The sequence below is a fragment of the Trichomycterus rosablanca genome, chromosome 3, assembly GCF_030014385.1.
Source record: "Trichomycterus rosablanca isolate fTriRos1 chromosome 3, fTriRos1.hap1, whole genome shotgun sequence".
Taxonomy (NCBI): Eukaryota; Metazoa; Chordata; class Actinopteri; order Siluriformes; family Trichomycteridae; genus Trichomycterus; species Trichomycterus rosablanca.
This window is the reverse complement of record NC_085990.1, coordinates 29,656,940-29,801,118: the sequence shown is the minus strand read 5'-3', so window position 1 is coordinate 29,801,118 and position 144,179 is coordinate 29,656,940. Positions and strand designations below refer to the sequence as shown.

The 144,179-nt window shown below is 39.1% G+C and overlaps 1 protein-coding gene across 5 annotated transcripts; it reads right to left on the bottom strand.

Annotated features, from left to right (window-relative positions):
- Positions 1 to 26,630: 26,630 nt before the first annotated feature.
- Positions 26,631 to 91,890, bottom strand: pfkpa (phosphofructokinase, platelet a). 5 transcript variants are annotated; one of them, XM_062991150.1, is made up of 23 exons: positions 91,671 to 91,890; positions 76,365 to 76,438; positions 74,982 to 75,059; positions 73,385 to 73,574; positions 71,307 to 71,472; positions 70,727 to 70,771; positions 69,587 to 69,695; positions 67,664 to 67,759; positions 65,660 to 65,752; positions 64,651 to 64,776; positions 60,733 to 60,797; positions 60,541 to 60,610; positions 57,701 to 57,847; positions 51,809 to 51,879; positions 51,622 to 51,709; positions 45,148 to 45,300; positions 41,658 to 41,810; positions 38,278 to 38,442; positions 36,607 to 36,668; positions 36,079 to 36,190; positions 34,975 to 35,074; positions 31,913 to 32,018; positions 26,631 to 27,130 (listed from the first exon to the last, which is right to left on the bottom strand). In XM_062991150.1, the coding sequence occupies exons 1-23, from the start codon at positions 91,759 to 91,761 to the stop codon at positions 26,980 to 26,982; spliced, it is 2,511 nt and encodes an 836-aa protein (XP_062847220.1). In that variant the 5' UTR covers positions 91,762 to 91,890; the 3' UTR covers positions 26,631 to 26,979. The 5 variants fall into 5 exon arrangements, with proteins under 5 accessions (XP_062847220.1, XP_062847217.1, XP_062847216.1 ...); XM_062991147.1 differs by lacking the exons at positions 41,658 to 41,810; positions 67,664 to 67,759 and adding an exon at positions 68,074 to 68,169; XM_062991146.1 differs by lacking the exon at positions 41,658 to 41,810.
- Positions 91,891 to 144,179: the final 52,289 nt, after the last annotated feature.

Here is a 144,179-nt window from a genome sequence, read left to right as displayed (position 1 = left end):
CAGAATCTCGGCGCTGGTTTGCTAGCGGAATATTTTATTGCCCTTCTTTATTTTTATATGCCACTTTTCTAAACCATTTGGTGTAACACTTTAAATATGGTTGATTCATGAACATGATTCAGACACTGACTTCTGTAGCCCATATTGTTATCACAGTAACCATTTTAATAAGTGCCTGTCTAGTTCACTGACCAAGGTATGAAGGGAGGCTTGACCCAGTCAGTGTGAATACAGTTCATTAAATTTTCATCACTTTTATCAGGTCCAGCTCCACCGTGAAACACTGGGTGCAAGGCAGGAACACCCTGTACTGGTGCTTTGGCCATCCCCCAACCAATCATGTCTGTGTAGACATCTGGCCAGCCTCAAACCCAGATCTCAGCAGTAGTGGGCTAAAGTAATAAACTGCAGTGTATATTTCCCTACTTTTTATGATGAAGTGTAATGAGCATGAGGTAGATTTAGTCCTTTTGTGATTGTCTTGTATCCATTTCCAATTTTATTTATTAGATACTCAAGTTGTGCCCCTGTACGTGTACAAAGCAAGGTCCATTAAGACATGGTTTGGTAAGTTTAGAGAAATTTCTGTGGCTTGCACCATATATACACCAATCAGCCATAACATTGAAACCACCTCATGGTTTCTACACTCACTGTCCATTTATCAGCTCCACTTACCATATAGAAGCACTTTGTAGTTCTACAATTACTGACTGTAGTCCATCTGTTTCTCTACATACCTTTTTAGCCTGCTTTCACCCTGTTCTTCAATGGTCAGGACCCCCACAGGACCACTACAAAGCAAGTATTATTAAGGTGGTGGATCATTGGATCATTATCAGCACTGCAGTGACAATGACATGGTGGTGGTGTGTTAGTGTGTGTTGTGCTGGTATGAGTGGAACAGACACAGCAGCGCTGCTGGAGTTTTTAAATACCGTGTCCACTCACTGTCCACTCTATTAGACACTCCTACCTAATTGGTCCACCTTGTAGATGTAAAGTCAGAGACGATCGCTCATCTATTGCTGCTGTTTGAGTTGGTCATCTTCTAGACCTTCATCAGTGGTCACAGGACACTGCCCATGGGGCGCTGTTGGCTGGATATTTTTGGTTGGTGGACTATTCTCTGTCAAGCAGTGACAGTGTCACTGCAGTGCTGAGAATGATCCACCACCCAAATAATACCTACTCTGTGGTGGTCCTGGGAGAGTCCTGACCATTGAAGAACAGGGTGAAAGCAGGCTAAAAAATTATGATGAGAAATAGATGGACTACAGTCAGTAATTGTAGAACTACAAAGTGCTTTTATATGGTAAGTAGAGCTGATAAAATGGACAGTGAGTGTAGAAACGAGGAGGTGGTCATAATTATATGCCTCATCGGTGTATATAGAAAGAGTGTGCTAACACTAAGGCTTGTTAGGGGCTAGTTGGCTTGGTGTTTCAGACCCTGTTGTTAGAATTTAAGCTACCCAACCCTCACGGCATTCTCAGAACTCCACTCATAGTTATTCTAACTATGCATTACACTCGTACTTGGCATTTTAAACAATCTCAGCTATGTACCTTCACACTTCTTCTTAATGCACAGCAATATTGAACTGAATGACAATGCTTTTTCTCTCTCTCTTTCAGAATGTCCAGCAACTATAGCAAGCTCCATTCTTGCATGTTAATGCTTGCTTAATATAATTCTTATGAACCCCCAGTGACTTCACATGTTAGCTAGCACTCTGTCAAATTAATGTCAATTCCATTAACACCACCGTCCACTTGCCCCCTCTCGCTCCACATGCCTGCCCCTCAAAGTTTTTTTTTTTTGCTCGGCACACTCACAGCAGGTCTCCTCTCCTTGGCTAGGATGAAAGAGCCACCGTGTAATGGATGTCCAAGGTCATTTTTCAAAAGCAGAACCCAAAAGTGCGGACGAAACTGCAGATGAAAATCGCTCTGTGACATATTAACTCCAATGGATCAAATCTGAGGCCTGCAGAGTCTGAAACATTCAGCAAGCCTAGTGAGGTGCTGTAATGGGGCAAAGCTCCTCAGGGCAAAAGCTGTAAAATAGACATGGTGCGAGTCTCCGAAAAAAGTGTTAGTACCCACACTGCCTAAGGGCAGAACTGCCCCTGCTTTAGCAAGCATTTCTTTGCTTTGGTTACACTTCATAACAATTAGTTTAACTCCCAGATCAAACCATCTGATGAATGTACGAAACCTCAGTGTTGTCCTGGAGAGCCAGCTGACCTTCTCTACTCATGTAGCTAACATGAAAAGATTGTGCCGGTTCCTCCTCTACAACATCAAAAAGACCCGCCCATTTCCTCAATAAAAAGCCATTCACATTCTTGTCCAGTCACTTGTCATCTCAATGCCGGACTACTGCAACTCCCTCCTCGCAGGTGCTCCCATGTCCACTATTAAACCCCTACAACTCAATCAAAATGCAGCTGCTCGACCTAAACACTGCCACATGACCCCACTGCAGCGTTCTCCTTACTGGCTTCCTGTAGCTGCCTGCATTCAGTTTGAAACAATGATGCTTGCCTACAAAGCCAAAAATGAACCTGCTCCTAGGTCTCACTCATCTTGACCCTCCACACAAAGCATCAAGGCTATTCTCTGTACTAGCACCCAAGAGGTCGCTCACCATCATCAAAAGACGATTAAAGACCGACCTCTTTACTAAACACTTAAGCTGAGAACTAACATGCACTTACTAATCTTCTATAGCATCTTGAAAAAGTCTTCTACCTATTCCTTTGTTCTAACATGGTTCAAGCAGATTCATATACTTGGACTATTGTCTACTTGAACTAGAGTAGGGGAATGTTTATTGTGGAAGCATATCTATAATGCTAAGTTCACATTACACGACTTTCAAAGTGTTCAGATCGCTGTAAAGTTCACACTACACAAATGGATCTCTTGTAATTGGGAGTCTTTTAAGTCGTTGTGGTTTTCACACTACACGACTGATCGGCAATAGGGGGGTCACACACTACACGATCTATCACCAGGAGGAATCTCAGACTAGTCTGTCCACTCTCCCAAACTACATTTTGTCATGAAAACACACGTAAAACGTGAAAAGGGGTAAATGATACCAAGTCCCAAAATGCACGTCAGCGAGAGAGCAATCAAAGTTGTTTGGGTGCTGATATGCAGCGTAAAAGCAAGTAGGAAAAATAAATGAATCTGGCTGAAGGAATGGATTTGGTTACACAGCCAGCAGGGATTGTCTGCTGTTCTGCAGAGAGAGTTGGAAGCAAATAAATATTTTTTTGCAGTGTAACGTTGGTATTATATTTGGTGTGGATGATAAGTCACAAATACTGTAAAGCTTGTGTGTGCCAATGTATTCTGATAGAAACTATATTATGCCCCTGCCCCACAACCGGGTTTCCTCTTTGTATCTTGGGTTTACAACAATCACAACCTGATCGCATCATCTTTCACACTACATGATTTTGAGTCGACAGGTCCAGTATTTAGCATGCTAGATATTTTTCTTAAGTCTGCGAGCAATCGGCGATCGAGTTGTTGAATGGTTCACACATAACGATCAAGAGCCGATTTGCCTCCGAGCTGGCACATCTAGCAGCAACCTGTCGGCAATCAAAAATCAGGGCAAAAATCATGTAGTGTGAACTAGGCATAAATCACTCTGGATAAGAGTGTCTGCTAAATGCCTTAAATGTAGTTAAGAAGAGCTTAAAGGGTGGCACGGTGGCTCAGTGGGTAGCACTGTCGCCTCACAGCAAGAAGGTCCTGGGTTCGATCCCCAGGTGGGGCGGTCTGGGTCCTGGGTTCTGTGTGGAGTTTGCATGTTCTCCCTGTGTCTGCGTGGGTTTCCTACGGGTGCTCCGGTTTCCTCCCACAGTCCAAAGACATGCAAGTGTGGTGAATTGGAGAAACAAAATTGTCCAGGACTGTGTTCGATATAACCTTGTGTACTACCGTTTCTGTCATGAATGTAACCAAAGTGTAAAACATGACGTTAAAATCCCAATAAAACAAAACAAAAAAGAAGAACTTAAAAATGTATATCATAATTTTGTTAGGTGGCTAACATTTCGGTAGGATATCCTGGCTTCTACATTACTTGGTAGATATCTTTTCTTTGACAATTATATGATATATCTTCACTCCAACATCATGCTGTAAGACATACTGACTATCACAGCTCTGTAAGATGTTCAGATTTCGAAATCATGTCCAACATATTCTGAAGATATCCTGACTCTAATATCTTTTTATAAGACATTCTAAGTCTGATCTTGACTACTACCTTGACTCTGACATTATTCTGCAAAACATTCGATCCATAAGATTTTCTTGACTCCATCATAATTCCATCATCACTCCATTAACCTATGCTACAGCTGCATCTTCTCATAAATTGTGATAAGATAACCTGACCATTGGATATTCAGACTTTACACATTGTGGGGGAAAAAATCCCAACTCCAACATTGTTTCACAAGACATCCTGACTCCGGCATTCTGTAAGATATCCAAATCCAGTCAGACACACTAAGTCACTATTGTATGACAGCTCTTAACCAGGGATGGCTGGTATCTTTCCTCTTAGACATGTGAAGTCAGCCATTACCATTAGACACCCTCAATTGGGCAAATCAAAGGACTTGAAGTAAAATGCCATCTGTACCTTCTGCACACATTCTGTCCGAAAATCACTGGCACACCCCGAATAAGACCCCAAACCATTAAAATACAGTATATAGCCAAATATGTCTGTATGTATGTAGACAGCGGACTGACTGATAGCACCGCTAGAATTTAAACTCTGTATTCAAACACCTGAGCACTTTGTGTAAAAGTATTTATAAAGTAAAGAATATCTTACACTACCCCCATTTTAAACAATTTAAACAAATGTTAACAAATAAAGATGTCTTTATTCTTACAACCATGGTGGTTTATGCAGCATTTTTACTCTGGATTCAGACTGGTAAATAATCTAGTGTATTCTAATAAGAGCTTGTCCACCAGCCTGTTTCACTTACATTCAGACCACACATACTGTGGTAACACATTATTAAATATTAATATGATCAACATTATGGAACTGTGGAATGCTGGATGGTAATATAGCGCACACTCCACTCACAGCCTCCTATTCACTCCACTGCTAATAAAGCCTGAATGAACTCCGTGAACTCCAAGGGTGGTGAGGGAACTAATAACTCCTTAATAACTACTTTGTTTATAAGTAGATAATTATAAAGAAAAGGCTAGGGATGTTCTAATCCTTTGCTGGTTATTAATATGGGGACTGATATATATATACTGTATATCTGGGGGAGGCGGGCGCTGATGTCCTGTGAAAGCCTTCATGATCTTGTTACCTGCTCGCTCTCCCTTTTAGTTATGCTGTAATAATTAGGGCTGCCAGAGTCTAAAACTCTCTGTAAAACTGATATTTTACTCAACTCGCATTTTACATTTTTAACTACAGTTTCTGTTGTTTTACCCCGAGGTCCTTCTGATGGAAACCTGTTTACCTGCCCGAGGTTAAGGAATGAAGTCGAGACTGCCGTGCCAACAATGCTGCTCCTGCCGGATGTGACGGAGCCTGGGATGTTTGCACCAAGAATGTCAAGAACTTACAACAGACTTTATTACTGAATAATAACTTATTATTTATTATTATTTATTTATTGCTAGTTATAACTTTAGTTCATTTTAATTCTGTGTTTGTATGATTTGTGTAAATCTTATTCATTTAAAGTATCCTCCAGACCACCCAAAAAGGATGGGCCCTGCTGAGTCTGGTTCCTCTCAAGGTTTCTTCCTGTAATTTTCAGGGAGTTTTTTTTTTCTTGCCACTGTCGCCCTCGGTTTGCTCAACAGGGGGTTTTGTATCTGTTGGTCCTGGATTTTGTAAAGTTGCTTTGAGACAATGTCTATTGTAAAAAGCGCTATATAAATAAATTTGACTTGACTTGATTATATGGGACTGACACTTTGGATCTACTGTATCTAAACTGTTTGATATGTCAGTCATATGACTGGCAATGCTCCATTTATTTTGCATTGGTGAGCAAGATAATAATAATAATAATAATACATTTTATTTATATAGCGCTTTTCAAGATACTCAAAGACGCTTTACATAAGACAAATAATCAAAACAAATACGTACATACACCATACAAATCATAGTACAAAATCAAAATAGTACATCAACATCAAGAATAATTAAGATAAAAACAAAGAGAGCAGCATAAGACAGTTCATTAAAAATTAGCTAAATTATGAGAGAGAACAACAAATATAGAACAATTTCTTAAAATTAGACAGAAACAGGACAGATTTACATGCAATCAGGAAACTGAAAACTTTACAAGTTTTAGGATCTAGGACTTCACATTTCTGTCGTGATCTAAGTATAAAAACTATTAAAAAGAATAGCAAAAATAAAAGCATGAGTTTTGAGAAGTGACTTGAATTTGGACAGGTCAGGACAATCTCGTAGGTGTTTGGGGAGAGCATTCCATAAAGATGGAGCAGCTATGGAAAAGGCCCTGTCACCCCAGGTCCGGTGCTTGGTCCTAGAGGGTATGGACAGTAGGTTAGCCTCAGAAGAGCGAAGGCTACGGGAGGGAATGTGCTGATGGAGCAGGTCGGTGAGGTAGGATGGGGCCTGATTATGGAGAGCTTTGTGAGTGAATAGAAGAATTTTGAATTGAATGCGTTGAGCAACGGGAAGCCAATGAAGTTTTTGTAGAACAGGTGTAATATGATCACGGGAGCGAGTATGAGTAAGGAGGCGAGCAGCTGAATTCTGGATATACTGAAGTTTTTTTAGGATTTTGTTAGATGTACCATAAAGGATGCTATTGCAATAATCAATTCTGGATGTAATAAAAGCATGAATCAAGGTTTCGGCGGCAGAAAAAGAGAGTGATGGACGTAGACGTGCTATGTTTTTTAGATGAAAGAAAGCAGTTTTGGTGATGTGATTTACATGGCGGTCAAAAGAGAGGTTGCTATCAAAAATTACACCAAGATTTCGGATGTTAGAAGACGGAGACAAAGTGTCATTATCAATGGTAATTTGAAAATTTTTTGTGGTTTTTGCCAGGGTTGTAGGACCTACGATGATCATATCTGATTTTTCACAGTTTAATTTGAGGAAATTAGCTTTCATCCACAATTTCATTTCAGTGATGCAATTTGTCAGAGTGGAGTGAAGTTCAGTATTAATGGATTTGGAGGAGATGTAAAGCTGAATATCATCAGCATAGCAGTGGAAATGTAAACCATGCCGACGTATGATGTCACCAAGGGGGAGCATATAAAGAATAAACAAAAGGGGACCTAACACTGAGCCTTGGGGAACGCCTTGGGACAGTGGAGCAATGGCAGAACTACAATTGTTGATATTAACAAACTGTTGTCTGTTTATGAGATATGACCTTAACCACAAAAGGGCAGTACCAGTGATGTTGACAGAGGATTCAAGGCGGGACAGAAGAATGGAGTGATTAATGGTGTCAAAAGCTGCAGTAAGATCAAGGAGGACGAGAATATTAATTTGTCCAGAGTCTGAGGAAAGAAGAAGGTCATTTGTGACTTTGAGGAGGGCTGACTCAGTGCTGTGCTGGGGGCGGAAACCAGACTGAAATGATTCAAATAGATTATTGGAATTTAGGTGATCTTTGAGCTGTGAGGCAACAACACGTTCCAGTATTTTCGACAGAAATGGAAGATTGGAAATGGGCCGAAAGTTACTCATAATGTTAGAGTCAAGTCCAGGTTTTTTAAGTATGGGAGTAACAGCAGCCAATTTGAGTGATTGAGGGACTGAGCCAGAACTAAGAGAGGAATTGATTATCTCTGTGATAAGTGATGAGATAACTGGAAAACAACCCTTAACAAGTTTTGATGGAGCAGGATCCAAAACACAAGTGGAGCTTCGCATCCCTGTTAAGATCTCAGATAGGTCCAAAAGAGACACAGGTGAGAACTGAGACAGAGGCTGGGTAATAAATTGAGATGAGATAGGCGGAGAAACAGAGATGACAGGGGAAACTGTCAGAAAATTGTGGATATTCTCAACTTTTGTTTGAAAAAATGAGAGGTAAGAGTTACACTTGTCAACTGTAAAGGAATTGGTAGTATTGTCAACTGGTTTGAGAAGTTTATTTATTGTGGAAAAGAGAGTCTTAGGATTTGTTGAGCCAGCATGTATGAGTTCGGAATAGTAAGTGGATCGGGCTGCCGTAAGAGCGTCTTTGTAATGTTGAAGATAATCAGAATAAATCTGATAATGTACTGTTAGACCGGTTTTCTTATAAAGTCTTTCAAGCTGGCGTTTACGGGATTTCATTTGGTGAAGCTCAATTGTGTACCATGGTGCGGAATGACTAAATGAAACAAATTTGGTTCTCAAAGGAGCCAGCTCATCAAGACATGAGGCGAGTATGTCATTATAGTAATCGACAAGGTCAGATGAATTACTAGACAGTACAGGACAGACAGACATCTTTTTAACAAGAGAATCTGAGAAAGCAGAGGGAGAGATATATTGAAGATTCCTGAAGGATATTTTACGTTTAGCTCTAGTGATGGGCCTAGTGACCTCAATGTCCATGATGATTGTCAAATGATCAGAGACAGTAAGGTCATGGCTGGACGGCTGATGAACTAGGACACCAGTAGAGCAGACAAGGTCAAGAGTATGACCTTTTTTATGAGTTGGAAAATGTATATGTTGTGTGAAATTAAAACACTGTAACAATTCCAAAAATTCCCTGGCAAATTTACAGTTGTTGTCATCAATATGGATGTTAAAATCACCCATAAGCAGTACAGAGGATGAGAGGGCACTAAGCTGGGTTAAAAAATCTGAAAAATCAGAGAGAAAGGAAGCGTTTGGCTTTGGCGGACGATAAACTACAGCAGTGACCAGAGGAGTAGGCCCTGACAACTTGAAAGCCAGGTGTTCAAAAGAAAGAGCAGCAGGAAAAGACAAAGTGGTTATTTTAATATCATCCCTATAGACTGCAGCAACACCACCACCTCGCCCTTCCATACGAGGTTCATCAATATACGAGTATCCCATTGGCGTGGTCTGATTTAACGTAAAATAATCCAAGGGTTTATGCCAAGTTTCAGTGAGACAGAAAAAGTCTAGTTCACTGTCAGATATAAATTCACTAAGTACAGTACTTTTTGTGTTGAGTGAACGAACATTAAGCAATGCCATTTTCAAGTGGTATTGTTGTGTAGTTGGCTGTGAGGAACGAGGAAGAGAACGGAGATTTGCTAAGTCCACTCCGCGTTTCCCATCCCACTCCGTGGACAGCGTTGTCATGGAGACTACACCGCTACTGGTGTGCAAGGCAGCAGCGCTCTGATGACGTGTTTGCGGAGCGACAGTGCGCACGGCTGACCAGAAGGATGGAATAGCGTTACCGTTTCGAAGATAAACAAGCTTTCTCCGGGAGCCCCTGTGAATATAACGAGGCCGGCGAAGGAGTCCAAGCTGTTTGATGACTGAAATACACGATGGAGTAGTGCAGTTGTTGAACTTCCTCAGCTGGTCAACGGAATAGTTCAACATCGTGCCGATCCCAGGAAAACTCATCCACCGTTCACCACCGGCCGCAGACGCGATGTACAGTAGAAAGAACAAAAAGTATCAAAAGCACAAATAAAAGTATCAAAAGTAACATAAAAGAAATAGATCCACAAGGTGTGTAAAAAGATGAAAACGAAAAACGATAAAAATACAATAAAATACGGTAAAATACGGTAAAATACGGTAACGGTAGCGGCAGCCAAATGCGCCAGCGTCCACCATCACCATGGCAACTTGATGGTGCCACATTGCCTTTTAGGCTAAGCCCAATGGGGTAATATCACCAAGTGGTTGTCTGCAAACATTACCTCCAAGCCTGTCTCTAGGGGTAGGTCAACTTGACACAAATCATGCACATAAGCATGAGACGCGTTGTCTTGAGACGTATTTTACATAGCTTGGTAACAAAAGCTTGCAGGGAGTTTGCTCAGGTACAGTGAAGGTGTCAGGGAGTGCATTTTAGTTCAATTCTTAACAAATAGTGCTTTATAGAGTTATTATATTTTCAAGTAACACAATGGATGCATAACAGTTTTATTTATATTTCATTTTATATTCATGTTTTACTATTACTTTATCCTGGTCAATGATGTGGTGGTTCCAGTTTGCCTGTAACACATCCAATACCAGATGCCAATCCAGTGGTGGAACTTTCTTTATCTTTAACCTAGACTACACTAAGGATTTGTCCCAAACCACATACTATTTTACTATCTGACATACAGTTTGATACTGTATGGGTTCCTCGATTGGTCACAGGGTAGCATAGATGTTGCAAAATATAAGGTTCCTGAAGAATTGGTTCAATGCTTGCCTCTAGTCATTGTTGGTATGGAGTTTGATCTGTTCTTCTTATGCCATGTATGTTTACCTCAGGAACGATGGTTGTCTTTAACCTCTCTGCTGGTGAATAGGCTAGTCTAGATAAACTATAGCCATAAGTGAGTAAGGGAATTGGTGTGTGGTTCCGTGTGAAAACCTGACACTGTAAAAACATGACTGTTCAGGATGTGTTTTTTCCTTGCACCCACTGGTCACCCAACTGCCATCTTTTTTTTTGTTATTTATATTTTTTCCCCTCTTTATTTCCCCCCAATTTTTCTCCCCCAGTCTAGTCGTGTCCAATTACCCTGAATGCGTCCTCTATACTGATTCGACCCTTCACCACTGACTGAGGATGCCTCTCAACTGACATGCGCCCCCTCCGGTGCGCACAGTCAGTACAGCATTTTTCACCTGCACGAGTCATGTTCATATACTTGACAGGCACTGTGTACGGAGGGCCACACCCCCATCAGCATTATTCCTCAGCCCTGTGCAGGCGCCATCAGTCAGCCAGTAGGGGCCACAGTCGCACCAGTTATGAGGACCTATGATCCGACGTTCTTACCCCTAACCCTGAACAACAGCCAATCGTTGTTCATACTGCCGCCCAGCCTAGTCGGAGAGGCAGAGCTGAGGTTCGATAGGATGTATTCGAAACCCCAATTCTGGTGAGCTAGCGTACTTTACCGCTGCGCCACCTGAGCGGCCTGCCCAACTGCCATCTTATACTAAAATGAATTTTATTTGGTTGGTCAGCTATAATACAAGAGATCCAAGAGACAAAAATACAGGTCTACCTGTTTTAAATTAGAAACCTTAGGAGCATGGTTAACATCAGTCATGCAAGCTTTACAATGCAAGCTTTACAGTGGCATTGTCTTAGTGGCTGCTGTGTAAGAAAGAAGCCCCATGCCGATCGTGGAGCAAGGACTTGTCTAACATATTTCAGAAACCCATAAAAAAAGCACATGAAGTAGCTCAAATAATATAAATAAACAGTTGCAGGAAAACCACAGACTAGCCTGCACATTTTCGTGAAGCTGGCAGCCACCTTTTAACACTGGCCAGCTGTGCTCTGTGTATTCCTCTGCCACTTGTACCATTTACATTTATGAAATACAGCAGATACCTACCTAAATACAGTGCAAACAGTTATCCTGAAAGTCTAAGCTATCTCAGCAGTACCTTTGATCAGACAGAAGGGGTTGCTGTTGCATCTAGGCTTCCCTATCTCAAACAGGGCCAATTTTGTTTGTTGAACATAACTAATGCATAATAGATTCTTCTCAACTGTCTTTAGATTATTAAAATTATTTAAAGGTTCGGCTGGCTGGGAGCCTACACAGGCATGGTTGGCTATGTTTGAGGGAGGAAGGGCCGAAGGGATTCCTCATTAATGCTGCAATCACAGCATCTGTTGGCTGGTCAGTGGCGCTCACATTACATTTACATTTACGGCATTTAGCAGACGCCTTTATCCAAAGCGACTTACAGTACTATGACAGTATACAGTCTGAGCAATTGAGGGTTAAGTGCCTTGCTCAAGGGCCCAACAGCAGCAACCTTGAACCAGCGACTTTCTGATTACAGTCCAGTACCTTGACCACTAGGCTACAGCTGCCTACAGTTGCGTGACTCTCTGTGTGAACCTGCCTCAAACAGTTAGATTGAAGTGGTTTGTGTTAGGTATGGCCCACCTTATTCAGAGTAGGACTCTGAGGCAGGAGAGGAGATACACCTGGGTAATTGGATATGACTACCTTGGGAGAAAAAGGGAAATGTAGAAATATAATAAAAAAAATAAATAAATAAATAAACAAATCACATTTGAATCATAGTGTTTTCCTAAGAGGATATGCGTTTACCAGTAGGGGTGCCGAATTCAGCATAACACCATGTTTTGTGATGCTTTTTTAAACTGTAGGCAAGCTCAGGAGGTCATAGTTCAGCATGACACAATACCTGCAGCTTTGCTTTTAGTTTAAATATCAACAGTTAGTTGTTGGACATTAACTAAAATAACTATTTTTAACCATCACTAACCAAACAATGACTTCTCAGTTATCATGAGACATTATTTAATTATTAACATTATTAACACATGTGCAAGTTTGTTGCATTTTGGGCTTAATACGAAAACTGTCTTTATACTCATATTGTGCATGTGGTTTGAGGAATGTTCTGGTTCGGATAGCATCTCCTATCACAGCAAGCGAGGCAGAGTGACTACAGCCTTTAATCAATGAGGGAAATCGAGATTCAGATACTGCACACGGCATACAATACTGTACAGATTTGTTCAATCGGATAAGAAGAAAAGTGAGAGACACTCCCATCCATCATATCATTTTCTATTGAGCGACTGTAGCTACACCAGTTATCCGGGTTTATCTTTCGTTTGGATTTATACCTTCATAAATATTCATCCTCGACATCTCACACAGACACAAATATACACACACACGCTCACCTGATTTATCTGAAAGAGAAATATTGCTTTTCTAATATCATGGGTGAAGATTTATTGTCTCCCGTTACCATTGTTATTGCAATAGCATTCGAGTAATCTATTTTTACCACTATGGGTATTCAGCATTTACTGCAGAGGGGGTTCGTCCAGGATCGTACATCTTTCTCTGAAAATCCATATGTGCAAAACCAAAAGGAGAAATCTGCTACAGCAAGCATTCTCAGCCCTGAATTAAAAGTCTGTTTAATGGAAATAGTCTCTTTGCTAGGCTATTTGAATGCTTACTGGGTTTAATTGGCATGGCATTTAAGGTGACTGAGGTATTAAATGAAGATAAAGTTGAGGAAGCACACATCTGGCACCACTATGTAACCACAACAGGCGCCTTCATTTACAAGCCCTAATCAGTCTGATGAGATCAGATTGGGGTCTGATTTAAGGGAGGGTAAGAAAGAGCAAGAGAGAGATGAAATTGTAATTACTATTGATTCCCTATGTGCATATGACCCTGCAGGCCTCACTTTGCATTCTTAAATCAACTCAAATGATTGGATTTGCTAATTCCTCACCATGCGGTGGGATGTAAAATACCACGATGAAGGCCTACCAGGGAAGAATAATGTGACCTGGCAAAAACACACAGCTGACAGCTCTTCACATTACCGTTAACACTGCATTTGATCACCTCAATTTGCCTCACCATTGATGGTATTGCCCACAGGGTCATGTTTTGAAATCGCGGTGTTTTTTCCCCCCTTTATTTTAGTACACAGCACCACATACTGGGTAAATCACAAGCAGATGTAAGCACTTATGATTTCAATGAGCATAGTAAATCCATTTAACTGGGACACTTTGGTTCAATTAGACACACAAACTAAAGCCAACGAGCCTCCTGGGAAGCGAAACCTGCTTCCAAACTATGCAATGTATGATAAATATATAAATCTACCACTCATACTTACAATCACAGTAAGCACATTTCCAGTGCAGTCGGTGGGTTGGGGGAAACTAGCAGAAAGCATAAATGAGCTACTGCAGATTTTAAGGCATGCCAGGTCCACATGCTCAGCCACAGAGCTCTATCGCCCTCTGCTGGTGTAACAATTACCATTCCCTTATATTAACCTTAATGTTTTTCTGGATCGCTAGAACACTAAACCCTAATATTGGAACACAACTGTCAAAACTAATTTATTGAATTAATCAAAAAACCTTAAACAATTTTCACCAAGTTTGACACAGTTTTCATATCTGATTCAACCTTTTTGCAAAACTCTAAACACATTCTCACTGACAAAAACACATTCTGCATGGTAGTGCACTTTGACGCAAAAAAAGCACACACAGGCCACAAAGGTTAAACACCCCAAACACACTATTGTCATTGTTAACACACATGTGGCCAATCAGTGATTAAGGTTAAAATCAGTAGGATAAGAGTCAGTTGTAATGGAAGCGGCATTTCCTATGCCAAGTTCACACTTTCCAAGTCGTCAGATCGCTGTACAGTTCACACTACACAACTGGATCTCTTGTAATAGGCTTTCACACTACACGACTGATCGGCGATAGGGGGTTTCACACTACACGAATCTACACTACACCAACTGGAATCACAGGCGAGCTTCTCTGGTCTCCCAAACTACGTTTTGTCATGAAAACAAATGCGAGAAGTGACGAGAGGTTTAATAATACCACATCCAAACAATAAGCGAGCGTTCGAAGTTTGTGCGCTGATGTAGAGCATTAAAGCAAAGAGGAAAAATAAATGAATCTGAGTGGATTTGGCTTGGATTGTTCTATAGTGAGTTGGAGGTTAATAAATATTTTTTGCAATGCAACATTAGTGTTATGTTTTGTAGAGTACAATAAGGTCAGAAATACTGTAAAACTTGTGTGTGTGTGCCGAAGTATTCTGATATAAACTATATTATGCCCCTGTCCCACGATTGTACAACTCCTCCCCTGCGTTTCCCCTTAAACCGTATCTTGCGTTCTCATTGGCTGTTCGACATAGCACTCATTGCCAGTTGGGCGACTCAGATCCAGATATTTGACAAGCTAGATATGTCTCTTCGGTCCGCTCGGATCGAGTTGTTGAGCAGTTCACACATAGCGATTGAGAGCCGAGTTTTGATCGCCAAGCAAACGCCGAGTTGCTCCCAAGCCAGCAAAAATCGTGTAGTGTGAACTAGGCATTAGCTGTACTGTGATTTTGGCAATTGAGGGCAACAATAGAAAAGGAAGAGAAGTGTGACAGAGTCGGTGGGAAGAGATAGACGAGGACGACCAAGAACAAGAGCAGTAATATCAAATACTGTATTGTATGTAAAGAAGCACATGTATACAATGACATGACAGTAAACAGATGATGTGTCACAATTGAACTGGAATCCATGGAGAGGCCCCATAAAGGTATATATGTGGACGAAGCTTGGTTTAATCTCACAATGAGGTGTAAAAGAGGTCGCAACATAATTGGTTAATGTGCAGTTATAGAAATGCCTGGCCAGCTTGGTGGCAATATGACCCTATGTGTGGCCATCAGCAGCATTGGGGTTCTGCATCATTATGTTATATTAGGGCCCTACAACACAGAACATCTTCTAACATTTCTGGATGACCTACAAGACGCTTTGCTTGGACTTGAGCAAGGGGATCCTGAGCTGAGATGAGCATCCTGTGCATGTAGTCGTCTGGGACACTGTGAGCTTTCACCGTGGTGCATGAGTGGTTTATCAATAATAATTTCATAAATGTATGTATAGGGGAGAATTTTGCCTGTGATAAAGATGAAGTCCCATGGCCTGACCCAGCCCAGAGGCATGATGCTGAGGCAGAAAAAATGATTGACATTACACTTTGTCTATACTAATACTAATAAATATATTGCTACTCATATACTGTATTTCTAAGTTGGTTTTCTAGTATACATATGCAAAATTCCTGAATAAAGATTTTGCACAATGCATTGGGGATGCAAATCAATACATGTATCCATTTATTTTCGTGATGTGATTCTTACAGTGGGTCCCGCACCACTAGATGTAAAGCAACACATACACTGATCAGCCATAACATTAAAACCACCTCCGTGTTTCTACACTCACTGTCTATTTTATCAGCTCCACTTACCATATAGAAGCACTTTGTAGCTCTACAATTACTGACTGTCGTCCATCTGTTTCTCTGCATGCTTTGTTAGCCCCCTTTCATGCTGTTCTTCAATGGTCGGGACTCTCCCAGGACCACTACAGAGCAGGTATTATTTGGGTGTTGAATCATTCTCAGCACTGCAGTGACACTGACATGGTGGTGGTGTGTTAGTGTGTGTTGTGCTGGTATGAGTGGATAAGACACAGCTGCGCTGCTGGAGTTTTTAAACACCTCACTGAGAATAGTCCACCAACCAAAAATATCCAGTCAACAGCGCCCCGTGGGCAGCGTCCTGTGACCACTGATGAAGGTCTAGAAGATGACCAACTCAACAAACAGCAGCAATAGATGAGCGATCGTCTCCGACTTTACATCTACAAGGTGGACCAACTTGGCAGGAGTGTCTAATAGAGTGGACAGTGAGTGGACATGGTATTTAAAAACTCCAGCAGCGCTGCTGTGTCTGATCCACTTATACCAGCACAACACACACTAATACACCACCACCATGTCATTGTCACTGCAGTGCTGAGAATGATCCACCACCTAAATGATACCTGCTCTGTAGTGGTCGTGTGGGGGTCTTGACCTTTGAAGAACAGCATAAAAGGGGGCTAACAAAGCATGCAGAGAAACAGATGGACTACAGTCAATAATTGTAGAACTACAAAGTGGTTCTATATGGTAAGTGGAGCTGATAAAATGGACAGTGAGTGTAGAAAAAAGGAGGTGGTTTTAATGTTATGGCTGATCGGTGTACTTCCACATTCACTTCAGACAAATGGACAATCTGGAGCAGCCAGTTCACCTTTTTCATGTTGGGGATTATAAAAAGAAACCAAATGACCTGGAGAAAACTCGCAGGAAAACATGTCAAATTAATTGTCGTGCAGCAGATAGCTTACTTACTGCACTACCATGACTGGAAAAATGCAACCTTATTTTTACCTACCTGATTTAGTCCCAAAGCAAACTTAAACTCGACGTTTCCCTCAAACCTGATGTGTGTACGACTGTCGCTTTGTTCAACGCATCAAAGTATTAATATTGACAATATTTATATCAAACAAACCAGCAGAATCTCACAATTACATTAATGCTGTCTGCTTTGCTTCAAATAAATTAGCATCAAAAATCCCGAAGTTCAATATTTGATAAGGTCTTGCTATGATTGCAAAATGAAAGCGCACGGTAAACAGCAGCACCGCGACCCAGATAAACCACATAGCAGCATGAAATCAAAACCGCTGCCTACCTGAGCTTGTCTTCTTCAAACTGAGACCAAATCTTTATCGGTTTGTTGTTCCATTAGAGATATAATCCACTTGTTGTTCTTCTTGGCGGCCATCTTGTATGTTTCCAGAATATCTCCAGAATATATAAATCCATTTCCAACTGTGTTTGTCCACCTAACTAACGAAACCCGTTTTAGTCGGATAATTCATTCTCTCAGCTTTCGCAGTTAAAAGCTAAAACTGGTGAAACTGGTCACTTAAAACCTCTGCAACCAATAAAGAGAGAGTTTTTCATTGCCAGCTCACCTAACCGACACACACTGGAGAAATCCAAATATTAGCATATATTCTTTTGTGTCAGACAATCACCTGAAATTCTGCCCAAAATTTGAATTTGGAAGCTCTGATTAGTTTCTAAAGCTGTTTATCAAGGTATGAACCACAATTGAATCTCTGAATCAAATGCGCACCGATTCATGGAGTTGTTTGGACAGCAAAACAAATGAATCTTTACCATAGATAAGAGCACATCTCTCTGATTCAATTCCAATGAATCATTTGTTTGAAAAGAGTCGTTCCTGAATTGTTCTTACTCAGTGATTCAGTGATGCTTTTGCACAGACTGATGTGAAGAAATGGGGGAGGGTAAATTACATGTGTATAGACAGAGTCTGACAGAGCTTTAGAGCCAAAAAGACACATATGTATTGAAAAATGAAACGATAAAGTACAAATAATTGATCTTACATATTTCTTCTGCAATATAATCTGGGTTTTTTGTGTTTTAACGCTTTAGAGACCTCTTTTTACTCCAACTTTAATAACTCCAGATCAGAATTAGTTAGGAGCTAAAAATTTTGTATAGTGATTGTAAACAACATTTGCCACAGGAATAAATTGTAGATAATGGAATTTAATAACTGCATTCCTACTTACATTCACTGAAACTATCATGTGAATTAAAAAAAGAAAATAAAGCGCCTTTTTGGTTTTTATCATCATTTGAGCATGATAAAATATCATCATGGCATGTAGCTGTTTTTTCTGATACTTCATGGGGTTTTATATAACATTAATTATAAAATATATGCACTGGAACACATTAACAGGTTTGTCATACATCCTTGTGGGAAAAATACCTTGAAACGTCTTTAAAAGTCAACGCCACTCCCAAAACCTATAAACACTAAGTTTCAAGGTACCACTGTGTATATATAAGCTGCTCTGGTATTTACCAACTTGGCTCAGTTTTTCCACCGTACACCTTTCCTGGCGCAATCGTCCTTTTTTCATCTGGCCTTGGGACCGGTACTGAGAGCGCACTGACAAGTGCACCTTCCAATGCCAATGCTGTTTCAGGCATCCTTCGATCATTAGCCAGTCATGTCTTTGCAAATGCCTAACCCGCTGATAGGCCTGCTAAGATTCAAACCCCAGATTTTGAGATCTACACGGTAGTGGGCTAGCATACTTTACCGTTACACGTTACATCTTTTGGTCCATCTATGATGAACTCGGGCCCAGAAAACAGTGTTTCTGTGTAGAATTCATATGTACAGTGTGTATATATACATTTTTTGACAATTCTCTAATGAAGTTTGGCACAAAACTTTGCCTGCAAACACTGAGCCTTTGCTGGATCCTCGAATCCCCTTATCTGTTGATTCCCTTATGATTCCAGCTGTATGACAAATTGATTCTTCTTTTATACTGTTGCTGGGTGATTCGACTATGTGTTATTGTATTGTGATTATTGTTGTTTGTTTTCAATGTCTTATGTAAATTTGTTTGTATGATTGTTCCTCAAGAGGTTTTGCCCTTTGCCAGGCTGCCATCGTAAATAAGAAGCAGTTCTTAATGACTTGCCTGGTTAAATAAAGGTTAAATAAATAAAAATTCCCTCACCTGTTATCAATTCACCTGCTTATAGTGGAATGTTTCAAAACACGGTCACTTAAATATTCTATCAACTTTTCACTCTTATTTTGCCTCAGTCATAAATGTTACTGTGTTGCACGCATCAAATTCTAATTTGTTTATATTTATCAAATAAAAATACAATGGTTAGTGAACATTGCATGCACACCCCACATATTTTCAGTTGGATTCAGGTCTGGACTCTGACTGGGACTTTCCAAAAATGGAATCTTCTTCAGGTTAAGCCATTCATTTGTTGATGTAGAGATATGCTTTGAGTCATTGTGCTGAAAGGTCAAATTTCTCTTCATCCTAGCTTTTCAGCAGAGGCCTAAATGTTTAATGCCAAAATTGACTGATATTTGGAACTGTTTATAATTCCCCCTACTAAATCCCCAGTTAGAGATTAAGTAAACAGACCCAAAGCATAATGCTGCCACCAACATGCTTTTCTGTAGGTGTGATGTTTTTTAATCGAATCAAGATATCTAGCATGTCAGATATCTAATCTGAGTTGCACAACTAGCAGTGAGTGCTATGTCGAACACCCAATGAGAACACAAGATACGGGGTGAGGGAAAACACAGGGGAGGTGTATAAACAGGTGGTACAGGGGCGTAATATAGTTTATATCAGAATACATCAGCACACACAAGTTATACAGTATTTCTGACCTGATCATTCTATACAAAACATAACATTGCAAAAAAATATTTATTAACCTCCAACTTACTACAGAACAATCCATGCTGCTCATGTTGCCAAATCCACTCAGATTCATTTATTTTTCCTACTTGATTTTACACTGCACATCAGCGCACAAACTTTGATTACTCGCTGCTTGTTGACGTGCATTTTTGGACGTGGTATCATCACTTCTCGCGTGTGTTTTCGTGACAGAACGTAGTTTGGGAGACCAGAGAAGCTCGCCTGTGATTCCAGTTGGTGATCGATCGTGTAGTGTGAAACCCCCTATCGCAGATCAGTCGTGTAGTGTGAAAGCCACACTGACTGAAAGACTCCCGAGTGCAAAAGATTCAGTTGTGTAGTGTGAACTGTATAGCGACCTGACAAATCAGAAAGTCATGTAGTGTGAACTTGGCATTACCAGAATATTTTGCAGTTCCTTATCTGTAGGACTTTTGGTAGCCTCTGGGACTTGTTTTTCTTTTTGTCTTTTCACCAGTTTTGGAAAGACGTCCAGATATTGATAATGCCACTGTTGTTTCATTTGTATCCCATGGATAATAACTGTCTTCAGCAATGAGATGCCATTGATTCTTTGTAAGCTCTTTGCTGACCATGACGTCCTGTGACCACTGATGAAGATCTAGAAGATGACCAACTCAAACAGCAGCAATAGATGAGCGATCGTCTCTGACTTTACATCTACAAGGTGGACCAACTAGGTAGGAGTGTCTAATAGAGTGGACAGGCAGCGCTGCTGTGTCTGATCCACTCGTACCAGCACAACACACACTAACACACCACCACCATGTCAGTGTCACTGCAACACTGAGAATGATCCACCACCCAAATAATACCTACTCTGTGGTGGTCCTGTGTGGGTCTTGACCATTGAAGAACAGGGTGAAAGCAGGTTAAAAAAGTATGCAGAGAAACAGATGGACTACAGTCAGTAATTGTAGAACTATGAAGTGCTTCTATATGGTGAGTGGAGCTGATAAAATGGACAGTGAGTGTAGAAACAAGGAGGTGGTTTCAATGTTATGCCTGATCGGTGTACAAGGGTTTAAATGTGATTGGTTTATTCTGAACACAGCCACATCCCAAATTACTCCCAAATCAATTTATTTTAAATTGAAATGCTCGGATTATAGGTCAAATTTAAGGTGGAAATAAATATGATGAATAAATATGAATAAACATATAAAGGGAAATGTTGATCAGTGGTAGCCTAGTGGGTAGAGCTTTGGGCTATCAATTGAAAGGTTGAGAGTTTGAATCCCAGCTCTGCCATGCAGCCACTGTTGGACCCTTGAGCAAGGCCCTTAACCTCTTGGCTCCAGGTGCGCCATACAATAGCTGACTCTTTGCTCAGACCCTAGCTTCTAAATGAGCTGGGATACATGAAGAAAGAATTTCGTTGTACTGTACACCTGTATATGTATATATGACAAATAAAGGCATTCTAATAAATTCCATTAGATTATTAAAGTACTGTAGTAATCTTAAATAATTCATAATCTTTGAGCAGATACAAGTTTTTAATCAAAATTCTGTCCTCAGTGGTACAAAACTATTATGTGTTACAACATTGTTATCTGCTGCTTTTATGCAGAAACACAAATGGTTGTCATGGTGACCAATATTTTCAAGAAGTAAAATGAGCTTGTTGTATTCATCTGAAAGAATTTTGAAATTAATCAGCATTTGCCAAAGTTATGGGCAAAAGTACAGATGTCCTTTTTGACTCACAGCATACACTGACGAGGCATAACATTATGACCATTCACAGGTGAAGTGAATAACACTGATTATCTCTTCATCACGGCACCTGTTAGTGAGTGGGATATATTAGGCAGCAAGTGAACATTTTATCCTTAAAGTTGATGTGTTAGGGTCGGAGCATCTCCAAAACTGCAGCTCTTGTGGGGTGTTCCCGGTCTGCAGTGGTCAGTATCTATCAAAAGAGGTTCAAGAAAGGAACAGTGGTAAACCGGCAACAGGGTAATGGGCAGCCAAGGCTCACTGATGCACGTGGGGAGCAGGAAAAGGCAGGAAGATAGTCATAATATTATTCCTGATCGGTGTATAAAGGGAAATGTTGATCAGTGGTCAAAAGTACAGATGTCCTTTTTGACTCACAGCATACGCTGATGAGGCATAACATTATGACCACTGACAGTGAAGTGAATAACACTGATTATCTCTTCATCACAGCACCTGTTAGTGGGTGAGATATATTAGGCAGCATGTGAAAATTTTATCCTCAGAGTTAATGTGTTAGAAGCAGAAAAATGGACAAGCGTAAAGATTTGAGCGAGTTTAACAGGGACCAAATGGTAATGGCTAGACGACTGGGTCAGAGCATCTTCAAAACTGCAGCTCTTGTGGGGTGTTCCCGGTAAAAACACACGCTGGAACCAGAGCTGGGATCTCGAATACATCGTATCGAATCTCAGCTCTGCCTGCCGGCTGAGGCTGAGCGGCCACATGAACAACGATTGGCCTGTTGTTCAGATGGGCGGGACTAAGCCGGATAGGGTCTCTCTCTCATGACTGGTGCAATTATGACCTCTGCTGGCTGATTGATGGCGCCTGCACAGAGATGAGAAGAGAGTGCTCTTAGGGTGTGTCCCTCTGTACACGCAGCTAAGCTGCACTGCACTCGTCAAAGTCTAGGTGATAAGATGCATACGGTATGCTGCCCACGTGTCGGAGGGGGCGTGGGTTAGCTTCGTTCTCCTCAATCAGAGCAGGGATCGGCATTGGTGGAGAGGAAGCATGATGCAATGGGGCAACTGGACGCGCTAAAAAGGGAGAAAAAGGGAAAAAATGCATAAAGAAAATATACAAAAAAAAAATTATAAAATAAAAAAAAGGGGTCCAAGAAAGGAACAGTGCTAAACCGGTGACAGGGTCATGGGCGGCCAAGGCTCAATGACGCACGTGGGGAGCGAAGGCTGGCCTGTGTGGTCCGACCCAACAGATGAGCTACTGTAGCTCAAATTGCTGAAGAAGTTAATGGTGGTTCTGATAGAAAGGTGTCAAAATACACAGTGCATCGCAGTTGCAGGGCTGTTTTGGCAGCAAAAGTGAGACCAACACAATATTAGGAAGGTGGTCATAATGTTATGCCTGATTGGTGTATATGTATTCAGAATTATTATGCAAGTGCCAGTTTTTAGTTAGGGTTCTTCTAATAGCTCTGCTAATCTAATGCTGTGCTTGATCTCTGAGCTGTTTCGAAGGTGTATTATTTTGTTGAAAAACACTGATGCATTTCCACTGGAAAACAGATATACTGTAAGTGATAACAATAATGAAGCACGATGTAAGTTTGAAAATCTCAGCCAGACCAGTTCCAACAAGCAATCAAAAGTTTTGTATTATGGATTAGGTTCAGTAAAGTGTGACATTTCCATTTATTTTGAAACCTGAAGTGTTAAAAACGATTTCTGCTATAATTTGATCAGGTTTCTGGGCACTTCAGTAATCCGATAAGAAAAGTACTGGGCTTACGTGAAACAGTCAGTGATTCAATTCATTACTTTAGAAGCTGTGCAAGAACTGAAGCTGTTAGTATAACCACATTTTCCAGGAGCTAGGTGGTAGGCGGTAGCATCACTATTACTAGCATCATCTATTACTAGTGCAGTGGTCTACTGTGTTAGCCTACCACTGCTGCTACTTAGTGGTGCTGTTGGCTGGCTGGGTGTCTACACAGTCATGATTGGCTATGTCTGAGGGGATGGATGACCAAAGACCTGCAAAGAATTGGCACAAATGTCCACAGGCACACAAACCCACAAATCTTGTGAAAATCTTTCTCAAACAATGGAGGCTCTTAAATTCATGGCCATATTGTATATCTAAGGCCCTACTTAATACACGGCTGTGAAAATCGCCTCAAGTTTACTGGTTAATTTGCACAATGAGCCATCCTAGCAATCCTACAGCAATTCAGTTAGCAATCAGTTAGTCAAAATGTCCAAAGGTGTCGAACTCTAAAGCAGCTAAAAACACTACCCAGGTAGCTGAGTTGGGAAAACTCCGAACCAATTCTGTGGACGTTGTCGCAACACAGACGAGTATTTGAGACTACGTTCAACTAGGTTTACACAGTGTTGCCAACTCCTCAGTAAGGAAAGTTGCTATTGGCTGTCCTAAAAGTCGCTAGCAGTCGCTAAATGACGTCATCGCCTAATTTGCATAAGCACGCAACGCGTGATGTCATCTGTGGGCGTGTCACAGCTGTGAAACGGCTTTTGCGCTGTTCTTTCATATTTTAAAAGTTCATCTGATTAAACTTTGATATTTTCAAAGCAATGAACTCTGTGATATGAAAGTGCTCTAGACAGTACGAACAACGCTTAACGTGAAAAATAAAGCTTAACGAGACTTATTGTACTAAAACAATGACCAATGAATTTGGGCAGTACAGAGCACTTATAACCAGTACAGAGCACTTATAACCAGTAATAATGGAGAGACATTTAGTGTCCCTGTGTGGTACTTTAGTACTCCAAGTTACGCTTTTTTTAAGAAGCCGATTTTCAAAACCCCGAGCTGCAGAACCACCACACAAGAAGTTAATCCAGCTAAACACAGATGTATGTGGAGCTTTTGGACTGGATTTAATGGTTATTTCACACAGATGGATGTTCGTGTCGTGGAACTTTAGTGATGTTTTATCACTTAAGCGGAGAGCTGAGCAAATTGGCTATTTGAGCCGAGGGTCGCGGTGAGAGCGAAGTGCAAAACGCTTCTCACGTCAGTGAACTAAAGAAAACAATAACTCCGACAAACACGTCTACGTCTTCTTATTATCGATAGCTGATCGATGCTTTTTGCATAAAAATTAACATCTGTAACAACAGCACAAATGCTCGCACATAACCTACACGCTCCGCATTACTCCCCATCACTACTCTTTACTTTCTTTAAGTAACGCCCACAGTTGATGACGCGCGCTTGGTTCCCAAAAACTAGTGGAAACGCGGGTTGTAAGACTGACCGCCTGTGAGGGCTTTGGGACGGGGGAGGGGCTCACGGCAGCACCCGCTGCTCGTTGAGGACAGTAACTGCAGAACGATATGTGCTTTCATGTCCGAGTCCCCAAAAGTCGCTAGATTTGTCGCTAGTCGCTTTTTTGAAAAAAGTCGCTAGAGGGGTCTGAAAACTCGCTAAATATAGCGACAAAGTCGCTAAGTTGGCAACACTGGGTTTACATTCAACTATTAAGGTAGGCTGTGCTGTGTTTTGTAGCTTCTATTTATTTAGTAGGCCCCTATGTACACTATATTGCCAAAAGTATTCGCTCGTCTGCCTTTACACGCATATGAACTTGAGTGACATCCCAATCTTAATCCATAGGGTTTAATATGTCGGCCCATCCTTTGCAGCTATAACAGCTTCAACTCTTCTGGGAAGGCTTTCCACAAGGTTTGGAGTGTGTTTCTTTCAGAAGCGCATTTGTGAGGTCAGACACTGATGTACGAGAAGGACTGGCTCACAGTCTCCGCTCTAATTCATCCCAAAGGTGTTCTATCGGGTTGAGGTCAGGACTCTGTGCAGGCCAGTCAAGTTCTTTCACATCAAACTCGCTCATCCTTGTCTTTATGGACCTTGCTTTGTGCACTGGTGTGCAGTGATGCTGGAACAGAAAGGGGCCATCCCCAAACTGTTCCCACAAAGTTAGGAGCATGAAATTGTCCAAAATCTCTTGGTATGCTGAAGCATTAAGAGTTCCTTTCACTTGAACTAAAGGGCCGAGCCCAACTCCTGAAAAACAACCCCACACCATGATCCCCCCTCCACCAAACTTTACACTCGGCACAATGCAGTCAGACAAGTACCGTTCTCCTGGCAACCACCAAACCCAGACTCGTCCATCGGATTGCCAGACGGAGAAGCGTGATTCGTCACTCCAGAGAACACGTCTCCACTGCTCTAGAGTCCAGTGGCGGCGTGCTTTACACCACTGCATCCGACGCTTTGCATTGCGCTTGGTGATGTAAGGCTTGGATGCCGCTGCTCGGCCATGGAAACCCATTCCATGATGCTCTCTACACACTGTTCTTGAGCTAATCTGAAGGCCACATGAAGTTTGGAGGTCTATAGTTATCGACTCTGCAGAAAGTTGGCGACCTCTGCGCACTATGCGCCTCAGCATCCGCTGACCCCGCTCTGTCATGTACGTGGCCTACCACTTAGTGACTGAGTTTATGTCGTTCCCAATCGCTTCCACTTTGTTATAATACCACTGACAGTTGACTGTGGAATATTTAGTAGCGAGGAAATTTTACGACTGGACTTGATGCACAGGTGGCATCCTAACACGGTACCACGCTGAAATTCACTGGTACACACAAATTTTTGTAGAAGCAGTCTGCATGCCTAGGTGCTTGGTTTTATACACCTGTGGCCATGGAAGTGATTGGAACACCTGAATTCAATGATTTGGATGGGTGAGTGAATACTTTTGGCAATATAGTGTATATTATACAAATGATAGTGCTAAGTAATAATACAAATATTTTGCTTTTAAGTGTGAATACTAGATGCATTTATGCACAAAAAGTAAGATCACACATAAATATGGTCATTACATTTGCAAAGATTTCTATGACATCAGTCATTCAAGTAAGAATTCAAGTCAGAAGCATCGACTAGCCACTAACATGTAACGATAACATGTAAAGAAATCCACAGCTGGTCCAAAATGAGATTTAAATAATTTATTTGCACATAAATTACATTCACACTTTCACAATCAGTGCTCTATTGCCTCTGATTAACCAACATGTTAACACAAGTAGAGCTACGTACACATGAAACAGACTGAGCGCATCACTGTGCATTGGCTTGCATGAAAGTGTACACACTAAAAGCCGAGGTCACAATGACCCCTTTGCTAAAAACACTCCTATAGAACAGTGCATTCGGGACACAACCTAACTGTAAGGACAAGCAGGCTTTAACACCATGACCGAAGGACGATGGTATGTGGAAAGAGTACAGAAGCATCTGCATCAGCACACACTAAATGCAGAGGGGTGACCACACGTGACCTCAGATCGCGACGGTGGCATCAGACTCCTTGTCGCGGCTGACGTGCTCCAGCTGTCCGGAGTCAGACACGTCGTAGCTTGTCTTGTACTTGGCTAAGATTTTCATCAAAGGACGCAGCTTCAGCCACCACTGCTCTTTGGGAATCCTGTGACTGAACATAGAGACCATAGAAACATATCTGTATTAGTGAATATACTGACTGTAATGCACAAAATTAAACAATAATTTATACACTCAGTGGCCACTTTATTAGGTACATTTATCTTATATGTAGATTCTACAATCTACAACTATCATACAAATAAACTTGTAGAAAAGTGATGTGATTTGTTTTTGAAATTCTTAAAAAAAAAGTTTGAAGAACCCTCTATTTGTCACCCCACTATTTTATCCATTAATGGTAAGGGATCCTTAGTGAACAGATGTTGGCTGGATAGTAGACTATTCTTATCACCATGGTGGTGTGTGCTGTACTACTATGAATGTATTATGCGCAGAAGCAGATCTATGATTGCATACTGTTTACACTAACTGACCATTTTAAAATAAAATATATACACCGATTAAAACCACCTCACTGTCCATTTTATCAGCTCCACTTACCATATAGAAGCACTTTGTAGTTCTACAATTACTGACTGTAGTCCATCTGTTTCTCTACATACTTTTTAGGCTGCTACTTTTTTCACCTGCTTCAATGGTCAGGACCCCCACACGACCACTACAGAGCAGGTATTATTTAGGTGGTGGATCATTCTCAGCACTGCAGTGACACTGACATGGTGGTGGTGTGTTAGTGTGTGTTGTGCTGGTATGAGTGGATCAGACACAGCAGCGCTGCTGGAGTTTTTAAATACAGTGTCCACTCACTGTCCACTCTATTAGACACTCCTACCTAGTTGGTCCACCTTGTAGATGTAAAGTCAGAGACGATCGCTCATCTATTGCTGCTGTTTGAGTTGGTCATCTTCTAGACCTGATGGCACTCACACACACTAACACACCACCACCATGTCAGTGTTACTGCACTGCTGAGAATGATCCAACACCTAAATAATACCTACTCTGTGGTGGTCCTGGGAGAGTCCCGACCACTGAAGAACAGCATGAAAGGGGGCTAACAAAGCATGCAGAGAAACAGATGGACTACAGTCAGTAACTGAAGAACTATAAAGTGCTTCTATATGGTAAGTGGAGCTGATAAAATGGACAGTGAGTGTAGAAACAAGGAGGTGGTTTTAATGTTATGGCTGATTGGTGTATGTACAGTGTATCACAGAAGTGAGTACACCCCTCACATTTCTGCAGATATTTAAGTATATCTTTTCATGGGACAACACTGACAAAATGACACTTTGACACAATGAAAAGTAGTCTGTGTGCAGCTTATATAACAGTGTAAATTTATTCTTCCCTCAAAATAACTCAATATACAGCCATTAATGTCTAAACCACTGGCAACAAAAGTGAGTACACCCCTAAGAGACTACACCCCTAAATGTCTAAATTGAGCACTGCTTGTCATTTTCCCTCCAAAATGTCATGTGATTTGTTAGTGTTACTAGGTCTCAGGTGTGCATAGGGAGCAGGTGTGTTCAATTTAGTAGTACAGCTCTCACACTCTCTCATACTGGTCACTGAAAGTTCCAACATGGCACCTCATGGCAAAGAACTCTCTGAGGATCTTAAAAGACGAATTGTTGCGCTACATGAAGATGGCCAAGGCTACAAGAAGATTGCCAACACCCTGAAACTGAGCTGCAGCACAGTGGCCAAGATCATCCGGTGTATTAAAAGAGCAGGGTCCACTCAGAACAGACCTCGCGTTGGTCGTCCAAAGAAGCTGAGTGCACGTGCTCAGCGTCACATCCAACTGCTGTCTTTGAAAGATAGGCACAGGAGTGCTGTCAGCATTGCTGCAGAGATTGAAAAGGTGGGGGGTCAGCCTGTCAGTGCTCAGACCATACGCCGCACACTACATCAAATTGGTCTGCATGGCTGTCACCCCAGAAGGAAGCCTCTTCTGAAGTTTCTACACAAGAAAGCCCACAAACAGTTTGCTGAAGACATGTCAACAAAGGACATGGATTACTGGAACCATGTCCTATGGTCTGATGAGACCAAGATTAATTTGTTTGGTTCAGATGGTCTCAAGCATGTGTGGCGGCAATCAGGTGAGGAGTACAAAGATAAGTGTGTCATGCCTACAGTCAAGCATGGTGGTGGGGATGCCATGGTCTGGGGCTGCATGAGTGCAGCAGGTGTTGGGGAGTTACATTTCATTGAGGGACACATGAACTCCAATATGTACTGTGAAATACTGAAGCAGAGCATGATCCCCTCCCTCCGGAAACTGGGTCGCAGGGCAGTGTTCCAGCATGATAATGACCCCAAACACACCTCTAAGACGACCACTGCTTTATTGAAGAGGCTGAGGGTAAAGGTGATGGACTGGCCAAGCATGTCTACAGACCTAAACCCAATAGAACATCTTTGGGGCATCCTCAAACGGAAGGTGGAGGAGCGCAAAGTCTCGAATATCCGCCAGCCGCCTGATGTCGTCATGGAGGAGTGGAAAAGCATTCCAGTGGCAACCTGTGAAGCTCTGGTAAACTCCATGCCCAGGAGAGTTAAGGCAGTTCTGGGAAATAATGGTGGCCACACAAAATATTGACACTTCAGGAACTTTCACTAAGGGGTGTACTTACTTTTGTTGCCGGTGGTTTAGACATTAATGGCTGTATATTGAGTTATTTTGAGGGAAGAATACATTTACACTGTTATATAAGCTGCACACAGACTACTTTTCATTGTGTCAAAGTGTCATTTTGTCAGTGTTGTCCCATGAAAAGATATACTTAAATATCTGCAGAAATGTGAGGGGTGTACTCACTTTTGTGATACACTGTATATATAATAATAGTGGTAGAGCATGCATACCCTGTTAGCACAAATTGTATGGCTTTAAAACTCTAGGTGACTATAGTTATATCATTCTTAACTGATTATATAATTGGTGACTATATATATATATCATCTAGCATTTATCAATGTAGACATTCTGATCATAGGGTGGCTACTCCCAGTTCTGACATTAAATTGTTTAAAACCCCCACATCAGTAAGATAACAAAGAAACACAGTGTTTCTTACACTGACTCTTATTTCATTGCAGGCAGTATGAACCCAAGATATACAGTACATCTATTCTTGCCTTTTACGCCTGCACACCTTCACCAAAAGTTGGGATGGTTAAGCTATCTGCTGTCTCACTGCTCAGGCGCCATTGATCAGCCAGCAGAGGTCACGTAATTGCAGTAGTTATGAGGAATCCTTACGACCCACCCTCCTTCGGACAAACCAATCACTGTCAATATAGGCGCCTGGCTGGCCACTAGCAGAGTTAGAAATGTTCACACAGGTGGGCTAAAGTGCTTTACAGTGCCAAATTGTTTATATGACATAGACAGAAATGAAGAACAGACATGGCACAGAGAGAAACTGATTCTCACTCTTTAACAAAAACCTTAACTGTGATATTCTACTTTAACATAGAACCATGGCACTGTGGGAATAATATGGCATAGCGACTAGTGAGCTACGAAATGGGTTTGTATTTTAGACAGCAATCCTATGTTTACATATTCTGGAACCACATGTTGTGGCTTCGTAGCTCTGTAATAACAAATGTTTTTCTTTTATTCATCTTCTCGTGTCAAATCATGACGCTGCATGTGAATAAACTGTCAACACTGTCAGTCAGTATTGTTTGTTTTTAAGCTTGTTTCTCAGTGGCACAGCCATCAGAAATTGGTTTTACCGCGTATTGTGTTAAAAGTCGCAGTAAGCATCAATATGCGTCTCGCATATTAAAGAATTACTCTGAACAAAGCAGTATTAGCCTATAAAAAAAGCTGTACTAGCAAGGTAGATTTGCTTATATACATACTCCGATCAACCATAACATTAAAACCATCTCCTTCTTCCTACACTCACTGTCCATTTTATCAGCTCCACTTACCATATAGAAGCACTTTGTAGTTCTACAATTACTGACTGTAGTCCATCTGTTTCTCTGCATGCTTTGTTAGCCCCCTGCATGCTGTTCTTCAATGGTCAGGACTCTCCCAGGACCACTACAGAGTAGGTATTATTTAGGTGGTGGATCATTCTCAGCACTGCAGTGACACTGACATGGTGATGGTGTGTTAGTGTGTGTTGTGCTGGTATGAGTGGATCAGACACAGCAGCACTGATGGAGTAAACACATCACTGTCACTGCTGGACTGAGAATAGTCCACCAACCAAAAATATCCAGCCAACAGCGCCCCGTGGGCAGCGTCCTGTGACCACTGATGAAGGTCTAGAAGATGACCAACTCAAACAGCAGCAATAGATGAGCGATCGTCTCCGACTTTACATCTACAAGGTGGACCAACTTGGTAAGAGTGTCTAATAGAGTGGACAGTGAGTGGACACGGTATTTAAAAACTCCAGCAGCGCTGCTGTGTCTGATCCACTGAGAAACACATGTTCTGAGAAACAGATGGACTACAGTCAGTAATTGTAGAACTACAAAGTGCTTCTATATGGTAAATGGAGCTGATAAAATGGACAGTGAGTGTGAAAACAAGAAGGTGGTTTTAATGTTATGGCTGATCAGTGTAAATATACATATACTGTGTGTATATACTGTATATCACAAGTGCTTGTTCATTGATGGATAGAAAAAGGGTGACTTGTTTATAGCTACAAATAAACTACAATAAGCAACAGTGTGCCTACAATGAGCATCGATGCAGAATATTCGCCCGAGAAAATGGCTATTGATTCCTCCTAGGAGGTAGGTGTGCCTAACGATCTGGTATCCCAATAGCCACAGTGTGTAGGATGTGTTCAATAAAGTGTAGTAGAAAAATCAGTATTGTACGTACACAAAGTCTGTCTCATCCCTCAGCTGAACCACAGGCTGGAATTCGAGGTTACGGCGACGCATCCCCAGCAAACATGCCGAGTCCTCTGTGTTAGCAAACACTCTTCCTGCATGGCATAGACAACACAGATTTAATTGCACCGATTCTGATGCTGGTAAAGCATTCGGGGTGTGAGTGTGTTCACAGAAAACATCTGACATAAAGCTGTTACATGCAAGTCAAATTCTGATTTTAATATAAGCTAGTGTACACTAGTTTAGTAGGCCTGTGCGATATGACTAAAAAACTAATATCTCAATATGCTTTTGAGAGGTGGCGATATACGATACGATACAATACAATGTAAACTTAAAGTACAGTGGCAGACCACTGCCTGTATTTTAGCTTATTTGGTTTACAAGTTATCTTAAAAACACAAAACACTGTAGTTCTGATAAATTATGACAGAATTACATTGTTTATATTTTGTATTATTACAGGCTATATTTGTATTCATATTACTTCAAATAAATGAGCATCAAAAAAATAATAGTTCAATATTTGATAATGCTTTGCTATCATTGCAAAATGAAAGCGCACGTTAAACAACAGCACCGCGACCCAGATCAACCACACAGCAGCATAAAATCATAGCCGCTGCGTACCTGAGCTTCTGTTCCTCAAATTGCGACTCAAATTTATATCCGTGTGTTGTTCCATTAGGGATATAATTACCTTGTTTTTATTCTTGAAGGCCACCTTATATGTTTCCAGAATATTTCCAGAATGTATTAATACATTTTCAACTGTGTGTTTATCCATAAGGTAAAAAGCTGAAACCAATCAAGAGAGAGATTGAAATTCCACCCAAAATCTGAATTCGGAAGCTCTTATTGGTTTATACAGCTGTTTTTCAAGGCTTGAACCACAAATGAATCTCTTTCATAAATGAACTGATTCATTTGTGTGAGCGAAACAAATTAATCTTTACCATAGATAAGAGCACAGCTCCCTGATTTGATTCCAATGAATAATTCATTTGAAAAGAGTCGTTTCTGACTCTTTACTAAGTGATTCAGCTTGCATGTGTGTGCATGCACGCGTTATGCGCAGAGCTTGTGCTCTGTTTTAAATGTTCTCAAATGGTAACCTGTGTATCCTAGACATACTCGATATATCAAATATTGCCATTTTTAACATTGTGTAAAAAGTAATATCGGTAATATTGAATATATGAATATTCGCGATATACCGCCCAGCCCTACAGTGTAGTACATTATGTAGGGTAATGCCAGCATGTAACATAAAAGAAAATTGATGTAATTTGGGTTATAAATGTTAGCAAGCAGTTACCTTCATCTTTAGTCGGCCACGTAGCAAAAAAAGGTAAAACAAACACAATTGAGGAATCAAAATTACAACCTTTGAATACTTTCATTAATCCTATTCTTCCACAAAAAGTCATCATAAACTTCATAAAACTAGATTTTTACTTTTATCATTTAATCTTCAATTTTTACTAAACCTGTCCTGGTTAGAGTTATTGCTTTTTTTTTTTTTTTTTTTTTTTACATTTCCCTCTTCTTTTTTCAAATTCCCCATTTCAATTCCTCATGCACCACTGCATGAACCAGACTCACGCTGACAAGTACTGAGTCACGATCATATTTTTACCAGCCATGGTGGATTTTGCAGTGCTTTTTGTATTTCTCCACCCTCATGCTGGTTCCTTCACTTTATTCTTTATTATTTGATGATGTTAAATTATAATTACCCCACCTGTTTATGCATATTTACCACATTATCTGTAGAAAGTTCCATTTTAACAAACGTTCCAGACTTACGTTGCCCCTGTCCAAATGTTTCTGAAATGTGTTGCAGGCATCAAAGTAGAAATGACCGTACATTTGTGAAAATCAATAAACTTAATGAAGTAAAACATTAAATATCTTTTAATTTTCAATTTAACACCTGTAAAATCACTCCTTTCTGTTTTTATTTGAATTTTACCTACTGCCCCAACTTCATTTAAAAATGGGTGTGTGCATTTATGCATATATTGGGATCATAAAATTGAAACTGACTAGTGAACATGCTTCTAGCATTAGCAAAATTATAACATTTTGTCCTTGTAACGAATCAACTGATAAACTGGGCAGGTTTTTTTCTTATTATTATTATTTTATTTATGCATTTTCTCCCTTTTTTAGCGCGTCCAATTGCCCGATTGAGTCATGCTTCCTCTCCACCAATGCCGATCCCTGCTCTGATTGAGGAGAACGAAGCTAACCCACGCCCCCTCCTACACTTGTGATAAGCTCAGCACTGTGTACGGAGAGACACACCCTGAGAGCACTCTTTTCTCATCTCTGTGCAGGCGCCATCAATCAGCCAGCAGAGGTCGTAATTGCGTTAGTTATGAGAGAGAGACCCTATCCGGCTTAATCCCACCCATATCTGAACAACAGGCCAATCGTTGTTCATGTGGCCGCTCAGCCTTAGCCGGCAGGCAGAGCTGGCATTTGATATGATGTATTCGAGATCCCAGCTCTGGTTCTAGCATGTGTTTTTACCTCTGCACCACCTGAGCGGCAACTGAGCAGGTTTTAATTAACTTTAAGGACTTTAATATGTTTAGCCAAAACTCATTGGGAGTTAATTTTCTATTCATCATAGTTTCTTTCTTACAGAATTGTTGGCTGCTCTTTTGGCAACCTACTTTCTTTTGAAACCGGAATGCCAGACTTGATCTGGTCTGATTTTATGCCAGCTTAGATGCCGGCACTCTTTATCTTTTTCCAGGGAACAACTGAAGTGTCACAACTCTTTTTGGCTGTCATGACTGACACTCAATTGACCCTGTTACCATTTTTGTTTTAGTGATGCATTAAAAAATTCTGCATGCAGGCAGACACACACACACACACACACACACACACACACACAGATGACACAAGTAAAGAAATAAAACGAGTTAGGTATAGACACGATAGAAAAAGACACTTTTTATTACGCTATTGTGTTTCTGGCTCTTCGTGTGTTCATGTGTAAGCATGCTGTAAGCACTGTATGCATTTGCTTACCTTGCCTGTAGCACTCGTTTAGCTTCTTTGAGATCCACTGCATGGCCTTGGCTGAAATTTTAGTCCCAAAGTTACGGTCAAATGGGGATGGAGCACCTCCCTAAAAAGAAGGAGAAAGAAAGAGAGAGAGATAGAGTGAGCACTTATATTAAGACCGACAAGCTCTCTGGTCTGATGACTGCAATAATAAATACAGTGTAAGCTGTAAACTGTAATTTATTAGCAATTAACCATCCATTACATCCATAATTCTATTATTATTTGTTTATCGTGTGCACACAGTGTGCATGATTTTGCAAGGTATAGGTGGCCCTGGATCAGGAACTTTGGCAGTAACAGAGGTGATTAATTTTTGGCTGTAATTTGACAGTAAAATACATACACAAATCTTTCTTACTTTTACAGATATAAGATAAGATATCCTTTATTTGTCATATATACATGTACAGGTGTACAGTACAATGAAATTCTTTCTTCGCATATCCCTGCTTGTTTGGAAGATGGCGTCAGAGCGCAGGGTCAGCCATCGTACGTCGCCCCTGGAGCAGACAGGGTTAAGGGCCTTGCTCAAGGACCCAACAGTGGCTGCATAGCAGAGCCTGGATTTGAACCGCCAATCTTCTAGTTGATAGCCCAAAGCTCTACCCACTAGGCTACCACTGTCCCCACAGAATGAGAAAACATATCTTCCAATGGAAAAAGGGAATATGCTAAATAATTATACAATTGTCTCATAATTAGAGGTAATTAGAAGTAATCGATAATGTTTTGATGGATTCAAAAACTAGTCTACATGCTGAGTACAACTTGACAACACTATATTTATAATAATATCTGAAATGAGTAGCTAGACTATGGTAAGATAAATGTGTTGCTATGAGTTTGCTCACTAATGAATTCCCCCTAGGCTGAATGAGACATATTTGGTTTATGCTACTCAACACACATTTTCAGAACAATGTTTCTTATAAACTGTTCAGTTAGATTAAGTAAATTGTTAGGTTTTTATATTGTGTTTGCCACTTGTTTACTATTACTATTAGGACTGGTTGAGAAATCTGCATCTGACACAGTTTGTGTGTGCGTGTGTGTTTGTTTGTGTACCTGCTGCATGTGGCCCAGTACATTTTTTCTGCAGTCGAACACACCTCTGCCCTCCTCTGAATACAGCTGGTAAATGAAGTCTGTAGTGTAGTTCTCATTAGAGTTTTCATTCCTTTATACAAAACACACACACACACATTCACATTTTATGACATTTAGCAGATGCTTGTATCCAAAGAGACTTACAATTATCATGAATACAACTCAAGCAATCAGGGGTTAAGAGCCCTGCAACCCAGCAACTTTCTGATTATGAGTCAAGTACATTAACCACTGAGCTACTACTGCCCTTGATTAACACATAGAGGCATTGACCTTCTTCATTCCCAAAACCCTGTGTGCTGTTATGTGATTTAATGTGATGTTATGTGATGCGATGCAAACTAAGAGGCTGTGGTTGTGTTTAAAGTGTAAAACAGAGTAGTAAGCATGTGGGACTAAACCCACTGTGGTGAAACCCAGTATTCTCGGTTGTATGAATAGCAGAGGTGCTAATGTTTGATAAGAAGAAAATAAGGCTGATGGTACCTCAGGATGAGTCCTCTCTGAATGCTGGTCTTCATCTTCGCTGTTAAGTGCTCCACATTAGACTGCAGCATAACACAACACAGTGAATAATTACCTACAAATAATTAGCTTTAAAATGAAATGCTATTGTATGGTCTGAATCTACCTGTATGGTTCTTAAAATTTATTGTGTGGTTTCTGCAAATATGACAAAATCTGTTGGCTTTATACATACAATTCCAGATCAGACATAAGTATAAAAATACAAATTATATATATATATATATATATATATATATATATATATATGTAAAACAGTTTCTTATCTTTTATCCACACACACACACATTTCAAAAAGTGAATTAAAACAGGTCATGTCAGCAGGTGATTCTTCTAGCTGATATAACCACATTGGCACGGGGATTGCTTTGCCAAACCTTTGTCAAGCACCACAGTAAGAAATTACATTCACACATTCCACTTAAAACTTTACTGTGCAAAAAAAAAAAAAACCTTATGTTAATCATGTCCAAAAGCAGTGTCGAGTTCTCTGGGCTTGAAGGCATTTGGGATGGACCATCACACAGTGGAAATGTGTTTTGTGGTCAAAAGAAATCAGTATTTTAGATCTTCAGTTAAAAGAAATGGACGCTGTGTGCTCAAGACCAAAGACTAAAAGGACCATCCAGCCTGTTTTCAATAACAAGTCCAAAAGCCAGGGTCTGTCATAGTTTGAGGTTGTGCCAGTGCCCCTTGGCAAAGGTAATTACACTATTGCAAAAAAAGGGTATGGGTACTGACCTGTCTCCAATAGAGAATTTTAAAATGAAAAATGTGACAACAACCACCCTGTACTGTTGCACACCTTAAAGTGTTTCAGGTTTCATCTGTGTCAAAACCTCAAAAGGTAAATAATTTGGGCTCATACTGTTGAAATAGTCTAAATAAATGTAAGAGACACCTCTGGGGGAAATTATGATCTCTACTGATCTTGAATGGTGAACTTCTTGTGTATGTGTGTGTGTGTATGCTTAATAATTAGGGCTGTCGAAGTTAACGCGATAATAACGCATTAACGCAATCTCAATTTAACGCGATTAAGATAAATAGTGCCATTAACGCAAATTCTAGTTCATGTTGAGACTTGACTGGTAAAACAAACGTTTTAATGTCGGACATGTCACCGTTTTTCATTTGCGGTTTGTTAACATAATGTAAAAGAGCGTCGTAGCATCTGCACTTGCATAATAAAGAAATAAATACACGCTATATTCACAAGTTGTCGGGAGCAGAACACTTTATTAACTTATTCTGTTACGGTAAAGAATACCGGACAGCTGAGTCAAGCACGTTGTCCATGAACTATGGAAGCCCCAAAGGGTCAAAACACACTCACTTCGTGTAGAAACGTCCATCAAACCATTGGATAGTATTACTGCCTAGTATGTGAGTGAATAAAACTCCCTTACAGTTTTCTCTTGTCCCAGCAGTTTTTAACATAAGTACATTTAGCATAAAATGTGTTCACCATTTTAATTGTAACATTTCACTTAAAAATCCTTGTTTTCTATAACATTTACACAGATTTTTTTTAATGCGATTAATCGCGATTAACTATATGAAATTCTGAGATTAATCGCGATTAAAACATTTAATCGTTTGACAGCCCTATTAATAATATAAAATTAGCACCTGCAGGTCTCGAATGTCGAAGGGCTCTTCATAAATGTAAGCAGCATCAGCACCTGCTGCCAGACCACCCACACTGGCCAGATAGCCACAGTAACCTCCCATGGTCTCGATGATGAACACACGTCGCTTTGTACCACTGGCAGACTGCTTGATACGGTCACATGTCTGACCAATACAATCACACACAAAGGGGATTTGTAAGCAGGTATTCCAATAGTATTATGTATGTTTATAACAAGACTGTTCTACAAAAGCTACTAAAACATAAAAAACTCAGTAATAGCAACACTAATGCAAATGCCAATTGCTGAGAATTTCCAATAGAATTGTTTTGGTCATCAAAAGTAAACTAAACCTTAATTAAGTAAGTAGAGTGGATGCTAGAATTCTGTATTCATTCTGTAATGAGTAAAGAACCAAAAGTGTAACTGACCAATGATGAATTTACAGCCACACTAAAAATCCATTACGTAGTTTAAATACTAAAATACATCACAGACCTTAAAAAAGCTTTTAGTCGTTTATTAAAACTACAGTATATCATAACTTTTACTGCTTTATTGCGCTAGAGTATGACTGATCTTCAAAAAGTTTCTGCACTTTTATATTTTGGTTGGAAATGGTGAGGGTGGGAGGAGTAGTAATTGGTCGTATCTGTGAGACTGAGAGACGCTTATAGTCCGGATTTAGTGCCATCTGAGTTCCACCTTTTTGGACCGCTCAAAGAAGCTTTAAAGGGAAGAAGATTTTCATGTGATGATGATGTGAAAGCAGCGGTGCATCAGTGGCTATGTTCTTAACCAAAAAATTTTTTGCTGATGGCATTAAAAAGTTGGTACGACGCTGGAAAAAATGCATCAGAAGGTGACTGTGTAGAAAAGTGATGTCATTTGTTTTTGAAATTCTTAATAGAGTAAAAAAAAAAGTGCAGAAACTTTTTGAAGAACTTTTTGCCTTGTTTGTTTGGGTAAGACTGTGGTTACAATTTTGCAAAAGAGAGTAAGACATGAATGCTAATTTTTTTTTATAGTTTGTTTTGCTATGCTTTCAAAGCACTGAAAGGCGAATTCAGTTTCCTCATTTACCTCATTTTTACAAGCCGTAAAATAAATTATTGATTTTTTGGATATTATTGGAGGCTAAAAATGTGGTCGAACAAGATTATTTTAATGGTATAATTATTCTCTGCAGTGTTTTACTAATTTTGAAAGTGAATATTTCAAAGTGAAAAATGGGAAAACAAAATAAAAAATAAAAAAGTAGTATTAAAGCGGTTATTAATTGCAGAGGAGGTAAAAGTAAAGAGTATTATTAATGGGAGGTACTGTAATTATATAGGCTAGGGCACAGTTAACGTTAAAAGGACACTTAGGGGTAATGAGTACATACTCCAACACATTAAACATATAACCTAGAATTAAAACAGTATTTCAGTATTTTGGTTTTTGCTAAAGCCTAACTTTGTGGCCTGTAGCTTAACTAACTTAATATTTAAAGCTGCATTCCTAACACTGGCAGCACAAAAATACCTACCTATGCTAATACTAGCTAACAAGTTACTAGCTAACTACTGGTAATTGTGCTATTTTCTATTTACATTCATTCATTTTCTATTTACATTCACTTATTTTCTATTTACATTACTTCATTTTACATGTACAGTGTATCACAAAAGTGAGTACACCCCTCACATTTCTGCAAATATTTCATTATATCTTTTCATGGGACAACACTATAGAAATGAAACTTGGATATAACTTAGAGTAGTCAGTGTACAGCTTGTATAACAGTGTAGATTTACTGTCTTCTGAAAATAACTCAACACACAGCCATTAATGTCTAAATGGCTGGCAACATAAGTGAGTACACCCCACAGTGAACATGTCCAAATTGTGCCCAAATGTGTCGTTGTCCCTCCCTGGTGTCATGTGTCAAGGTCCCAGGTGTAAATGGGGAGCAGGGCTGTTAAATTTGGTGTTTTGGGGACAATTCTCTCATACTGGCCACTGGATATTCAACATGGCACCTCATGGCAAAGAACTCTCTGAGGATGTGAGAAATAGAATTGTTGCTCTCCACAAAGATGGCCTGGGCTATAAGAAGATTGCTAACACCCTGAAACTGAGCTACAGCATGGTGGCCAAGGTCATACAGCGGTTTTCCAGGACAGGTTCCACTCGGAACAGGCTTCGCCAGGGTCGACCAAAGAAGTTGAGTCCACGTGTTCGGCATCATATCCAGAGGTTGGCTTTAAAAAATAGACACATGAGTGCTGCCAGCATTGCTGCAGAGGTTGAAGACGTGGGAGGTCAGCCTGTCAGTGCTCAGACCATACGCCGCACACTGCATCAACTCGGTCTGCATGGTCGTCATCCCAGAAGGAAGCTGACGCACAAGAAAGCCCGCAAACAGTTTGCTGAAGACAAGCAGTCCAAGAACATGGATTACTGGAATGCCCTGTGGTCTGACGAGACCAAGATAAACTTGTTTGGCTCAGATGGTGTCCAGCATGTGTGGCGGCGCCCTGGTGAGAAGTACCAAGACAACTGTATCTTGCCTACAGTCAAGCATGGTGGTGGTAGCATCATGGTCTTGGGCTGCATGAGTGTTGCTGGCACTGGTGAGCTGCAGTTCATTGCGGGAAACATGAATTCCAACATGTACTGTGACATTCTGAAACAGAGCATGATCCCCTCCTTTCGAAAACTGGGCCTCATGGCAGTTTTCCTACTGGATAACGACCCCAAACACAACCTCCAAGATGAGAACTGCCTTGCTGAGGAAGCTGAAGGTAATGGTGATGGACTAAACCCAATTTAGCACCTGTGGCGCATCCTCAAGTGGAAGGTGGAGGAGTTCAAGGTGTCTAACATCCACCAGCTCCGTGATGTAATCATGGAGGAGTGGAAGAGGATTCCAGTAGCAACCTGTGCAGCTCTGGTGAATTCCATGCCCAGGAGGGTTAAGGCAGTGCTGGATAATAATGATGGTCACACAAAATATTGACACTTTGGGCACAATTTGGACATGTTCACTGTGGGGTGTACTCACTTATGTTGCCAGCCATTTAGACATTAATGGCTGTGTGTTGAGTTATTTTCAGAAGACAGTAAATCTACACTGCTATACAAGTTGTACACTGACTACTCTAAGTTATATCCAAGTTTTATTTCTATAGTGTTGTCCCATGAAAAGATATAATAAAATATTTGCAGAAATGTGAGGGGTGTACTCACTTTTGTGATACACTGTATATTCATTCATTTTCCATTTCCATTTACTCATTACAGGCCCATAAAAGGGCTTTTTTTTTAACAACATGTACAAGTAGCACTATATATGTTTTACTGTTTTACAGAGACACATTTTCTCTTTCTTACCTCCACAATGGCATTAAGGGCAGTGTCTGCCCCGATACTGAGGTCAGTGCCTGGCACATTGTTACTAATGGTAGCAGGCAGCATACACATCGGGATGCAAAACTCCTCAAAGTTGGTGCGAGCTTCATAAAGCTGCAGCAGACACTCAAGAGCCTGAGATGACCCCATGCACACCCACACACACCCACAAACACACACACACACAACCCAGCACAATGTAACACAAATCAGGTCAGCAGGGGCGCATAGTGGTGCAGGAGTGGACCCTGTCATTCACACACAGACCGAGTGATAGCCAGGCCGCCTTCCCTTCGGCTGAAGTTTGGATGTGGGAGGAACATGGGGAGGGGGTTTGTGTACATGGATGACAAAACACACGATGCATGCACATGTATCAGTGCATGCATAAACAGACACACTGAGTAAGGTGTGATCTACTGATGCTAAACCACAGGCACACACACACAAACCATTGATACTTGTTGCCATGACAACAGCGGCACCAGCAAGATTACATAAAAAGAATGAAAATGAAAAGAAATGCATGTAAATTATATACAGTGTATCACAAAAGTGAGTACACCCCTCACATTTCTGCAGATATTTAAGTATATCTTTTCATGGGACAACACTGACAAAATGACACATTGACACAATGAAAAGTAGTCTGTGTGCAGCTTATATAACAGTGTAAATTTATTCTTCCCTCAAAATAACTCAATATACAGCCATTAATGTCTAAACCACCGGCAACAAAAGTGAGTACACCCCTTAGTGAAAGTTCCTGAAGTGTCAATATTTTGTGTGGCCACCATTATTTCCCAGAACTGCCTTAACTCTCCTGGGCATGGAGTTTACCAGAGCTTCACAGGTTGCCACTGGAATGCTTTTCCACTCCTCCATGACGACATCACGGAGCTGGCGGATATTCGAGACTTTGTGCTCCTCCACCTTCCGCTTGAGGATGCCCCAAAGATGTTCTATTGGGTTTAGGTCTGGAGACATGCTTGGCCAGTCCATCACCTTTACCCTCAGCCTCTTCAATAAAGCAGTGGTCGTCTTAGAGGTGTGTTTGGGGTCATTATCATGCTGGAACACTGCCCTGCGACCCAGTTTCCGGAGGGAGGGGATCATGCTCTGCTTCAGTATTTCACAGTACATATTGGAGTTCATGTGTCCCTCAATGAAATGTAACTCCCCAACATCTGCTGCACTCATGCAGCCCCAGACCATGGCATTCCCACCACCATGCTTGACTGTAGGCATGACACACTTATCTTTGTACTCCTCACCTGATTGCCGCCACACATGCTTGAGACCATCTGAACCAAACAAATGAATCTTGGTCTCATCAGACCATAGGACATGGTTCCAGTAATCCTTGTCCTTTGTTGACATGTCTTCAGCAAACTGTTTGCGGGCTTTCTTGTGTAGAGACTTCAGAAGAGGCTTCCTTCTGGGGTGACAGCCATGCAGACCAATTTGATGTAGTGTGCGGCGTATGGTCTGAGCAATGACAGGCTGACCCCCCACCTTTTCAATCTCTGCAGCAATGCTGACAGCACTCCTGCGCCTATCTTTCAAAGACAGCAGTTGGATGTGACGCTGAGCACGTGCACTCAGCTTCTTTGGACGACCAACGCGAGGTCTGTTCTGAGTGGACCCTGCTCTTTTAAAACGCTGGATGATCTTGGCCACTGTGCTGCAGCTCAGTTTCAGGGTGTTGGCAATCTTCTTGTAGCCTTGGCCATCTTCATGTAGCGCAACAATTCGTCTTTTAAGATCCTCAGAGAGTTCTTTGCCATGAGGTGCCATGTTGGAACTTTCAGTGACCAGTATGAGAGAGTGTGAGAGCTGTACTACTAAATTGAACACACCTGCTCCCTATGCACACCTGAAACCTAGTAACAATAACGAGTCACATGACATTTTGGAGGGAAAATGACAAGCAGTGCTCAATTTGGAGTGTAGTCTCAAAAAGGGTGTAGTCTCTTAGGGGTGTACTCACTTTTGTTGCCGGTGGTTTAGACATTAATGGCTGTATATTGAGTTATTTTGAGGGAAGAATACATTTACACTGTTATATAAGCTGCACACAGACTACTTTTCATTGTGTCAAAGTGTCATTTTGTCAGTGTTGTCCCATGAAAAGATATACTTAAATATCTGCAGAAATGTGATGGGTGTACTCACTTTTGTGATACACTGTATATATATATATATATATATACTGTACATATATATATATATATATACATTTTAATGATAATTTTCTGCTATTGTTTTTCTCATGAGCTTTGTATTGTAATTTCAGCTGACGAATGCTGCCGCATTTCCAGTCAAGTAACAAGACATCATGCACAAAACCAGCAGCATGCCATCATATCTCATCTTCACCACCACCACCATCATCATCATCATAATAATCATCAGCATTTAAATTGTGAAAAAAACTCACCTGACAACTTCAGTTTACCAGCCACTGTCTCACTTTTGTCATTCAGTTATTGTAGTACCCATCAGTACTTAATGTGCAGGGCCTGACACAGCAATGACTTAATGATAAGAAATGACTTATGACTTTAGGATCGGTTATTTCTGTGATGGGCAGCGGACAGCTATTAAGTTTAGCTATTAATTATTGTATTGGAGATTTTGTTTTATATATGACTGAGGCACATGATTTAATGTAGATCATTCACAAATACTAGGTGCTTGGGTGGCAAATCACCACTGTGATCCAGGTTCTCAGCAGTGCTATCTGCCGACCTACACAGACTGGCTACAGTCCTAGCGGACCCCTTCTTTTCACCCATGCATTCTGCACAGGCACCTCTATCTGCTATTCGAAGACCCTACCTACTTAGTCTGGTCATCCCACCATAGCAGACACGGTGGCCAATTAGTGTCTGCTGCAGGCAATGCCAATTATGCCCGCTAGATGTTGCCCAGCTGACCGGTGGCAACCGAGAAGTTTAGAATCTCGGCGCTGGTGTGCTAGCGGAATTTTCCGCTGCGCCACCTGGGCACCCGGTCACACAAATGCAGAGTGTCTAAACTCCTGCTTTCACACAAACATAATTGGCTGTGTCTGAGAGAGGGAAAGTTGGACGGGGCCTCCTGCTGCTGCAATATGTGATCTCCAGGACTGGTCTTTATTAAATTATTATTACACAAATTACTAGCCTGGCCAAATACCAAATGGCATCCTAGTGTCTATCTGTGCACTAATTAGGATACAACAAATGTCCTATACTTGCTAAGTACTGCACTATGGGGACAATGTGATGTAATTTATTATTTACCCAACAATCTAGGTTAACAAATCTAGATTTTTCTGAACCAATTCACCAGAATAGCATAATTCTTGTTTAACCATTTTAACTAGGGCTGCTACTGCTGAACAGAAGTGATTGGCTTGGACAGGCTGGTAAACTGAAGGTGTTTTGTTCTGAACTGACTGGCTGGTACTATTTCCTGCAGCACTTACAGCAGTGATTGCATTGAGAGCAGTGTCTGCGCCAATGCTGAGGTCTGAGCCCGGCACATTGTTGGAGACTGTGGCTGGCACCATGACCATAGGAACACACAACTCATCGTATGTCTCACGGGCATCTAACAACTCCATGATCCCCAGGTAGGCCTGCAGGATATGGCAGAGCCATGAATTTAGTGCACCGTTACTGGAGGGGGAAGGGAAATGTGCAAGCGGAGTGTGCAAGGGGACAAGGAAATGTGACAATGCCAAGGGAAGAGCACAGACTATCACAGAGGACGGCACAAGAATGACAGACATACCACTCCAAACACAAAATTTCTAATACAGCAGATTTACATCATTTTATAGGTATGAAACAAATACATTGGTGGTCCATTCAGGAGACAGAAGCCAGTACATACATCATCGGTGCTTTAAAAATAAAATGTCTATGTGCAGTTATATCCTGCCTTTCTTATTGTGGCCAAATTTAGGACTCGTAACCTTCTTTGCATGGGAAACCCCAAAATACTGTTCATAAGACCAAAGTTTTGACAAATGACTGACCAACTGCCACTCCTATAAGAAGGACAATTACAAATGTAAATAAATTGCTTGTCTAATAGCTAGAGATTATAGATTTGTTTGTTTGACAGAGGTTCCTACCTGATTAAGAAAAAAGCAGTACAGTTTGTTTTTTATTAGAATTTTAACGTCATGTTTTACACACTTTGGATACATTCATGACAGGAACGGTAGTTACTCATTACTCAAGATTCATCAACACAGTCATGGACAATTTAGTTTCTCCAATTAACCTGACTGCATGTCTTTGGACTGTGGGAGGAAACCGGAGCTCCCGGAGGAAACCCACGCAGACACAGGGAGAACATGTAAAATCCACACAGAAAGGACCCGGAAAGCTCCACCTGGGAATCGAACCCAGGACCTTCTTGCTGTGAGGCAACAGTGCTACCCACTGAGCCACTGTGCCATCCAAAAAGCAGTACAGAATCAAATTCAACTTTGCTGGCTACTGCTTAAACATCTTAGATTTTAGTATTGAGAGGTTTAAGATCACAGTTTGCGCACTGGTGCTGACTAAGGTTATGGTATGTTTTATTGGTAATGGTAGCTACATAAATGTATGTTTTTTTTTTTATGTTGGTTTATAAAATGTTTAGTTACTATTAATTAAATCACTGCCAAGTTTCCAATATTGGACCTCTGAATAAGACCCATAACCCTCAATTGCTTGCATTGTATTCGGCCACAATTGTAAGTTGCTTAGAATAAAAGCACTTACTAAAATGTGTTAAATGTAAATGTGAATCACTCTGAAGTCAATAATGTAGCTTAAAACTCTGACTTATGAACAAATTTACATTTATGGCATTTAGCAGACACTATTTATCCAAAGCAACTTACAATTATGACTGAACATTGTTTGAGCTATTGAGGGTTAAACAGTGGGGACTTGGTAATGGCGGGGCTTGAACCGGCAACCTTCTGATTACTAGACCAGTACCTTAACCGCTGAGCAAACAATGCCCAAACGAGTTAGCTGACATGTTAAGCAAGCTAGTCGTGTTTAAGCTTGCATGTTGTGTACAAATAACTGTCAGATGATTAACAGCACCTTTTGTAGTTTACAAATAGAACATACACTATATGGTCAAAGGTATTTGGACACCTGACCTTGAGATTGTTGGACATCCCAGTTCAAAAACAAATGGCATTAAAATAGAGTGACCTCTGTGTGATCTTTTCAGCCACTCTTCTGAGTGCCCATTCAGTCAAAAGAAAAACTGTTGCTGCAAAGTTGACAGTGTATAATTTTTTATGAATAATTGATTTCTTACACATTAGGAATTGTTGTTGCTGAAACAAATGAAGTCAGAAATTCTAAAGGGTGGCCCGATACTTCTGTACATAGATAATGTACTATTTAGCAGTGTTATGTGGTTTTAAACACAGCCAGCATTTGTACATTTGTACATTCAAGCACTTTCATAGAATGGCAGGAGAGTATGGGAATTTTTAATTTGATCTTAATGAACATGTATAGTATTTTAATGAGGGTAAACGAGATGTTCTTATATAGTTTTTAGGCTTAAAAAGACCTAGACTTTTGCATTTTTGTAAGTACGTTTAAATGATACAAATACTGAAGCAGCTGCCTCCAGAATGAACCACACACTTCCTAAAGCACACATATACAGATTGAAAGTGATGCTGTAAAAAGAATCATGAAATAACTTCAAGGAGCAAGTGAGACTGAATTGGAATCAAAGGTCAATTGCTAGTTAAGGACTTTTCATTTATGGTTCATTTGTCATCCCTGGGGTTTAAACGTTTTATCCCTCAAACACTCAAAGAACAGAGGTGAAACATGAACCAAAGAGGCCAGATGTTCATTAAACACTTAATAAAGAAGAAATGAGACCTTTACATGACAGTACAGAAAAAATCGTAGTTGAGAAAGGTATTAAAACATCTTCATTTCAACTGACCAGTAAGCCTGTCACAATTATTAGATTTTGTTTATTAATATTATACCTAACTATATGGGCAAAAGTATTGGGACACCCCTTCTAATTTTCAAATTAATGTGTTTTAGCCATAGCAATTATAAAAGAAAATTATTTGCTTCCTTTTTTTTCAGCAACAGTTTAAGGAAGGCCCTTTTCTGTTCCTGTTTAAGTGTAAAAGACATAAAGGAAAGCTTTGACTAAATGGGCACAAATTCCCACAGACTTTAAAGTCTTGTTAGAAGCCTTCTCAAAAGTATGGCTGTTGTCAGGCTGAAAAGATCACACAGAGGTCACTCTAATACTATTAGTTTTTGAAATGGAATGTCCAACAAGCACATAGAAAGGTGTCCAAATACTTTTAGCCACATAGTATATGTTAAATTTCTAAATAACGCTGAATTTGCAATTTGTTAATGTTCTTAAACATTTATTCAACTGACAAAGGTATCTGTCCATATATTTCTCCTCTTAAAAATGTAGAGTGCATCAAAGAGCCTTGGCCGCCCATAACCCTGTTGCCGGTTTACGACAGTTCCTTCATTAGACTACTTTTAATAGATACTGACCACTGCAGACCAGGAACACCCCACAAGAGATGCAGTTTTGGAGAGTGTCCCAATACTTTTGCCCATATAGATCTGACCCGGTCGTCTAGCCATCACAATTTGGCCCTTGTCAAACTCGATCAAATCCTTACACTTGCCCATTTTTCCTGCTTCTAACACATCAACTTTGAGGATAAAATGTTCGGTTGCTGCCTAATATATCCCACCCACTAACAGGTGCCGTGATGAAGAGATAATCAGTGTTATTCACTTCACCTGTCAGTGGTCATAATGTTATGCCTTGTCGGTGTATATATAACTTATATAACTTTATTAATTAACATGTACAATATCTTAAATACATATGAAGCTTTACTGCAATGCACAAAGGCAATGCAGTATCGTAATGTCCTTAAGCAACTTTAACTAAGGTAAATTAAATCTAGTTAAAGGTTTAGAGTCTTTGATATTTAATACCGAGCAAATAGAACGCTTTATTATATTTATTAAGTTAATAATGATAAACCTGGCTTTTGTGCATAAATACCAATCTAATATTGTAAAAAACAGCTAAATAACTGAAGTCATCTTCAATAGTTACAATGAAACCAAATAACTGTGATTATGTTAGGGTGCCTGCGATAGCTGGTGAACTTACCCCGAGTTCCCGGCGAAGCAGGCGTTACAGAACAAAGCAAAGCAAGGCCTCTTGTAGGAGGTCTGCTAATTAGGGTGATTGCCTGCAGCTGCACCTGGCCTATTTAAGCCACTAGCGTGCAGCAGCGGGTGTCGCACCTTTGTTTCTTTTGTTCTGTGTGTGAGAGTGTCTACTCACTCCTTTTGAGGGATAGATGGTCTAATACCGTTCGGATATGTAAGCTGAAACGCTGAGGTACCTCAGCCCTTTGTTTTATCCTTGTCAGGGAAAGCTTGGTGCGACTACGTGCAGCCCTCGCGCTGCAGTTTGTTTGTAGCGTGCAGCGCTAACACTCCTGCAACGTCAGCAGGGGGTTGGTATCAGCCATTCTGCCGGTTTTCACGGTGCGTCATAGAGCTTATGTTACAGTGGTCTGTTGAATCCTGGGTGGCGCAGCTTGGTTAGCACTTACCTCCGGTGCCAGTAGTCCCGGTTCGAATCAGCCTAAATAGCTCTCTTTATCTTTTCTCTTTTTATATTACAGGTCGGCCGACTCCCGTCATCAGATACGTGCTTCAGGAGCGGCAACCGATCCTGTCCTCATCTAACGCGCTAGACGTTTTGGGTTCTCCCCTTTTGGGAGCATTTGTCTATTTTTGCGCATCGTCCGCTCCCAGCGCTTCAATAGCGCGTAGGGCTTTGTCACCGTTCATCAGCGTTTGGTGTAACAGTTTGCGCTCACGCTCCGCACCCGAGCGACTGGGGTTCGTGTCACCGCTTTTCATTGTTTATTTTTTCCCTTTTTCTCTCTGTTTCCCTTGCCTGCGGATCCAGCGGCTCAATCGAGGTTCTCCCGATTGCTTTTTGTTCCAGCCTTTTTGTGTTTTTCCGTTTTTTTTTTACCTTTTTGTTTAAATAAAATATATTATTTATCTCTGCACCTTGGGTCCTGTCCATTCATCATAACAGATTATAGTGATTATGTAATATTGTGACAGGCTTACTAATAAAAATTCAATACATTTAGACAGAGCACAACTGTAGTAGCACACAGCAATTCTATTGCTACAAACTGTGATCACAATGACCTGCAATATATTTCAACAAATTTGTGAAGTGGTCAACACAGTACAAAGCTTTATATGCTATATATGGCTACATTCACACCGCACAGGTATGTACTCTAACATTATCATGTTAGTACGGCGTGTCCGGTTTTCCTGGGAAACACTGGAAATAAAAGCCTGAATACCCCAGACCATGTGCCACTTCTTTTTAACACTATTTTTGTCACTTTTTTTCATCTGACATACAGGGGTTGGACAAAATAACTGAAACACCTGTCATTTTAGTGTGGGAGGTTTCATGGCTAAATTGGACCAGTCTGGTGGCCAATCTTCATTAATTGCACATTGCCAATCTTCATTAATTGCACATTGCACCAGTAAGAGCAGAGTGTGAAGGTTCAATTAGCAGGGTAAGAGCACAGTTTTGCTCAAAATATTGCAATGCACACAACATTATGGGTGACATACCAGAGTTCAAAAGAGGACAAATTGTTGGTGCACGTCTTGCTGGCGCATCTGTGACCAAGACAGCAAGTCTTTGTGATGTATCAAGAGCCACGGTATCCAGGGTAATGTCAGCATACCACCAAGAAGGACAAACCACATCCAACAGGATTAACTGTGGACGCAAGAGGAAGCTGTCTGAAAGGGATGTTCGGGTGCTAACCCGGATTGTATCCAAAAAACATAAAACCACGGCTGCCCAAATCACGGCAGAATTAAATGTGCACCTCAACTCTCCTGTTTCCACCAGAACTGTCCGTCGGGAGCTCCACAGGGTCAATATACACGGCCGGGCTGCTATAGCCAAACCTTTGGTCACTCGTGCCAATGCCAAACGTCGGTTTCAATGGTGCAAGGAGCGCAAATCTTGGGCTGTGGACAATGTGAAACATGTATTGTTCTCTGATGAGTCCACCTTTACTGTTTTCCCCACATCCGGGAGAGTTACGGTGTGGAGAAGCCCCAAAGAAGCGTACCACCCAGACTGTTGCATGCCCAGAGTGAAGCATGGGGGTGGATCAGTGATGGTTTGGGCTGCCATATCATGGCATTCCCTTGGCCCAATACTTGTGCTAGATGGGCGCGTCACTGCCAAGGACTACCGAACCATTCTGGAGGACCATGTGCATCCAATGGCGGTGCCGTGTATCAGGATGACAATGCACCAATACACACAGCAAGACTGGTGAAAGATTGGTTTGATGAACATGAAAGTGAAGTTGAACATCTCCCATGGCCTGTACAGTCACCAGATCTAAATATTATTGAGGCACTTTGGGGTGTTTTGGAGAAGCGAGTCAGGAAACGTTTTCCTCCACCAGCATCACGTAGTGACCTGGCCACTATCCTGCAAGAAGAATGGCTTAAAATCCCTCTGACCACTGTGCAGGACTTGTATATGTCATTTCCAAGACGAATTGACGCTGTATTGGCCGCAAAAGGAGGCCCTACACCATACTAATAAATTATTGTGGTCTAAAACCAGGTGTTTCAGTTATTTTGTCCAACCCCTGTATATTTTACATGTAAAAGTGGCCTAGATTGAATATAAAATGTCAGATTTAAAATGATTTTTTGCAAAGCTTAGGTTTGAGCTGTTTACCTGCAGTGTGAATGCAGCCTTACTGTATATACTACTTATAAACAGATCAAATCAATGTTTTACTAAAATCACCACACAATGATCTCTATCCACGTACCTCAAATCCACCGATGACCAGCAGTGCGTTTATATTATATTTTCGAATCTGCTCAGCAATTTTGTCGACATGCTTTGCCGGAAGTGTCCTAAAAGAGAGCGATACATCGACCCAGTTAATTAGATCAAAGTGCATCGGCTGATCTGTCACACAATCGAGACAAATGTCTGCAGGTTGCAATAATTACCTTTTGGTCCCTAGCAAGGATCCTCCCTGGCCGGTCCAGCCTCCTACATCACCCCATTTAATCTCCTTTATCTAAGACAAAAGCAGAATAGAACAAGTGTAAATTACAAACTGGAGAGGACAGACTTGACCTGACCAGCAGGGCAGAGAAGCTATTAACACTGGCACCAGAGATTGCTAATTTAACTGATCGCAATCGTTTAGTTTATTTAAACGACTTCTTAAGACCAGTTTTGAGACCACACTATAAAAGCACATGCTCAATACGATAATGTTTTATAACCCCCTACCCAATTAAGCCATTTTTTAAAGTCCCTATTACAATTCCACTACTGCTTGCGCCACTGTCATGCTTGCTATGGAGAACCACAGACTAGCTCCTGGCCTCTCTAAAACATGAAAAACTGACTGCTTCTAGTGTCTTCTTTTATTTCTTGTGTTGGGACTCGTTGACTCTTATTCCACCTCCCTCCCTCAGACCCTGCAAACTGTATCTGCTGAGTACCCAGTCAGGCTGGTAACACCGCTGAGTCTTAGGAAATTTGTATGTCAGTGGTTTGATTAAAAACCTAAAAATTAACCCATTCCAAGTTTGATAGATGCAATGGGTTAAAAAAAAAGAAACCCCAGGCGCTCTGGTGGCACATCGGTAAAACACACTAGCAAACCAGAACTGACATCTCAAACTTGTTGGGTGGAATTTCAGTTCTGCTACCAGCAGGCTGGGCACCTACGCAAACAAAGATTGACTAATTTGCAGGAAGGGTGTTGAAGGGGATTCCTCATAACTGATAATGGGATCAGGGTGTGACTCTCCGTACACAAAGCTGATCCACATATGAACTCGCCTCCTGCAGGTGAAAAGATGCAGTCAGCCACTGCACACGTGTCGGAGGGGGCATGTGCTTGTGATGGCTCTCTCTTAATCAGAAGTGGATAATGCAATCAGATAATTCGATAGGACTAGATTGGGAGGAAGATAGGAGCCACCATATGAGGGTTCTTTGCTGTATATTTTGCTTTAGGAAGCACCACATGCTTTTTTTATGAGCCAGGTGTAGACTGCAAGCATAACACCGGCACTCTCTGACCATGCAGTTTTGCTGCTGTAACACATGCGTATCTGACTTAGTCATGTGGTTGTCATGTTGAAATTAAGCATGAATGATCCTAGAATATGTTGTTCTAAAATGTGGTTGTCTTTAAATGGTGCCAGATGTATAATTTACCCATGCCACAGACACCAACACACCCCCATTCTAGGACTGAAAACCTTTATTCTTGTGAACTTTATGCTGGAAAGATTTAGATGGTCATTTTTCTGGTCTGGACGACATGACCTCCGATACACAGTACATCCCATAGATATAAAGGTTCGACTTGTCAGACCACAAAAAGGTTTTCACTCCACACAGTCCATTTCTGGTGACCTTGAGCTTGGTAAAGTTGATGCCGTTTCTTGACATTGTTGACATTTAAAGGTTTTGAGCTTTTGCTGTAAGTAGTTCAGTTTTAATGTGCATTTGTGGTTGCAGGGATTAATGATGTTTATTGACAATGGTTTGTCGTGGCATTTTCAATCCCATGTGGCATTAACCATCACAGAGGTATGTGAGAGAATAAAGGTCAAGAACATTTAGTAATAGTTTTCAGTCTTGACTTTTATGCAAACAGATGTTCTTAAGTTTTGAGATGACATTAGCACGGTAAAGGGTGAAATATTTAAAAATCCTTGCAAATGCTCAAGTTCATAAAAGGGTAAATCATGTAATACAATATGTTGTATAGATTTAGGCTGTTACCATCAAATTCTGATCCTATCAACAAAACAACATGACTTGTCAATAGATTATGCATTATTTGTGCCATGTCAGAATGTGCCAAGTCATATCAAATTGGTTCCATGATCACATCAAAAGTGTTCTGTGTATTTTAGTGGCCTTCCTTGTAACCAGATATAATCTAACATCACCTTTGTGGGTGGTTGAAAAGAAGATTAGCAACATAAATGTGCCAAATAACAAATCTGCAGCAATTACATAATGCAATAATGTCAATTTGGATTAAGGCCTCAAAGAAATGTTTGCAACACCCTGTGGAATCTATGCTTCAGACAATTAAAGCTGCACTAAAAGCACAGTCCTGCCCAGTATGGCATGGTGTCCCAAATAGAGTGGCTGGTGAGTATACACTGATCAGCCATAACATTAAAACCACCTCTTTGTTTCTACAATCACTGTCAATTGTATCAGCTCCACTTACCATATAGAAGCACTTTGTAGTTCTACAATTACTGACTGTAGTCCATCTGTTTCTATACATACTTTTTTAGCCTGCTTTCACCCTGTTCTTCAATGGTCAGGACTCTCCCAGGGCCACCACGGAGCAGGTATTATTTGGGTGGTGGATCATTCTCAGCACTGCAGTGACAATGACATGGTGATGGTGTGTTAGTGTGTGTTGTGCTGGTATGAGTGGATCAGACACAGCAGCGCTGCTGGAGTTTTTAAATACCGTGTCCACTCACTGTCCACTCTATTAGACACTCCTACCTAGTTGGTCCACCTTGTAGATGTAAAGTCAGAGACGATCGCTCATCTATTGTTGCTGTTTGAGTTGGTCATCTTCTAGACCTTCATCAGTGGTAACATGCTGTATTTTTTTGGTTGGTGGACTATTCTCAGTCCAGCAGTGACAGTGAGATGTTTAAAAACTCCAGCAGTGCTGCTGTGTCTGATCCACTCATACCAGCACAACATACACTAACACACCACCACCATGTCATTGTCACAGCAGTGCTGAGAATGATCCACCACCCAAATAATACCTACTCTGTGGCGGTCATGATAATTGAAGAACAGCATAAAAGGGGACCTACAGGAATACCATGGACAGGTTACCAATCCATCACATGGTTTCAGCCACCCCTCCTTAGACATAGCCAATGATGTCTGTGTAGATGCCTGGCCAGCCAATAGCACTGCTTACATTCAAACCTGGATCTCAGTGATGGCTAGAGTAATAGACTTGGGTTATGATTTTTTTTCTAATATATTGTGCTTACCTAAGAAAATGAAGGCCTAATTACACTAAGGTTTCTGGATATAAATCCCGGTCTGTGACAGAAGACCATGAGCAAAAACGAGTATCGGGATTAAAATTTTTTAAAAAGGCACTGTAAATACAAGATCTAAAAAGGTAAAATAAAAGACACCTTTGTAAGAGTTTTACTTGATTACATTCCTCATGGACCGATTGACATCGAAGAAGAATCTAGTAATGAGAAACAGCATGAGACCGGCTAATCGATGGGTGAATTCATCTGTGGCTGGGTCAAACCAACACACACTGAGCGGACTGGATCAATTTAGCAATCAATATGTGAGGAAAGTTGGCACGCATGCCTACAAATACTCGTATTTCTCTTTTGATTGGCTGTCCAGATAAACTGTGGATTAAGATTCTATCTGCTTCAGTGATGAAGTAATTACCACGATCATTGAACTATTATCTCAGTCACATCCATTTGTATTCCCAGCATCATGCTTGTGCTGAATTGCTGCCCTCTCTCAGCAGCAGAGTGTACTGCAGCTGAGGCTAATAGGTTTAGAGTAATCCTGTAACCCGTGTAATCTGGCTGAGCCAGCAAAGATTAGCAGTTTGAGGTCAGAAGGTTAACACACAGCTGCTTTTCATTTAGCCCTGTGTCCTCGGTGTTTCTTTTTCTGTCAGTTCTTGTTAAAGTGATGATGTTTGGAGGGTGTCAAGATTGTTTAGATTCCACTAGCGGCAAGGACAAATGAGATTTGAAACTTATTTTAGACACAATGCTTTCAGTAGCTGCTTTCTTCTGTATGAATGTAATGGTTGTGACAGCAGCTTGAAAAGCTTCAAAGAGCTTCAAAAAAGAAGAAGACAGCTGACAGTGCCAAAGCCCACATGCACATCATGTTTCAAAAAGGAGTTACTCAAAACTGATCCTAGAGTGACATTGCACTGATTTTTTTATAACAGCCATTGTTATCCATCAATGTTCACTTAATCACTCCTAATGATGAAGAATCGCTGAACTAAAAATGAAAAACTGATTAAAAAAGTCTTATATAGTGAAGTATTTGCTGTGACACTCCAAATTTCCAAATTGTGGTCAGGTGCATCCTGTCTGTATGAATTATTCTTGAGATGTGTCTAGATCTGAAGTTCACCAGTTGCAATTAATCAAGCATAGTTTGGAAAGGCACACATCTGGGTCTATAAGGGCTCACAATTTACACCACACAGTCAAGACAAAAACCAAGCCATGAGGTCCATGGAACTGTCTGTGGATCTCTGTGATCTAATTGGATCTAAAAGGCATCAGATTGGGATAAAAATCTGGTTTGCTGTGGGACTGGTTTCCCTGGAATCACTAGGCACAATGCAATAACACACCCTGAACAGGACGGCAATCCATTGCAGGGCCTCATCTACGCCCTCAGACATAGCCAATCATATCTGAATCATTTCAGACACCTGACTGGCTGATAGCACATCTTGATATTCGAACCCTGGATTCCAGCGCTAGTGCGTTAGGGCGCGGCAAAACCGCTTTTGCGCCGGCTGTGCTGTTGTTTCCTATGGAGAGAGGCAGCTTCCCTAAGCAGCGCACACTACATACTTTTGCTGAGTTGTGCTCGCAATTTTTGCACTTGCTGCAATGCTCAAAGTTCACCCGACTGAACTTTGACCCAGTTTGCCACTGACCTTTTTAACCCTTTGATGCACAAGCTAAGCAAACCCCTTCTAATGCACAACATGGGTCAAAAATGACCCATATTCATCCATTCAAGAATATTTTCATATGCACATTTGTCAGTTATTCATGTATTTGCTGTCTTAGCTAATAAAAGCTATCTATACTAGAATATGTAAACAGCTAGCAAGCAAATAGTATTGGACATATTCAAGATTCAAGAGCCTAATCTTTGGTTGTCTTTCAAAAGATCAGTAAATATGTTTTTGACTACAAACACTTACAAATGTCAGTAGTTTTTTTCATTTTTGACCCATGTTGTGCATTAGAAGGGTAGTGATACAAAAATGATTTTTATTAAAAAAGTAAAAAATATAAAACTGAAATAAGGATTTGTGATGATCAAAAACAAGTTATTTGAGGAACTCATGGAAGCTTGAATGACAAAATTAATTTATTGCAAAGATGTAGAAAATAAAAACTCAGTTGGGTCACTTTTGACCCAGGTTGTGCATCAAAGGGTTAAATCGCCCCTAATGAGACGAACTGTTTAATGTGGCGTAGTAAAAGCGACTCAGGCAATGCGAACAATGCTTAATGTAAACAAAGCTTAACGTGACTTATTGTACTAAAACAACGAGCGAGGAATTTCATTAGTGGAGAGAACTTATGAGGAGTACTAATTAAGAGAGGTTGAGTGTTCCTGTGTCATTCTTTTAATACATTAAACCACGTTAAACTTTTTTTTTTAAACGTAAGCATTTTAAACTCTCTCGGGAAAGCTGATTCTCACCATTTCTGAGCACCCCGAGGTATAACATATGTTTAAAAATGAAACAGTGAGGAAAATCCAGCTAACATAAATTTGATGGTTATTTCACACAAATGCAGATTTGTGTTACGTTGCACTTTGATAATGTTTTACCACACCGCTTAAGCCAAGCGCTCAGCAAAGCGGTGATTTGCACTGAGGCTTGTGGTTTTGCCACTACTCTCGTGAATGCACCCTGAGTGTAATTTGTGTCCCTGAATCTGTGCCCCAAGTGCCATATACATAATGAAAAAGCCCCATACATTCTAATTCATAGTTTGTTTTGCTCCAACACACTGAATTCAATAATATGTAATAATAAATGTATATATTAATTAGTTGGTATATACCTGTCCTTTATAGAATCCCTCAAAGCCATCATTAACGGCAAACATTTTGTGTCCCTCGGAGATGCCAACCCTGACGGCAGAGCGAACGGCTGCGTTCATGCCTGCTGCCGGAGCGCCAACATTCAACACTGCCACGTTGAAGTTGCTCTAAAGGACAGACAGAGAGCAGACAAAGTGTGTTAGAGATCAAACTTTCATGCAGATTCAACTATTTATGTAAAAATAGTGACATTTCTCAGCAAGTATTTCATTTACATAAATCATTAGGTAACATTTTCCATGAGCACATCCCCTTTTCTGACCATCAGTCGTCATCAGTTTACAAATCACTAGCCTCACTTGATTTAGGTCAACTGATTCACACAGCCTGCAGAACGCATATACCAGAGGTGTCAAACTCATTTTTACCGAGGGCCACATCTGCATTATGGTGGCTTTCAACGGGCCGATTGTAATGTATCCTGCTGTGATTGCAGTCTGCCTTTTAGGTCTTGGACAATTTGTTGTTTTTCTTGGAGGCTAAATTCTGTGTTTGGTGTCAAAATGCCAAATTTATACTGTATATTTATAATCTACATTTATATTGTACTACTTTACCACAGACAAGGCCTTACAACACAAGAGACGTACCGGTTTTTCTTCTTGAAGCACAAACTTGTATTCACTTTCTCATCTTTCATTAATTGACCTGCCTTCTGATTCAACCGCCTCAGTTAAACGCTGATGTGGAAACACTGCCATCCAGTGGTGGGATGCGGTCACTTTGCGGGTCACAAAATCGACATGCATTGTAGGAGATGCGGTTTATGTACGATTTTACAGTGTATTTTAAGACAATCATACGTCTTTTAATCATACGTCCTACAGTAGTCTAAGAAAGTCTAAGACCTGTAGTAAAAACGCTTCTACTTTACATCTTTCTCAAATGGAATACATGTTTGTTTTTCTTCATACAAATCATATAATCTAATAACTCTAATAATTTGTATGAAAAATGAAACATTTTTCACTACTGAAAATCAAGCAAACACATTCATAAAATTGACTAGTTTCTTTGAACAGATGGTCAGAAAGTCTTATACTTTCCACTGAACTTTGTGCTCAGATGACATTGGTTGTAATCTACCTCAGATGGCAAGTTGATTTGATCTACTCATCAGAGGCTTGTTTAAGTAATTACATTTGCAGCAACACAAACTAGGAAAATGTACGCACAATTATAAAAGACGCAACTTGCTCATTTAACTTGTTATGCTGATTTGGTAAACACCATTATATTAAATCTAAAAAAAATTTTTGGCTTAAACTTGCCTAATTGGTACAGTTTAAATGTTATTGATGGTAAGAAGGCCATGATAGAATTATTTTTGATGATTTAGCCATACCAAAACCAGCTTTGATGTGTTTTGTGCCATTGTTTGGCTTAAACACCAAAGTGCATCACAGAATTAGAATCTTATTTTTTAATATTCTGACCACTTTCAATGCATCAAATTAGTTTTATTACACACATACCTCTGGTCATTGACCAAACTACTCAATCTAAGTTTTTGTCTGACCACTTTCCTTCATTTCCTTCCATTTCTCTTTGTCCATGAGATATCAGAAACAAATGTAAGTTGAACTTTAGACTGTATTCACAAGACATGTGCCAAGTCCGCTTTGCGCCAACCGTGCCATTGTCTCCTATGGCACTTATCTTATCTTGCTGCTGTGCTACCTTGAGTATCTCGCACCGCACACATTTAGCTTTTGATTAATAGCAGACCTTTTTTATGATAACCATTTATGACATTTGGCTACCTAGACAAACTTATCATTTAGAACCCGATGTTACTTGGAAATGGCTCCAGGTGTCATATCTAATATACAGACCTTTTAAGGCCCAATCATAACAGCAAATCATGTTCTTTAGAAGTGTATGTAATCTTTGGACTGTAGATGACAAGACTTTCACTGAAAGGAAGTCCTATTACTGAGTCTTACTGCTCACAACAATAAACTCCATCTTTATTCTTATTTTAGTCAAAATCTTTAACGTCTTTACTAAAACTTCAGCATTTTATGTTGCACCAGGCCTTCTTGGATGAATGCAAATGCAAAGTGGGTTCCTTACTGTTCCTCTTTTGCCACTGCCAAAGTTCAAACAGTGATTTGTTCCACTTGCATGTGATTTATAGGGTTGCACATTATTGAACAAAACCTGCCAGACTGCTCTGGGTGAGTGAACTTCCTGCTCTGCAGCTTTATATTATGTATAAACACACACACACACAATAATCTGGTAATAGGTGTTATCAGCTCATAGTCATGACATCATAGACTTAATGTTGCCTTAACAATAAAATACATCATTTAAACAGAGAAGGAAGGTAAACCTTTATGATGCTCTAGCAAAATAAATGTTTAACCATTAGTACATCTAGTGTAAACACACCTAAATATTTTTCCTGGTCAGGGTCAGATTTTTATTTATGAACTATAGAAATGACTTTTAGGATTTAGGATGGAGGTTACTGAGGGCAGATCCATGTCAATAATGGTGAATTTTTTTTGTGGGTCACAAATGCAAAGCACTAGTACCGAATAGTATTCACAAAAACACCCTTGTGGTGTGTTTACTTTACTACTTTAATACATTTGTTTTATCACTTGAAAGTACAACTGCATGAAAGTGTGGTTTGGACAAAGTACAAGTACAATAAATAATCGTATTGTGCAAAAGAACAGATTGAAAAAGGTGACTAAACCAAGATAATTGCAACAACATGAAAAATCTACCCATTGTAAATGAACAAACAGCTCCTTTGGAATAAGTTCGGAATAACAGGAATGCTTACTTGTGGAAGATCATATTCTGGTTTGCGGTGAGCCAACAGCTTGTATGTCTTTAGATTGTTCTGAAAACTCCTACAAAAAAAACAATATATATATATATATATATATATATATATATATATATAGCATTGTGAACACTGTCATGGAATTCAGTGAAATTTTTTTTTTGTGGAATTCAGAACCTAGAATATTACCTGCCACGCAGCTTCACAGCGTCTTCAAACTTCTTCTCATCCATGGCCTTCTGCACCTCCTGCGTCTGATAAGACAAAGCAGGAGTTTTTGTATTGGTACATTAATTCAGAAAGACAAAAGGCTTTGGTGACAAAAAAGAGGAAACAAACAGGCTTGATTAACAGTCTGGCTGTTTTATAGGCTTTTAATGACAACAATCCAGACAGAACTACTGATTAGTTACATATAAACTTATTTAGTTTAGCTTCATCGTGGTTAGGGTCGCAGTAAGTTTGGCTTCCCAGAATTTTTAAGTAAAAATAAGTTCTCTACAGGGACAACCTTAAATATGCCATTTTATGTAAAGGTATGTCTGTAAATGTATTGTAATGTATTGTATACAGTGTATCATAAAAGTGAGTACACCCCTCACATTTCTGCAGATATTTAAGTATATCTTTTCATGGGACAACACTGACAAAATGACACTTTGACACAATGAAAAGTAGTCTGTGTGCAGCTTATATAACAGTGTAAATTTATTCTTCCCTCAAAATAACTCAATATACAGCCATTAATGTCTAAACCACCGGCAACAAAAGTGAGTACACCCCTAAGAGACTACACCCCTAAATGTCCAAATTGAGCACTGCTTGTCATTTTCCCTCCAAAATGTCATGTGATTTGTTAGTGTTACTAGGTCTCAGGTGTGCATAGGGAGCAGGTGTGTTCAATTTAGTAGTACAGCTCTCACACTCTCTCATACTGGTCACTGAAAGTTCCAACATGGCACCTCATGGCAAAGAACTCTCTGAGGATCCTAAAAGATGAATTGTTGCGCTACATGAAGATGGCCAAGGCTACAAGAAGATTGCCAACACCCTGAAACTGAGCTGCAGCACAGTGGCCAAGATCATCCAGCATTTTAAAAGAGCAGGGTCCACTCAGAACAGACCTCACGTTGGTCGTCCAAAGAAGCTGAGTGCACGTGCTCAGCGTCACATCCAACTGCTGTCTTTGAAAGATAGGCGCAGGAGTGCTGTCAGCATTGCTGCAGAGATTGAAAAGGTGGGGGGTCAGCCTGTCAGTGCTCAGACCATACGCCGCACACTACATCAAATTGGTCTGCATGGCTGTCACCTCAGAAGGAAGCCTCTTCTGAAGTCTCTACACAAGAAAGCCTGCAAACAGTTTGCTGAAGACATGTCAACAAAGGACATGGATTACTGGAACCATGTCCTATGGTCTGATGAGACCAAGATTAATTTGTTTGGTTCAGATGGTCTCAAGCATGTGTGGCGGCAATCAGGTGAGGAGTACAAAGATAAGTGTGTCATGCCTACAGTCAAGCATGGTGGTGGGAATGCCATGGTCTGGGGCTGCATGAGTGCAGCAGGTGTTGGGGAGTTACATTTCATCGAGGGACACATGAACTCCAATATGTACTGTGAAATACTGAAGCAGAGCATGATCCCCTCCCTCCGGAAACTGGGTCGCAGGGCAGTGTTCCAGCATGATAATGACCCCAAACACACCTCTAAGACGACCACTGCTTTATTGAAGAGGCTGAGGGTAAAGGTGATGGACTGGCCAAGCATGTCTCCAGACCTAAACCCAATAGAACATCTTTGGGGCATCCTCAAGCGGAAGGTGGAGGAGCGCAAAGTCTCGAATATCCGCCAGCTCCGTGATGTCGTCATGGAGGAGTGGAAAAGCATTCCAGTGGCAACCTGTGAAGCTCTGGTAAACTCCATGCCCAGGAGAGTTAAGGCAGTTCTGGGAAATAATGATGGCCACACAAAATATTGACACTTCAGGAACTTTCACTAAGGGGTGTACTCACTTTTGTTGCCGGTGGTTTAGACATTAATGGCTGTATATTGAGTTATTTTGAGGGAAGAATAAATTTACACTGTTATATAAGCTGCACACAGACTACTTTTCATTGTGTCAAAGTGTCATTTTGTCAGTGTTGTCCCATGAAAAGATATACTTAAATATCTGCAGAAATGTGAGGGGTGTACTCACTTTTGTGATACACTGTATGTACTGTATGAACTGAAAACAATGACTGCTTACTGTGGGAGAGGCAAGAATTGTACTTTACAGTGTTCCAAAGTGTTCTAAGTCACAATTACAAACATTACTTTAGATATCTAAGATAAGCAACAATTAGCTTTTTGGTAGCACTGTGGTTAAATTTTCAGCCATTTTGTTTTGGCAAACTGTCTTCAATTTCCAAATGAGAGTTCTTCGAACTATCCCAGTTTTGAAATCCTGGAAATGACTGGGATGTTTACGGTGTATGCTACGATTTTATAGCTTTTCCACTCAAGTGTTAACAAACAGTTATAATCCTGAGAACGTTGGAAAACCCCTGCACCTTCACCATGGTTTGTATTTGTTGCATGAAATGTTTTCAACTGACCGTAACATCCGATATTTTTAAAACAGGTCCAATTTATACGAACATTTATAAGAACATTCTTATTTTTAAATATGCATTAATATTGAAAGAACTTGATTTATGCAACCTTGTAATATAGCGACTACTTTGTTTACTTTACATTTAAGTTCAACTTTAGAAGACACCATGTGTGTATTTTAAAGTGAATGTATTTGACTCAGAAAGTCAAACTGACCCTTGACTTTTTACACACTTTATTGTGTTGGGGGTTTAACTTTAAATAAATATAATTGCCATTTTCCCGCATTCATCTACACTTAATCACCCTGTATTCAGACATTTTGGGAGGCACGGTGGCTAAGTGGGTAGCACTGTCGCCTCGCAGCAAGAAGGTTCTGGGTTCGATCCCCAGGTGGGGCGGTCCGGGTCTTTTCTCTGTGGAGTTTGCTCCCCGTGTCTACGTGGGCTTCCCCCAGGAGCTCCGGTTTCCTCCCACAGTCCAAAGACATGCAAGTGAGGTGAATTGGAGATACAAATATGTCCAGAACTGTGTTTGATATAACCTTGTGAAGGGATGAATCTTGTGTGTAATGAGTATCTACCGTGTCTGTCATGAATGTAACCAAAGAGTGTAAAACATGACGTTAAAATCCAAATAAATAAAATATTCAGACATTTCTGTTAACTTATATAACTGCATTTGTGCAGTTTATCCTATTCTTCATGGCAGATACTCTCAATACATCAGATCGGATGGAAGGTAAACTGCTATCTTCAGATCTCTTTGCAGATGTTCTATATGATTTATGTCTGGGCTTTGCCAGACACTTGCCCTAAAGCCACTCTAGTGTTGTTTTCACTGTATACTATAAGTCAGCTCTAGGAAAGTTTAAGGTTGTGCCAATCATCTTCTTTTGCAAAACTAATAAGGCCGCTGTGGTTCTGGGAAACTCAAAGCCTTAAATATTGTTTTAAATCCTTGCTCTGATTTATGTTTTGGCAGATTTGAGTGGGAAAATTCAGACCATTCGGTTCGTTATTGTTCTTTTGGGCCATTATAGACCCAGGTGTGTGCCTTTAAACAACAAGTCTTTTCATATTGTAACAGTTAGACACATCTTAGGGATATTTAAAGCAAACAGAAAACACCTTACCACAATAAAGCGGCTAAATATACAGTATCTGTGGGTCATTAAGTGTAAACTAATAGGAGAAAATAATTATATGCATTTAAAAATCAAATTAACAACAAAATAAAGAGCACAAAAAAAAACAATGGTTCTGAATACTTTGTTAATCCACTTTAACAAATACATAAATGGTTAAATATGTTAATTTTTACATTTTGCCCTTTACGTTTGTCTAAGCAAGTTTATGGCTAGACTGCTAGTGTGAAGGTCAGAAAAGATCACAAATTCAACAAACAGACATTTTGAACAGTTATGCCAAAATGTGTGCATAAGAATGTACATCATTAGCTGTGGGTGATCGCAACAAACACACTGAGGACTGGCTTGTATCCAGAACATACCATCTGTACACATTCCATGAGAGGCAGTCTAACAGCCTGGTTTCCACACAGAGACACGACGCAGGCCGGTGTATTAGCCGTGGTCTCCAGCAAAGCAAGTACAGCCTCCACACCCATACGACTGGCCTATATATCACATAAACACACAAATTCATTTAGATGATATAACACATTTTCAGACATGCATTTTCCAGTTCACAAAAATGTAACCTATAATTGCAATAACTGCAGGACTTCTGTCCTTTGTAATTTTGTCCAAACTCCAAGCTTTTTAGCCAGGAATGCTGCTTGCAAGCTAAGCTAGAAGTGATGCAGACCACATACTCCAAATTTTTCCAAACATGTTCTGTTAGCAGGTAAAAGTTTTATTTTACTTTGGCCTTGCCATTGGAAGTGCACATATCTAGCCACTCTTAAGGCCAGTCCCATAAATAGAAGGGTGTCTTGAAAGGCATCCAGCATAAAACTGTGCCAAATGAAAATATGCTGATAAGAAGTCAGAGTTACATAGCTGATTGGTCAAGGCCTGGGTTAACAATGACTGCTACAAGTATTGGTGACAAGCGGGGTACAGGTGGAAACTATACTGCTGTTGGACCATGTTAAAATAGAAGGGGGAAGGAATGTTCTGAGGCAGAGAGAGGCGGAAGGGTAGAACGGTGGAGGAGAGGTAGAGGGAGAAGGGTGCTGAGGATAGAGCCGCCAAGCAGGAGGAGAAGAGGAGGGTCAAAGAGAAGGTTTTTTGGATACAAGGAGAAAGACACATAGGTGGCTGGTGTGACAGAAGAGGATAGTCAGAAAATGGCAATATAGAAATAAATGATCCACTGTAGCTACCCCCAATGGGAGCAGCCGAAAGAGGAAGAAGAAGATTTTCTAAGCTTTGCAAACACTAGGAAACTGCTTTTGCCATCCTGAAATTTGATGGGAGTTGTCTCTTTCAAGATGACAATGCTTCTATGCATAAGTAAATAGATTTAGATTACTGTTTTTGCCTTGTGCTTCTTACCAGGATTCTGTCGAAAGCTGAGGGTGTCCCTCCTCTCTGAACGTGACCCAGTATGGTCACACGAGTATCAAAGCCCAGACAGCGCACCACCAGCTGCAGAAGAGATGTAAGAAAAAACAAACACCCTTAGAAATATTATGGACGGTTGAATTGTGGAGAACGATGGCAGGATGATATAAGACTAACCACGGACAGAACATGCTAGCATTACCACACATTACATTTAGCTAGGCACTAGCTAGGGACATTGGGTGTCAAAGATGCTGTAGCATGCAGTAGCACAGATGTTTACCTAAGGGCAGCCATGCATGTGAAAGCCAAAAGAAAATGAACAAAAAACACAGTAAAAAGTCAACCCGAAGTATGTTTACTATAAACAAGCATGCGTGGCCAGCACAAGCTCAACTTCTGCAAGACCTGTTTAACAGGGATCAATGCCTGCTATCGCTTTTTCAAGAGCAATGGGGTTAATAAAAATGCTCCTACAGCACAGTGTTTTATAAGATTTAATATTAATCAACTGAGTAGTTTAAACAAAGCACTGTTTAGGCTCTCCAGGACTGTATTACACATATAGGTGAGGACTGTAAAAAAAGGATAGTAAAATATTATTAACCTTATGCATAATGCAAATTTATAAACCACTGTCTTAGTGCTATTACATAATACTATTCTAAAGCTGTATAACAGAACATATAAAATATATCTATTTGAAATTAATCTGGTAGGTGGCTACAGCTATTCTACAAGCCCTATTTTTGAGAAGTTGGGTCATTAGGTGAAATGCAAGAAAAACAAGAATCTGTGATTTGTTAATTCTCTTAAACTGACAACAGTACAAAGAACTGACTTATGAGGCCTGCAACATACTCAACAAGTTTTGCAAAAAGTTAGGATGGGCAAAATAAAGGTAAAAGATTTATAAAATATTTAATTTTAAAACATTTCACAATAGGCAGGTGAATTGGTAACAAATGAGATAATCATAATTGGTATAAAAGGAGGATTCACCAAAGGCTCAGTCCTTGTAAGCAAAGATGTGTCATGTCACCACTTTATGAGAGAATTGTCAATTATTTTTAAAAAGAAAATTTTTTGAAGCAAGATAGCAAATAATTTTACTATCTACTGTGGGTAACATTGTGCAGGTATTTGGGGAATTTGGAGAGATCTGTCTGCTGAGTAAAGTCGGAAACCACTGTTGAATGTGCTTGACATTGCAGCCTTCTGAGGTACTGCATGGCTAGCTGTATTATAAATATAGTCAGATGAGTTTGGGGATACTTCGGAAAATCACTTTCACTTAAGACAGTCTGCTGCTAAATCAAGAATAAGAATGAAGAATAAAACAATAAGGAAGCATAACATAATTTTATGCAAAAACGCCACCAAGTGAAACATGTGCTGTGGTCAGATAACATTAAAAAAAAAGAACACATCAAGTTCTCAGTGTCCGCGGCAAAGACAAAAAGCACCACCCAGACTGTTATCAGAGTGAACCTCTGTACTTTGTCATGATACTGAGGTGCAACTTGTATAGCTGTGAAGGTACCACTGATGAGGAGGTGTATTTGGGATTTTAAAGAGACAAGTGCTATAACAGTGGTAAACAAGCCTTTGCCCAACATTTTTGAGTTTCTTGCAAGCATCAAATTGTTAATGTGTTTATATTTACAAAGTACAATCTGGTCAAGTTTTTCAGTGAAAAAAAAAATTTCTTTATACTTGTGTTTAGTCTGTTGAACCTTTATTTAACGGAAAATCACAGATTCTAGATAGTATCACATTTTTTTCTGTGGTTTCTAACACTCCTGCTGTGTTATTAAATGGTCATAGTTAGTAGGAGCTGAGAGGAGGATGTACAGCCTGCTGTTGAGTTATAGAGAAAGTGTAGAGCAGCTACCTTACCAAACGACTAAAGCGACACAGGGAAGCCAAACAAGAGGTCAGAAAGGTCAGAGGTCAGTGCAGGAGCTGTGGGTCCAACAAGCCTGATGTACTTACATCTTTTACATAATCTGTAGTTATAGGCTTGTTGCTATGATCAATGGCGCCCTCGGCTACTATAATGATATTCAGCCTTTTTCTTCCCGCCCGATTCTATGAGGGTGATGAGAGACACGTTACAGCCAATGACAAAAAATGTGCCGGGGTGCCAGCGCTGGAGACTGTACAGAGGAAGCAGTCTGATGCCTTTACCAATCAATTTATCTAAGTTTTAGCCCAGTCATGGCTATTATCACGGTAAATGTCATGTTACACTACATTAACTGCTAAAATGTTAGCTATTAAATTGCTCTGCTAGGCAGTTAGCTGCGTAAAGATCCAAACTTTCATTTCCGATCAAGATCTGCTTCCTTGTGTGCAAATCACCACACGCTTGGTCACCCCGGACTGCAAGTTCCAGTACTCACATCTTTCAAGGTACTAGACGTAATTGCTTTTCCATGTCTGTCGATGGCTCCTTCTGCAACTATGATAATGTTTAACCTTGAACCTCTGGATCGAGTCTGGGGTCATGGGCACATTTCATTTAGCATTACACCACAACAAAACATTCAGTACAATTAGCATTATCATACATAAGAGAGTTTATGTATAAAAGCTGTTTACATACTAAGAAGATGACTGCTAACATAAATATATTTATTTATTGACACCTCATGTACCTGAAAAAATGTCACTTTAATGTCATCGTAATCGCATCTATCTCATTGTGTTCACTTTTAGTTCGATTCCAGTCATATGGTAGTAAACAATGGGTCTGTCCGAAAACCTAGTGAGCTCTCTACATAGACAGCATTGTACGCCATCCTATGCGCGCTCCCGGGAAGGCTGTCTGAATTCTTACATGCTGCCTACTGAGGTGCCTTAATTCAAACCAATAATCTGACTGAATAATGAGGGAGCATCCAATGCTTCTTTAGCTGAGAAGGCAATCCCAGCATTCAGTGCGGCACAACTTTTTGTGTATGGAGAGCCACAACTTGGTCAGCATTATTCCTCAACTCTGTGCAGCAGAGGTCATAATTGCATCAGTTATGAGGTCCCTATCCGGTTTGTCCCTATGAACAACAGCCAATCGTTGTTCATGAAGCCGCCCAGCCTGATGGCAGAGCTAAGAGTCAATACAATGTATTCAAAATCCCAGCTATGGTGTGCTAGCGTGTTTTACCGCTGCGCCACCTGAGCGGCTGATTTTTAATTTAAAAAAGGTGTACAAGTGTCATTTATTCGCAAATTTCGGCTTGTCAGTGACAGTTTAACCATTTGTGGTACATGAAGGTACAGTATATGTTAGCTGGATTGCCAGTGGGTTGTGCTGAATAACCTGTCTTACAAGTCGATGTCGATATTAGAATCCTCTCTACTTAGGCAGCTGCCTAGGTAGGCACTAGGCACCAAGGCAGGTCACTAGGTTTTTGGACAGACCCTATGTTCATATAAGGGTAGCAGTGTAAGCTTGGTGTTGCTTGATCACTACATTTAGACACTGCTTAAATGTTTTCATTGCTTTATTGCATTTGTTTATATTAATAAACAGGGCAATTGTCTACGACTGTGTGCAACTGTAGAGATCATCTTGTAAAAAGCGCCACCTAAAATAACAGGAAAAATATTAACACAGCACTTCAAAAGCTGCCGTATTAAGAATAAAGTGCATTTCTGATCACTAAGAGTGCACACCCTATTTCAGTCATCATTTGCGCAACACATGATGCAGAAAATATAAACCTGTTCTAAGAGAAAGCAAGACAGGATCTGTATTTGTGCTCCGAGACATTTCAACTTATATAAAGTAAATGTCTGTTTATCAATTAGCTCTGCTTTGTTGAACAGAAAGATTAATTTGACTAATTAATTTGACAAAAAATAATCAGGCACAACAACATCTGCCTTAATGTAGCTGCAGACAGTTAATCTTACCGCAGATAGTTTCTCACACATCTTCTCCTCCCAGCCGTCCTCAGGGGGCATCTCGGGAATCAAAACCCAGTCAGCACCACAGGCTAAAGCACTCACCAACGCCAGGTAGCTTTACACACACACACACACACACACACAAGTAATACATGTCTGTTTCCACAAATATGCAGACTACATTTAAGCTTAAACAGACTTTCAAAAAATCTGTCTCATTAGACGTGACTTCATGGTGTCTGCAGGTCAGCTTTCAATTAATGCTTAAATGTCACTACATGTGTAACTCAATTCCAGAAAAGTAAGAACAGTGTGTAAAAGGTTTATATAAACAGTAAGCAGTAATTGTAAAATTATTTTGGATATGATTTGTGTTGATTACAGAATGGAACTCTCATGGTGAAGCTGTCTATTACACTAGCCCACCACCACTGAAATATGGGTTCGAATCTTAACAGGCATTATCAGCTGGCTGGGCATTTACACAGACATGATTAGTTACGTATGAAGGGATGGGGCTGGAACCCGCAATGAACTGCCATCCTGTCTGTGATGTATTCCTACTTTGCTCCCAGTGTTGTCAAGGGGACCCAGACTTACTAAGACTTTACCCTGATCAGGATAAAGCAGTAGATTCAAATAAAAATAAATAAAAAATGTTGTAACATACTAGGTCCTTATTTATTTATTATTTATTTATTTATTAGAATTTTAAGGTCATGTTTTGCACACTTTGGTTACAGTAATGACAGGACAGTTAGTTATTTGCTACACAATATTCATCAGTTCAAGTTTAATGTCAAACACAGTCATGGACAATTTTGTATCTCTAATTCACCTCACTTGCAAGTCTTTGGACTGTGGGAGGAAACCGGAGCTTCCGGAGAAAACCCAAGCAGACACAGGGAGAACGTGCAAACTCCACACAGAAAGGACCCAGACCACCCCACCTGGGGATCGAACTCAGGACCTTCTTGCTGTGAGGCAACAGTACTACCCACCGAGCCACCGTGCCGCCGTGCCGCCCTACTAGGTCCTACAGTGAGTTAAATGCAATTTGAAAAGCCTTTTAGGGACCTGCAGACACCCCAAAATGTTTTGATTAATCATTAAACATTTGAGATTTTATTTCTGATTACTTCTTACCCACAATGCCTGCCCATCACTTCCAAAACGAATGTCCTTTGATGGCTGAAATCACATAAAGTAACTGAGGTTAGTTTTAAAATAGTTTATAGTAAACAAATACAGTATAAAATGTATTTACTGTTGATACAGTAACCAAATGACTCAACATGGAATATTTTACCCCAATACTTGGGACATATTTTTCAAATATTTTTCATATTTCACGTTTCAAATGTAATTATCCTTATAAACACAGAGTTAATAATACGGTTATTCTCCAGCCCACTGTCCTGTATACATAGGTTAATGGGGCGGGAAGCACCTCGCCATTGAAGGGGCATGAAAGGCCAAAAGGTTAGTTCCCAGGAAAAATGTTAAAAGCATACTGATTGGACAAGGCTTAGCCCAGTGTACCAGTCTCAGATATTATACAGGTGCCTGCACAACCTTGCACATCACAACAGCTGAACATGTTACAGTAGAAGAAGTCTCACCTGTCCTCAAAGGGTATTGCTAGTTTCATACATATTTATTATAATGCTAACTGAGCTGAATATACGTTTTATTTATAGTTGTAAAGTGATTTCTAAGCTCTGACCTCTGAGCAGTAGTCATGATGGCATCTACAACCTCGATGATTCTGTGGAGAGCAGAATCAGTTCCGATTGTCATGTCTGTACCACAGAAATCATTGTCGATGGATCCTACCATCCCCACGATGTGCAGGGCAGAATATTTTTGTACAGCCTCCTCATCGATCAGACCTGATGGGTAGATTACAGAACAGAAATGCTTTTTCATTATTATCTATTTAACAACCACTATTAGCTTTACAGCAGGACATTCACACAGAAATTTCCCCAAAATGAAGACACATGGCCATGAGATTGTTGGTCATCTGATTTAAAAACCATGGGCATTAACACATACTGTAACAGCCTCCAGTGTTCTGAGAAAGCTTACCACAATATATTAATGTGTGTCTGTGATAATCTGTGCTTATTCAAAGAGCATTTGTGAGGTCAGGCCTGGCATACAACTAACGCTTCAGTTCATCCAAATTTGTGCAGGCCACTGGAGTTCCTCCATAGAAAAGTTGTCAAATCCTGTCTTTTGAACATGCTTTGTGCACACTAACATTTCTTTCATAATAGATTTTATCAGTAGGGCCCTACTAAATTCACGGGGAAACTTTTCTGTGGTGTAGTGTGTGGACAATGTTTGAGAAGTGTGCTTCTCTACACACGTGATCATCTCTCTGTAGTCTGTGCTGCGCCTCAAAAGAACAAGCCAGTAAAGTATTATGCTCCCGATAGTTTGTCTATGTACAGTTTATTTCTAACTTTATAAACTCAGCAAACTCTGGTTATACTAGTACCACATCATAGTACAAATTAACCAGTTAAAATAAGGCACCTGAATGCTATAGGAATTAAAAACGTTAAATTGCTAATCACAAACCTTACATTTTGAATTTCACAGCAAATTGCATATTACATGGGAAACGGCTCATTTCATGGTCCGTGACACGTTTTTTTATGGCCATGAATTAGGTAGGGCCTTACATAGCTGGTACAATGCTGAGCTTTTCAGAACGCCCCTAGTTCAACCTCTACTCCCAGTAGAGTTCATTAGCTTAATCACTTACTAATAATAACCCTTCTACTGATGCACACATGAATTTCATCAGCAGAGACCCTAAAAAAACAAAAGCAGGTTATTATTCTAAATACAGACGCTCCGATCTTTAGTGTCATTAGCTGATGTTCTCAATATAGGAATGTGAGTTTTCCCAGTTTCTTTTAACGAATAATCAACTGCCATTAGTCAAATTACCCAACAAGCTTACAGCATCCAATTAAATATAACACACATCAATTAGGGTGCATTTGCATAATACGCAGCAAAACCGCTGAGCTGTTGTATTACACTTTACATTAGAACCATGGGATATTACGGGAAAATATGGCATGGGACGATGAGACCAGCTTTGATTTTAGAAAGCAATTCCACGTTTACTAATCATGGAGTTGTATGTTGTGGTTTGGTAGTTCAAAGATTTAATGTGTCCTTTGATTGAAACAATACAGCATTATGAACCCCTTCTCACATCTTCAATGATGACACCGCCAGATCTCGAAAATATTGCATCCAAACCTGCATGTGAATAAAGTATCAATGCTCTCAGTCAATATTGTACGTTGTTTTTAAGCTTGGCGGTCTGTGGCACCGCCAGCAAGTAGCAGTTTTGCTGTGTATCAAGTGAAAGGCTTAAACACTGTGGCAAGCATCAATAAGCGTCCAGCTTTGCAATTAATGAAGAATGAAGAATAAATAGTTTTATATCTACAGATCTTTATACTGTATTAAATATAAACAGTGTATTGTATTTAAGGTGGCAGTGATGTAGAACTGTAAGAATATCATAAACAATTTAAGTAGAAACAGTTCAGCATCAGAATGTAAATTTTATACAGAGAAGGTAGAAAAAAGTTCATTTCAAGCGCTAAATAAACATTCTAATCATAATAAATAGAAATGCGGTAACTGTATTAAGCTCCTCCTGACAATATTAGTGTGCTTATTATAAGATTATAAGATAAGATACTCCAACCACCCACGCACACACACACACACCACACACACAGACTCTCAAGTACCTACTCAAGTACATACCCTGCTGGACGAGTTCTGCCAGTAGACCACTCCACTCCTCCCTAAAGAGGTTGGCACCCGTTAGACTGCCATCACCACCAATGACGCACAGGTTGGTGATGCCACGCTGCACCAGGTTATGGGCAGCCTTCAGTCGACCCTCATGTGACCTGAACTCTTTACACCGTGCGCTTCCGATCACTGTGCCACCCTGGGGGAAACAAAAAAAGAATGAGTTTTTAAACTGTCTAAAAAGCACTGCAAAGAACATCAAAGCAAGTAGAAACATCTTAAAAGCAGACACATTCATCATATGAGATTATCATCAAATTTACACTTAATATTTTATTACATACAACTATAACCTATTTTAGCAGAAACAAAAAAAAAAGAAAGAAAAACAAACATACCAACGATATATTGACTCTATTTGACAACATTTGCCAAATTTTTTACAAGGGTAGTTGTAGCCTAGCGGTTAAGGTACTGGACTAGTAATCAAAATGTCGCTGGTTCAAGCCTCAACACTGCCAGGTTGTCACTGCAGGGCCCATGAACAAGGCCCTTAACCCTCAATTGCTTAGATAGTATACTGTCACGGTACTGTAAGTCACTTTGGATAAAAGCATCTGGTAAATGTAATGTGAATACAATTACCAGATTTTTTGAATGGGCAGGTTGTTTTGTGTGTGATGGGAAGTCTTTTTAAAGGTAGTTCTAAATGAAAGTATAATATTAAATAATACAGTGACGATTTTATTTCAACATGAATAAACACACTTTTTTTTCTTTTAAATAAAAGGTGACCTAGGCTGAGTAAGTAAAATAATTGGTATTAAAAGCCCTTCAAGGTGACATGTCCTTTGTGTGTTTGTGTGTGTCCCCTCCTGTCAATAGTATCACGTTAGATAAAACAATTAAACATAAATAAAAACACTTTTTTCAATTGAAAGGTGACTTAGGTTAAGTAAAATTAATGGAATTAATACAGTGCTGCATATATGCCAATGCCAGCACCCTTCAAGGTGACCTCTATGTGTGTGTGTGTGCCCTACTGTCAACAGAATAATGTTAGATAATACAATAATGTTTTATTTTAACATGAACAAAAGCATTTTCTTAAATGAAAGGTGATAGGTTGAGTATGTACAATTAATAGTATTATTACAGTGCTGCATTGAAGACAATGGCTCCTTTCAATGTGACATGTCCTCTGTGTGTGTGTGCCCTCATGTCAATAGTATAGTATTAGAGAACACATTGACATATTATTTAAACATAAACAAAAACTATTTTTGTCAAATGAAAGGTGACTTAGGTTAAGTAAAATTAATGGCATTAATAAGGCGATGTATTGAAGCCAATGGCTCCCTTTAAGGTGATCTCTGTGTCCTCTGTGTGTGTGTGTTCGTGCCCTCCTGCCAATAGTATAATAGTAGAGAACAGTGATGTTTTATTTAAACATAAACAAAAAACTTTTTTAAATTGAAATGTGACTTAGGTAGAGTAAAATGAATGCGGAGCTATATAGAAGACAATGGCTCCCTTCAAGGTGACATAACCTCTGTGTGTGTGTGTGTGTGTGTGTGTGTGCTCTCCAGCTTCTAATAACACTCACCACTTGCAGCATGCTGGAAACACTTTCCCATGTGGCCTCCTTTATGTTATCACCTCCATCCACCATCCCCTGATATCCCTGAGGGACACATAAATAAACACACACACACACACACACACACACACAATACACGCATTACTATTGCACCTGCTTTTTTATTAAAACTGACATTAACATGACACTATAACCATGATAGTAGGAGACACATAATAACATGGTATTTAACAAAGGACACAAGATGATCTGGGCTCTACATGCTGCTCTTGCCTGTGGAGAGGTGGGACAGGAATGTACGTGCATGATTGACCTTTAATGCCCTCAGGCTGCTTTATAAGCAGGACTAAAACTCTCCACACACACACACATGCACATACACTCAGTGATTATCTCTCCTTATTTATTTATTTAAAACTATAAGGATGAGAGATTTCAGAATTAATCACTATGGGCTGCCAATGTTAGCACAGAGGCCAAATGAATAGTACTAAAGAAGAAATAGAATCAACACAATCAATAATATGTGGACAGGTGTTCCTAATGAATGTCTATATTACAGTATAATACTAACAATTTTAGTAACAATTAGTGATTATTGATGTTGTTATTATTCATTCATTGTCTGTTTTACCACCACTTTATCGAGTCGTGGTCAGATTCACTGGACAAAAGGTAGGAACCACCCGGGACAGGTTGCCAGTCCATCACAGGGCAAACACAATCACACACAAACACACACACATTAATACCAAGGGGCTATTTAGTATCTCCAGTTAACCTGAGTGCATGTCTTTGGCCTGTGAGAGGAAACTGAAGTACCCGGAGGAAACCCACGCAGACCCAGACCGCTCCACTCCGGAATCAAATCCAGGACCTTCTTGCTGTGAGGTGACAGTGCTACCCACCGAGCCACCATGCTGCCTGATGTTGTTGTTGTTATTATTATCATTATTTTTATTATTATTGCTGTTATTATTGCTGTTGCACTGTTCTTATTGGCACTCGAGAGGTGCAGTGTTCTATTATTCCACTACCACTGAGATCTGGGTTCATATCTCGGTGGTGCTATCGGCTGAGTATCGATCTTTTTTTTAAGTTTACAACAAGAAGAATAAGGTTTGTGTTTGCATTATTTGGGAAATCAAGTATTTAGCTACTCAAAGATACTTAATGGCTTTAAAGGATCTCTGGGAGTTGTGTCTGTCAAGCAATTTTAATCACTGAACTGAGAGTAATACTGATTCTGTATGAAAATAAATAAATAATCCTGAAAGCTTTAAGACATTTTGCAGTCAGATCTACCGTTCAGAATTCTATTCATTCATCTTAGGTAAGTGAGTAATATGGGTGTAATTAGGTCTCAGTAATTGACTACATGGGGCTTACCTCACGAATGAAATAGACTTTGGCTCCCACATAGATTCCCATTCGCACCACAGCCCGCACCGCTGCATTCATTCCTGTTACACAGGAACAATTTACATTAACAAAGCATTTAAGGAAAGTCTCCACACATAAACAATTTACATTAACAAAGCTATTAAAAATATTAGGATAGTCTACTTATCCTACTCTAGCCGAAGAGTAGGATACTCTTTTTTTTCCATTTCTTTTTGTACTACCACTTTTTTCTGGTCTGGGTTGCAGTAGGTCTAGCTTGCCCAGAATTACTTGGCACAACACAGTAACGCACCTCATACTGGGTGCCAATCCATTACAGGGTCTTATGTCTGTATGTAGATGCCCAACCAGCCAGTATCACCACTTGGTATTCAAACCCTCGATCCCAGTGATCTTGTTGGTTTTTGTTTTATTAATTTAAAAGGCAGAAGTGACTCAAGCTTTTTGGATTTTGCCTGTGTGTGCGTGTGTACGTGTGTGTGGGAGAGAGGGGGAGACACACAGAGAAAGAGAGTGTGTCTGCGCTTACAGTTCCTCTCTTACTGCCTTGTTTGGTAAAATTAAGCTGAGCTCGTCCCATGCCTTTACGCTGCCTTACACCAGTCCAAGACTTGAAAAGAATTCAGCTTCTTTAACAACAGAACCCAGAAAAAGTGAGGAAAAAGTGCTAAGCTACAGTGGTGTGAAAAATAATTCTACTCATTCTGATTGAATCCATTATTGCTTATTTGCCACACTAAATAATATACAAATTTAAATGAGGTTATTTTTAAACTAAAAACAATTTCATTCATTTTACTCACTTGGGGAACAATGTTAACCCAACACCCTTTTAAATTTACTGTAACTTTGTTATCGGCTATGTCGCTATGTCTGAGGGCAAGCAGGCCTAAGGGATTCCATTATTGCGACCTCTGTTGGCTGGTCAATGGAGCCTGAACAGAGACGGGGAATAATTCAGATCAGTGCGTGACTCTCCGTACATAATACTGATCCCTGTGTGATCGAGAGGTTGACTTGGCTACACATGTTTGAGGAGTTGTGTGTTAGATACGGCCCTCCTCGGTCATGGTCGGGGTCTGCATCAGTAGAGGCGATACAAGGGGTTAATATGATGCTATTTAAGTGCTTTGGGACAATAATAGCTTAGTGTTGGGCTCCTGAGCAAGACCCTTAACCTTCTCGGCTTCAGAGGCAATGTGCAAACGCTGCACTCTGACCCCAGCTTAAAAACATTAAATTCCAATTTTATTGTGCAATGTATATGTACGGTATACATGAGCTATGAAAGCGTCCTATTGTGGTGAAGTTATGACTAATTCTGTAAAATTGAAGCTATTATGATATAAACTTGGATTTGTGTTTTGGGTCATGCTGCATAACTCATTTATGTCTAAGCTTCAGCTCATGGACAGATAACTAAATTCTGACTTCTAATTCACTGTCAATAATGACTAGTTCTGACACAATCATTCATCGCATTTTTCTCACATGCTTTTGTGGCATCCTGGATATATAGGCACTGAGCAAGTCAGCCTCTTGCTAGAGTCCTAGAGCCTTTTAGATGACTTTGTAGCCCTTCTACTTTTTTGTATTTTGGTGTATAAGTTTGTACCTACTGATATTAATAACATTTTGTTTCACAATATGGCTGAGGTATGACAATTATGCAATAAATATGCAGGGTGCAATCACTTTCTCATACCACTGATTATTACTGCTTATGCTTAAATCTGAAAGATATTAACCTCTACAACATTGCTTTGTAGTGTTTGACAAAGCCCCAAACAGTGAAACAGTAGATCATGTAGAAATGAGTAGAGGTACTAAGCAACATAGAAATACAACCCAAGACTACACAACAGGACTAAAACAGTTACAAATGCCTCATGTCATAAAAGTGACTCAATCATGACAATTCTGTTAATCCACTTATTATTACTATAAACAAACATGTTAAAGATTAACTGTTCTTCAAGACAATATGCATGGAACTGTGACTTGGAACTGGAACTATAATAGTAAACAACAAAGGCAGCCAGCTGCAAGAAAACATGTGAAGAGTCGTGTTACACTTAAACATGCAGATCTTTCCTGGACAGTCAAAAGTTTGTACAACCCCGGGTCAAATTTCATGTCCTGTTGATTGTTTACAAGAAACACATTTCTGTGCATTATTATGCAAAATTGTGTTTAAAAAGAAATTATACAAAATGTGGCATGTGCAAACTGTAAATTATTTTATTTGATCACTTTAAAATGTAAAATAAAATAAAAACTAATAATAATAATAATAATAATAATAAATATACATGTTAACCTCACACTGTTGAAAACTAACAATCAAAAAACAGTAACAAAAAATGGTACCTGACTAAAAAAAATTAAATGTGAATTTATTGATCTGCAAGAACCTTGTGATTTTATGACAGCATTCAAAAGTTAAGAAAACGGAATGTATGTATTTTCATTCTTCTAGGAAATCTATAATTGTATCAGAGCCTATTTGTTATGCACACCAGGTATTAACGATTACAAAGTCATATAAATATTTAGGAGTTTATTTGGATTCACATCTCGCATTTCTAATTTAACAAAAAAACTCAATAAGAAATTGTATGTCTATAAGAAAATTAGATCATATCTTACACATAGTGTTTCTTATATATATTTACATGCAGTGATTCTTTCAACGATTTTGTATTGTTTACCTGTTTGTTCCCTTACTACTAAGGAAATTATCAAACCAATTGTTAAACTCTATAATAGAGCTTACAAAATTCATACTAATCTGCCATTTTGGACTCATCACTGCATTGCTCTTACACATTCGAAGGCTCAAGCTATGAGATTTTATTTTCAGATTCAACATAGCAATTCTCCTTCATCATTGATTGATTTATTTCCAAGGTCTAATCAAAGGCAAGAACATATCACTATATCAGTCTCAAATGTACTTATCCCAGTTCCAGCCTACAAAAATAATTATGGTTACATATCATTCCTTTATACATACACCAAAGTCTGGAATGAGATTCCATATAATATAAGAATGAGTACATTTAGTGTACAGTTTAAACAAGTATATAAACAATATCTTATGGAAAGTTATATTTGTATATATACAAATATAACTTTGTTGTGTATTTGTACTGTATTTCATGTTGTAATGTTTTGTCATTTTGTTTGTTTTGGTGTTTATGTTTGTTCTGTGTTTCTTTTTTTGCTTTTTGTGCTGCAGAACAGGAACCTGCTGTAAACCAGTTTTTAAGTCAGGTCAGTTTAAATGTGGCATATTTTGCTTTAAATATATAACATACAGTATATTGCTTTAAATTTTCCTGTATAAATAAATAAAAAAAGAAAGAAATCCACAGCAGCGGAAGACAAATTAACTATGCTAAATTTTGCTCCAAACTAAAAACAAAAAATATATAATCATTTTAATGAAAAATGCATATTGAATTTTATTTCATAGCAGACTGTATTAAAATATTTTAAGTATTTAAATGTTAAAGTTTTGTTTAACTTATAATCATTAATTAAATAGCTTTTACCCATATTAACACATTATCTTTCCATTATTACCCATTTTTGTGTCTCTTATTTGTTACTTTGTTTATTTCTGTTATTTTGGCCACTACTTTTATTTTTCCACTACCCTTTTATTTGTGGCCTTTTACCCCTAGTATTGTTTTACATTTGTTAGGCATCTTGCATACTGGGTTCATTTTCAATTCTTGCATGTGAAGGGATAAACCTGGCACCTAAGTGGTGAGGCGCAACCCTGCCCTCTAGAATTATTCAAAAAAGCAGCCAATCAGTATACTGTTAGTGTCCTAGTAAACTTTCCTTAATGTACCTGACTGTGTTTGCTGTTTTAGGAATTCTGGTAAAAATTTGTTTCAGAGCTTTGCACACTGATTTAGAGATTCTTCAAAAGAGTCGTCATGGAGTCTCAACAAGTGAGAACTTATACAGCAACATTATCAAACCCTAACAATGTTCAAATGAACTTGAGTGACCTGAGTCTGCCTAGCTAACTGTAACTGTATAGAAGCCACAAGGCTATGATTAAGTACTGACAGATAGTTGGCTAGCTATATTTGACTGTAGGCTGTCAGGAATAATGTGGTACTTTGATTGAACTGTAAAAGAGTGAAACAGGTGCTTCTGGATTTAAAGAGACAAAAAAAACATAACACATAGATTTTCCACTTACCTTGAACACTAAAAATATATAGTGATGGGGAATCATGTATTCAACCACTGTTCATTTCATTTTCTTGTTTTACCACTGCTTTATCTTGGTAAAGATTGTGGAGTGTCCAGCTTTCCCAAAATCACTGTACATTACAAGAACACACCCCAGACAGAACACCAATCCATCAAATGCCCCCCATTAAACATAGTCAATCATGTCGGTAGGTAGACCCCTGACGTACTGACAGAGCAGCTGAGCATTTGAACCCTGAAGCCCAGCGATAGTGGGCATAGATTCTGATTTTTCATTTTATTTTATTTTTTTTATCTACTTTATTCCAGACCGGGTTCCAGATTTTTGGGAAACACAACACAGGAATACCCTGGACAGTGTTCCAATCCATTGTGGGGCTTTAAGTCTGGGCTTTGGCTGGGCCACTCCAGTGTTGATATGACTGTATGCTTCTTGTTATAGTTTAACGTTATAGTAATGTTGCCAGGTAAACTGTAACCCCAGTCTGAGTTTGTGTGCATTCTAGATTCATGTCTCTGGGAAGCTCCCCCATATCATGATGCTGCCACCACCACATTTCACAGCAGAGATGGTATTAGCCAGGTGATGTGCGGTGCATGTTGTTACATTTCTAAGATTTTTACAGAGTCCTTTATTTAACATTGCTTTCATCTGCTGATTTATGGAGTGCTTGTGGGGTAGAAATAGATGACCATACAATAGGTCCTCTTTCAAAGCATTTTAGAGTAACTATAAGACAAATTTGGAAGGGCGGCCAACTTTATCAGGGTTCAAGGTTTTGCAAATTTTTCAAAATCAGATATGTCCTTGTCCTGATCTTTGACTTGACACAATTTGATTGACAGGCAGATCCACAAATAGTGCCTTAAACTTCATGGCTTGTCCTACAGTCCCAGATATGTGCCTTTACAAAACATGTTCAATACATTCAAACTGCAACAGGTGAACTCCAGTAAAGTTCTAGACACATCTCAAGAATCATTAAAGCAAACAGTATGTACCTGGCGACATTTTAGTGTACCAAAGCAAATGTGACTACAAGATTTATTTTTGATTTTTAACTTATTTAAGAAACTCTAAAAACATGTTATGACCTGGTTAATAGTTTGGGTAATTAAGTGTAGATTGATAAGTAAAAATAGCAATTATATCCATGCAAAACCAAAGTGCACAAAAAGTCAAAGGGTCTACATACTTTCTAAATCTAAATTTTAAATGAATTATGGATTTAAAGTAGATATTTGTATTAAACGTGAATTTAAAAAAAGTGGTTAAATACTTATTTCCCCACACACTGTAAATATCAGAACCTCATATATTGGATTAAATACTGATTTCAAAAACTAAAATAATATACTAAAATAAAAATATATACACCGATACTCCTCGTTTCTACACTCACTGTCCATTTTATCAGTTTCACTTACCATATAGAAGCACTTTGTAGTTCTACAATTACTGACTGTAGTCCATCTGTTTCTATACATACTTTTTTAGCCTGCTTTCACCCTGTTCTTCAATGGTCAGGACCACTACAGAGTAGGTATTATTTAGGTGGTGGATCATTCTCAGCACTGCAGTGACACTGACATGGTGGTGGTGTGTTAGTGTGTGTTGTGCTGGTATGAGTGGATAAGACACAGCAGCGCTGCTGGAGTTTTTACATACTGTCCACTCTATTAGACACTCCTACCTAGTTGGTCCACCTTGTAGAGGTAAAGTCAGAGACGATCGCTCATCTATTGCTGCTGTTTGAGTTGGTCATCTTCTAGACCATCATCAGTGGTCATAGGACGCTGCCCACGAAGTGCTTTTAATTGGATGTTTTTGGTTGGTGGACTATTCTCAGTCCAGCAGTGACAGTGAGGTGTTTAAAAACTCATACCAGCACAACACACACTAACACACCACCACCATGTCAGTGTCACTACGGTGCTGAGAATGATCCACCACCCAAATAATACCTGCTCTGTAGTGGTCCTGGGAGAGTCCTGACCATTAAAGAACAGCATGAAAGGGGGCTAAAAAAGTATGCAGAGAAACAGATGGACTACAGTCAGTAATTGTAGAACTACAAAGTGCTTCTATATGGTAAGTGGAGCTGATAAAATGGACAGTGAGTGTAGAAACAAGGAGGTGGTTTAATGTTATGGTTGGTCGGTGTATGTTTATAAATATAAATAAAGTAAATTGTATATTCAAAACTTTATACTTCCTTTAAATAGTTAATTGTCCTGTGGACCACTCAATTTTCTGAAGAAGTAAGTGTGTGATTCTTATAGTTATTATTATTATTATTATTATTATTATTATCTACTGTTGTCCTGAGCAGCAGACACTTTTGGTCCTGTGATGATTATATATGCAGTTTGCTCAATGCTAATGGTGATGACAAGTCTTTACCGTGCTTTTGAAGCATTGCCGCTCCAGTACAGAACTACAGAAGCAAAATGTATAACCAGACACTGTGTTAGCAATTTGTGAGAGGAGTAGTGAATTTGTGTAAATTTGATTTTCCCTGAGCCAGCCTTTTAATTAAACTAATGGCATGCTTTATAGTATCAAACTGTCAGCACCTGTTTGTTATACAGGACCACACAAAGAGACAGGCTTCAAGATTAGTCATCAGTCTAAGGTAGCAAATCATTTGGCCTCATACCCAGTACTGTTCCTGCTGGTGACTGGTCATCTGTCTTCTGTTGTTTTATTATTTTATAGCTGTATTTTTTTTATCCTGGACTTGGATCCTTTATTGTGAATTATTTACAGATTGATAAATATTTAGTTACAGTGGAAGGATTATGTATACTTGTAAGGGACATGCTATGCTATTGTAGTTTTGAGATTCTAAGCATTTCAGTATAGTTTACCATGTCAGATGCTGCAAATACAGGATGTTAAAAGTTCACTGTGTTCTCAGTGCAAATCCCAAGCCCAAACAAAAAAGACGTTGTGTCAGGAAGGGCATCTGGTATATAACTGTGTCAAGTAAGGCATGCAAACCAGAATGATCAGTTGTTATAACCCTTAATACAGGGACAGCCAAAAGAGAAAAAAAAGGTTTATTTATTTACATTATCCACTTCATACTTGTCTGTCCAAACATTGTATTTAAATTTCTTACAGACGACTGAAGGAGAAAATCAAACCCAGGTTCCCAGATGACACCAACTGTGTCACAGTATGTAATGAATTCTTAATTTCTTCTACTTCATTCATTCAATTTTTATGTTTTTATACCCTGGATCCCAACGGTAGTGGGCTACCATCATTTACTGCTGTGCCACCTGAGCGCCTGATTTTAAATGATTTCTAGGGTGGCACGGTGGCTCGGTGGGTAGCACTGTCACCTCACAGCAAGAAGGTCCTGGGTTTGAATTCCCGGTTTCATCGATCTGGGTCCTTCCTGTGTGGAGTTTACATGTTCTCCCTGTGTCTGTGTGGGTTTCCTCTTGGCGCTCCCACAGTCCCTCCCACAGTCCAACGACATGCAAGTGAGGTAAATTGGAGATACAAAATTGTCCATGACTGTGTTTGACATAAAAGACTTGAACTGATGAATCTTGTATAAGCATTAAGTACCTGTCCTGTCATGAATGTAACCAAAGTGTGTAAAACATGATGTTAAAATCCTAATTAATTAATAAACTCATTTCTTATTAAGAGCCATTATTGATCGTAAAGACTGAACCTTTGGTGGATCCCCCTTTTAAAATACTGTAAATTTTCGCGCTTATTTTGCCTGTCTCAACTTTTTGGAGTGTGTTGCAGGCATCAAATTCTGCCTGTTGGAAACGTTGGAATATTTTTTTGTACTTTTGTCAGTTAAATAAAGATTCAAGTGATTAACACATCAGAGATTCTTGTTTTTTATTGCATTTCACAAAATGTCAAAACTTTTGTGGAAAGGGGGTTTGTATTTTTGTTAACATTATTCCCATATGGATAGTGTTTCTCCAGAATAGTCTCCTGTTTGGGTCTTCCTAAAAGCTCATTAAGAACAAGGATTCATTATTTCTCTTACTGTGTTCATTCATTTTGTTGCTGGTTACCCTCTTCCTTTTACCTTAAACTTTTCCAAGCAAATGGTCTTTTCTAATAAACTGGTAAGAGAGCTTCAGTTTGGTTATCTGTCCTTTAAGAGAAAAGTTTGGTGTAATATGGTGAAGGATCCATTTATTTGTCTTCTCAAAAATCCTTCGCCAGCACCAAAGTTCAAAGCCATCAAAATTTTTTTTCCTATCCCACTGTTGGGGACCGTGGTAGCCTAGTGGGTAGAGCTTTGGGCTATCAACCGGAAGATTGGCGGTTCAAATCCAGGCTCTGCTATGCAGCCACTGTTGGGTCCTTGAGCAAGGCCCTTAACCCTGTCTGCTCCAGGGGCGCCGTACGATGGCTGACCCTGCGCTCTGACCCCAGCTTCCAAACAAGCTGGGATATGCGAAGAAAGAATTTCATTGTACTGTACACCTGTATATTGGGCCAGTGATAGCTCAGTGGTTAAGGTACTGGACTAGTAAACAGAAGGTTGCCAGTTCAAGCCCCGCCACCACCAAGTTGCCACTTTTGGGTCCCTGAGTAAGGCCCTTAACCCTAAATTGCTCATTGTGTAAGTCGCTTTGGATAAAAGCGTCTGCTAAATGCTGAAAATGTAAATGTATATTAAAGCAATAAGCCACGAGAGGCCGTGCGTTACTGTGATTTTAGCACGGGGATGACATTTTTGGCACGACGCGAAGCGGAGTGCTTAAAACTTCTTTCCCCGTGCTAAAATCATAGCAGTAACGCACGGTCTCGAGTGGCTTATTGCTTTTATAAAACGGCGGTCAACATAAAATATAATAAATACAACAATGTTTAATTCATAAATGTATTTATTGTGTATAAACTTACAATAAAGCATTCTTCCGCGACGCCAGGTAGTTCGATTAACAGTGTTGCTAGGCAACATGAGGGCGAAAATAACATTAACTTTTTCTTTTCAGTGGCGTATTAATATGGAATGATGTGAGGTGGTCATAGGTGTGCGTTTATCGAGGATTTTACAACGGCTTCGAACGCGGCTCAGCCAATCAGATTTTAGGACCGGAACTATCCGTTTTATAAATGACAAATAAAGTATATCTTCTTCTTCTTTATTGTCTAGCTTACCTCAGAGAATAACACAGCCAGTATGATTAAGGTAAAGTATTCGAGTTTATAAAGTATTAAACTGGCTCGCATATCTAGTAGAAGCACAAGGTCATGCTAAGATTAGTCTGCATGATATTAAACTAATTCCATTTGTTGGATGATGTGAACTTGGTAATAAACTTAAGCACATTAAAACTCTCAGAAGCATCAAAGTAAGGATGGCGAGTTTAAACACAGTAGCACACACTGCCCAAATATTTAGAAACTGGTAAAGACTCGATCGCATACTGCAACACAGTCTTGTCTGAAAAATCACACAAGGTTGGCAAATGATGCAACATAAACCTCTTATCTACGTTATTCAGCTACGATGTACGGTATAAACCCGATGACTTAATAGAATCGAGTCCTCCTCAATGTTTAAGAGGAAATGGGAGGGTATTTCTCACCGCAGGCTGACGTGCACTGACTCGCGTGCCTCTTGTAAAAAAAGAAAAGCACATGACTGGGCATTTCCACCATTCACTGTTGCCAGGTTGGGGGGATTTTAACTGGCTATTTATTATTTTGAGGATAAAAGTGGGAAAAAAGAGTCTTGCAGTTAAAGATAAACAGTAATACTTATTCATTTGTTGCCTGTTTTACCACCAGTACTGTTATTTTACACAATCAAAGGAAGGAAAATCTGCAATAATGTAAACACTGTGAAGTCTTGCGCAATAGTTTGGGCACAACAGTCACTTCCCCTTCCAGTTCAACATTAGAAAGTAGATTTAATACAGTCTGTAGCAAATGGTTAATTACAAGTGCTAACTAAACATGTTCACATCATAAAAACTAAAGATGCAGCCTATATATTAAAGCAGTGGTCCCCAATCACCGGGCCGGTCCGTGGGCTATTTATTACCAGGCCGCACAGAAAGAATGAATAATTAGAGATCGCTAGAAAAGCAGTTTTCACTGCTTCTATTTCGGGTGTTATTGTCTTATTGTCACCCCTAGGTGGGAGCAGCATCTCTTTGCAGCGAAAAAAAGCTTATTTTACATCGTTTGTGAGCAATATTATTAAATCATCCCTTCCCCAGTGAAATTATATATATATTTTTTTTATTATCTATTTTTTCCCAACTTTTATCCCCATTCTAATCGTGTCCAATTACCCTGATTGTGTCCTCTATACTGATTCGACCCTTTTGCCGCTGACTGAGGATGCCACTCAACTGACTTGCACTCCGGCACGCAATCAGTAAAGCCTGCATTTTGCACAAGCCGAGTTCATACATCGAGAGACGCTGCGCACGGAGGGTCACACCCCCCTCAATGTTATTCCTCAGCCCTGTGCAGGCGCCGTCAGTCAACCAGCAGGGGCCGCAGTTGTACCAGTTATGAGGACCTATGCTCCGACTCTACCTCTAAGCCCCTGAACAACAGCCAAACGTTGTTCATACTGCCGCCCAACCCTGTCGGAAAGGTAGAGCTGAGTTTCGCTACGATGCATATAGAAACCCGACTCTGGTGCGCTAGCGTACTTTACCGCTGCGCCACCTGAGCGGCTTGTGAAATTATATCTTGTATGAAACCGGTCCGTGGTGCAAAAAAGATTGGGAAACGCTGTATTAAAGCACTTTAGACTACATTAGTGTGTTCAATATAGAGGCCTATAATATCTGACAAGCAGAGTTTTACATACTGAAGTAGGAGGCCAAATCTACACATATTTTTGTCACAAATATATAAATATTAAACATACACACAGATCCACATAAACAAAGGTAAACATGTAGTCAGATTCCATACTGAGGCTAAACAGCTTCAGGTTTGTAATTTTAATGTGTGATTGATCCAGCAATCATGACTTCTAAGTGTTGGAACGATGGAACAGCTGGTGCTGCACACTGAGGGTGAGTCTCAAATCAGCAGTGTAAACTCTCACTGTAGCGCCACTCTCAGTTTCAATCAACTAACTAGAGATGTACCGATCGGGGTTTTTGGCACCGATTCCAATCTCCGATCTCCTTTCAGGGATATCGGCCGATAGCCGATTCCGATGGGGGGGCGAGGGGGGATTTAGCAGTAAATAAACTTAGAAAAAGCCTCACAGTGAAGATGAACCGGAGCAGCGCGCACGCGTTTGTGTGTGTGCCTTTAGAAGAGACGCTTTGTTCACAGTATCGCTATAAGTGAGTCGATTCGTTTTATGTGAAGCGTAAGTTTCTCTTCTCAGTTATCTCTCCGTGTTTACTGTTATTAATTAAATGTCGTGGTTTTAAATAAACACCAGCTACTACAGAACATTTTGTGTGACTCTCACATTAAAAAGCTTCATTAAACTGCTATTACCACAGATCTGTAACCGACTCAGACTCGTTCCGTCTAAGGAGCTAAAAGTTTTCTAAAAGTTCAGCAGATGATCCTGAACTAACAAATTTGGTAATGAATAAACTTTTGCCTCTGATTGGCTCTGTAACGTCTTCTGTTCTCATCTACATCACAAGTAAGAACCGCTTACGATTTACCAAAGTGAACCAGGAGTTTATATAACGTGCTGATAGAATCGACTCAGATGTGACCGGGTTGAATTATCTTTTTAAAGTAAATATTACAATCAGCAAAATTACATCGTCTGTATGATGCACAACGTTAATGATGTTATTTTAGGGCATGAAGAGCTTTCACGATGGTTTCTGTATGATGGTTGATGAATGGTGATGTGATGGTTGGTGCTTCGTAGCTCAAAGTCTGGATCAATCCACTGAGCTGTTAAGCTTAACATGGTCTTTATATATCACACGATCGGATCGGCTACTTTTAGGAAATATCGGCCGATCGACGATAGCATATTTTGATTAAAAATCGGCCGATACCGATTCATAGCCGATCGATCGTTCCATCTCTACAACTAACCGACAAAACTTTTTGTCGGTTATTTATTAGCCAGTTGATCATTAACATCCTCAAATAAACCAAGAACACCCACAAGAAAAAAGGAGTAGAAAATAATATCAGCTTAAAATTCCATATTCTAAAAATGCTGTTGAGAAGAAGCATCACGTGCACTTTATCTCCAATATGTTTCCTGTTTTTTTTTGTTTTGTTGTTCGTGTTTAATAATCCCTATTTAGATACAATCCTGAAATTCAATATATAACGTGTAAAGGGGTGGGTCATGACTTGCCACTGAAGCTTCAGGTGTAGCCCCGCACCTGCAAAAATTGAAAATGAACCCAACATGCAGGATGCTTAACCAAGGTATGTGAATACTGTGGCTAAAAAGCCACAAACAAACAAATAATGGGGAAATGAGCTGCAATGCCCCTCCTTTCCCAACTAGAACCCGCTCCAAAAGGTGCTGTCACGCCTCCTTTGGAATAGCTCGCTAATCCAGGGCTCTTCTTTCGGGATGGCTGAAAAGTGCCACAGGTTCGCTGGAAAAAAATTTAATAAATAGTGCTGGCATCTTGCTTCAGTGGAAAACCGGACCAGACCAAGCCCGGCATCATGGTTCCATGAAAGAGCAAGTTGGAAAAGCTATGATAAACACTTACACCTTGAGCAAATTAATCATCTGCACCTCTGCCAGTCAGATCTGGCAAGGCAGAAATACATGATTCTGTAACTAAGCCCTGCTGCTAATCTCAATGTCAGGTAAGCAAGTTACAATAATGAACCAGTATGCTCAGCATTAACTTTACACCCAACATAAACATTTATAAATGAAATAAGATTGAGGTAGAATGCTTCCGCCCCACCTAGTTGCTACTTGATTAATAAACTACTGATAATTTGCAGATGCTGATTGGTTGGGATGGAAACCTGTAAACACACAGGGGATCTGACCAAGTACCAGTGATGAAGTAAACAAGTCTGGTAAGTATTAAAACAGCATGCCCTAGACACTGAAATTGGAGGACGTTTCGTACCGCAAAATTTGTGCAGTGACTATAGAAGTGTGGTGCCCCATTTTGGGTTGCCAGCTTGGAATAAAACTCACATATATACACTACTAAAGGAAAATGCCAAATTGTTGCATTACAACCCGTTTTTTCCACTATCATAAATCGTGTAGTACAGTGGAAAATTATGCTATCCCACTACCCCTGGGATCAAGGGTTCAAATCCCCAAGTGCAAATGGCTCGTCATGGGCCTAAATACAGACATGTTTGGTTATGTCAGGGGGGAGGGGATGTGTACTGGCATCCTGTCCAGGACATATTGTTTCTGACCTTGCCAAATGACAAGGTCATTTATACTTTTTTTTAATAAATAAAACATCTTTTCAACTCATCATTTTTACCCTACCCAGCATCCCATATATAATTATATGTGGAACTACAGGTCATGCCTCAAGCAAGGTCATTATTTTAATGGTTAAATAGACTAAGCAAATTGCATCAAAGAGTTTAAATAGTTCACAAGCACAAAACAATGTTAAAACACTTTGATGACGTGAAGACCTTTTGAAAAAAATCTTCTGTGGACTGATTAGACAAATAATGGATCAGACACGGGTCCTATTACATTTGGAGAGCATCACACCAGAATCCAAACACGGTGTGAGTAGTGTGATGATGCAGAGATGCTTTCTTGATGTATGTGATTTGTCTTTTTCACTGCACTGTACGTTTTGATCATATACACATATAAAAAGAACCATAGCAGAAATGACTGCAATTGGCAAATGGGAATATTAAAGCACTGAAATAGAATGGAGTCCTGTGCAAGGTATTCCTGCTTTGCACCCAGGTGGAACAGGACCCACTGTGACCCTGGACAGGGTCGAGCCTTAGAAAGAAAGAAAGAAAGAAAGAAAGAAAGAAAGAAAGAAAGAAAGAAAGAAAGAAAGAAAGAAAGAAAGAAAGAAAGAAAGAAAGAAAGAAAGAAAGAAAGAAAGAAAGAAAGAAAGAAAGAAAGAAAGAAAGAAAGAAAGAAAGAAAGAAAGAAAGAAAGAAAGAAAGAAAGAAAGAAAGAAAGAAAGAACTGGCAACCCAGATGCCTATGCCTAGCATAGCAGCATAGGTAACTGCCAATAGTCACGTAGACTATGATGTCTAATGATGTCACTGCCTCTGTGTCAGTAATAAACACTTATGTTATGTTTAGGTATGCAAATTAACAGAAAAATACCATAGTACTAAAATGACTTTCTGTTTTAGGATTGCATTGAGAAGAAAACAGATGAAAAACCGAAATGTTTTAGTCAGAAGAAGTACCTAGAAAGCTGCATCCTACCTAGAGTACTAGCTAGTATTTCTAAGTAGTATGCCAAGGGTTTATGGATTACAATAGGGACGATATGTGATGCATACTAATACCAGAGAACATACTGTTTAGTACGCTAGCATGCAGGGATGTTCGCGACTCTGCAATGCGGTAAATTCGGTTGCCTTATCCGTGTGTATGTATGCATGCTTTATAATGCAACACTTGAAACAGTTTCTACTGTTCTACACCAGAGTTCACTAAGCTAAACGATACCGAACGGCACATCGCATTTAAATCAGTATTGCTGTGTAGCTAAAGCAATAGACATGTTAATGAACATTGCACTGAAGAATGAAGAATTCGGCTTTACTCAGGGTACTTCTACCTGTCTGTTAACCTAGCCGTAGCTTACCAGGTTAAACATGCCACGAATGCCATTTCTTATTACATTACATCGTAGGAGAAGCATTTTTTCAGGTCTACATGTTGTACCCAAGCACTATTTCAACTGTATCAAAGCTGTCATTACGGCAGTGCATTTTGTTCGCCCTCTACGACGTTAATACAATGTCACCAAACTGGCTGCATCCCAAAAAAGGCTCTCACTATTTATCAAGTGCACTAGGTACGCCGTAGAATCGCCTTATTCCACACCCTGCTTAGTGCGCTGTTGTAGGCATTAAGGATTCAAATTGAAATACAACCCAATTCACGGTACCTTGAGCATCTCCTCCGCTCGTCAACACAGCTATGGCTTTTTCAGCTCCTGACAGATTCTCAAAAAACTTCTTGTTGTCCGGCCGCGACATTTTTCTTCTTTAGATAAATGTGCCTAAAAACGAAACGGATAAAACTGATGCCGTCTGAGGGACACTGAACGCCCCTTTCCTGCCTTAACACGTCCGCTTCTGCACGTCCGCTAAGCGAGCCGACGCTCATTAGCATAACAAACCGTGATAGACTGCCCATCGTCCAATAGGATGCTAGATCGCGTGTGACGTTTACATTTGTCGATAAACCGTAGCCAGACCGTAGCTATAGAAATGTGCGATGTGGGCTGGGTAAAGCGGTAAGCCGTGATTAAATGTTCTGGCTTGCAGGTACTTATCAACGTCTAGTGGTGCAACACACACCATACTGATTATGGTATTCTGTGTTTGAGATAGTATAGTTGTAACTGGAAGGCTGCTGGTTCAAGCCCCACCACTGCCAGGTTGCCACTGTTGTGTCCTTGAGCAATACTCAAAGGCAGAGTTGTAAGTCACTTCTGCTAAAGGTCCTAAATACAGTGGTACCTTGAAACTCGACCTCAATTGGTTCTGGGAGTGGCGTTGACTTTAAATGGCGTTGAGTTTCAAGGTATTTTTTCCCACAAGGATGTATGGGAAACCTACGGAGCCCCTAAGGTGACATCCCCTGAAAAAAAAATAACGCGTGGCCACGACTTATTAACGCGTTCCCACGCCTTAGTAACGCGTGGCCACGACTTACTTAACGCGTTCCCACGCCTTAGTAACGCGTGGCCACGACTTACTTAACGCGTTCCCACGCCTTAATAACGCGTGGCCACGACTTAGTAAGGAGTGGGAATGAGATCGTGGCCACGACTTAAAAAGGTTGAAACAGTTGAATATTGTTTACTCTCTTTACTTTCTTGACTATCGTGTCAATAAACAGAATGGATGATTAAAGCATTGTACTTGCTTACTTTATATTTATTACATCTACAACAGTAGCGAACATTAACGTGTGTATAAACATTACTATGACAACCCGCATACATCTGTGTGTGCGTAACAGTTCCGTACTGAAACATAAAACCATCACACGTTCCATACATTAACACATATTGTTAGGGGAAACAGTTGAATATGGTGAGATAATCTGTTACACCCAGGAGGGAGACTGCATATTACATCAAGGCTCCAAAACAAACGATCTACAGCTAACAATATGTGTTAATGTATGGAACGTGTGATGGTTTTATGTTTCAGTACGGAACTGTTACGCACACACAGATGTATGCGGGTTGTCATAGTAATGTTTATACACACGTTAATGTTCGCTACTGTTGTAGATGTAATAAATATAAAGTAAGCAAGTACAATGCTTTAATCATCCATTCTGTTTATTGACACGATAGTCAAGAAAGTAAAGAGAGTAAACAATATTCAACTGTTTCAACCTTTTGAAGTCGTGGCCACGATCTCATTCCCACTCCTTACTAAGTCGTGGCCACGCGTTATTAAGGCGTGGGAACGCGTTACTAAGTCGTGGCCACGCGTTATTAAGGCGTGGGAACGCGTTACTAAGTCGTGGCCACGCGTTATTAAGGCGTGGGAACGCGTTAAGTAAGTCGTGGCCACGCGTTAGTAAGGCGTGGGAACGCGTTATTTTTTTTTCAGGGGATGTCACCTTAGGGGCTCCGTAGAAACCTGTTAATGCGTTCCATAGACTAATGTAAAATAATGTGGTTGTTTTTGACACGTATACACTGAAAATAACACGAGTATAATGTAAAAACACTGAAATACATCTTAAAAAAACAGTTAAAAATCAATATAAAAATACAATTAAACCTGCATTTTCTTTTACTTCTTTATTGTTTCCTTATGCTTCTTAATCGTGAAGATGCTTGATCTTGGAATACCGTATTCCATTCAGTAAAGGTGCGTTCACATGAGCACATTTCCGCTTTTTCGCTTTTTTCCATGTTAAGTTTTGTGACAGTGCACAAAACTTAACGTGACTTATTGTACTAACACAACAAGCGAGGAATTTCATTAGTGGAGAGAACTTATGAGCAGCGTTTGATAAGCATTTTAGACTCGGAAAAGCTGACTCTCACAATTTCTCAGAACCCTGAGATATAACACAAGTTTAAAAGTGAAACACTGATGAAAATCCAGGTAAACACAGATACATGTGGATGCTCTCAGAGTGAATTCCACACAAATGCAGATTCGTCTCATATGCACACTTTGATGACGCTTCACTGCACCACTCAAGCCGAGCACTGAACAAAACGGCTGTTCATTGTTAGTTTGAAAATAGGCTGAACACGTCAAATTTAAGTGAAACGTTGAGTTTAATGGTACAAATGTCTCCACGAAGTGCAGCTAGATTCAAAGATTTCGAGTTGAGGGGACGTCAAGTTACAAGGTCCCACTGTACTGTATATATAAAATGTGTTTGTTTGCAATGTAAAACCATCCCAAACATGCAAAGTACATTTGTAATTACATTGTACTGCACTGATTATGCTTCAAGATGCATCCAGCAAGAAACAAATTGAAATCTAATTGTATTTGCATCCTAGCCATGTGCTGGTTGGTTGTTTTTGCTCTGTATTAACATGAGGTCACTGTGCTCTGTACAGTGTGGCAAGTGCTAGTTTTCATACTGTTGACCTTTTTCTTTCTGTTTTACACTCACTGACCACCTTATTAGACTCACCTTCTTTGTTCATGCATACAGTGGCCATAAAATGAGATGCAGCTTTAAAGAGGTGTGGTTTTTGAGTAAACAGTAATTGACTGGCCTGTTTGTTGCTGTTTACACTACCGTCCAATTCATCCATTAATTAAAGGAGACATTCTCACTACTGCAATGCCATTAACCGATGTTCTGGTATGAGTGTGTCAGGTGCACCTGTTCTGTTTACTTTTTTAACACCTTAATAACAATTTATGTACGATAATAGAACTCCGACCAAAAATATTAGGCTATAGCATAATGCAATCAAACACAGGCCTCTTATAAAACACTAGGTTGGGTATTAGCACACAGGTATGTGTGCCTCATGAAGTGTAAACAGTGTTGTTAGGATTCTTTTTATCTTTCTACCTTGGCTGTGGGAGGTCTGTGTTCACAGCTGTTGCACAACTGCTCTGCTCTGCTCCTCGGCTTTGTGTGGCTACGTTCACAGCTGTTGAACTGCTCTGCTCCTCGGCTTTGTGTGGTGCATTCACCGCTCTGCACACTGATGATTTGCTGAGGACCTCTTTTCTATTTCTGTTGGTTAATCCTGTGTATGAATTTCTCCTTCTTAATAATACAGCTATGCCTTGGCATAATGCAGTTATGCCTTGGCATTGCTGATAGCTGTCCCAGTTTTCCCCTGCCTTTTACATTATCCTTACTGGTCCCCGGCTAGTCCAAGATTTTTGTTCTGTACTCCTACTGAGCTACATAGGTTCAATAACTCCAACTGTCATGCTAAAGCGACTACAATAAATGCATGTTAAACAGTTGTATTGTCCTGACATCGTTATGGCCACTCAGGCTCGAGACAATACCACAAAAGATCTCTCCACTACTTTGAAGGCACTGATATACACTCATTCTGGACTTCATCTAGCACAGTGGTCCCCAACCTTTTTTGCACCACGGACGGGTTTCATATAAGATATAATTTCACTGATTTAAAATAAAATAACTATAGAATGGCAAATCAGTGTGAATCCTGCGCAACGAGACGCTGTGGACCTAGTGGTGATTGGAGCCAACAACAGTTTTAGAAATTTAATTGCTCTTGTAGCGATCTCTATTTTTTTATTTATCTTTCTGTGCGGCCCGGTAATAAATGTCCCACGGACTGGTACCGGTCTGCGGCCCGGTGTATGGGGACCACTGATCTAACAGTTGTTAATAATGTATGTCATACAACCGATCTGTGTACCTGCACTCATTGTCTCCTACTTCTCCTGGCACCTTATTTGCGCTCTTGAACGTTCACTTACTTTTAAACAAATCACCTGTGCTTCAAGAGTTTATACTACATAATACAATTATCATGCTTTTCTTAAACACTCACTCACTTACTTACTGTCTTAACCGCTTATCCAATTAGGGTCGTGGGGGGGGGGGGGGGGGGGGGTGCTGGAGCCTATCCCAGCTTTTCAATGGGCGCAAGGCACATAGTAACACCCTGGACAGGGCACCAGTCCATCGCAGGGCAGACACACATACACACGCACACACATACACACACCCATTCTCCTATAGGGCAATTTAGTGTCTCTAATTAACCTGACTGCATGTTTTTGGACTGTGGGAGGAAACCAGAGCTCCCGGAGGAAACTCACGCAGACACAGGGAGAACATGCAAACTCCGCACAGAAAGGACCCGGACCGCCCCGCCTGGGGATCGAACCCAGGACCTTCTTGCTGTGAGGCGACAGTGCTACCCACCGAGCCACCATGCCGTGCTGTCTTCTCAAACAAAATCTGGCAATAAGCTGGTGACTTTTTTGTTTTAAACCAGACAACTCTTACTATTTTCAATAGCTAAATCAACATCTTCTAAAAGAATGATGGAAATTTCCTTCCATAAGATTTTCTGTTGACGCTCTTTTTTTCTAGCCAGCCTGTTTCTACTGTTTTTCCTATTGGTTCTGCTACCTCTTCTCTTTAAAACCATACCATTATGCTCAATGACTTGTTCAATTTGATAGCCCCTTGGAAATCTAAAACTGTTACCTTTGTCATTTCCTCTCCCGGTATACCAGCACTATGAAGGAAACAGGTCACCGGTTTGAAAAGCTAACAAAGCAAAGGAAAACAAAGCTGTCTGTTCATAAGGAGGCTTAGAAACAACACCTATCAGCTTACAAAGATTCCTTGCATACAGCTAACTGAGCCTCATCAACAGTGCCAATACAGTGCCAACTCCTGCTCTCTGCAATTAATTTTTGTCTCTCTTTGAATTATCCTTGATCTTTCTTACATTGCACATATAACTACTTATAAAACTTGATCTTTTTCCGACAACCTTAACTAAAGCTTGTCTTTTTGTCCTAGTCCCTCATCTCACAATTCATGTCAATAAATCAAATTAGAACTTTACTGTGCGAAAAAGAAGCCCTATGTTAACCATGTCCAGAAGCAGTGTCGAGTTTTCTGGGCTCATAGGCATCTGGGATGGACCATCGCAAAAATGCAACAGTGACAATCCCATTTTGTTGCACACCTTAAGACAAGAAAAGATTAGGACAGAAAGATTAGGACATAAAACACTTTATCGCTTGTTGTGGTAAATGTTTTACCATCCCAACTGTTTTTGGGTTACAGGACAAAACACAGAAATGTATATTAACAAATGAAATGAACTTGAAATATAAAATATCTTTGTTTTTTTATTTGTTTATTTTTTATTTTGCATTTTCCATACTGTTCTAACTTCTTCTGATTTAGGGTTGTATATTGTGTAATATGTTGAAAGCAAAATGATGTAACAACAGTCAGTGACAAGCAAAATCATCAACCCATTGAGGCCTGGATTCAAAATGACATTTAAATAAAAAATTATATACAGTATAATAATTACATAAATAAATCACAGGTTAATTTCATTGGCATTAATTTTATCATTACAACCCATGATGTAAATCAATAGTGTATATGGCCCCCATGTGCCTTTTCCGTAAAAATTTGGGCATGCTCCTAATGAGATGGCAGATGGTGTCCTAGGGGATCTCCTCCCAGACCTGGATTAGGGTATTGGATGCACTGATGCATAACGTCCCCAAGATTCTCAGGTGGATTCAGGTCATGAGGGCCAATCAATAGCATCAATGCATTTGTCATTCAGGAACTGTCTACACTGACACTGCCTCCCTGACAATTGAGGCCACAACCTGCAAAACCATTCCTATTTTAGGGGTTGTCTTGCTGATGCCTGTCTAGTGAACCTGTTGTTGCTTTTATTTGCACCAAAGCAGGTGAGATTGACTCACAATTGACAGGACAGCTTGATATCCCTGGTGTTTTATTGCCCTGGTGCTATAATGTGGTGATTAAGTTATCGACTCTTTACTGTACTCCCCTGTGTATAAACTATATGGCCAAAGTATGTTGACACCCGACACCCATGCAGTTAAAACATTTGTGAGGTTAGGCACTGATCATGGACAATAGGGCTTTTTTTTATTCTTCCCAAAGGTGTTTATTAGGACTGAGGTCATTATGGACTTTCTGGACCTTTTTTGCACATAGACATAGTTGGTGCTGAAAAAGGTAAGACCTGTCTCCAAACTGCTGTCTTATAGTTAATGGCTTATAATTTTGATATATTTTAATTTGGAAACCAGGCCCTTTAAAATCTTCAATGCAAATAACATGGGCGTAAAGAGAAAAATGGGTTTTGGGTATAAACGTTAATATGCACAGAATTTGACAAATTGAGAGTAAAACTTATAAACTACAAAAATTTACTCTCACTCACTCACTCACTCACTCACTCACTCACTCACTCACTTAACCGCTTATCCAAATAGGGTTGCTTTGGGTGCTGGAGCCTATCCCAGCTTTTCAATGGGCACAAGGCACACAGTAACACCCTGGACGGGGTGCCAGTCCATCGCAGGGCAGACACACATACACACACACACCCATTCACCTATAGGGCAATTCAGTGTGTCTAATTAACCTGACTGCATGTTTTTGGCTGTGGGAGGAAACCGGAGCTCCCGGAGGAAACCAACGCAGACACGGGGAGAACATGCAAACTCCGCACAGAAAAGACCCGGACCGATCGAACCCAGGACCTTCTTGCTGTGAGGCGACAGTGCTACCCACCGAGCCACCGTGCCAACCTATTAAAATGTATAAATAATTTAATGATTTGACCATGTACTTTTAAAAAGTTTATGTAATTAAGACACTTACATTGAATCCTGTAATGTTTCATATGTTTGTTTATAATATGTTTATACCTTAGGTTTGCCTATGGACAGCCAGGTTTGCATAATGAGCATGTAGTAAAACCTGGCCAATTAAACCAAAGTCTTTCTTCACATCTTTCTTTACATGTAATGTAACAGTATTGTATGTTATTTTGGTTGAAAGAGCAGTAATAGCTCAGCAGTTAAAAGACTTGACTATTTATCCTAATGCTGCTAAGTTGTTGCTCTGGGCTCCTATGAAAGGCCCCTAACACCTTTCTTCTTTATTTTCATATATACATGGAACAAATGATAAAGCCTCCAGCTGGAACATTTCTGTGGATATTACATAATAGTATTGTTTTGTTTTATGGCATATCCCTGATGCCCGCAATTCAGATAAAATCTTCCAGAATCTAGAACGAGCGGCCAAGAGCACACACACGCGCGCACGCAGGTGACACAGACTTCTTTCCCGATCGCGTATTAAATCCGTTATCTGATATACAGTCTAGCGCACTGTGTAGGGAACATAAATCAATTGTCTAATATACTTTCTAGTGCACTATGTAGGGAACATAAATCTATGATTGAATATACAATCTAGTGCACTATGTAGGGAACATAATTAATTATGTAATACACTATCTAGTGCACTATGTAAAGAACACAAATCATCATGTAGTTGTACTTTCTAGTGCACTATGTAGTGAACATGAATGCGTTATCTAATACACTATCTAGTGCACTATGTAGGGAACATAAATCCGTGATCAGATATACAATCTAGTGCACTGTGTAGGGAACATAAACCAATTGTCTAATTCACTATCTAGTGCACTACGTAGGGAACATAAATTCATATCTAAAATACTATCTAGTGCACTATGTAGGGAACATAAATCCGTCATCTGATATACAATTTAGTGCACTATGTAGGGAACCTAAATCCGTTAACTAATACGCTACCTAAAGCATTATGTAAGAAACATAAGTCTATTATCTAGTACACTATCTAGTGCACTAAGTAAGGAACATAAATTATTTTCTAATATACAATCTAGTGCACTATGTAGTACACATTAATGTGTTTGTGACACGAACAGTTATCACCCATATCCTTTGGTGTGTGCGAGAGGTTTTTCAGCTTTTTCTTTTTTTTTTTTTTTCTTTGGGCTTGGGGGGTCGGGGTCGAGGTCCGGGTCCGGGGGTACCTCCCTGAAATGAGTTTTTGGAACTTGGGATGTCTGGCCTTTTAATTACAAACTGATTTGAGTCAGAGACCCGAACCAATGAAATTTTACTCTTTTCTGACATATTTTCACATTTCAATTAAATGGAAATTACTCGAAGCTCAGGGAAGCAGGCATATATGTTATTTTTTCAACCTCCTAAGTTACAGGGGGTGTTTTTATCACAAGTTTTAGATTTGTTCTAATCTTCTGTATTTGATAAAGTGTTATTTTGAGTGTTCTGATGTGGCTAGTGTGCCACTCTTTAGTAATAAGCTAGGCCTTGGCCCTAATGTTTGTTCAGGTTTTAGACCCATCTCTAAACTTTCTTTTATGTCTAAAGTTTTGGAAAAATGGGCTTTAGAACAACATCTGCAAACACTGGAGTCTAACAGTTTTATTTATTTATTTTATTTATTAGTTTTTTCAGAAAAAATGTCAGTCTGAATCTAGCCAAAAGCATAGCACATAAGCAGCTCTTGTGAGAACTGTGAACGATGTTTTAATGCACTCTGACTCTGGGTGGGTATCTATTTTATTGCTGTTTGATCCTATTGCAGTCTTTAATACAGTGGGTCGCGATATTTTGAAAAAAAAAAAACATGCTCAGTACATGTTATTATTAAGTACATATTATTATTATTTGTATTACTGAAGGTGCTGGAACCCTATTGTTTTTGTTAGGATTTTTCCGCTTCTTTTTTTTCTTTTCTTATTATTCTTTCGCACAGACCAACCCATAGGTCGTAAGGATAACTTGGTCAACAAATAGTAGTTCCTCCCGCTATACTCAGAAAGCATTTTAAATTAGAAAGCATTTTACCAATTATCACCAAACATGCCATAAGTCACATACCACAGTTTGCCATAGTGCTTCTGTGTCCTAGAAGGTCCTGGGTTTGTTCCCCAGGTTGGGCGATCCAGGTCCAGGTCTGTGTGGAGTTTGCATGTTCTTCCTGTGTCTGTGTGGGTTTACTCCGGGTGCTCCAGTTTCCTCCCACAGTCCAAAGACATGCAAGTGAGGTGAATTGGAGATACTAAATTGTCCATGACTGTGTTCTATATAACCTTGTGAACTGATGAACCTTGTGTAACGAGTAACTACCATTACTGTCATGAATGTAACCAAATGTAAAACATGACGTTAAAATCCTAATAAACAAACAAACAAACAAACTTCTGTGTCCTATACTCCTTTAGAAATGGGCCCAATGGTCCCATGGCTGTAATTACCATTATTATTGAAAACATGTAGTTCCAATCTTGTCCACATGCTGGCAGTAAAGCATTGTCATTGCGTTTGAAATAATAATAATCATGATTATTATTATTTTTATATTATTATTATCCCACTGTTCATATTTCCTTATAAATCTTAAAATATTACAAAAAGATCCATTTGGGTTTAAAGTCCCTAGCGTAGGGTCCAACAGTGACTCTTTGGAACTTGTGTGATTTGACAACCTTGTTGTTACATTCTTTAAGACAATTATTCCAAAAAGAAGTACCAAAAGAGTAGCCTAAAGTTTTAACATGAGGTTTTAACAACTTTGTTCTGATCAGTATTGCAGTTGCTCATGTGCCACGCAGAATGACTGTGTTCAAGGTGGGACTACTACCTGGATAACAGCATGAAGGTTTATATTTATTTTTTTTGGTACCTGGTCCATGAACTATTTTAAAAAGATACAACGATGCACACTGATACACTGTGTGAATAATATAACACATTTATTAAGCATTTTGGCACACAATATATGATTGTTTAAATATTTGAGTTAAATCCATGTTAACACTTTTATAAAAAAAATATATATAGTTACAAAATAAACATACAAAGCAACAACAACAAAAACAAAAAACACAATAAACATCTCAGCGTTTCCGTTGTTGAGTACGCCTTTCCAGCCGCTGAAGGATTTCTCTCACAGTCACAGTAACTATTTCCCATGCACAATCCACATGAGACTACAAACAGAAATATGAAGTATTAAAGTTCCTTTTTTGTTTCAACAATTTTACATGTCTGATGCATGTTCATGTAATCAAGTATAATACATAACAATCAAAAATTATCAATCTTACCATTCTGTCTTGAATGAATGCCTCTAATTTGTTGAAGCATGTCTCTACAGGTTTGTGATCATGGTGATGAACCTAGAAAACAGACCACCAATTATTTTGTGACTCTTCTAATAACAATTACAGCATTTATTTATTAGGATTTTAATGTCATGTTTTACACACTTTGGTTACATTCATGACAGAACAGGTAGTTATTCATTACACAAGATTCATCAGTTCACAAGTTTAATGTCACAGACACAGTCACAGACAATTTAGTATCTCCAATTCACCTCACTTGCATGTCTTTGGACTGTGGGAGAAGACCACGCAGACACATGGAGAACATGCAAACTCCACACAGAAAGGTCCCGGACCGACCGACCTGGGGATTGAATCCAGGTGACAGTGCTACCCACTAAGCCACCGTGCCACCTCAATTACAGCATACTAATTATTACATTAAAATAATACACTTTTTTACTAGCTGATGGTTAGAAATATGAGGTACAATGGCATAATAGTATACTGGTGTTCTGCTGTAATATGTATTGTACTGTATTGTCCAAACGTTAAATGAAATTGTTGTCACCATCTATAGATTATGTAAAATGGAAAAAAAAATATATATATAATCTACTACTGATTGCTTAATTATTTAAATGTCTGACCCTATGAATTTATACCTTAGAAAGACTCCAAATGTGTGGCATATGCTTATAGATTGCAAATCTACAATATGATATATTATAATTATAATATAAGTATTATAATTAATACCTAAATTATGCCCAAATCAAATTTTTGTGCAGTGATGACACCTGATTTTGCGCGTCTTCACACAAGCGAACTTCTGTTTTCTTAATAATGATGGTAATGATTCTATCTATCTATCTATCTATCTATCTATCTATCTATCTATCTATCTATCTATCTATCTATCTATCTATCTATCTATCTATCTATCTATCTATCTATCTATCTATCTATCTATCCATCTATCTATCTATCTACCTATTCTATCTATCTATCTATCTATCTATCTATCTATCTATCTATCTATCTATCTATCTATCTATCTATCTATCTATCTATCTATCTATCTATCTATCTATCTATCTATCCATCCATCCATCCATCCATCCATCCATCCATCCATCCATCCATCCATCCATCCATCCATCCATCCATCCATCCATCCATCCATCCATCCATCCAACCATCCATCCATCCATCCATCTATCTATCTACAGTGTATCACAAAAGTGAGTACACCCCTCACATTTCTGCAGATATTTAAGTATATCTTTTCATGGGACAACACTGACAAAATGACACTTTGACACAATGAAAAGTAGTCTGTGTGCAGCTTATATAACAGTGTAAATTTATTCTTCCCTCAAAATAACTCAATATACAGCCATTAATGTCTAAACCACCGGCAACAAAAGTGAGTACACCCCTTAGTGAAAGTTCCTGAAGTGTCAATATTTTGTGTGGCCACCATTATTTCCCAGAACTGCCTTAACTCTCCTGGGCATGGAGTTTACCAGAGCTTCACAGGTTGCCACTGGAATGCTTTTCCACTCCTCCATGACGACATCACGGAGCTGGCGGATATTCGAGACTTTGCGCTCCTCCACCTTCCACTTGAGGATGCCCCAAAGATGTTCTATTGGGTTTAGGTCTGGAGACATGCTTGGCCAGTCCATCACCTTTACCCTCAGCCTCTTCAATAAAGCAGTGGTTGTCTTAGAGGTGTGTTTGGGGTCATTATCATGCTGGAACACTGCCCTGCGACCCAGTTTCCGGAGGGAGGGGATCATGCTCTGCTTCAGTATTTCACAGTACATATTGGAGTTCATGTGTCCCTCAATGAAATGTAACTCCCCAACACCTGCTGCACTCATGCAGCCCCAGACCATGGCATTCCCACCACCATGCTTGACTGTAGGCATGACACACTTATCTTTGTACTCCTCACCTGATTGCCGCCACACATGCTTGAGACCATCTGAACCAAACAAATTAATCTTGGTCTCATCAGACCATAGGACATGGTTCCAGTAATCCATGTCCTTTGTTGACAAGTCTTCAGCAAACTGTTTGCGGGCTTTCTTGTGTAGAGACTTCAGAGGAGGCTTCCTTCTGGGGTGACAGCCATGCAGACCAATTTGATGTAGTGTGCGGCGTATGGTCTGAGCACTGACAGGCTGACCCCCCACCTTTTCAATCTCTGCAGCAATGCTGACAGCACTCCTGCGCCTATCTTTCAAAGACAGCAGTTGGATGTGACGCTGAGCACGTGCACTCAGCTTCTTTGGACGACCAACGCGAGGTCTGTTCTGAGTGGACCCTGCTCTTTTAAAATGCTGCATCATCTTGGCCACTGTGCTGCAGCTCAGTTTCAGGGTGTTGGCAATCTTCTTGTAGCCTTGGTCATCTTCATGTAGCGCAACAATTCGTCTTTTAAGATCCTCAGAGAGTTCTTTGCCATGAGGTGCCATGTTGGAACTTTCAGTGACCAGTATGAGAGAGTGTGAGAGCTGTACTATTAAATTGAACACACCTGCTCCCTATGCACACCTGAGACCTAGTAACACTAACAAATCACATGACATTTTGGAGGAAAAATGACAAGCAGTGCTCAATTTGGACATTTAGGGGTGTAGTCTCTTAGGGGTGTACTCACTTTTGTTGCCAGTGGTTTAGACATTAATGGCTGTATATTGAGTTATTTTGAGGGAAGAATAAATTTACACTGTTATATAAGCTGCACACAGACTACTTTTCATTGTGTCAAAGTGTCATTTTGTCAGTGTTGTCCCATGAAAAGATATACTTAAATATCTGCAGAAATGTGAGGGGTGTACTCACTTTTGTGATACACTGTATCTAGTGTTCATTATCAGCAGCATGCTCCTGCTACTTGAAGCTCATACAGTATGTATACTGTATACTATATATATAGTGTGTGTGTGTGTTTGTGTGTGTGTGTGTGTGTGTTAGTATGGTCACTTACGCAAGGTTTAAGAACATGTTGGGTGTGCTGAAGTGCCTCAATGAAGAGTTGAGGGTTGGAGTGTTTCCTGTAAACTGATTCTGCTCTCTCCATTACATCAACCAGCGTTGCAGCATTAAGTTCTACCTAATCACAACAAGCAAACAAACAGTTTTATGTTTTACATTAAGACTTTGTTTATTAGACTGTGGACTACATTTGCATTACAACTAAAACGTTTCTGACCTGATTTAGCATGTGTGCTGGATCACAGAGGTTGTCTTTGTTATAGTGATGAGCACATGTTTTAGACATTGTATTGCTCTGTGAACACACAAAATCATTGTTATTACATAAACCATAAACTAGAATGTGATCAACAATGAAAAGCCTAAATAGACAGAAATACACCATGTCTATATTTACCATGCTCGATGTGGATTTGAGAAGGTTTTCCCATCTTATTTGCTGTATACAGTGTTTATGAGCTTCAAGTAGCAGGAGCATGCTGCTGATAATGAACACTCTGATCCAGATCATCTTTTATGCACCTGTGGAATACAAAGTATGCATATACTTAGCATTTGTGACTTAGATTACAATAAAATTACATTATGAATCAGACTGATAATTCAGCATGAAAATATCAAGACAAACTATTTTATGTTGTCATACAAAAACACAACCACTAAACCAGTCATAATATGACATACAAATTAAGCAAATTCACTTTTATGACAATATGTAATCACACATTCTGTAAAAAAAAAAAAAAAACTCATTAAGGCTGTGATAATAAAGTAAAGTAAACATATTTGGTTTACCTGTAGTTGTATTCTCCTTTGTTGATTCCACTGTGCTGTGGATGATGTGATGCTGTACCTTGCAGTACCATGCTTCTTTTATACAGAAAGGATGCTGCAGCAGGTACACCACACCTGTCAGGATTACCCAAAATGAAACCAGATGATGCCCTCGCTGATTCCAGTTCTCCATGCGGGAGTCCCCCTTTGTGGAAGGTGTGGAGATGTGGAGGTGTATCATTCAGTGCTCTTGTTCTCATTGTGGTGTAAAAAGGAAGTGATGAGGTCAAACTTGGGGCAGAAACCTGTTTCTACTATACAATAAGATGATGAAAACAGATTTAAAATTCCATCACTGTTTGCTGAATTCCATCACTGTTTATTGCACAGTAGCATAAATTGGTCAGGTTTTGTATTGGAATTGTATTGGAATTATCACATAGTTATTTGTGATAAATTACAATACAATTCAAGGACAGATCTACTAAAAGAGCTGTCAAAGGTGCAGTATACCAGCTGTCTAAACACACATTGTAATAATAGTTTTATTAAGTCAAATATTAAGACATAAAGACATCTAATCATTAAAGACATCTAATCACAATTTGTTTGGGGCCAAATATACTCCCAAAATAATATGCAATTAAGACACAAAACACATTGTTTTTCAAGGTGCAATGTAGTTTTTAAGTTTTTTATACTAAGACCCCCAAATGTAACATGTTTGCACTTTTTTCCTGTAAGTATAAAGTAAAACATGGGAGTCCATAGGCAGCCACTAAATTACTAGATTTCTTACACATTACATTCATTTATTTTGCATCTAATCTAATGCATTTCCTCTAAAGTGAGTAAAAATTAATTAGCTAGTGGGCTTGAAACCCAAGTTCTGCTTTTGTTTTTTGTTTCAGCATTTAGAAAAAAAAGTACAAAGTATCACTGACTTAATTATCTAATTTGTATTTAATACATTATATATGTATTATTATGTATGCATTTTGTAGCAAGTCTGTATGTTCCAAAAGTTCAATGATAAATATACATGTAAACAGATTTGGACAACTCAGTGGCTTGGTGGTTAGCACAGTTGTCTTACAGCAGGAAGGTCATGAGTTAAATTCCTGGATGCAACAGTTTGGGTCCTTTCTGTGTGGAGTTTGCATGTTCTCCCCATGTATGTGTCGGTTTAATCGAGGAGCTCAGTTTTATCCCACAGTTCAAAGACATGCAAGTGAGGTGAATTGGAGATACTAATGTGCCTGTAATAGTGTTTGACTCTGAACTAGAATTGATAAACTATTTGTAACCTATCTACCTGTACTGTCTTGAATGTAACCAAAAGGGTAAAACATGACCAAATAAATAAACAATAGTAAATACAACCAATTAAACACATTAATTATATCTGTTTCATAGGTGCACAATAGATAGCAGTTGTGCCTTGTCTAAGATCAACCAAAAGAAAGTGGAAACGGGATGTGGTCATATGAGTTTGCATGTTACGTTTTGGGAATAATAGATGTTAAGTTCTCCAAACACTAGGAAAACATCTAGACTGTAATCTACCATCAAATAAAAGTCAATGTCTGTTAGTGTAGGGGAACTTTAGTGTCAATGGTGTGGATGACTTGCATATGTGTAAAGGTACCACTGATGCAGAGACATATGGTGCCATCAAGGAGATCCAAGGTTATTGCAGCAAGTCAATGCCAGGCCTCATTCTGCACTCACTACAACAAGTAGTGCATGTGCTTGACTGGCATGCTTTTTATTGAAAATTATTGTGCATCATGGACAGGAGAATCGAATAGAATGTTGATCTTGGTCTGAGCAGCTCAAATCGTCAGTCTATCAGGCAAGATGGGCAAAATGTCAACCTGCAAAACTGCAACAATTACTATACTCAGTTCCCAAACCATTAAAAAGTTTAATTGATAGGAAAGGTGACCAGATGTATCACAGTGGTAAACATGCTTGTCCCATTATTTCTGAGGGTGTTGCAGGTGTACAATTTTAAATTAGTATATATTTACTAAATACAATGAAGTCGAGCATTGAAAACATTGGAAATCTTTTTTTTTTTTACTTTTATCAGTTGAATAAAGCTTTTATTTAAAGATCTTCATATAAAGATCAGATTTTATTTCCTAAAGTTTCAGACACCTCCAGTTTTACAATGTTTATTGCAGAAGTAAATCCTATGGAAACACTTGACAGAGTGGTTGTTTAGGATTTCCTGCAGAACCAGATCTTTTTTCTGGTAACATGTTTGGGTAGGATTTTCCTTCAGGCAGTGCACGTTTTTTATGCATAATGTTATAGTAGTGATGTCACACAAAGAGACACCTTGCACAGGAAAATGAAACTGAAAGAGCTGTAAGTCTAAAAATAATCATGAGTATCAGTGAGATCTCACTAACTTGCTCTGCAATTCATCTGTTGCATCACTCAGTGCTGTTGCACACCTTAATATCATCCTTACAATATAATATATAATATATGCACATTTTTAAAGTCAATTAAAGTCATCAGCTGAAAAAAGGTTCAAGAGAAATGATGTTTGAAAATAAAACCTTTAAAAATGTTATATAATGATTATTTTTATAATTATAGTAATAATAATAATAATAATTGTATTATATTTTTTATAACAAATATTCATATAAATAATAATAATAATTGCATTAGTTATTTTTATGATAAAAAGTAACAAATATTAATAATAATAATAATAATAATATGAATATGAATATGAATATGAATAACAATATGAATAATAAATGTTCTCTTTAAATGCAATTTTCACAATTTTCTATTTCCTCTTAAATATTTTTTATTAAAACTTTTTAAAATTAGGTGCCAGGGTGGCGCAGTGGGCTACTCCGCTAGCACACCAGCGCTGAGATTCTGAACTCCTTGGTTCAAATCTTGCCGTTGGCTGGGTGGCATCTAGCGGTCATAATTGGCAGTGTCTGCAGGTAGGTATGACCGGAATATGTGGGCGGGGTCTTCAAACGCTGTGTAAGGACCCCGATTGGCGGATAGAGGCGCCTGTGCATAGTGCATGGGTGGAAAAGGGTTCTTAACGGGAACCCTTTTCCACCCACGCGGGTCGGGGAAGGTGTGAGCAGCAATATACCCTCCTCAACTGCAAAAAATCAGGGATCCCCCAGCAGCGGAAGACAAATTGACTACACTAAATTGGCAGAAAAACGCCAATACCAGCACAACACACACTAACACACCACCACCATGTCATTGTCACTGCAAGGCTGAGAATCATCCATCACTTAAATAATACCTGCTCTGTGGTGGTCCTGTGGGGGTCCTGACCATTGAAGAACAGGGTGAAAGCAAAAAGTATGTAGAGAAACAGATTGATTACAGTCAGTAATTGTAGAACTTATATATACATATATATATATACTGTATATATAAACCACTTTGTTAAATTAAGCTTGTTAATGCAATTTAGTATTTATTATTGTTATTTTATTGTTACAAATATAATAAATTGTAGTTTCATCTTACAGTATTTTGTAACATCACGATTATCTTTATTGTGTGAAACTCAGTAATGCTCAGGTGTTTTCAATTGCATTGCAAGTCAAACTGGTATTAGAACAGTTTATTTGAAATTAAAAGTTTCTACCATGTGGGTGTCGGTCAAGAAATAGAAACTTTTAGGCACACTTCCCACATGAAGGTGAGGTTGGCGGGCATTGCCTGTCCTGACAAGCACAGCAGAACAAGTGTTGTATTAAAAGCTTTGACAGCAGCAGCATCTTGTACATCTGTACACACCACACCTTAGTTATATTATGTTGTCACTGTTAGACCTGAGCATAACTTAACTTATTTACTTTTCAGTTGTTTCATTTCATTTAGAATGTGTTTAACAGCACAGTTTACTTGACTGGTTATAAATCTTTATACATATCTGTATTCATATAAACTAAAATGTTGATTGTGCAAGTACTTTCACTTCTTAGTTTCCTTTATTTATTTACTTGCTGTCATATCTATTTGAAGCATAATCTAAAAATAACTCTTTTTTTATTGATATCCAGAAATTAATATTGATTTCTGCCTCACTTGAAGTGTCTATACACGTTACTATACCAGGATACCTGTGAGTCTTTAAATGCAATTTAATACAGATCAAAACATATCAGTTTAGACTATATAATTCAGGTCTACAGATAGTTTGCCCTTAGGTCTATCCTCATAACTACCATATTGATGTACTTTTGTGTTCTTTTGTGTACACTGATCAGTTTTGTGTACATCTGCCAGGTTTTTGTAAACCAAAAAATTCTTAAATACAAACCCACTCAGTTCATACTATGGTATAAATGCTTTGTTTACTTATTTACATTTTTAGCATTCAGCAGATGCTTATATCCAAAGCAACCTTCAGTTTTGACTTAATGCAAACAATGGAGGGTTAAGGCCCTTACTTGAAGGGCCCAACAGGTTGGGATTGAACCAGCAACCTTTTAATCAACAGTCCAGTAGCTACCACTGCCCTATTTATTTATTTAATATGGATACAATTAAATAATTATTTATGTATTTATAGACTTACACCGATTAGGCATAACATTATGACCACGTTTCTAATATTGTGTTGGTCCCCCTTCTACTGCCAAAACAGCCCTGACCCATTAAGGCATGGAGTCTGACCTTTCTATCAGAATCAGCATTAATTATTTCGGCAATTTGAGCTACAGTAGCTCGTCTGTTGGATCGGACTACACGGGCCAGCCTTCGCTCCCCACGTGCATCAATGAACCTTGGCCACCCATGACCCTGTCGCCGCTTTACCACTGTTCCTTTCTTGGACTACTTTTGATAGATGCTGACCACTGCAGACCGGGAACACCCCACAAGAGCTGCAGTTTTGGAGATGCTCTGACCCAGTCATCTAGCAATCACAATTTGGCCCTTGTCAAACTCGCTCAAATCCTTACACTCACCCATTTTTCCTGCTTCTAACACATCAACTTTGAGGATAAAATGTTCACTTGCTGCCTAATATATCCCACCCACTAACAGGTGCCGTGATTAAGAGATAATCAGTGTTATTCACTTTACCCTTCACCTGTCAGTGGTCATAACGTTATGCCTGGTCTGTGTATGTGCACACAAGAAACAGTTATGCTGGAACAACAAAGCACTTTCTCCAGACTGTTGCCACAGATTGTAAGCATATAACTTTATTTGATTTATAACTTATAATTGACTTTATGCTTCTATTAAATTGTGCCGCTTGAAACACCCTGAACTCAACAATTAGGAGGGTGTCCACATAGTTTTGGCTATATAGTTTATGTTTTGAAAGTAGTAAAAGCTTTAAACTGTCTTTCTTACAAACTGGTAATAAAAGTATTAATAGAAGAGACACCTGGTATTTTGTGCATAACAGATCCCTATTTAAAAAAAAAAACAATCATCAGCCATACAAAGCTGAGTGGGAAAACTGGTCAAGGTCAAATCTTCCATTTGCTATTAAACAGATTAAAGTTCACGAACATTTATAAAGAAGTAAACTAGAAAATCTTATAATATTCATATTGTTCCATTTTGGCATTTACTGTGGATGATAATTATCACTTAAAATAAATATACAGCTTTAACAGTGTCATGGAGTTTGTAGAATCTGACACTTTGCTGCACATCAACTTAAAGAATTTCAACCAGCCACACCTGTTCTAGAGAAAATCTGCACATTTCCTGTAATCACATCTTCAGTGGCACTCCTAAACTAACAGGTACATTAAAAGAAGTTGATTTATTTTTTAAATACGCTGTTTAATGATGTTCCTTGAGCCACATTGCTTTGTATCAACACATATATCATTGAGCACAGGAATCAGTACCCTACTAAAAATAGAATACCCTAATTAAAAAACATTTATTTCCATTTTCCAAGCTAAATTTTATTTGGCAAAATAAAAATAAAAGTAAGTGTGTACATGGCCATATACATTGATCAGCCATAACATTAAAACCACCTCCTTGTTTCTACACTCACTGTCCATTTTATTAGCTTCACTTACCATATAGAAGCACTTTGTAGTTCTACAATTACTGACTGTAGTCTATCTGTTTCTCTACATACTTTTTTAGCCTGCATTCACCCTGTTCTTCAATGGTCAGGACCCCCACAGGACCACCACAGAGCAGGTATTATTTAGGTGGTGGATGATTCTCAGCACTGCAGTGACACTGACATGGTGGTGGTGTGTTAGTTTGTGTTGTGCTGGTATGAGTGGATCAGACACAGCAGCACTGCTGGAGTTTCTAAATACCGTGTCCACTCACTGTCCACTTTATTAGACACTCCTACCTAGTTGCTCCTCCTTCTAGATGTAAAGTCAGAGACGATCGCTCATCTATTGCTGCCGTTTGAGTTGGTCATCTTCTAGAGCTTCATCAGTGGTCACAGGACGCTGCCCACAGGGCGCTGTTGGCTGGATATATTTTAGGTTGGTGGACTATTCACAGATTACAAAATCTTAGTATTGTTTACAAAGTACATTTACATTTACATTTTCTGCATTTAGCAGACGCTTTTATCCAAAGCTGAACAAAATTTTTTAGTAATTGGGGGTTAAGGGCCTTGCTCAGGGGCCCAACAGTGGCAACTTGGTGGTGGTGGGGCTTGAACCGGCAACCTTTTGATTACTAGTCCAGTACCTTAACCACTGAGCTATCACTGCCCTAGAAAGTAGAAATATGCATGGTGTGTTCTTGTGGTTAAATAGAAAAATCTGTTGTGTATTCGAGGTTACATTTAAAATGTCTTGCTTATAAACAGTATAAGATCATAAGAATATGAATAAAAAGAAACTAAAGGTTGAGACAAACTTGCATGTACTGAATGTTCATGTTTTAGTATGTACACTTACCACACACCTTATTAGTTACACCTGTCTAGTATGTACATTCATTGATTATTTTATAATCTATACCTACCATACAGGTGAACTTTGTGGTTTCTGTACATAATGCTAAAAAACTTCAAATATGTGTTTTTGAGGGTATTTTCTGCACAATTAAATTATACCTTTTTAAGTTTTAGAGTATATGAGAAATTGGTATGAGAAATGCAATCTAAATTCTGAAGGGTATAATAGATCCAGAGGTTTTTGCTGTAAAAACCACAGAATGCATGCGCTCAGCTACTCACTATTAACAAACCTTACAAATACAATTCATACACATGCCCACCTTTGTTTGGAATTTTCATAATTTTTAAAACATTTCAAATATTTAAATATATATATTTTTCTTAATAACTTGATTTCCTGAGAGTTCATAAAACAAATAATACAATATACAGATACTATAAATGTTAATCTAGGTTCTACATTTTGCTTCCAGTAACAATTTTATGCATACAATATCTTTTACCTATGCATACAATATACCTTGAGGCAATGTGTCAATATACACTGATCAGCCATAACATTAAAACCACCTCCTTGTTTCTACACTCACTGTCCATTTTATCAGCTCCACTTACCATATAGAAGCACTTTGTAGTTCTACAACTACTGACTATAGTCCATCTAGCGGCTAGGTATCTATAGGTGCCAGCCCTAATTGTGATATTTTGATATCTGTAAAAATTATTAACACTGCATTTCACGTAAGAGTTTAATATAGAATTAACTGCTGTATTTTGAATAAAAAAATAAAATAGATTTCTTATAAATAGAAACTCTTTTAAAGTCTTAAAGTGTTTGCCAGAGGTGTGTGTTACCAGAAATTCTCTCTGTTAAGAAAGGAAGAACTTGGTTTGTTATTTTTGTGTTTACAGTTTTCTTATATCTCAGTTAAAATCACAGTTAAAGGGAAGCAGTAGCACCACTATTCCAGGAAATCTGACTTGAACACAACAAACAGAATGTTCAGACTTTACTCTTCCTTATACTTTTTGGCACACCACAAAAGAACCTTTTAAAGCATGATTAAATAATATGCAGATGTGTAAAGCACTAGTTCTTTAAGAAATTCAGTGGCACAGATAAAAATGGTTCTTTACAAAAAACACTCATTGGTAGGTATACCGACCATTGTTGTTATATATTATACAACAGGTAGTTCCGACCTTACAATCTGATTGGTTGAGAAGCGTTCTAAACGTGCTGATATTCGTGATAACAGCACGGTCTTTTCACACCACAATGGTATTACTCCGCTGACGCGTTGCCATTAACGACAAGCTTCATGCACACAAACGCACACGCAGGAAACACAGCATTTTTTTCCCGGTCGCGTTTTAAATCCGTTATCTGATATACAATCTAGCGCACTGTGTAGGGAACATAACCAATTGTCTAATTCACTATCTAGTGCACTATGTAGGGAACATATATCCATGATCTGATACACAATCTAGTGCACTATTTAGGTAACATTAATGTGTTTGTAACGCGAACAGTTAGTTAAGCCAGTTAGCAGCTCCTAGTAGTTCTGTTTTCATCCATAGCCTTTGGTGTGTGCGAGAGGTTTTTTTATTTCTTTTTTTTCCCTTCGGAGGTTCTTGCTTTCTTCTTCTTCTTGTTTTTACCTCCCTGAAATGAGTTTTTGCAACTTGGGATGTCTGCTTTGTAGTGTTAAACTTTATATTCGTTGTGGAACTACTTTTTGGCGGAAGGTATTGTCAATATTAAAGCATATTTAATATGAAATTCAGGGCTTCTTTGATTTATTTTCTTTCTTTATTTTGTAAAAACTGTTGTATAAAAGCAATAGAACACTCAAGGTCGTGTGTTATTGCGAATAACATCACGGCTGTGATGATCTACGGCACTCACCTTCGGTTCGTGCCTGCGACCAAATCACAGCCGTGATGTTATTTGCGATAACACACTCCCTCTCGTGTTCTATTGCTTAAGTTAACCCCAACTGACTTTAATTTTAAGAGATAATTCTGAAGGTGACAGTTGATAATGCATAATATGTGTAGCAGTAGTGGCGGTGAGAATTAGTAACAGGTACTAGCATGTATTCAGCAATGCAGGTTGACTTCCTTGGAACTGTTTTTAAAAAAATGCATATGGTGGAGCAGGAAGTTTTAGAGAAGAAATGGATTTCCATCATATATGCCCTGCCTGTCAGTCACCTTCATACAGCTTAGGCACAACAATTATCGCTATGCATTTGTAATTAGTTCAGTAACTGAAAACAGAAAGTAAAAGCTATTGAGTTTACAGTTGTGTATTTAATAACAACCCAGAGATTAAAAATAAGCAAGCATGGGTGTCACTAGACCCAAAACAGGAGTGCCCTACTGTATTTGCAGGAAAGAACAGTCATACTACAGTTCATTTATACTTTTACTTCAATTTTACTTTTCACTTTCCATACTATAAATCAAAATATAATAAAATGGCTTTTGAACTGTAATAAAATGGACAGTGAGTGTAGAAACAAGGAGGTGGTTTTAGTGTTATGGCTGAATAGTGTATATGTCACTGATCAGCCATAACATTAAAACCACCTCCTTGTTTCTACACTCACTGTCCATTTTATCAGCTCCCCTTACCACAGAGAAGCACTTTGTAATTCTACAATTACTGACTGTAGTCCATATATTTCTCTACATACCTTTTTAGCCTGCTTTCCCCCTGTTCTTCAATGGTCAGGACCCCCACAGGACCACCACATAGCAGGTATTATTTAGGTGGTGGATCATTCTCAGCACTGCAGTGACACTGACATGGTGGTGGTGTGTTAGTGTGTGTTGTGCTGGTGTGAGAGGATCAGACACAGCAGTGCTGATGGAGTTTTCAAACACCTCATCGTCACTGCTGGACTGAGAATAGTCCACCTACCAAAATATCCAGCCAACAGTGCACCGTGGGCAGCGTCCTGTGACCACTGATGAAAGTCTAGATGATGACCAACTGACTTTACATCTACAAGGTGGACCAACTAAGTAGGAGTGTCTAATAGAGTGGACAGTGAATGGACGTGGTATTTAAAAACTCCAGCAGCGCTGCTGTGTCTTATCCACTCATACCAGCACAACACACACTAACATACCACCACCATGTCAGTGTCACTGCAGTACTGAGAATGATCCACCACCCAAATAATACCTGCTCTGTGGTGGTCCTGTGGGGGTCCTGACCATTGACCATAAAGAAACAGATGGACTACAGTCAGTAATTGTAGAACTACAAAGTGCTTCTATATGGTAAGTGGAGCTGATAAAATGGACGGTGAGTGTAGAAACAAGTAGGTGGTCATGATGTTATGGCTGATCATTATATATATATATATACAGTGTATCACAAAAGTGAGTACACCCCTCACATTTCTGCAAATATTTCATTATATCTTTTTATGGGACAACACTATAGACATGAAACTTGGGTATAACTTAGAGTAGTCAGTGTACAGCGTGTATAGCAGTGTAGATTTACTGTCTTCTGAAAAGAACTCAACACACAGCCATTAATGTCTAAATGGCTGGCAACATAAGTGAGTACACCCCACAGTGAACATGTCCAAATTGTGCCCAAAGTGTCAATATTTTGTGTGACCACCATTATTATCCAGCACTGCCTTAACCCTCCTGGGCATGGAATTCACCAGAGCTGCACAGGTTGCTACTGGAATCCTCTTCCACTCCTCCATGATGACATCATGGAGCTGGTGGATGTTAGACACCTTGAACTCCTCCACCTTCCACTTGAGGATGCGCCACAGGTGCTCAATTGGGTTTAGTCCATCACCTTTACCTTCAGCTTCCTCAGCAAGGCAGTTGTCATCTTGGAGGTTGTGTTTGGGGTCGTTATCCTGTTGGAAAACTGCCATGAGGCCCAGTTTTCGAAGGGAGGGGATCATGCTCTGTTTCAGAATGTCACAGTACATGTTGGAATTCATGTTTCCCTCAATGAACTGCAGCTCCCCAGTGCCAGCAACACTCATGCAGCCCAAGACCATGATGCTACCACCACCATGCTTGACTGTAGGCAAGATACAGTTGTCTTGGTACTTCTCACCAGGGCGCCGCCACACATGCTGGACACCATCTGAGCCAAACAAGTTTATCTTGGTCTCGTCAGACCACAGGGCATTCCAGTAATCCATGTTCTTGGACTGCTTGTCTTCAGCAAACTGTTTGCGGGCTTTCTTGTGCGTCAGCTTCCTTCTGGGATGACGACCATGCAGACCGAGTTGATGCAGTGTGCGGCGTATGGTCTGAGCACTGACAGGCTGACCTCCCACGTCTTCAACCTCTGCAGCAATGCTGGCAGCACTCATGTGTCTATTTTTTAAAGCCAACCTCTGGATATGACGCCGAACACGTGGACTCAACTTCTTTGGTCGACCCTGGCGAAGCCTGTTCCGAGTGGAACCTGTCCTGGAAAACCGCTGTATGACCTTGGCCACCATGCTGTAGCTCAGTTTCAGGGTGTTTGCAGTCTTCTTATAGCCCAGGCCATCTTTGTGGAGAGCAACAATTCTATTTCTCACATCCTCAGAGAGTTCTTTGCCATGAGGTGCCATGTTGAATATCCAGTGGCCAGTATGAGAGAATTGTACCCAAAACACCAAATTTAACAGCCCTGCTCCCCATTTACACCTGGGACCTTGACACATGACACCAGGGAGGGACAACGACACATTTGGGCACAATTTGGACATGTTCACTGTGGGGTGTACTCACTTATGTTGCCAGCTATTTAGACATTAATGGCTGTGTGTTGAGTTATTTTCAGAAGACAGTAAATCTACACTGCTATACAAGCTGTACACTGACTACTCTAAGTTATATCCAAGTTTCATGTCTATAGTGTTGTCCCATGAAAAGATATAATGAAATATTTGCAGAAATGTGAGGGGTGTACTCACTTTTGTGATACACTGTATATATACATACAGTATATATACAGTATATACAGTATATACAGTATATATATACTGTATATATACACAAATAATAACTATAATAATTACATTTAAATTTAAGTTATGCCGTTTAGATACAGAGCACATACAAATTCTAAAATGAACAATGTAAAAACATGTTCAGAATTGAGCACTAAATCACTAAAAAGTGTGTGAAAGTTGCCTTGTTGTTTATCTGACTGCTTACCATATACACTGAAGAATCCAAACATTAGGACTAGCCACTTAGTATGCAGCCAAAACAGCTCTGACCCACTGAGTTATGGACTCCACAAAACATCTGAAAGTCCTGTGGTATCTGTTAAGAGGACATTACCAGCAGGTCCACCAACTTCTCTATGTTGTACGGTGGATCGTCCAGCTGTGCTTCCAACATAATCTTGGAGAGAACAGGATTTGCCTGACTGGTCGACCTTGTTCTATTGGTCCAAAGTCCAGTTCCAATGCCAATGTGCCCAATTATTGTATACAGTAGTTAGCATGGGCACTTTGACCAGCTTGCAATTATGTAGCCTTATACACAGAAGGGTTGTGTGTTGTGGCACATTCGCCTCATCACCAGTATTAAAATGATCTGCCGCAGTAGCTAGTATCTCTTCTGCTGGTCCGTACCAGACCCTATAGCATTCATGTCCTCTGGCATCAAAGAATCTTGGCTACCCAACAACCTGTCAGTGTTTTGGGGATTGTCCCTCTTTGGACCACTGTTAGTGGGTACTCACTGCAGCTTCTGTAAGCACTCATTGCTGTTTCTGGCCATAATGATTTACCCCTGGTCAATTTGTTTGGTTGTTTATTAGGATTTTAACGTCATGTTTTACACTTACATTCATGACAGGAACGGTAGTTACTCATTACACAAGGTTTATCAGTTCACACAAGGTTATATCGAACACAGTCATGGACAATTTAGTGTCTCCAAATTACCTCACTTGCATGTCTTTGGACTGTGGGAGGAAACCGGAGCACCTGGAGGAAGCTCACACTGGGAGAACATGCAAACTCCACACAGAAAGGATCCGGACCGCCCCACCTGGGGATTGAATTCAGGACCTTCTTGCTGTGAGGCAACAGTGCTACCCACTTAGCCACCGTGCCACCCTACCCCTGGTCAAAGTCACTCAGGTCTTTATGCTATTTAAATCTGCTGCATTCAACACATGTACTACCAGTAACTATCACCGGCCCAACATGTGTAGCAATGGCAATCAAAGACTGTTTAGCAGCTGAAACCTTGAATTAAACAAGACTGGGCAAAAACTTCACTTGCAAAACTGCAAAAATTAGTACCCTTAGTTTCCAAACTATTAAAATGTCTCATTAACAGGAAAGGTGATGTAACATAATGATAAATGTGCATATGTCTCACCTTTTTAAATCATAAATCAATTATAAGCATATAAAAGGTACTTAGAATAGTTTTTTCTTATAGTCTAATAATTACGCCCTAATTAGTCAGATGATTATGTAGCCATTTAGCATGGCCAAGGACTCATGGTTCCTTTTATTTGCAGCATGAGCTGGGTCACCTTTTCTTTTTTTCTTAAGAGAAAAAAACAATGTTGGTTATGTTGCTCCTTAATCACATGATGTATGTTGCTGCTTACAAATCAGACTGGCTTTATGATGCATTGTTATTTAACATTTGTTCGGTTAATGAGCGGCGTATAGCTTGACCAGTCATCCACAGGAACCTGCTGGCCCATTAAATAAACTATTAGTGCATTATAATGAAAAGTACAGCACACCAGGAGTGTTTAATAGTTACAAAAACAAGTATACACTTACACACATACTGATTTTAGCAATGAACAGAAAACTGTCTTAAAAAACATACATGCTGTAAGGCCAAATGCATGTTGTATGTACAGTAGTTGTAAGTAGTTATTAAGTTCAGACTGTTCAGATACACCAGATGCTAGCAACTGTGGAAGGTCAATTATATAAAATTAATTGTATGAATATAATTTACCAGTGTACTGATATAACTGTAATATAACAAGGTTTGGGTTTTTTTCTGTCTTTACCTATGCTTAAAGTAAGGTCCATTAAGACACAGCCTGACAAATTTGGTGTGAAATAACTCCAGTGGCCTGAACAGAGCTCTGACCTTAGTCTTTATTAGACCTTCACATAACTGTGAAGGCATTTAGGCATTCCCTTCTTTGCATAACTGCTTTAAATCAGAAACACTGCAATTTTCTTGAAATTAACTGCTTGTTTTAGCTTTAGCCACAGCATCTCTGTTGAAACCAATTCTGTTTATTTTCAACTATTCAGATGTAGGGTCACCCCCATTTCTGGATAGATTCTCCACTACTACAGGTTTCATCTAGTTTGAGATAATGACACTATGATTTGACAAAGTCATAACGTCTTGAAAATGGCTACGTAACCCTTTTCAGACCTATATTTTAATTTTTCTTTCTTTTTTTCTAATTTTACTGACTGCTTATCTTGGTCAAGGTTGCGACAGGTCCGGTTCCACTATACATCCAGTCATGTCTCTGTAGAAACCTGGCTGGCTGATAGCACCACTGAGATTCAAACCCATATCTCAGCGATGGTGTGCTCACGTGATAGATCACTGCGCCATCCCAGTGCCTAATATTTAAATTTAAATATATATACAGTTAATATAAAATGTCTTGACACCCCTGTTACAATGCTAGGTTTTTATGATGTAAAATGAGCCCAAAATGAATAATTACCTTGAGGTGACTTGGAAGCCAGGCTGTGTTACATTATCTAAATTGACTTGCCAGTTAAAATATTTATAAAGTTCATAAATACTTATTTAAACCAGGTATTTTACTAATCAAATGTAACACAATCATGATTGTTGCAGCAAAGATAAAAAAATCACTGGTCCCAGGTCATGCAAGGTAAGCCATTTGGAATGTTGATTTTTTCTTTATGGTAATAAGAGTACTGCAGCTGAAACAATAAGTGTTGTGTGTTGTGATGTGTGTTATTAACTATTTGACTTATAATTAAAGTATTTTAACAATACAATTGCATGGTATGGGAAATGATTTTCAGTGGTTTTCCCATGCTTTAGATAAACTGGGACAGAAAAATTAGCTAATCTGGGACACCTTTCTGATGTGAAATTTGCAAGTTTTTAGGCCAGGTACAATGCTATTGTCATATTAAAACCAAATCTAGTAGCTATAACTTTGTATTCAGTATGGCCCTAGTGTTAAATTAGTATTATGTATCATGGTGCAGTTGGTAGAATTACAGCTTCCCACTCTGAAAATCTCTTGTTCAATTCAGAGCATAAATGTACGTAGTGTTTCATTTTATACCAAGGTTTAAATCATTTCATCTACAAAAATTGCAGTCTGGACTTTAACCTCTCCTGCAGTATTGTTCATCTATCTCACTAGAAACAGCTGTTTTAAATGTTGCTAATGGTTACCGTTGATAACAATGCATTTCTGCACTTTACAATGTTTAAAAAAACGCCACTCAGCAGTAGCTGATATAACCACATGGGCAAGGGATTACTCTGGCAAACCTTTGTCAAGCACTACAATACTGAGTTACAGCATTCTTTGGACACTGTGTGCTCTGGACTAAAGAATTAAAGGACCATCCAGACTGTTATCAGCAACAAGTCCAAAATCCAAAGGTCATTTACACCTCTGTGATGGCAGCATTAATGCAGAAAAGTACACTGAGATCTTAGAGCAACATATTTTGCCTTCAAGATGTCATCTTTTCCAGGGACATTCATGCATTTTTCAACAAGACAATGCAAAACCACATGCTGCACACATTACAGGCATGGCTGTGGAAGAAGAGGGTACAGGTACTGGACTGGCCTGCCTGCAGTCCTGACCTGTCCCCAATAGAGAACGTGTGGAATATTTTGAAACAAAAAATGCGACAACGATGACCCCGTACTGTTGCACATCTTAAGACGTGTTTGCAGGAAGAATGGGACAATATAGATATTGTAGAAAAGGGGCGGCACGGTGGCTTAGTGGGTAGCACTGTCGCCTCACAGCGAGAAAGTCCTGGGTTTGATTCCCGTGTGGGGCGGTCCGGGTCCTTTCTGTGCAGAGTTTGCATGTTCTCCCTGTGTCTGCGTGGGTTTCCTCCGGGTGCTTCGGTTTCCTCCCACAGTCCAAAGACATGCCGCTAGGCTAATTGGAGACACTGAATTGCCCCATAGTTACCTAGCCGCTGGGATGCACAGACCAGTGCATTGTAGTGCCGGTCCCAAGCCCGGATAAATAGGGAGGGTTGTATCAGGAATCGCATCTGGCGTAAAACTGTGCCAAATCCCGCCGGCAACCCCTAATGGAAAGACGCCGGAAATGCCGACCCCGTAACCGAAAAACGGGACAAAGACTGAGGAACAAGAAGAGTAGATATCTATGAAAAATTCTAAAAGTAATACTAAGGTAGACTGTAGAATTGTTGGTGTTTTTTTTGGGTGGTTTGATGGACTTCACCCTAGTTGTACACACCAACTCTCAACTGTTTCAAAGCTTAGCTAATTATGTTAAGTTACATGCATTTATCTTTGCTTACATTCATTTAACTTATAAATTTATTACATTTGATGCAATGTCTGAACAGACTGGCTTTCTATTTTACAGAAGTTGTATGCGATTAAGACCTGTGAGCAGCAGAGGGAGACAAGGGAACACCAAATGTACTCAAAGTGCCGTTGCTCTTGATTACTGTTGACATCTATAATATTTAGCATGTGTATAAAATTATACTGCATAATAACTGCATCGGTGATTAATATCTGTGTTACCATTACAAAATAAAGTGAAATGACAATATTAAATGATTTACAAACTAGAATGGATTTGAAAACAGGGGTAAACTTTAAACCTTAATGTGTAAATACATTGACAGTGAATAGATGAAAAGATAAATAAATAAAAAGATTGGTAGATAAATAGATTCATATTTTCCTGCTATTTATGCATATGCTTTTCCCCTTTTTGTGTACAAACAAGACCAATATTATGTGTCATTAGGAATGAATGACATATGAAGTGCTATTAAATTAATAAAGCTTGAAATGTGGTAATTAGGTTTTTGTATATATTTTTACCAGATGGTAATGAGAAGGTTCTGTGATTAGAACCTATGAGCATACAAAATGGTTATCATAAATTCAAATGAGTCTAAATGAGGTGAGAGCCTGTTCAGTCTGGTGTGACTTTAAACTGGCTTCATGCCTCATTTAAACAATGCCAAATAGTGGAGGAGTGGATGAAAAAAAGGGATCCAAGGAGTGCGAGAGTTGAGAAACAATAACTGTAATTAAAAAAATGCACTTTTCTGTTTGCAGGCTTAATTCCAACCCAGACTTTTATTCAACCTGAATGTAAATTGACTCACGATGAATAGTGAAAACACAGACCTCCTGCCAATACCACAGCACAGCTAAAATCACATCATTGTACTGTCCAGCCAAAATAAGACATTAACAAAAACATGCTAGTTTTATGCTCTGGTGCTTATCTGGTGTGTATTGTTGTATTGTTAAATAAAGCAATATGCTCAAAACCTGACTGCCATGAGACTGGCTCATGTTTACTTAATGCACATTGTAACACAACGTAGTTGTAAAGAGTTTAATAAAATAACATGTGGTTTTATGTGTTGGAGTTAATTTTCATTCTAGTTTCATTTAATTCAGTGTAATGCAATGCAGTTTAATTCAGCTTAATAGTTCAATCAAGATCTAGATGTCTATATCTATAAATACTGATCAGCCATAACATTAAAACCACATCCTTGTTTCTAAACTCACTGTCCATTTTATCAGCTCCACTTACCATATAGAAGCACTTTGTAGTTCTACAATTACTGACTGTAGTCCATCTGTTTCTCTACATACTTTTTAGCCTGCTTTTACCTTGTTCTTCAATGGTCAGGACCATCAAAGAGCAGGTATTATTTAGATGGTGGATCATTCTCAGCACTGCAGTGACAATGACGTGGTCAGTGGTCACAGGACGCTGCCCACAGGGCGCTGTTGGCTGGATATTTTTGGTTGATGGACTATTCTCAGTCCAGCAGTGACAGTGAGGTGTTTAAAAACTCCATCAGCGCTGCTGTGTCTTATTCACTCATACCAGCACAACACACACTAACACACCACCACCATGTCAGTGTCACTGCAGTGCTGAGAATGATCCACTACCTAAATAATACCTACTCTGTAGTGGTCCTGGGAGAGTCCTGACCATTGAAGAACAGCATGAAAGTGGGCTAACAACATATGCAGAGAAATAGATGGACTACAGTCAGTAATTGTAGAACTACAAAGTGCTTCTATATGGTAAGCAAAGCTGATTAAATGGACAGTGTGTGTAAAAACAAGGAGGTGGTTTTAATGTTATGGCTGATCAGTATATATACAGTGTATCACAAAAGTGAGTACACCCCTCACATTTCTGCAAATATTTCATTATATCTTTTCATGGGACAACACTATAGACATGAAACTTGGATATAACTTAGAGTAGTCAGTGTACAACTTGTATAGCAGTGTAGATTTACTGTCTTCTGAAAATAACTCAACACACAGCCATTAATGTCTAAATAGCTGGCAACATAAGTGAGTACACCCCATAGTGAACATGTCCAAATTGTGCCCAAATGTGTCGTTGTCCCTCCCTGGTGTCATGTGTCAAGGTCCCAGGTGTAAATGGGGAGCAGGGCTGTTAAATTTGGTGTTTTGGGTACAATTCTCTCATACTGGCCACTGGATATTCAACATGGCACCTCATGGCAAAGAACTCTCTGAGGATGTGAGAAATAGAATTGTTGCTCTCCACAAAGATGGCCTGGGCTATAAGAAGATTGCTAACACCCTGAAACTGAGCTACAGCATGGTGGCCAAGGTCATACAGCGGTTTTCCAGGACAGGTTCCACTTGGAACAGGCTTCGCCAGGGTCGACCAAAGAAGTTGAGTCCACGTGTTCGGCGTCATATCCAGAGGTTGGCTTTAAAAAATAGACACATGAGTGCTGCCAGCATTGCTGCAGAGGTTGAAGACGTGGGAGATCAGCCTGTCAGTGCTCAGACCATACGCCGCACACTGCATCAACTCGGTCTGCATGGTCGTCATCCCAGAAGGAAGCTGACGCACAAGAAAGCCCGCTAACAGTTTGCTGAAGACAAGCAGTCCAAGAACATGGATTACTGGAATGCCCTGTGGTCTGACAAGACCAAGATAAACTTGTTTGACTCAGATGGTGTCCAGCATGTGTGGCGGCGCCCTGGTGAGAAGTACCAAGACAACTGTATCTTGCCTACAGTCAAGCATGGTGGTGGTAGCATCATGGTCTTGGGCTGCATGAGTGTTGCTGGCACTGGGGAGCTGCGGTTCATTGAGGGAAACATGAATTCCAACATGTACTGTGACATTCTAAAACAGAGCATGATCCCCTCCCTTCGAAAACTGGGCCTCATGGCAGTTTTTCAACAGGATAACGACCCCAAACACAACCTCCAAGATGACAACTGCCTTGCTGAGGAAGCTGAAGGTAAAGGTGATGGACTAAACCCAATTGAGCACCTGTGGCGCATCCTCAAGTGGAAGGTGGAGGAGTTCAAGGTGTCTAACATCCACCAGCTCCGTGATGTCATCATGGAGGAGTGGAAGAGGATTCCAGTAGCAACCTGTGCAGCTCTGGTGAATTCCATGCCCAGGAGGGTTAAGGCAGTGCTGGATAATAATGGTGGTCACACAAAATATTGACACTTTGGGCACAATTTGGACATGTTCACTGTGGGGTGTACTCACTTATGTTGCCAGCCATTTAGACATTTATGGCTGTGTGTTGAGTTATTTTCAGAAGACATTAAATCTACACTGCTATACAAGCTGTACACTGACTACTCTAAGTTATATCCAAGTTTTATTTCTATAGTGTTGTCCCATGAAAAGATATAATGAAATATTTGCAGAAATGTGAGGGGTGTACTCACTTTTGTGATACACTGTATATATATATATACTGTATATATATATATATATATATATATATATATATATATATATATATATATATATATATATATATATATATACTGTATATATAACAGTGTAGTTCAATTTACTTTTATTTAGTGTAGTTTGGTTCATAGACATTTAGTTTTATTTTTTTATTTATTTTCATTTAGTTCAGTTTGCTTATTTTTGTTAGGTATCACTTATTTTTAGTTTGGAATTGCAGTTAAATTCTTTTCAGTCCTGTTTAGTTTAATTAAGTAAAATAGTTAAACAGTTGAGTTTATTAAATTTCAGCTGATTTCAGTTTAATTTAATTGAATTCAGTTTGGTTAATTGTATTTTTGTTCTATTGCATTTCGGTTATTCAGCTGTATTCAGCTGGACTTTAATTACTGTCATTTTGTTCATTACAATTTAGTTGCAGTCAATTTACTTAAATACATTTTAGTTTGATTTTGTTTTATTTAAACCAATTCCATTTGTTCTAATTTAGTTAATTAATTAATATTGCTTTTCAATTTTATTCAACTTGATATAAATACATTTTTAGACCTATTTGTAACCAAAAGCAAGAATTCTCACAACAGCTCTCTTTTGTGTATTATACAAAATATTAGGATTTTAAGATAAACAGACTGTTTTGTAAATTCATCACCAGACAAATCATTTTAATTTCAAAATATCAGCATTTTCTTTTAAATCAATTGTACTAAAACAGAGGCAAATATAATGTATAATGCAGAGGATCTCCAGTTTTTCAACAAATGTGTGACAATTATTAAAATGTTTAAAAGCAATGTACCTCAGCAGAAGATTGGAAGATGCATTTTATTAGACATAAATGTGCATAAAACATAAAAATATTATTATAAGCAGTTATTGATTACTATTATTATTATTATTATTATAATGCTGTTTTGAGTTTTTGTACCATTAGTATGAAGGAGGGTGGTGTTTGCAATAGTGTAGAATTCAAAGGACTGACATTTGTTTAATGTCTCCATGAGTATAATTTAAAACACATTACCTTTTAATAACATTTTTTAAAAATTATTGTCTGTTTTACCACAGATTTTATCCTGGTCAGGGTTGCGGTGGGTCTGATTCCTCAGAAGAAAGGGAGGAAACACTCCGGACAGGTCGCCAGTTCATCCCAGGGCAGACACACACACATTCTGACACACACTCACGCTGAGGGCAATTTTATTAGCACCAGTTGGCCTGACTGCATATCTTTGGACTTGAGAGGGAACTTTTAATAACATGTGGGCTGAACTTTTAAGCAGTGCTCCTCCAGTAAATATGAGCACAGCTTGAAACAATGAGCTGAAACTTGTCTATTTTGTCATTATGAATAAACTCACAGGTGGAGGTACACCTGAGACTTGAGATAGAGGACTGCATATGACGAGAGAACGCGAGAGAGAGAGAGAGCTTTGCTCTTCTACAGCCAGCACTTTTCCAGCATAGCCTGGCTGCTTAATGGTCTGTGAGATTCTCCCCATTTATCCACAGCAGAAATAAAAGACGTCCGCTTGGTGCTTGGGGAAAAATGGCTGCTTCCAGTTAAACATCTGAGTGAATTGGAAATGAGAAAAATTACAAGAAGAGCAATCAATCCTAGGAAATATCTGTGCTGCAATGTAACTATACAGTATTTGAGGAGATGGGAGTGTCATGGTGGGAGAAGGATGGTAGTGTTGCCTTGCATCATCTCCTGTCTCTTTTAGTTAAACAAGGTTAAAGTAAATGTTCTGAGCTAACTGTTATATGCAAAACAATAGAACATACTTGGCCAAAAGACACATTTTGTAAATGTTTTTGAATGCAAGTCATTTAATAAATTTAATTCCTGCAGTAAACTCTAACTAAATAATGTACTAAGTATAAAAGCAGCATCCAGGAAAGGCTGAGTCTTTGAGGAGCAAAGATGGGCAGAGGATCTCCAGTTTTTCAACAAATGTGTGACACAATTATTAAAATGTTTAAAAGCAATGTACCTCAGCAGAAGATTGGAAGAGATTTGCATATTTCTCCCTCTACAGTGCATAATATTTTTTACAAAGGCATTACAAAGGCATGGCTGTGGAGGAAGAGGGTCCGGATAATGGACTGGCCTGCCAGCAGTCCTGACCTGTCTCCAGCTGAGAATGTGTGGAGAATTTTAAAACAAAAAATGTGTAAACACAACCCTTTACTGTTGAACACCTTAAGACGTGTTTGCAGGAAGAATGAGACAAAATAACTGGTCTGGTCAGCTTAATTTCATTTTTTAATACACATCCAATCCATTTCAGGCCTGCAACATATTCCAAAAAAGTTGTTGCCATTCCTTCTTTCAAAAATATGTCCCATTCTTCCCATTTGTCCCATTTTTCCTGCAAACATGTCTTAAGTTGTGCAACATTACAGGGTTGTCATTTCTTCTCAAAATTCTTCACACATTCTCTCTGGCAGGCGAGTCCAGTACCCATACCCTCTTCTTCCACAGCCACATGTGCAGCATGTGGTTTTGCATTGTCTTGTTGAACAAATGCTTGAACATCTCTGGAAAAGATCATCTTAAAGGTGGCATATGTTGCTTTAAAATCTCAATGTACTTTTCTGCATTAATGCTGCCATCACAGATGTGTGAATTACCTTTGCCAAGGGAACTGACACAACCCCATACCATGACAGACCCTGGATTTTGGACTTGTTGCTGATAACAGACTGGATGATGCTTTTCGTCTTTGTTTACTGATTTTTCTGACCACAATACATTTCCACTTTTAAGGTATATCTCAGATGGCTCAGAACCCAGAGTACTCGACTCTCTTCTGGACATGGTTAACATGAGGAAAGTTTTAAGTGGCATTTTTGAATCTCACTCCATATTGTAGCGCTTGACAATGGTTTGCCAAAGTAATACCTAACCCATGTTGTTATATTAGCTATTGATGATGGTTCTTAGTGCAGTGCTGTCTGAGGAATCAGAGATAGACTTGTGTTCTTGTCCTTTACATACTAAAATTTCTTGAGATACCTTAAAATGTTTAATGATATTATACACTGTAGCAGGAGTAATATTCAAATTCCTTTCCCATCTTTCTTTGAGGAATATAGTTTTTAAATATGTCAGAAATTTTCTCACACATTTTTTGACTAACTGGAAAACCTCTGTCAATCACCGGGCATCATCAAAGAGTCAGCCATTGGTGGATAATGCTTCTGTTCCAAATCATGATTACAATCACCTGTTAACATCACTTGTCACATGTCAATGACATCAATATTTAGTAAAGTTGGGGTTCATACTGTCTGCAATTAAATAAAAGTCAAAATTAATTTAATAAATGCTGTTTTTTTAGGTCTAAAAAAATTAACAATAGTTAATTTAAAAGTTTATTCAGAATTATTTGATAGGTTTATAAACCTAAAATTTTATTTACAATAGTAATAATAATAATAATAACAATAATAATAATAATAACAACAACAACAACAACAACAACAACAACAACAAGAATAATAACAATAATAATAATAATAATAATAATAATAATAATAATAATAATAATAATAATAATAATAATAATGTCCCAAATCCAAGGGGTTTATATAAATTCAAAATGCCTTTAAAAAAATAATATTAACAAACATGAAAGCATTCACTGTCACAAGTGTGAACCCTACATGACAGGGTGATAAAACTGTTTTGAAATTAATATGCAAAAGAGCAACATTGGCAGTATATTAACTGTGAATATGTGATGAATATCATCAATGTAAAATATTGCACAAATATCACAGCACAAAGCACGACACATTTAGCAAACCAAATTGTATATTCAAATTTGACAGTAAGTAGAAAATATAAGACATTCAGAGACAGTAAAACCCGGAAGGAGTTTGTTTATTAAAATTGAACAAAGAGATTTCATACTGTATTGCACTCATCAATGTCATTGCAATCATATTTTATTATTGAACAGTTATTTTCTTTTCAGCTTGACGGCTTATTATTATTGCATTGCATAGTTTACCACTGATGGGGATGCAGTGTAGTTTGGTTCGTGAGGACTTCTGCTGTGTTACCGTGTTGCCTGTATAGCTTACAGCAGGCACACACAAACAAGGCAACAGTGTTATCTGTGCATGTGTGTAGTGTCTGCTGTTAGCAAAGTATGTGCTGTATTAGTGTGTGTGTGTGTGTGTTGGCTGTAGGTGCTAACTGTGCTGTATGAACGGGAAAAAAGATTAACTGCAGATGATTGACTGCATGTACCAACTCTGAACAGCTCACTACTGAACTAACTGTACGAACTGAAATAGTGCAGCACAGACAGAAGTTGAAAGAAAAGATGTTTCTTTAATGTGCCTTGACTAATGTCCTTTTGTGTGTGTTTGTTTTAGGATGGGTCTTTCTAGAGTATTGAATTATATATGGTAACTCTTTGTTTTCTGATAGCAGGTGTGCACTTTTATTTTTCCAGGACAAAATCCGCTGAACAACATGAATACCGCAGCAAAATACAGTGCTCCTTCGATACCAGATCTGTGTATGTGGGGTAAAAATCCAAAGACAAGTGCTCTCAAAAAAGTGTGATTTTGCATATTCTGCAAATTAGCAAACAGTAGTAGGTGGAGCTATATTGTTCTTAAAGCTTTTTTGTGGGGCATGAGACAAGTAATCAGGGAAAAAAGAATTGTGTGTCTATGTCATATGGTGTAGGAGATATGGACCTCAAAGTTTGATGCTACACTATAGCGCCACCACCAGGCTAGTTGGGCTGATCTCAAATGCCTGAGTAGTGGGAGGAACTGCTACCTGTTGACCAAGTCTTATGTCCGTATGAGTTACAGTTTGATCTGTGTTTAATTAAAAAAAAAAGAAAGAAGAAAAAGAAGAATCTCAGCAAAACAACAGGGTTTCAGCATCTGTGATCCTTGAACCCATAATAATAATAATAATAATAATAATAATAATAATAATAATAATATAATTCAATGCCAATTAAACTGTCCAATAAGTACAATGGGACACTAGTCATTTAGACAGGTTACGGTGCTTTTGTTTTAAAGTGGCACAATGATGGTAAATTTAAAGCAGGTGGGCACGAGAAACAAAGTGAATATGTTTGCAAACACATCAGCCAGCTCTAATGAGCAAACCCTAAATGTCATTAAATGTGGCAATTAGTTTAAAATGCGTTGAGTTTTAAGGTATTTTTTCCCATAAGGATGTTTTCTTATGCTTCTTAATTAGTGGAGAGAAATTTGACCAGTAATAATTAAGAGAGGTTTAGTGTTTCTATGTCATTCTTGAAATACATTAAGTCACATTAAGCTTTTCTTAATGATAAGCGTTTTATACTTTATACTTTAACCTCGAGCTGTAACACAAGTTTAAAAGTGAAACAGTAAAGAAAATCCAGATAAACACAGATACATGTGGAGTTTTCCGACGGGATTTGACGGTTTGATTTGGTTATTTCACACAAATGCAGATTCGTCTCGTATTCGCACAGGTCGTTGAGTTTTAAAGTTTCGAAGATTTTGAGTTTAGGGGACGTTGAGTTACAAGGTACCACTGTAATATGTTCTATGTGGCCAAAACACCTCTCTGTTAGTTGGTTTTGAGGGCCTTAAAGTGAGTGTAGAACACAGTCAGCTCATCAAGCAGAGTGGCGTGGCTTGTTATATCCTCCTCGTTCCTATGTTGAGGTGGGAGTCTGTGGTGGTGTTGTATCCCTCTAGCATTAGTATGACTTTTGGCCTCTGATAGATTTATGCAGGTAATTTTTGGCCCTTTTGTAGTCTTTAGTGCCTAAGATAGACCAAACATCACAGTTTATCTAGAGTTTTTGATTGGGGTATATATTGCAGTGTTTTGTGGGTACACCGTCTTTGCGCAGGTGCTGATGTAACCAGTTACCCCAGAAGTCTTCTAAATCGATGGTTCTTAAGCTGGGGGCTGAGGCCCTCTAGGAAGCCTCAGAGAGCTTAGAGGGGGTCCTGTTGCATTTAATTAGGAGTAAAGAACAAAATAAAAAATAATAATCACATGTGATGTGATGGGAAAATCAATAGGCTCTTGGCATATGGGAGATTTCTTGTGATGCCATATAAATCTATTTTGAAGTATCTACAGCCCATGCTGGGTCTTTGAGAATGGACACATATTTTATTTGCCCACCACGATGACTATGAAAGATTCTGATTCAGTTGTTGATGCAGATCCCACAAGGTGAGGAAACTCCCAACACCAGTTCACCAGAGGTGAACCCACTACATCAAGCAATATCGGAAAAACCATAATATTTACCTTCATTGTGGATACATCAAATTTTCCTTGAGAATAAATCTGTCAAGGGGGTCCCAGAAAAATGTTTTGAACACAGGGAGATCTACGAGAAAAAAAGGTTAAGAACTGCTGCGCTACATTACCAATAGTGTCGTCTCTCAAGCCAGCAGTTCTAAACACATCTTAGTTTAAAGATGTCCTTAGCACCAGATCAGTTTTACTTACTGGGAGAGCTTACTTGAAGAGTTGTCTGTAGGCTGGATAGAGGAACATGAACATGTGGTCAGACTGTTTGGAGTGTGGCAGGGGTACTGCCTTATTGGCGCACCACTCTGCTGCAGACTTGGTCAAGGATGCTACTAAGACTCATGTACTGATAATACTTGAGAAGAGCAGTCCTTAGGTTGCAGTGGTTGAAATTGCCAGCTATGATGGCTATGATGCCGTGATGGCATTGGGGTGTGAAGTCTTTTGTTTTCTGATGTGAAGTTTGCTTGTGGCAGAATGTAGACAGCCAGTAAAAATATTGCCGTGAACTCCCTTGGTAGATAAAAAGGTCTGCATTTTACTAACAGCAATTCTGTGTCAGTGTTTTATGAGCAGTCTTTATATCTAAACACCATCTGTTGTTCACATAGACGCAGACGCTACAGTGATATGCAGTCCCTGTGGTGGATGGAGTGGGTTTGGAGCTGCAACGCTGAGTTTGTTGTGCTGTCTGAGAGCCGGTGGTCAGGTAGACTGGTGCTGCTGGGCCTCACCCTTTGGAGTCAGTGGAGTCCAAAATATCAGAAAAAGTAGAAAAGCGAAGGGTAAGTTCGTGGTGAACTTTACCAGTGTCCAGGAGTGCATCTCTAATGTATCTAACTGTTGCTTATGTGAACTGTACATTTAAGATAAATACTAAAGCAAAGGTAAAACACATTGTAAAAGAAGCTTGATGTGACATAATGTATTAAAAGAACGACATAGGAACACTAAACTTCTCTTAATTATTACTGCTCTTAAGCTCTCTTCACTAATCAATTTCCTCGCTCGTTTCAGTACAATAAGTCACATTTAGGTTTGTACACCATCACACTCCATAGGAAATAATGACACAGCCAGCGCAAAAGTGGTTTTGTCACTTCTCATGTGAATGCACTCACCAAGATCAATTAAAAAAGATATACTTTATTTGTCATATATACATATACAGGTGTACAGTACAATGAAATTCTTTCTTCGCATATCCCAGCTTGTTTTGGAAGCTGGGGTCAGAGCGCAGGGTCAGCCAACTTACAGCGCCCCTGGAGCAGACAGGGTTAAGGGTCTTGCTCAAGGACCCAACAGTGGCTGCATAGCAGAGCCTGGATTTGAACCGCCAATCTTCCGGTTGATAGCCCAAAGCTCTACCCACTAGGCTACCACTGTCCCTCTAATTATCTCCACGATTAAGAAGCATAAGGAAACAATAAAGAAGTAAAGGTAAATTGCAGGTTTTATTGTATTTTTTATTAATTTTTGAATTGTATTTCAGTGTTTTTTTATATTATACTTGTGTTATTTTCAGAGTATAAGTCTCAAAAACAACCCCATTATTTTACATTAGCTGAAAATATATGCAGTTTCATGGGACCATGGAACACATTAACAGGTTTCCCAAACATCCTTATGGGAAAAAAAAATACTTTAAAACTCAAAGCCTTTAAAACTCGACACCAGTCCCAGAACCAGCTGACATCGAGTTTCAAGGTACCACTGTATGTACAGTACTTCAAGTAGTTAAGGAACGTGTGTGCTGACAGAAAAAAAAGAGGCAGGATTGTGGCTGTTATTTACAGTAAATACATATGTACACTATATGTAATAAAGTGCCTTAACTATGTTTAACCCTATTAGGTCATGAAGGTCAACGGGCAGTTCCTTAGACTTCATGCCATTTTTGATGAACAGTCCTTAGAGACCCAGGTTTATATCTTTCCGAAATGATGTGCAGTCAATCCAGACTTCAACAGGTGAACTCTTACTGAGATCAAGACACATTTTAATAATAATTCAAGAATATTTGTGTAAAAATCATACAATGCATAGGTCATAGTGGAGTATATACAGTATATATACACAGTATATTATAATTATATTGAAATATTAATATATGATATAGTGGGAAATAGAAAAACACCTGTTCTTCAATTATTTACATTTAATTTCCTACATTATATTAGTTTATTAAATGGTAAACCTGATAAAAATTAACCAGGCTCATACAAAGATGCACTGGCAATCTCAATTCACATCTATGTCTTTAAGATATAATTGGCCTTGTGATCATGCTAACTGTTAAACTGGTGTCAGAACTTAGTGTCTAAGTATCATACTCTCTTAAAACTGTGTGCTTCATTACCCAGCTACCCATGCATACAGGAACAGCAATGGTGGTCGAGAAGGAATACTATTCTACCCAGACAGTTTCTGCCCCAAATGGATTATTTCAGCTTGCCTGGTCACATATTTGCTAGTTTTCCAGTGATTCATCTTACTATTAATACTGTCAGGGATTTTTTTGGCTTTACGAATTAGATAATGATAAATCAGAGCCCAGGCCAGAGCCGCTTATATTGGGCCGAAAAGTTCTGTCAGGCCTGATAAATCTGATTCCTGAAATAGTTTATAAAGTGCTGAATTGATGTGGCAGGGTCAGCAAAGGGGGCGAATTAATGTCACGAAATAGGCTTTGCTACCTGGGCTCTGATGAAAGCCAGGGGAAAGTCTTTCATATAAATCGTGGGTGTAGGGAGATGGAGTAAATGGGAAGAGGGGAAGATAATGGTCAGCGAGGCGTGGGTCATCCTGACAGGAAGGGAAGAGAAGAGAAGAGAGAGAGAGAGAGTTCTCAGTGGTGCTATGAGCTGATCATTCATAATAGCAGTGCTGAGGCCGGCCTGTAAGGAAGAAAAATGAAAACTATTAAAGGGCTCTGTGTGCAGTGTTGGCTTTGGTGTGTCAGCAATTATTATCAAAGAACACTGCTCACATCCTTAGATAGAAAAGAGAAGAGGGGGTTGGAGAATAGAGCCACAAAATGGATGGATAAAGGAAAAGATAATTTACACAATCTTTCATTTATTCAATTATTTTTACTACCCACTTCATATTACTCACCAGTTTACCTGCTTGCCTACTAACATCTAGGTGCACTTTGGAGTGGCCAGTCCACCTTATGCATATTACGGACGTTTGGGGTGAAAAACACAAGTTGCCAGAGGCAACCCACATAAAAGTTGCTGTTGATTTATTTATTTGATCTTGCAAAAACAATTTTATTATTATTAGTAGTAGTAGTAATACACATTTTTTAAGGTTTCAAAAGTATGTGTTCCAATCTTCTAGTCACAGAAAAGGATTTAATTTTCTAATTTACTATTTACCAGTACCTCCAAAACTGTTGTGGCTTTTTATGTAAATCCAACACATCCTGATTCAAATCCCAGTGAGATGCTCTGGCAAGACAGCCACAGCTGTTCATGCTCAAATACTCTCCAATGTAGCTGAATTAAAACAATTCAGCAAAGAAGAGTGAGCCAGAATTCCTCCACATGGATGTAAAAGACTTATTAGTAAATGCAAACGTTTGATTGCAGTTCTTACTGCCACGGGTGACGCAACCAATTATAGTGATACCTTAAAACTCAACTACAACTGGTTCTGGGAGTGGCATTGAGTTTAAAAGACGTTGAGTTTCAAGGTATTTTTTCGCATAAGGATGTATGGGAAGCCTGTTAATGTGTTTCATGGTCCTGTGGACTTGCATATATTTTAGGCTTATGTAAAATAATGGGGTTGTTTTTAACACTTATATATTGAAAATAACACAAATACAATATAAAAACACTGAAATAAAAAGCTGATTCTTACAATTTCTCAGAACCCCGAGCTGTAACACAAGTTTAAAAGTGAAACACTAAGGAATATCCAGATTAACACAGATGCATGTGGAGCTTTTAGAGTGAATTTGATGATTATTCCACACAAATGCAGTTTCGTCTCATATTCGCACTTTGGTGACGTATTACCGCACCGCTCAAGCCGCGCGCTGAACGAAGCCACTGTTCATTGTTAATTAGAAATTAAATAAATTAATTTTTAAAAAACAAACTAAACACGTTGAGTTTAAAGGGAAACGCTGAGTTTAGGCAAGTGTGATGCCAGCAGTTATTTGGTTTAGGGGACAGTTACTTTTTCACATAGTGATATAGTGATACATTTTAAATACATTTCTATATTCAGTAAATGGAACGATCATTGAAAAGCTGCATACTGTGTTTGCAGGTCTTTATCTTTTATTACACCTTATATTATATTAGACAATCACCATCACAATAATTATATGGTTTTATATCTGCACTCATTTAAAGTAAACTTGAACCACATGCAATACCTTTTAAAAGCAGTGCAATATTTGCTTAATCTTTTTAAAGACTGTTAATATTTTTTATATTTACATTGCTATTTTTAATATATGTATAAACACTGTTTTATCTCTATATGCTTGTAAGCTGCTGTAACATTGCAAATTTCCCCCTGTGGGATAATAAAAGTCCATCTTATCTTATATTATCTTATAAATATTAGTTGAAAGATCTGAAAGCTTTAAATATGACAAATAAGCAAGTAGGGTGGGGGCCAAATTCCGTTTCACAGCACTGTATATGATTTATGAGTTTTATATCATAATCAATAATTTATATGTTCAGCAGGTCCCATTGCACTGTCACAATATTTTAAGTTACTACTGTGAGTGCTAAATTAAACTACACTGTATGCCCGAAGGTATGTGGCATTGCTCCCAGTTATTGAGTTTAGGTTTTTGGCTACACCCACTGCTATTAGTAAATAAGTAAATAAATAAAAATAAAAAAATGATATGCTTTTAACTTTTAACAGTTTAGGGAAGGCCCTGTTCTGTTTTAGCATGATTGTGCCGTATGCACAAATTAATTCTTATCCACACTTCAGTACCTTACCTCACAAATGCTCTTTTGACGAGATGAGCACATATTTCGTCTAATGTCCTTAGACGTCTGTCCCTTGTAAACAGGAGGTCATGAAAGACTAAACAAATGTTAAACATTTACTTTTCTCATCTATCACAGTTTTTAAGGGATATTTGTGGGGGATTTAATTCATTTAAATATTCTTTAATGTCTTTTAATGACATTTCTTTTCTTTTTTTTAGCATTTATTACAGATGATTGACTTATCCTGGACAGAAATGCAGCTTTGAATTGCACATAATTTGCACACCCCAATGCAGACATTAACATTTACACTAACAATCTGATTATTATTTGATTTTTGCTGGTGTTTGATGATTTAAGATCTCTTGTAAACTGTATACACTATTAAATATTCATAATATCTAGAAAGCCAATAACACTTATTATTATTATTTATTTAATTATTTTGGAAAAAATGTGTACAAAATGCATTTATTTATACATGTGATAAACACTTTTTTAGGCTGAATCCCAATGTATAAACTACCACCATACGCTTGTCCAATCAGTACATCCCAGTTGTGTTAAAAATATAATTTTATTTATTTCATTATTTATAAGGATTTTAACGTCATGTTCTACACACTTTCTTGCTGTGAGGCGACAGTGCTACCCACTGAGCCACTGTGCCGCCCTATAATGATATACTATTTATGTTTAAGTATGTAGTTTGAAAAGCAATCTCTTTTTACAGATTTAAAACAATGTTCATAAAAATAACACCACTGTTCAGAGTCCCTAGTTAATTTCGAGGGAGCGATGCTACCACCTTGCTACTGACAATATAGTTAAAAGTCACAGCTTTATTTTAGATGTTACTAAAAAATCATTTAGATTCTATTATTAGATAAATGAGGTACATATAAAGTCAGTAAATACATGAATTGCATCATGCTTTAGTTTCCCGTTTCACTACTGCTTTATCTTGATCAAGGTCATGATGGGTTAGCGTCTCTCAGAATCACTGGACGCCTGTTCCAGATTTTTCCGCAGATATCAAAATATTCTGTATACATATAAACATATACACTGTCAGAACAAAACAGAATGTCAATTCTAATGAGTTCAACTGGGCCCAGTTGCAGAATCTTGCTTTATCTGCCATGCCAGTTATGGCTGGCAGAGGGGGCACTAAGATGCAGATGATTAATCTGTCGGTTTCTCTTATATTGATGACCATTGAGCATCAATTTGCTCCAGGTGGACATTTCCCTATTTAGTCATGGTTTCCTATTCAGTATTTGTCTCTAAAACTGTGACAGCTGAGCTTGCTCCGACATGCTCTTTCCTCTTGTCTGAGAACTTGGCATATAGTGACATTCTCCACTACAGGCTGTGGATGTTTTTTGTCTTTCATTTGTTAGTTTAGCCAGACAGCTAGCCAGCTAGCCACTTGCTACTGTAGAGGGTTGGCTCACCTAACCGCTGCGAGTGCTGCACATCCGGCGGGGATGCTACGGGTCTTTTGCTGCGTGCGGTTGTGGAGTTGTGGGAATAAAGGCACACGACAAGGTAGAGTTCACTCGAACTGTTTAGTCAGGACTTCAATGAGCGTTACAACACTTTAGACTGCCTAGCTCCAGCACCCGAACTTTAATGCTGCGGCCATACGGCGAGTCTCATAAACTAACTAACTACAGAATGTCCGAATGCACATGTATAAACCGGGTGCTGCATTCTGATTGGCTGAGCTGAATGTCACTCACATATCGTTGCTACAATATTGTAATATAATAATAATGACCTGGTGAGTGCAGCCAATGGAGGGGGGTGGGGGGTTGGGGGGGGGGGTGGGGGTGGATTGCGGTGGGGGGTTGAGTTCATGTTGTGGAGGGCCCCCCCAGCCATGGGCCCCCAGCCATGGGCCCCAGTGCACCTGCCTCCCGGTAGTTACCCCCCTTAGTACTCTTGAACTCCTATGTACAATGGTGGTCTTTTTTAAATTATATTTATCTAAAAATGTACAGATGACATAATAAAGCTTAAAGCGCCTGTGCTGGACTGAATGGACATGTCCCTAAAGCGAAAACATTATTTTTTGCACATACATTTTAACATGCTTTAACTTGATATTTTTTTTATTTGTTGTTGTTCCTAAAAGACCATAGGGATGTAATCATGCAGTCTTAGCATCAGCATTAGAATAGGAACTTATCAGCAACCCTGGAAAGAAAAAGTAGGAAAATCAATTCAGTCACTCATGTCAAGACTTAAAGTGAGGAATGACCATTTATAATCAGCTGCTAAGCTCCTTCAGATCCAGGCTGAGACTGAGAAAGAAAGAAAAATGACCAGTAAAAACTAGAAGTAAGCAAAGAATAGCAGGTTCATGAACACATGCAACATTTAAGAAAACTGAGAAGAAAAAAGTGCATTTTTCATTTGTTATTATTAGGATTATCTGTTAAATAATAATAGAAAATGTTTTAATACAGCGAAATTAAACCCTTAGCCTCCTTGTATGCCTTAATTGTCTTTGGCCTTAAATTGTAATAACAAATGTCTAGCTCTTTATTAAAATAAGATCATAAAAAAATAGGTTAAAATTAGGGCTGTCAAACGATAAAAAATTGTAATCGCGATTAATCTCAGAATTTCATATAGTTAATCGCGATTAATGTTTTTTTTTAAAGGAGGTGGTTTTAATGTTATGGCTGATCGGTGTACATACACTAACATAAACAAAAACTCATTCACAATCAACACAGTCTTGTTCCCTGGGTTCTGACAACTCATACTAGTGACTATATTACTTGCATCTTTGCACAATATTGCATTCAAGATGTAATTCTACATGGCACTCACTGCCTGTATAGGTAAATTTTTTAAAATTGCGTTAAACTGAGATTGCGTTAATGCGTTATTATCGCGTTAACTTCGACAGCCCTAGTTAAAATGCATGGTGTTACAAAATACACTGAAAGTGATCAGTGGAAACACTGAAAATATTTTCTTTTTATTTTACTCAGTTAAATAAAGATTTGAGACAATTAACAAATCACAGATTTTTCTTTTTACTGCCTTTTACTAAACATCCCTACTTTTCTGAAAATGAACATTCCAGCAGTTTATTAAATTGTGAAGCTCGCAACAAACACCGATCAGCCATAACATTAAAACCACCTCCTTGTTTCTACACTCACTGTCCATTTTATCAGCTTCACTTGTCATATAGAAGCACCTTGTAGTTCTACAATTACTGACTGTAGTCCATATGTTTTTCTGCATGCTTTGTTAGACCCTTTTCATGCTGTTCTTCAATGGTCGGGACTCTCCCAGGACCACCACAGAGCAGGTATTATTTGGGTGGTGGATCATTCTCAGCACTGCAGTGACACTGACATGGTGATGTGTTAGTGTGTGTTGTGCTGGTATGAGTGGATTAGACACAGCAGCACTGTCACTGCTGGACTGAGAATAGTCCACCAACCAAAAATATCCAGCCAACAGTGCCCAATGGGCAGCGTCCTGTGACCACTGATGAAGGTCTAGTAGATGACCAACTCAAACAGCAGCAATAGATGAGCGATCGTCTCTGACTTTACATCTACAAGGTGGACCAACTAAGTAGGAGTGTCTAATAGAGTGGACAGTGAGTGGACACGGTATTTAAAAACTCCAGCAGTGCTGCTGTGTCTGATCTACTCATACCAGCACAACACACACTAACACACCACCACCATGTCATTGTCACTGCAGTGCTGAGAATGATCCACCACCTAAGTAACACCTGCTCTGTGGTGGTCCTGTGGGGGCCCTGACCATTGAAGAACAGGGTGAAAGCAGGTCAAAAAGTATGTAGAGAAACAGATGGACTACAGTCAGTAATTGTAGAATTACAAAGTGCTTCTATATGGTAAGTGGAGCTTATAAAATGGACAGTGAGTGTAGAAACAAGGAGGTGGTTTTAATGTTGTGGCTGATCAGTGTAGAACAGTAGTATTTAAATGGATTGCATAAATCGTGCTTGGGTTAGAGATCTCAGACACATGTCCACCACAGAGGACAAAAATGAATTGCTGGGTCTCAGGAGGATATAACTAAACAGCCCTACTTTTCTGAGAATGAAGTTTGTATCTCTGTCACAACTTCCAATCAGATTCCAGCAGTTAATTAAATTGTGAAGCTCACAACATATAATATCATTTGCAGTTTAAGAGAGAACCATGCCGACTCCAGTGGGACCCTCTGGTGCCTAGACATTTAAACATCAGTCTCTTTGACATACAAACCTCAAAGGGATGTTTTAACTAACACTGGGAGTTTAAAAAGACATCATAAACAAGTTTAATACCATTGTAATCTTTCTTCATCACTAGCCCTTTTTTCTTAAAGGTGTCGCAAAAGTGCGAGAGTGAAGATAAGCACTGATGACGTCAGTAAGGTCATGATTAAAGTGATTCCACTGTGTCATTACCTGTAATAATCTTTATAATTTTATCTCTGCTAAACACACTCCGACTGCTGCCTCTAAACCTTTAAAGAGTGCAAATGCAATTTGAAATGGCTCATAAGATACTGAAATGACTTAAGCTTTGAAATGCTAAATGGGATGGAAAAAAACAAATTAGCCTGCAAAGCAAAGCGTCTGTAATTAATGACCAGAGTAAGTTCCAGTAGCCAGAAATAGAGCCGGGCTTCTTTAAGCAGAACGAGTCGCACAGCAGAATCGGAGGCCTGTCCTGTTTTATCGGTTTTCTATCTGTAGAATAAGTGACAGGTCTTATCTTCACAAAAACAGAAATGAATACACATACCTGAGTGCGCACCCACACCGACACGCCTTTTGTCAAGCCAGGTGTCAAGCTCGGCTCTAGTTTATCATCTGCACACAGGCCGGCATCCTATCAAATCAGGGTTAAATAAAATGAGATGGCTTTTACTTTTAGCCGGCTCGCTTCTCACTGTGCAGCCAACAGGTGCCGAAATGAGAAGCCCTTTGAGGTCTCGGACACCGACTGAGACTGAAAACCAGTCGTGTTAACACACTCTGCTTTATGTGCTAATCTCTGTGCTTTTGTTGGTGGTGGTAACACAATGACAACAGTGTCAACAAGAAAAAAAAGGGAATGTGGCAGCACAACTTTGTGTCACTGTCACAGACGACAGACTGCACAAAATGGGTGTTTGAAATGATAAGTAATTAACTGAATACAGTGTGAAAGTGTGGTTAATTTGCTACTGGAGTTTAAAAATGTCATGGTTGGGTGGCATACAGTAAATTACACTAGTACCACAGGCCTGGCCAGAAACTCAACAAACACGATCGTAGTCACTGGCATCACCTCCTTGCAACTACAACAGTGAATTCTACTGTCTGGTACTGGCACATGTGTCAGTGTAATACATAAAGAATAGATCCCTCATATACCACTGGCTGGTGTGAAGAAGTGGTTGGTGGCTTCACAACTTTAGGAGAAGGCTTGTGCCAGCTTGTGGTCCTTCTCAGCTAGTAATGGTGTTAATTAACTGGTAAATGGAACAGTGCAAAAAGTTTATATATTGTCATAGTGTTTATATAATAAATGATATGAATAATGTCATTACAACCATGTTACAACCATCATATTTAAAGTTTATGTCATAATAATAATAATTATTATTATTATATAATAATAATTTATAATTATTTATTAATGAAAATACATTATTATTTATATCAACAGATTTATGAAAATACATTATTATTTATATCTACAGTTTGTTTTTATGTTATTTAACTTTTCTTAATAGTCTGTAATGTTTGTTTATTTTCTGTGTCCAAACAATTAGAACACATACTGTACACTTACTGTAAAAAAAATGATGTAACAATGTTAATCACACCTGCTAATTTCAGATTTATTATTATTATTATTATTATTATTATTATGAAGAGAACTTAAATTTCTGATTTATTATTATTAAATATCAACTATTATTATTATGAAGAGAACTTAAATTTCTGATTTGTTATTATTAATTATCAACTATTATTATTATTATGAAGAAAACTTAAATTTATGATTTATTATTATTAACTATCAACTATTATTATTATTATTATTATTATTAGGATTCATTATTATTATTATTATTATGATAAAGAGAACTTAAATTTCTGATTTAATATTATTTATTATTATTATTATTATTATTATTATTATTATTATTATAATAAAGAGAACTTGGGGTCAGATTATGCATGGATACCACAAAAAGAAACTGGAAGATCTAATCCCTGTATTGCTACAGTATATTTCATAAGAAATATTAAATAAGAATAAATATTAATAGGTTTGGTAAACCATATTCTCAAGTCTCAAGGGTTAGTGGAACATTTATTGATGAAATTCAACATGTACTAAAACTCCCAACGTAAATATATCTTTTCTAAGTAAATGAGTTTCAGATTCTGTATTTCAGGGTTGTGTTAATCAAATGCAGCTTCAGTTGCAGGAGATAAAGTTTAGGTTCAGAAATGCTGGCATATTCATTTAAAGCAATGTTTTATTGCTGTGTATCTGTTAGGCCTCTGTGTTTGGAAAAAGCCCTGATTCAGGACGATTAATAAATGCATTAAAACAAGGCTTAGACTGTAATGGTTTGATGCACCCCAATGTGCTAATTGATTAATAAACACTCACAGAAGCCTATTTCACAGATATACTGCCACCGACACTCTCCACCGAAGTGATATCCTGGACAAATGTCTTTCGGCTTCAGCGCTTCTATCTCGGCCTGGTTGTTTTAATGTGTCAGTGTTTTGCGCCCTCTGCTTTCTTGTGTCTGCTTGATTACCTGTCCCCCTGCCTATGAATAAACATAAATCATGTACCTAAAGGGCTTTTCCATAAATATCATTATGAAAGACTGCCAAATAGAGGAGAATGTACATTATCACCGTATTTTGCAGTGGGACACATTTTAAATGGTTATCTTTTATCTGTGGCTATTATCAAAAGTGATTGAACTGTAAAAAACTAAATAAATCTCCCAAGACTACATACATCATCCTGTAGTTTCATCATTCCTATTGAGGAGGAGTTTGGATTAACCATTACATTTCAAATAAAAATGTGTAACTGCTTGCAATAATAAGAAATAAATAATTAAAATAAAAAAACCCTCTCATGCATGCTTTGCTTGCCTTCTGTAGAAGTTAAGCCTCTTCTCATCACTCTTAGCACATTTCAGCAAATGCAGACCTTTTAAAATGAATGAT

Excerpts from the sequence above, each read along its gene's own strand:
- pfkpa (XM_062991150.1), bottom strand. The coding sequence starts at position 91,761 with ATGTCGCGGCCGGACAACAAGAAGTTTTTTGAGAATCTGTCAGGAGCT. Across the intron at positions 75,060-76,364 it reads AAGTCTATTTCATTCGTGAG|GGATATCAGGGGATGGTGGA; the intron begins GTAAGCCCCATG and ends TGTGTCCCTCAG. Across the intron at positions 64,777-65,659 it reads CAGCTTTCGACAGAATCCTG|GCCAGTCGTATGGGTGTGGA; the intron begins GTAAGAAGCACA and ends TGTGATATATAG.